We start from the raw sequence: 125,661 nt of genomic DNA on the forward strand, positions 1-125,661 counted from the left end.
GTTTTCATGCTCCTGCCCTGATCATTCCCTCAGTGTCCTTCAAGGGGACAGATCAGAATTCAGTGCTGTATCATTAATCTGACAATTGGGAACAGAGTAATTACTCTTCTCTTTCTCTATCCAAAACCCAAAATGCAGCACTGAGCACATGGCTTCCTTGAACACAGGGAGCTGTTAAAAGCAAGTCCTGTGTAGCAGTGAAATGGGATGAGAGTAGCTTTTATTTTTCCTTCTCCCTGCCTCATCTACCCACCCCCCCAAAATGACAAGTAGCTGCTGTGGATTGTAAGCAAGGGATGTTTTTGTCTGTGGCTTACTTTCAAGTTTAGAAAGATACTATTTTGTCTGAATAAGGGAAATCTGATATTTGATGGTGCAATTCGTAATCTATTTTTCTGATATGAATCAAGTACTACACAGTGCTCCTCTAGTGAGGCACAAAGAGTTTCAGGATCACATGCTGCTGTTGAAATTAAGGTTTGCCTTTCTCCCGAGAGCATTAATGGTGGGTCATTTATAGTAGGGCTTAATGGGCCAATTCAAAATATATTTAAATACCATTGTAAAATGCAGATGGAGCATTAGAAGGGAAAATGGCATACCTGCATACAGCCACCTAATGTTGTCTTAAGACTTCCATCAATGAGACAACAGAGGGGTTTTATATCTCAAAGAGCAATTAATATTAAACAACCATTTGAAGGAGAATTGGTACTCGGCATTCATATGAAACCGTTTCACATTAAGAAGCTCTTCATATTGTGTCACATGATTGCTCTTGCTGGCATGAAATTTCTAATTTTCAAAAAAAAACTGGACTGCCTTTTTCTCCCATGTCCTTGATGTGCAAAGAGAATCACAAAGCGTGAGCACTGACTGCAAGGCAGGAGCCTCTATACTTTCTCCACTTGTGATATTTGGGGTGGGCAGAGGACGTGACTAATCAGTAACGTACTGAAGGTATTTGCCCAGAGCAGGAGAGCCTTACATCTCTGACATGCTGTTCACAACAGCCATGAGGCTGCTCTGACTTTGGCCCTGTTCAGCAAAAGAGAGTCACAAATGTCTTTTGAATCAGCCCCTCTGAGCTGATTGACAACATAGCAAGAGAAGAAAGAATGGAGAGAGATTCTTTTTAACCAATCCACTGTTGTTATTTTTCTTCATCAAAAAATCTTCTGATTAGTTGTATAGCATCAGTATGGGAGTGTACTCTCTTGCTTGCCTATGAGAAAGTTATAAACTGCAAAGATATTAGCATTTTTGTTCTGATTTTTGGTATTACAGCTCCACTATGATCTCATTGTACCACACTATAGCATCTGCTTTCTGTAGACAGTGGCCTGATTGTTTGGAGTATCAATTGCCTGGTGCCTGGCAGCAGCACCTTTCAATCTAAAAATGCATGGCCCCTGTCCATCAAAATAAGATAAAATAAAATTCCACAAGTAATGAACTTTAAAAAAAAATGTGGGTGGGCGGATGGAAAAGCAGTGAAAACGAGGTTTTGGGAACTAGATATTAGGATTTCCAAAGCAACAACTAAAAATCTTATTTTCTGGATTTCTGAAAAACCACCTGGACTAATTTTTAAGTTTCACTGTTTTTGCCAAGATATTTATGCCTGACTTATTAGCGAGACAATGGAGCCAAAGAGCTGTACTGGATGCTTGTGGGTCAGTGAGTTCCAGTAGTGACACTGGAGTATAGTTTTGTGTCCTAAGTTGCTTCTTTCAGTCAATCCTGGTATTATCTTTTTCTAGGTCTTTGAATGTTTTGTGGAAATAGAACTTCTTGTAACCTAATTGGGCACCTGCTTGTTTCTGTCCTATTGTTGATCTGCCCCAGCTCCTAAAGCACTCTGTTTCTTGATTGCAAGGAGCATTGCAACCAGAAGAATGCTCTGTGACTACACAGCACAGCTACAAGGTGTGCAGAATACAAAGCATGCTATTTGGCACTCTCTCAAACAATAGGATAACACGGGACAAACTCTTCCCACGTAGAGCTGACCTTGAATTCTGTTCAGCCTTGAAGGCTGCACAGCAAATAGATAATCTGGAGATTCTGTCATCAGAAATAAATAATTTAGAGCTTATGCATGATGAAATAATAATTTTACAGTGGTTCAATAGATGGGTATTCATTAAGTATCTGAGCCTTAAGCTATGTTAAAGTTAGATATATTAACTTACTTCTCTAGTAATATATTAGCTCAGTCTTAGACTGAATTTCTTCACAATCTGATTGAGCTAGGGATATTGCCAGTTGAAAACTAGTGAATCTTTTGGACATAAGAAGTTACTGCCACCAGCTACCCTCTTCTTTCCTCTGCTTTAACTTACTGCAACCACATACACCTTGAGCAATCACTTTTTAGTTTGTACCTTGCAAAGGAACTCATGAGCTGTGGTTAAACACATAATCTACTGATTCTGTGGTCAAGATGGTAACTTTCAGCAGAAAGGGGCCATTGGTGGCTGACACATCTTGTCTTTCCTTAGTAAGAGTCACCAAAGCTCTAAGTGGGTACCGTAAGTATGCAAATACACAGCTGTGCTGGCTCTGAGCTCTGAAGATGGTCTCTTGTTAAACTGCGATAATTTGTTCATATTCAGTTATATATCTCAGTCCTTCTGCCACATATGAATCTAACTCCATATCCAAAGACTTGCCTAGTGGGGCTTTTATGAATTTCAATAGATATTGCAGAGGAGGAAGGCTAGAAGTCATCTATTTTATACTTGACACATGAGTTCAGAAATGGGAAGAAGGGAGATGAGTATGGTAGAGGATGTGGATGTTTGTCAGATGCGTTCTTTATCTTAAGCTGAGGTTCTTGAGTCATAACTGGAACAAACTAGCATAGTCAGTGGCACAAGTAGAAGTTTTCGAGGCTATTGGTTTGAACCCATAATTATTTACTTGCACACGTGTGTGTGTATACTCATGTACGTACAGTGACAGTGCACTGAGGCCTTCGCAGACATACCGTCATATAGACAGTTAAGTTTTGAAACCTTCTTCCAATGTTGGCTATTAAAACGTACACAATGTTACCCTCAAACTGAAAAAGCACACATGCAGAAATCGAGGCAGATGTATCAGTAGAATTAAGATTATTGGAATTGTTTTGCATCACTTTTGTGTTTGATGAAGGAGAAGATTTAAATATGAAAAACTATTTTTTTTATTGAAACTGTTTCAGACTGCAGCTGGCTGACTGCAAGCAAAGGGCATGAAAAATTCAGGCTAGCTATCATGTGGGCAAGCAGAGCAGCAGGGAAGCACCTGCTAGTAATACTGGTCTTTGGACTTGTTGATCCCAAATGCGTCTGGAAGACTGTGGGCCAGGACGGCTGGAGGGACAGTCCAAAGAAGCTGCATGATGCTGTTTAATGAAAGATCAAGGACAGGATACGAGCTGAGAAATTTAAAATTCTTCCGGCTAGGATGTGTGCTATGGGCCCTGCTGGGCTGCTTGTAAGTTGACTTGACTACAGATTGTCTATGGACATTTAATATCATGGAAAAGAGTTCCATATCTCTCCACATATCTGTCTTGCCTTCTGCATCCTCGTTTCGCCAGTTACAGACTGTCATTCCACACATGTGCTAATAGACATTGCCAGCAGAAACCTTTAAAAACCTTATGAAGACTGTGCCTTTGTGAGGGCTCCAGTCTATTGTTTCAAGGAAATGAAATGAATAGGAAATTAAATAATCACAACAATCGTTTATTGTTTCAATGAGAACAAAGTGCAGACTCGTCCATGGGAGAAAGACCAAAGACAGTGTGGATTTGCAACCTTATGCTTAAATGTCTGAGGTATATTTCATTTCACTTTGCTGTGTTACCATGGTATGAAAGAGGGCATTGCAACAGGGAAAGCAGAGAACACAAGGAAGCAATTCTTTCCTGCTGTTTCCACTTTCCATGAATTTTTAACACCTTTGTCGGAGACCAAATGTCTGGTGCGACTTCAGTCAGGATTCCTCCTGGGCACTTTGCTGAAGCATTTGTACTTTTCTGTTGCAGTTTGCAGCTTACATGCAAGTTTAGCTAAGAAAAAAATAATAATAATTAACCTGCTATCATCTTGTGTTTTACTTGCTGAATTTCAGAAAGTGGGGTCTCCATGGTGTTTGTAGGAAGAAAAGTCTCTGCCTCAGGTACCATGCTCTTTCAGACCGCCCCCACTTTCGGCAAACTCCTGCTTGACTTTGTGTTGTTAGGTTTTTGAGTGATATTTGTCGAAAGCAGTAAACACAAATGAACTGCTTCTTTACCGCGAGTCTGTCGAGCAGAGTTCTGCCTTTTCAGAGAACAGCAATTTCTGAAACGTTCATTTTGTGCGTGACAGGTTTGGCCGGTCCGGGTCAGCCTCCTGTTACGGGCCAGGGCGCTGCTGGCTGGTCGTCACTCAGCGCTGGGCTACTTGACCCCAGGGCTGAGCTTGCCCTCCCCGGGGATGTGAGGCAGCATCATCCCTGCGCTGCTGTTGGGCAGGTTGCTGGGATGCTCTGCGAGAGGATCCGTTTCTCCCAGCCTTAGAGGAGGTATTTTGCTGTGGGTGCAGGGTGAAGGGCTGGCTTTGGGAGTGTGGATCCTGGCGGAGGCAGTTAGGTGGAGCGGGTTTTCCTGCAATTGTAGGGGAGATTTTCCTGTTGTGTTTCGGCCGTGACCGTATCGCAGTTGCAGACGCGGTCAGCGCTGCCACAGGATTGCTGGGACGGTGGTGCCTGCAACTGCCCATCCCGGCTGAGCTGCTGGTGCTTCCCAAGAGGGTCAGCGTGGTCCCTGTCTCCGCAGCAATGTTTCAGCCAGAAGATGTAGGGCGGGATCCAGCGGTGGGTATGCGGCTGGGTGGTTTCTTGGGAGCTGGAGCCGATGCATATGTGTGGGCTTGCCGTTGCAAGTAATTTAGGAAGTATTTTATAATAATGCCTTTAGCAGTCGTAAGGGAGGAGTTGAGGTTTGTTCTGTTGCTGTGATGAACTACCTTTTTGGTACTGAAAACTCAGGAAAAAAAAGGAACTTTTTAAGCAAAGAATATTTATCGTCTCGTGTTTTCTAATAAGGGCTTATTGTTTTCTTGTTAGTTGTCATAAAACTAGTAAGAGAGATAAAGGGGGCATTAGCATCTCCATACTGTTAACAATATCTGCAACATTATAATTCTGTTTTAAAAATAACAGATTAAGGCTGAGCTACATGTTTATATGAGAAGAATCAAAAAAAAAAAAAGTCATTTGCTAAAGCCTGCTCTACTCCTTGTGCAAAGTGCTTCAAATCCCATTTATTTCTGTGTAATTGATGAAGTTACATAACCTAAAGTGATGACGTGTTTAAGTACAATGGCCGAGAGATGTTTTTTTACAAAGGATGTACTTTTTGGCACTGGTATGCTCAGAGTGGTGGTCTGGTCACTACAGTTATTTTATATGCAAGTTCTATATCCACAAAAGCCCACAAAACACACCATATAGTTAGGAGGAGAACCATGTGTAGTCCACAGGTACAGAATTTCTAATGTGATTTTCCCAGTACAATGTTTCAAGTTGAGCAATTGTCTGAGAAGAAGATAAGCTGACATTTGGTCAAGTTTTAAAGCAGATATTTAACAAGCTCCTGCAAGAAAAAGCTTGAGGCTGGAGGTTGTGCAGATGCATGCCAGTAATTCTTTCACAAGTGCTAGTCTCTTTATTACAGTAACGGTGACCTGCTTGCCTGCTGACAGGAAATGTACAATTTATTCTAGTTTTTTGAGATAAACTGTGAGACATTATATGTTGTTGATGAGGAACGTTTCAAAGGGATGTAATTAAGCTATTGTTTTCTTTCTCTTAGTAACTGAAAAGATACTAAGCTATTTTGTGAATGGCATTGAGAACCTTTTACTTGAGAGGCCTGTCTGGGGTGTTGATACAGTTATTCAGAAGCGATTGCTCATTTTAGTTGTTTTTTCTTACCCCCTTTTGGGATATTCTGAAGACTGTCAGCAGGACAACTAATGTGAGAATGTAAGTACACTAAAATAGTCCAATCAAACTAGTAAGTAATCCAGCCACCTGCAGCAAATGGATCCTTTTCACGTGCACGTGTGTGCACGCGTATGTGTGCGTATGTTTGGCAGAACATTTAGTCATAGCTGGGTAGTGAAAAAGCATTTTCCATTGATTTCATGAGGCTGCTCAGCAACGCCTTTCCCAAGATCAGGAAGATCAGGATCTTCTTGAGCTCAGGAGAAGAGCTGTACAAACCAACCACCACCTACATGTTGGGGCTGGAGGGAGCTGGGACTAAGCAATGAAGATACTGTATAGCGACAGCTCAAAAAGACAAGACTTTCACTCGACAGAGTGAGCTTAAATTTAATACTTGAGCTTCTGGCTATTGTACAGTTTTCTGGTTGATGTCAAATGAAGCACAGGCAAATTGGATAATTTTTTTCTTATCACTTCACTAGCTGCATTAGAAACTAGTGTTACCTGGTTTCCTAACTTCAGCTCCCAGAGCATCTCTCTGGTCATCAGTAGGGTTTAAAAAGACCAGTACTATTTACCACTTCAGTTTCTAAGCTGCAAATTACATTGCTGATACAATGCAGCCCTTTGCTGCTCTTAATTTCTTAGCTGGAAGCAATGAAGTTTTGCCATAGTGTGGTTACTAAAAACCTGTGAGACAAGATTATGTGGCTGTGGTTAATGATTGGTTTTGTCTCAGATCTTTAAAAAGTCTTTAAAGGATAACATTCTTAAAGGTTGTAAATGCATAGAAAAAAAATATTTGAGATCACCAGAGTTTATTGTGGTATGTTTCTGTTAAGTAACACTTTCTTGAGAAATAAAATACACATGGGTGTGCCTCTGGCACGCAATAAAGCATTACTGGTTCTTTGCAAAAAACACCAGCTGACATAACTTAGCCTTCAAGAGAGGTTAAGTGGAAACTTGCCCCCTTCTTAGGATTTAGCTTTATTAGTAAGGAATAAAGACTAAGACTGCGTCTTGTCGTGAGTGAGAGGGGGTACTGAACAGGCTGGGTTGGGATGCCAAACCCTTGAGTGTCTGAGGGGCAGAATAGCCAGATGTTGTTAACCACTACATACAACTCTGTACTTCTTTCTCTTCTCAGTTGATTTTGCTGGTTTGGTTTTGTGTCCTGTTGTGTTGGGGTCAGAATTTTTAAACTCACGCATTGACAGGTTGCCCAGAGAAGTTGTGGATGCCCCATCCCTGGAAGTGTTCAAGGCCAGGTTGGATGAGGCTTTGAGCAACCTGGTGTAGTGGAAGGTGTCCCTGCCAGTGGCAGGGGGGTTGGAACTAGATGATCTTTAAGGTCCCTTCCAACCCACACAATTCCATGATTCTAACCATTTTGTGTTATTTGGGTTAATATTGCTGTTTGGTAATGCCAAATGACCTGAGGGAAGAACTGGGAAAGTAGTTACTGCAGTCATTCGTATTGTAAGTGGGAGAAACTTAACCCTGTGAAGCCTATTAGAGAGCTAGATGGAATGGCTATGGAAGCCTATTAGAGAGCTACATGGACAGGGATGAACAGTTGGAAGGACAAGGGTCTTCTACCTGATTCATGATCTGCAGTATACGAGGCAAGCTACTATTTTGTCAAAAAACAATGAATAAAATAGAGAAGTTGAAGTTACGTTTGTCATGCCAAGCAGGCTGCTCTTAAGAGTTATTAGTGAGACTCCCAGTTCTCAGGAACTGTCCTTGAGCCCTTCGCAAAGGATCAGAACCATCTGAATGCAGAAAAATCCCCACCCAGTAGTGTCAGCTGGAAACGGGTTTCTTCAGGATCATTCTCCTGCAACTCAAATTCAGTTTTCTGTCTTTAAATACAGAGAATGATAGAAATGAGGCACATTGGAAGCAAATTTGACTAAGCAAGTGATTGTTGAGCTCGTAAGAATAACAACAGATGTAGAATCTCTATTTTCTTTTTTTTTTAAGGTTCAAGAACGCTGGAAATAGATACTTGTTAGTTGATGTAGTCTTAATTTCTTAATTTCCTTTTATACCTGGAATAAAATAAGCACATCTAGAAAGTGCAGATCACTTAATCCTAAAGGTAATCTAAAATAGTTTAAATGAGATTCCTTTAGAAATGCCTATTGCTTTCTATTGACTGCCAAGGGACCCTACAGAGGCCAGTTAAGACGAATGCCACCCGCTGTGTTCAGGTACCACCGTGCAGCAAGAGAGAGGAACTGCTAGTTCTGCTAGTGATTTGCTACAAGGTATTTGCATATTTCTGTTCTGGTCTATGGGGCCAAGGAATGCTCCTAAAATCGTTCTGCTAACAGAGAAGAGGATCCCAAGGTGAGGTGGTAGAAGGATGCTCGTGGTGGCCCTGGTGACACCAGTAGGATGGACAACATCTTGAACCAGGTGCCGGGGTCTGTGCAAAGGACCTGTATGAGGATTCTGCTCCCCAAATAGAGGAGCAGGCCTGCCAGTTCCCATTTTGTTATTCCTGGGCCTGGGAAGCCTGAACTGAATGTCTCCTGCACTGGTGGGAGAGGTTTCTGTCAGAGGTCTAAAATAGATTACCTTCAGAGGACAAATACAATTCGTTGTTCATTCTCCGCCCTCCCATGGTTCACAGCTAATTTCTCCTTCTAATTACCTGATTACAATCTTGATTTTTAAATACATCATTGAGCTTATGGAGTTCAGTGTACTGAGAGTACAGCAGCATAAATTAGAAGGAGCCCCACACTGTTACCAATTGGATTTTTTGCAATCTCCGGGATCTCTTTGTCTTTGCAAACATGCAGAGTATAACTCTGAGAATGTGTGTTTGGTCTTTAAAAAAAAATTAAAAACCTTTTTCAGGCTTTTTTAATGATCACATATGAGGAGCAGAGAGCAGGACAGTGAGAGGCTACCATTGCGTGCTTGGTAACGCGGCAGGGATAGCTTTATAAACACAAGGAGCTTTAGTTAGTCAAAAGTGCATCTTGCAGATAGCTTAAATTCAGAGTCCTGTGTGGCAGGCGAGGTCACGCCTTCATGCCTGCTGTAGTTCCTGGGACATTTCTTGCTGCTATTTTGAAGGCTCTCTGTGATAAGAAACAAACCTTGAGGTTCTTGCTTGAGAACTTACAATGTCATTATCTAGGTGGAGGTGACGATTATGACTTTAAGTAGTATTTATGATTCCTTTTACTTAGCTGCAGGGAAAGAATTCATAGGACAACTTGGTGGAAAGAGAACGCAATCGTTTCTTTAAGCTGCCGTAAGATCTTCCCTGAAAACTTGCAGTAGCTTAAGGGCCCCAGTGTTTCCAAGCTGCACTAAATTACGTATCCGTGTGTGTGAACACATATAACTAGAAGGAATGTGCTGAACTATTTCTGGCTATTTCTGTTGCTGTATCATCTTCGCTAAAGATCAGGGAGTACCATGTCACCTAAGGCATTACACAAGTGAAATTCCCAGCTGGGGAAATGTGAGCAATTTCCAGCTCTACTGTGCAACTAAAGCCCTATGAAAACTGGTGGGTTTTTCTATTTACAATTCGGATGAAATTATTTTACCTTTGTTTTGTTGCAGAGTAGCATCCATCATCTAGGAAGCTCTTAGCTTGAAATGAGAGAGAAAAAAATGTGTGTAGTATATAGCAATTAGTCCCCTTTGGCAAGTTTTTGGCGTTGCTCCAGTCTTCGTTTCCTGTGCTGCCAGTATCCAGACCAAGATGTGAACCCGATTCCTCAATCTTTGTTGTCGTATAGTTATGATATGCCCTAGAATAAATACTAATTTTTCAAATGAAGAATGCGAATTTAGTTGAAGAGGTTTTTGAAACAGACCTTCAGCCATAAATTTGTTAGGATGGCACTGCTGATGCCAGTAGACCTGTGCTGATTCACATGTGCTAAAGATTAAACAATCCTTTGCTTTCATTCCCCTGAAGCATTTTGAGGAAATACTAAATCTTGTACCTAGAGAATGTAAAGCTACAAGAGTCGCAAGAATATAAAAAATAAAAGTCAAAAAGCATTCCAAATGTATATTAGTATAGACTTATGCACACGTCTAATACTATATCTAATACTATAGATAATATTAAATCAGCTATTTATTTATTGCTTTGGGATTTACAGGACATGATCTTTTTTTTTTTTACTTGTCTGTTAGCTTTTGAGGCTCAGTAGTTGAGTTATTGGGGGTCTCATGAGAAGGAATATGTGATGTTGTGCCAAAGACCTTAATTCTGTGAGATGTTCTTGTCTCACTGAATAACAACAGGATTTGGCTTTTTGAAAATATATTCTCCTACTAGCATATGTTTCAACCAGAGAGGGATGTTGTCTGGGCTTTATATCACTACAAAGAGCATAGCAGATGTGCTTTGGCTGTATTAATATCCTTTAAATGTTGCAAACCACTATCTCAACATCATGGAAACACTGCATGTGACTTACTTCTAGACAAGGCAGCTAATCATTCTTCTTTGGATGAAAATGCATGAATAGGATGAACTAGTCATTTTCTTTTATGCTGAGTATTTGTTTTTGCTTATCAGGAGCTGTTGAACAAGCACCGTCCTTTGAATGTTTATGAGTTTGCACTGCTTTGATAAAAAACAGTGGGAAAACAAGTATTTGCTTGCTTCAGGGTGTGTGCAGCTTGCTTTCACTAGTATTATAGAAGTTTTCAATAAACATTTCTAAAGAAAAAATTCTGAGTTTTTAGTATTAGTTCCTTTTACTCTACTTACCCAAATTACACTACTTACATGAGTATCTCTCTAGCTGTGCTGCTGGCAATTACTAGCATCACGAGTGTTCATAGACTTCAGTGTCTGTGCTGCAGAACGCAAAAGCTGTAATGGACTTGGGACAAACTGGGCTATGAAGCAGTCCATTGCTTTGCTTATATTTGAAATGTTTATTGAATGTGATGTGAAACAATCACATTCACTTACGGGAAGGAAAAGTCATTCCCAAGACAATTTTGTATATATCCTAGAACAGGATAGAAAATGGCAAAAAGAATAGCATTTTCTTTTTTTCTCTTTTTTTTTTTTTTTGAGCTAACAGGAGAAATTGCAAGTGGTTTTTTTATTACCCATAGCAGATTTTATGACAAGAATGTAAACTTAAAATTTTCCTTTTATACTGCACTAAACAGAAAAATACTGCCACTTTGCAAACTACAGCTATATACCACAATAGCACCCTGCTTAAGCACTTGTCATGGTTTATTCAGGAATAGTGTGTGTTGACTGTAATTCTTCTTGTAATGTAAGCCTAGGATATATATCTATATCTATGCACAACATATGCATAACATATTATTACCTCTCATACTTAGGTTATCATATTTCAGACAAAATTTTATTTTATATTCATATAATGGCAGTTTAATCAACTTTATTTTCTAACTGAAAAAGTTGGCAAGTGTTTTCTCCAAAAACACTTGATCTACAAGTGTCTAATTTTTAATTTAGCCTGTAATCTTATGTCCATTTATGAACATTCCTGTATATGGAGGATCAGGACTGAGGTAGCCTTACTGTAGCAGGCATTTGGTAGTAGCCTTAACTTACTTGGGCGTACTTTGGCCATACTTCACCAAAACATGACAAACTGTGATTTTGCCAGAGGGGTAACACATTGAGGAGTTTTGGAACATGGCACAAGTCCAGCTCTTTTGCCCAGTGCTATTTGTTACTAAGATGTTTGTAATTTGCAGAATGACCGACAGATCTGTTTCTTCCTTCAATGTCACTGAGTTCACTACAATTTAAAAGTTCACTGAAACAGCTTTAATTCCTACTATGAGTTCCACCTTTACTAGAGTGGAAAGCAAAGCTTCACAGGAACATTCTCTTGTACCACTTTTTCACTCCTGGAAGACTCTCTCCTCACCTTCCCTGAAGGATGTAGGAGCCGCTAGGATAGAAAAGCATCAGGAGACAACAGATGACACGCTAAAACGTTGCCTGCTAACTTTATTCTAATAGTTAGTGATTTATTCTGCGAGGGGAGAATTCTGTAGTGTTTTACTGACAAAAAGTGACCTCGGTGTACTGGAATTTTTGACAAATTAATTTTTAAGTCTAGTTTTATATTTTAGTCATCTTACCTCAGACATTACATTAACACTTCAGAAATACAATGTTCTTCTATCTTGAATGTGCTGAGTTCGGATGAAGAATGTTCTTTGGAAATATAGTGCTATAATTACTTTGTTAATACAACAAATATAAATAATTATCAATATTCTTGGTGATCTGGTTAACACCAATGAGAAACAGATAAATGTAAAGACCACATCAGGTCACTAGTTATCTCTCTGTTGAGTGTTACTAGTTAGGCTGAAATGTCCTATCCAGATCCAACTTTAAAGAATGCGGTTAGTCTTTTTGAAGTATTTTGTTACTGTAGCATCACCAGGTCCTATAGTATTACTACTGGAGGTTTGTCTTTTTCCCAAGGAAGTTATCAGGACAATTGTTTTGGACATTACTTGCAGTTTTCTGATAGTCATTTGGATACAGAAGGAGTGCTAGGCTGTGTGCAGGAGCCATATAGGTGTATTTGCTGCAAGAACAGCTCTGCGTAGCAACGTGTGGTTTGCAGTATCTTTCTAATGGCTTGTGATTTCTTCAGAATATAAAAATGTGTTGCATCCTATGAGGATGTGCTTACAGTTCTGGTTCATGGAAGTCTTCCCGCACCAACACTTTCTGGTATTTTTTGTCCTGCTGTTTCTGTATGCTGATTTCTGTACTTAAAGAGCAGGCATCATCCACAACACTGGCACTCCTAGCAATGAAAAATCAGGAGTCTGTACAGTCAAACCTGGGCTGATTTCAGGGCTACCAAATCACCAGATTTTCCTATAAATAGAGTTTCAAAGAGTGATGAACTGCATATTTTATGTCCTCCTCAGCAAATTTGGTTTTGGGCTTTGATTACTAGGGTCTCATTGATATCAGTGGTAACAGTCTTCTGGACTATGGTAGTATCTGTGATCCACAGTTTTTCAAGTATAAAACAAATGGAAGATATGATACGTCATTATTTTTCAGCATAGCAATGCATCCAGTTATGAAAAAGCTTGGCAGATTTTTTTTTATCTATTCAGCTGTACTGGTACTTAACATACTGAAATTTATCTAGGTCAACTTTAGTTTTAATTTCTCTCATGTCTCTCTACTTCTGAAAAGTGTTGAGTGCTCTTCTGTGCAACTTAAGGCAGTAATACCACTGGCAAAATATATCGTGCTTAAAACAAGAGATGCAAAGATGCTAAGTCCACTAGGGTTAGTAGAAGTCTTGCCATGAACTATGTTGAGATTGGGATTTCATTTACTGTGTTGCCTGCCACATACTACATAACCAATCATTATGTGCTGGGGAGATGTCAGTTCCAAAGTTACTTAAGTATATTTTTGATTTTTAAATAACACTTGTCTTTTGACAATGACTTTTACTTCGGTATTTGTTCTTAAAACTACTTCTTGTGGGTAGAAAAATAATACTTCTCATTTCAATGACATTTTGGTAATAGTATAATTTTCTGCCAGTAATTCCATAGTTTTGCAAATACAAAATTATGTATTCAAAATTTCTTCTTTCCTTTCTGTGTCTGGAGGCTGTCTATGTGGCTTTCAATTTATGGGCTATGTTGAATATGCAGTACAACCATGTGTATATATAAACCATGCATATGGAGTTTCTGCCTAATTTTCGATTTTACCACTAATTTTTGATTCTCTACCACTCTCAAGAAAAAAAAAATTACTAAATATGAAACGTTACGGCAAGGGCCAGATTGAAAATTGAAAGATTTTGTATCTGGATCAGCTGCACACTCTATACTTCAGACACTAACTTAAAAGTGAAAGCAGAATTGCAATCAAATAAAGAATAATCACTGGATTGCCCAGCCTCTCTTCAGTGCCTCGCAAAGGACTCATTATTCAGTCCCAGACAGTGTGTTTGACGTACTGGCAACTGCGAAAAAAAACAGGGAAACGCCATTTTTTTTTGTTTCTGTCAGTGTGCTCAGCTTTGATTAACCTGGAAGATAGGCTCTGATTCCAAGGCGTTTGCAGTCTAAGATCAGATTTTGGCACCCTTGCTCATACTGAATAGCATCAGTCAGGGCTAAGCTGCTGCTCGTTCAGGTCAGATAGATCAGAATTAGTCATCAATTGAGGTGGTGGTATTTGTGTAGAGCCATGACAGTGATTCAAACATCTACCCACGAAGCAGTGATGCAAATGTTTTTCTGCTGGTTTTATCTGTTTATCTGTACCTCTCTTTTATATGACTACTGTAAAAAAGCCTATGGTTAAAAAAAAAAGTACTTTAAGAAGGAAATTGAATGAATGGAACCTTTTGGCATACGAAAGAGCAGGAGACATTTTGTATGGAGGGGACAGCATGGAAGAAAGCCCTGTATCCCAAACACGGTCCTAAGAAACAAACCCAAAAGGTTGGCAGGTTTTCACTAGACTGCCAATAGATGAGCAATGATTAGTTTGCCTTTTCCAAATGTTGTTGTCTCCTGCCAACCCCAAATCTCCTTCTCCTATTTCCAGGGCAGCATTCAGCCTGCAGGATAAGTGGATGATGAGGTACACAGTTGTGGTGTGGAAGGGATTCAAACAATGTGAATGAGATTTTGATCTTCTGGGACTTCTGTGATACAGAGAGTGAAGAGGAGGAAAGACAAACTGTTCTTCGTTTGCAGAAAAGGCTTTCATCTTTTCTATGCTGTGTGGCTATGGCTGAGGAGAGCGGTGGGGAGTTGCCTTCCTGCTTATGTTAAATTGCCAGGCCTTTAATTTTGACCAGATGCACCATGAGGTTATGGCAGCTGATGGATAGTTATAAATGAACTAGTCTTTGACAAACTGAACTTTATTTCAAGTAAGATCAGCATCACAGAAGATGCAGGAAAGCAGATTTTGTGATGGGGTCAGTGCATTTTTTAAATGCTCAGGTTTCTTGGCAGAATAAAAGGACGCATTAGTGCAAAGAGGCAAAGTATCCTAATTTCTAAGCATGTCTCTGGAACAGACGCCTCGCTGCTCTTCCCACAGAGCAAGGAGCACTAAACACCAACGGGCAGCCTGAACCTTGCCTCGGTTTGCTGAACTTTCCTTTTTTCTGTGCTTCGAGTTGGGGTTATAGGTAGCATTCCTGTCACTGCCACTGTGCTACACACACTAATTGTCATGAAGTACAGAAAGTTCAAGCAGGCTTGGTTCCCAAGGCTGCTAATGAGCCCTGAGCCCTCCTCACCCTTAATGAACCAAGATTTGTTGGGGGGTGGGGGGGATTCTCGTCCATCCCTCCTTTTCCCTGGTCAGGGGAGGAGGCAAGAGTTCACACAACCAAACAATGACTTTACAGTGTAAAGACGATGCAGCTGTGCCATCTGAAGCCGTCCTCGGTTGTGAGCAACAAAGCTTAAATAGATTGTACTGTGAAGAGGTACAGCTCTGCGAGTGTGAAGCAGAGCTTTTGCTTCTGCTTCGCTGACCCGTCGGCTCGCGGCAGCGACGGGCCCTTGACGGGAGCTGAGGCAGGGAGAGCTGCGCAGGGCGACTCTTTCAAACCCGCTCCCCGTAACACCGAGAGCAGGAAGGGAAACCAAATGAAGTTTTGGTTGGGTGGGGGGTGTGCTGCTGCGGGGGGTGTACTGCTGCGGTGTCCAGAAAATCCCATGCCCTCCCTTTAAAAGTAATCGATTCCTAATCCACTTCAGGTGATTAACGAGGCCAGTAAAGCAAGTGGTAGTTTGTAAGTTTTGGCAGCAGAGAGTACTCAGGCAAAAACAGATGCACACACACACACAAACTCCTCCTAGGCAAATCACACATTTCTCTATCTCACTACGTTTTACTATCTTACTCTCTACAGGCTCTTTTTGTTAGGATCATCAGAAATTTGGACTGAACTGCTGTTTATCGTTTACTTCATCCACCTTCCTTTAGGCATTTCAGTTACGACACTGTGTGATCCTCAAGCTATGTTTATCGTACTTAAAATGTGTCATGTGTACAGATATGTACAGGTAATTATTCCCAAAAGTACAGGTACATGTAAATATGGTTGAATATGTTCTTGAAATGCACAGGAGTATATTAGTATATGATATATATCTCAATATATATTATATGCAAAATATCACATGCTTTCCTAGAAACATTATTCACTGTATATGTTTTGATATGTATATACGCAAGTAAACACAAACGTGCTCTAAATGCTGGGCTATTACTAGAATAGCGAATGAAAATTTCAATCTGATAAAATATCTCCGTTAATTGTGATAGCGATTCTAAGGTTATCAGTTATAATACTCTGGACTAATCCTTGCACAATGCTATACAAAGGCAAAGGGTTTTTCAAAAAGTTTTACTACTAGATAAGTGAAACCAAAAGCAGCACCTGCAGAAGAAATCTAATTTTACTGTAATAGGCCGTTTGAAGGTCATCATTTTGGGTTTTAATAATGCACAGAAACATCTGCTGTTTTCCTTGATCACATGAGAGAGAAAGGGAAAGAGGAAGAAATGAAGAAGGAGCTTTTGTTTTGCAATATTAAGTGAACAGAGAGAGGGAGATGGAAAATAAAGTGGTCCAGTTTTAAATACCTTGATGTGCGTACATACAGGTCCAAAACTTTAGATAGCTCTCCTGCCCAGCGTGGTGGGTTGACAGCCCTGGGAGCAGTGGCGAAAGTTGACAACCCCCCACAGCTGCCCCCCTCATGTTCTCTCTTGTCTAATCGAATTTTACGTGTGTTTCCAGATAGCTGATCAGCTTCCCTGGATTTCGCTGACGCCACAGGAAAGCTTTGCCTGAAGATGGAAACACTGGAGTCGGAACTGACCTGCCCTATCTGTCTGGAGCTGTTTGAAGACCCGCTGCTGCTGCCTTGCGCTCACAGCCTCTGCTTCAACTGCGCGCACCGCATCCTGGTCTCCCACTGCGCCACCAACGAGCCGGTGGAGTCAATCACCGCCTTCCAGTGCCCGACCTGCCGCTATGTCATCACCCTCAGCCAGCGCGGTCTAGACGGGCTCAAGCGCAACGTCACGCTGCAGAACATCATCGACAGGTTTCAGAAAGCCTCGGTCAGCGGGCCCAATTCCCCCAGCGAGACCCGCCGGGAGCGGGCGTTCGATAGCAACAGCATGTCGTCCTGCGAGAAGGTCCTGTGCCAGTTCTGCGACCAGGACCCTGCCCAGGAGGCGGTGAAAACCTGCGTTACCTGCGAGGTGTCCTACTGCGAGGAGTGCCTGAAAGCCACTCACCCCAACAAGAAGCCGTTCACCGGCCACCGGCTCATCGAACCCATCCCGGACTCTCACATCAGGGGATTAATGTGCTTGGAGCATGAGGACGAGAAAGTTAACATGTACTGCGTGACCGACGACCAGTTAATCTGTGCCTTGTGTAAACTGGTCGGGCGACACCGTGACCATCAGGTGGCAGCTTTAAGTGAGCGCTATGACAAGCTAAAGGTTAGTGCTACCCATGGACCTTTCGAGCCAAGCAGCGTGTGGTTGGGAAGGAGGGTGCCCTTTGGTTGCATGCTAAATTCCTCATTTGGGCAGGGGCTGGGAAAGGTAGGTGCGCGGTCTCTAATCGGACGAGACGCACATACAGACGTATATGTGAATTTGCTCGTCAGCATTTAAAAGGTGTTAGGTTTTGCTTAAGGAAAGATTCCTCAGTTGTGCTTTGATTTCTCTATAGCTATCATAAGGAATACGCAGCGTATACTGCCGTTTGGGTGAATTTTCTTATCGTACCTACAGCTTTATTTGCTGCAGCTGGCAAGGTTTAGTGCTGACTGCACATACACGGGTGCTGATAGAAGCGTCAGGCATTCTTTTCGTACACTCTGCTCTTGGTTATTTTTCATTTGGTTGCTTTCATTGTGAAAAGCCCTCCGCATCGCCACTAACAGGAGATGCATTTATCCGTGCCGGCTTCAGGGATGCCAGCTGCCTGTCCAGCCAGGGAAACCAAATTCCGGCTCCACTCTTCCTGCGCTGCTTCCCACCTGGGCTCGCAGGTGACACAGTCCTGGAAACAAAGATGAAATTGTTTCTGAGCTTCTTGTGGCGTTCCCACAGTTCGGTGAGCTCCTGGCACGTCCCCTGCTAGTTTGCCAGGCAGCTCTGACAGCCGCTTGGTCCCACGCAGGACACCCTGGGTGGGGTGGCAGTGGGCAGCCAGGTGGCAGGGTGGTCTGATAGCTCTCCAGGCTGACGGCAGAGGCAGAGTTCCTGCTGAACTGTGAGGGCCACAGCAAGTGGCTTCCCACCCACCTGGGTGTATGTTCCTCTCATGCCAATTTAGGTGTTGTTGTGGAGCAAAGGCAGGAATTAAGCATCCCACACTTCCCTCCCTACTCTCCCTCCGGGTGGTCTGTATGCGCCTGTGTGTGGCTGGGGGGGATTTTTTTAAAGATGGACTGCACTCGAGAAACCACAAGTGTGGAGGGCAAAGATGATCTGCCCACCTTCCCACACAGAATTCCAGAGGTGGAAAAAGAAACTGAATGAATAGATTTAACTAACTAAGAGGCTTTTCCTTAAATACCTTCAGACAAAAATATGTGGCTACACGTGTCTATGATAACTTTATGTGAGTGCAGGTAAAACCTGCATACACGCAGGCTGTGTGGGTTTTGTGCCTCTGTGCACATGCAAACGTGCAGATCGTACTCTGTGATTGTATTAACATAGTGAAAGATGCTTCTTTACCTGGACCCCATAGCTTCCTTTCATCTCTTAAAGACTTTTGTAATTGCTAAGAAGGAGTTGTTGGTTTTACTTTCTGATCTGGTTTATTATTTTAATAGGTAAGAGCTTGGCCATTGATAAAATGGGACATGGACTATAAATGTGAATAGAAGGTGCATGGACTTACAGTGCTTTTCAATAATCCAGCAAGTTTATATGCTTGACAGGTGCTACTCTTTAGTAAGCTAACAGTGTATCGTTTATCAACTTTATATGAGTAGGAATACTTTACTGAACAGGAAATACCTTCAACATTAAATACTGGATAAGTGTATTTTTGAGGATGTAAAAAAATAATGCACATTTCTTAATGTTCGTGTACGCACATAGGGCAAGTCTTGAAAGAAGAATTTAAAAGGCATATCTCTTCTCTTGAGATCTTTGACTTAGTATTGCAGATAGGAAAAAAAATGAAGGTATTTTTGCATGTTCTATGACTTTTCTGTGCAAAGATGCCTAAGCAAACTCTGAAAGGGTATCTCAGACAGACAAGTAATGTTCACATTAGATGTTACCCGGTTTAGCTACCTTAGCAAAGATTAATAAAGTACTTTCTACCAGCCTCCCTGAAGAGTAATTCAAGTACTAATTTAATGGTTAGCATAGGCCTGAGTCAAGTAACTCCTTCCTTATAATGGCAAGTCCTAACACTGTTTATAGTATAGGTATGATGTTTTTGAGATGTGGACTTTCTTTGTACCCAAACTATCTAAAAGTAGTTTACACAAACAATCATTAGTCTACATGAAATCCAGTTCCTTTTGTCATGAAGCAGCCTATTTCACTTTGCTAACACTAGCGATAACCTCAGTCATGCCAATTATGCCAGTAATTATGACATGCATGTAGTCTGAGCCCAGGAGTAGCAGGCTAGGTGGTTTCCATCCAGATCCAGTGTCCATTCTCTGTTCATAAGAAGGTAATCTGAAAACTATAGCTTTCCTTTCCTCGTTGCCTCTTCCATCTTAGAAATTTTTGCTGTTTTATATATCAGACTTGGAGAATGAGATTTTCAGTTCAGATGCTTTGATCGGCACTTATCAGGAGTAAAGGAATGGTACCTGTTCACACCAGTGTTTGGTAGCTGATGGGCAAGAATTTCAGATCTGTTTTCACGTTCAGATTTCCTCCTTCATAAATGTTGATATGACCTCTTGAGTCACTGATCATGATGCTAATGTAAATCTTAGGTACGAGCTTGCAGATGGTCTTTGTTAACTTACAGATAATGTGCACGTGCCATTGGCAGATTTCAGTGTTCAAGTGGATCAGAAAATCCCCACCTGAAAAAACAGGTTGTTGCTTGCTATATTGCTGCTGCGGGTTTTTAAAATACATGAGGTTGAATAGATAGGCTACCCAAATCTTTAAAAAAAATTCCGAAAGAATGAGCACATGGTATCTGATAGTATAGTGGATCCATTCAAAAATGGGTGGTTAATTGTATCTTTAAAAAGAAAAAGCAAAATCGCTTCAAGTGACGCTTTCTTTCTTGTGATTTTTCTTTTTAAATCCACACATTGTTGATGCTAATAACGGCAACTGGTGTTGCTCTGAGTGTCAAGCTATGCTAATTACTTGCATTCTCTTCCAGTGGTGTTACTAATTATTTAAACAATATCTTACCCTTCGTTAAGCATAGGACAAAAGATGCCATTACAATCTAGCTCCTTTTGTGGCAAGAACGAAACCCCTTAATTAGGAGTTCTGTACACTTGTCCAACAGAGGCGTCTACGCTGAAGGGTGTTTAACAGTCAATGTAACAGCAGTTGTGGACATCTGAAAATGAGAAAGTGTTTTCCTTTGGCAACTACGGCTCCAACCCTGAGAGGTGTTTTTCTTCTCAACTTGTGCTGGGGTAGAGGGGGTTGAGGGCACTTGTGTTCTTCCAGGAGCTGTCCTTTCTTGCTTAGTTACGCGACCCAATGATATGCCTTCACACTTATATTTGGTTTAGTGCTTATAGATGTGTTATTGGGTTTTTTTAAATAGATCATAGATGCCTATTAAAAATGGAAAAACAATAAAGCATGACCAAAAGAGAGAACAGGAAATATCCTGGTGATACACTGAATTTATGAGGTGGTGGTCAAAATTGTAGTATAAATTAGAAATAATTTCTATCTTCATAAACAATGAGAGCTTTAAAAATAGAAAGTGTGAATGCTTATGCTTACCCCACCATATTACCTCAAAGAAAATACATATGCCTAATTACTTTTGGTACTGGTTCTTTGCTTTTTGTCTTGTTTCAATGAAAAGGAAAAGACAATTTAAAAGTGCATTCATTTTTTTCAGAGGAGATTCATTAAATTACTATTGTTCTGTAGATATATTTATACTCAAGAAAGTGATAAGAAAAATGAAAAGATAAGATTGATTTTGAACAAGAGAGAACATTTGGGGGAGAAAGAAGTTACAAGGTGTGGATGGAAAGATGTCACTCTTTTAATATTAGCAAAGAGCCATGAAGAGGTCTAACAGGAGACAAAGATAGATGGTAAGCCATATTTTTAAATGTTGTAAAGCCAGCTTAACTCCATTGAATCCTATATTTTTACTTGCTTTTATATTTACTGAGAATCTGGCTGCTGCCGCATGTGTTCTTGCCAAAAAATAATTTTGGCAAAATTTGTGTACTGCTTAGTCAAGAAAGATCTTTTGTTGAATCGAACTGCTGTAGGTTAGCTGTGGTTTTCCATGTTTTGTTTGAATTTTATTAGTGCTGACGTGTATTGGGCATGCTTATGAAGGCAGGGCAGCCCTCTGAATGGCACTCAGCAATTCCAGGAACAAAAGGGAGCTTCGTGTTTGTGTGGTTTTCACCTAGTTTTAGTGGCAGAATCCATACACATCTATCTTTCCTACACTGTTGATTCAGGATGCAAGGATTAGGTTTTCTATGGTGTGTCAATTCAATTACTCATACATATTTTTTGCTGGGAAGCAGCCATAAACTGTTTTCACATAGGGAGGATTGCATTCAACACTTACAAGCCCACTTTGACTCTGTAAAGATAGGAAATTTCATCAAGTCCACAGTGTCTACGAATAGAGTGGAAAAAATATGTCTGCTTCCCTGCTATGTATATTATGAATTTAAAAATTGTTCATATTTAAATGTCTTTGCAGAGATACTGGCAAAATATGTGTTGAAGATTTCTAATTATTTTTATTTTGCAATATTTTGCAGGTGCAGCTTGATCATTAGTTGGTATACTGTGATAACATAAGCACCCAGCACTTACAGATGTATAGTCGTACAAACAGTTGGGTTGGCAATCCAGGAATATTGGTTTCTGGACTTACATATATATATATATATTATTCTGGACTTACATATATATTATGCACATGCATGCAAATTCACTCATTTATGCACATATTTATAGTACTTGTGTTAGTAAATAAAGGCAATACTACATAAGTTTGTATATATGTGTATGTAGTCTTGTTTGTATAGCATAGAAATACGTGTAATTTCTTTTAGTGTCTAAGTTCATGAATATTTAGAATCTTGAATTTGAATAAATACATGTATACGTGTATTTTAAGTAATATATACAGTTTTGTATACATGTGTAGGTCAGTAAAAATATATTTGATCATATATATAAAACTTATTAGTTATTTTACTTGGTATCCATTTTTAATATTCCATGTGTATCTCTTTTGTGTAGCTAAATATTTTCACATCTAAATGTATAGTTTCCCTGTATACTTTTAATTTTACTAACGTGCTATTTAATGGAAACTATTTACACTAAAAAAAAAAATTCCAACTGATATGTAAAGACATAGTATGTCAGTGTTAGTGTAGTGATATGTGTTATTAAACACTTCAATAAGTGACACTTTTCCTTACACTGTACATAACAGATTCAGAGTGTAGAAAGTTACTTTCTATTGTGCCAGTTATGCAGGTTTAATGTATAGTAAAAACACTATATCCAACTTGACAAAATGTGGAACTTGTGGATTTCATTCTTATTATATTAGATGCATCTTGATGTTATTATTAGATTAGATACTGCTTGACAGATATTTCAGTGTATTATTTTTTGTGAAATTAGAATGATGAATGGTCACGTCTATTAGGATGGAATATTATCTGATATTACTTAACCCAGAAATAGATGAAAAAATATTACTAATTGTCTGTGCCTTCAGTATTTGTACAGATCCAAAAATATTGTTTCATGAAAGAAGATCGATGTAGGAATGAACTATTTTACTACAAAGATTTTCCAGCTACATTTAATTTATTACATTAATATATAAATTTTAAGGCAGACTTTAGAACATTCTGTCTTTAGTATCGTGTTCTCTCAAGTGGCTGCGTTTCCTCCATTTGGTATTTCTTTGGTGGAGTTTAGAAGGATAACAGAAAATGTCAGTACAGTAATAACAACATTAGTCTTTTTATTTTTTTTTTTCGGGGGAGGGTGTGTTGGTTTGTTTTTGGGTTTTTTTTGCTAAATTTTAGACTGTTGTAGCCTAGTTTGATGTTCCTTGTGTTTATGACTATGGATATGAACTATGACTTTACAATAGTTATATGTACTGTGAGATCGTTTTTATTTTAGCTATTTAAGGTCTTTTAAATAATATGAGTTTTTTAAAATTTACTTCCACAAATTTAACAGTTGGCAAGTCTTTCAAAAATATTCACATACTACTTAGTTCCTTCAATTTTTAGTGGAAATGATGGTGTTGAAGCATAATCTATTCAGGAAGAACAAGAGAACAAAATAAAATTCTAAGTAATATAGCATTATCATCTTTGTTCTCGTGACTGATTTCCAGGGAAGCCAGGCTAGGCATCAAGTAAAGTGTATTTTCATACTTCTCCTTGGATCTGGTCCAGACTGTTTGGATAACGGACTTTACATCCATGTTCTAGCTCCAAATTTGCTTATTGTAATGACCTTTTGACTGACCATTGCTTATGTGTTTTTAGACAATATGATGCTTAAAAGTTGTTGGTGGAATATAATGCATGACAGATACTTCCTCAGCATGAGAATTTGTGTTTAAACAATAAATAATAAAGCAATAAAAATGGAAATGAAGCAAATAGATGCGGTTAAGGGAAATAGTGAACTGGTTTAGAACACTGGGCACAAGTCCACCCTTTATTTAGGACACAGTGTCTGCCTACTAAAGTAACAAAAATAGGGTTGGTAACAAGAAAAGTTACAAACAAGTGACCTTTCAAAGGCAGAACATTACAGATTTAGCATAACAGTACGTTTTTTTGTAACTGATAAATAGAGTAAGCTAATTCTTTAGTGTTTTACTGGGCAATGATAGAGCTGTTGGGAGAATAACACCATGGACAGGAGGCTAAAACTCACGCTCTTCGAAGGCATTAAGAGGTGTGTGGAAGGGTATGAATATGTATGTCTATATGTTAGGTATGTATATTCTGAACTTATTTTAAAGTATAACCTTATTTTAATGCAAATATTTAAAAAATAATGTGACAGCAAATAAAAATGTGTAGGTAGTTAATAGTATGCTTTAAATAGGAAAAAAAACACGTCAAAACCTGGATGTAAATATCTCCCAAATAAGAACTGCAGAACACTCAATATTCAGATTTCTCTCAAGCTTTAATTTAATATGTTAAATCACTTAAAGAGAAATCCAAATTACTTCAACTCTGCCCTGTAATGACATGATTAAAACATTTTAGTTTTTCATCTTGAACAATTTTCATGACCTATTATATTTTTTTCATATTATCTGATCTTAACACACAAATCCAGCAGTGATCCCAGTACTCTACTTTCCATTTCAGGCTTTACAAGTGTACCTCTATTATGATTTTCCTTCGCCCTCTTTTTTCAGGAAAGTGTACACTTCCTAGCAAAATGATAGTACTTGTATGTATCCTCAGCACTGTGAACCTATAATAGAGGTTCATACCAATCAGAAACAGTGCCTAGTTTGGAAAGTCTGAATAGTCTATGGAGAAGGAACCTCCTTGAGAATGTCATGGACTGGAAAGCCGTGTTGGCACTAAAGCATCCTTTGGATTCAAAGCCTGATACGGGTGTGTTCCCTCTTTCTCCCATCTTTATTTTCCTCCCCCAAAACCAGCCATCCAGCCACCTGTCTCCCTTGGCATCCCTTGACCCTCCACGCAGGAAGCCTTTTCTTTTCTGGGAAAGACACTGTTTCCTTTGAGAGCGAGCAGCCGCACCAAGGATGTGGGGTGAGGGGATTCCTGCCCTTCACAGCTTTCATGTCTCATTTACAGCGCGCTCTTGCAAATCACTCAGAGCCTGCTCTGTTTTCTGGTTATCTCAAGCCGGTGAAAAATGAAGGAGGAGCAAAGAAAATGGAAAATTAGATGATTTTATCATAGTGTGACAATAATGAGTTATTCCTAGACCTTCTGTAAGTGCTTACTTAAGCAATTCTTACCCTTTTACAGTGTAAATGCTTAATTGAAAACTCATTGTCTTTGTCAGTAAAATGCTTAGAACATGTTGGGTAGCTAATAAATAAGTAATATAGCACTGACTTTCTTGATCAAGTGCCCTGATGGTGCCAGCAGGATTACTTTTGTGATAGCCTTTTGTTTTTTAATTTCTACAGGCTGGAGTGGAAGTATCACTTGTTTTACGAATTCTCCTTTGTGTGGGGTGTTGGTCCTATGCGATATCCCAGTTTACGACTGGAAGGAGAGCATGTGCAGGGTTGTTTAATGCCTCGGACAAAAGCACTCGAGGGACTGGAGCTCTATCTTACAGATCTCCTCTGTTTAAGCTTACTGACCTGCTTTCAGCTGTCCCCAGTTGCCAAGATGTGAGACTCTGTCATAGCTAGAATTGCACTGCAAAACTGAGGAAGTTCTCTGCCGCCTGCTAGCACCTGTGTGTGTGTGTGCATATGCCTTGTCTCATCTGAAAGAGCTCCATGAGATTCTGAGTACTGAAAACTGGAAAGGGACGAAAAAGGGACAAGCAATGAGTCCATAGTCAGGAGTATGATTCTGTAGAAATATTTCCTCATCCATCTCAATTAGGACGTTATTGCTCTTCTAGAATTTTTGGGCTATTACATGTTTGTATTGAACCCATGCTCAAACTTGCATAAAATCGACTTTGAAAGCAGCAGAGTTTGGTGGTGGTTTTTTTGTTTGTTTGTTTCCATGCTCACAACATTCGCATTTCTGGAGAAATGAAAATTTCCTGACAAAATTTGATCTCAGTCTTCTCTTTTATGGCCAACATACTGTAAGGAAGCTAAGCAATTTTAGCTTCCTTACAGTATGTTGACCATAGTAACAAAAAGTATCAGTATGATCCTGTAATTATATCTTACAGAATGAGAAGGATCAAATTCAGCACAGATGAGAAATGTAACTGGAGTGCCTATGGCTAACTTTTTTCTTGGCAATTTATCTATTCAATTAATTATGATACTGAGGATGATCTTCTAAACTATGACAGACTCCTCATCCATAGCCTTTTAGTGGCCCACAGAACATTGGCTGCAGAAAGCAAATGCTGAAAATTTGAAAAAGAAAGGATATTTTAGTGGAGTAATATGCAATATACAACTTCATATCTATATGGAAGTTGAGTTTTTTTTAAGAAAAATTAAAAAAAAAAGAAATCTCTGCGGGCATTTGTGACTTTGGAATGGACAGTATTCCACTGTTGCCAACTGCATCTGTAAAGTATATAAATGATTTTACTTAATTTTACGATGGTAATTCCCAAAGGCTCAATTAAAAAAAAGTCCTGTAATATAAGATCTTGTAAAAGTACATGAGATGTAATCCCAGCTTCAAGGAATGTTCATTCAACTATGCTTAGAACAAAATATGAAAGCAAGCATGACAGGTATGTGGAAATTTTATATGGTCACAGTAATATTCAGGCAAGCTGTTGGCATCATGCGAATGGGTAAGATTAAACAAGAAAAAAGTTTTAAATTAATATTGGCTAGTTACACTAGTCAGCATAGGCACTAATATTTGATTTCTTATATTATTCTGGTTTGAAGTACAATAGCTTCACTCCCCTTGTCACCACATTGAAAGGCCTGGATTCTTGTGCCCTTCATTTAGAAGAGATCTCAATGCAGGTCCTGGGTCTGTATGTCCTGTCTTATGTGCCAGTCTAAGAAATTAATTCTGATGTCCAAACTGACGTCAGTACACTGATACAACAGTACTCTCTATTGACTGAAAATTTACACTCCCTAAATGTGATAAAAGAACTGAAGTATGAGAGATTCCAAAATATGAGAGAATATTTAGCTCATATCTCATCATATCTTATGAGATAGAGATTCTTTTCTATCTCATAAGTGTTGCAGCTTTTATTTCTTAATTAAATTATGTTTTTGATATCACATTCTTTTTCCAAAGGGTATTCCAAGTGAAGTAAAAATAAAAACTTGTTACGATGAGAACAGATTTCATGTAACATATGCAACAGCTCATATAACTTAAAATAAATAGTAATTAAATGCATAGTCTTCTCTCAAAAAGCTAAAAAGTACAAATGGGCCTTTTTGATGCCATTACTTCCCAGTGCCATACTGCACGAATCACTTCTTATACCATTACTTACCGTACGCCCACCAGTTGTGGGTGATAAATGGTCATTGTTAATACCAGAACAGATGAAGATGGGAGCAGCAATGTGCTGTTAGGCTGAGTGAGGAGATAGGAGTGAGAGGGGGACAGAGCTCTTGTGTCCCAGGACTAATACCAGGATGGTACGGCTAATATACCTCTTGTTCAGGAGTGTGCCTAAAATCATAAGCCGCTCCAGCATTTTTTTCTGTATTGTTTCCTGTAATTCTGCTTATAATGCACACACGTCTTGAAACATATGCTTTAAAAATATTAAACTTCCATTTTTTGTGTCAAAAGATAAACAGTAACCTATTCAGCTACTTAACAGTAACCTATTCAGCTTATTAAGCTGGAACATCTCTGAGGGCAGATAGTACTGGAAGATTTCTCAGCACGTGCAGCGTATCAGAGCTGAAGGAAGCAATGACTAATTTGAACCTGATGAAGAAAAAATAATAAAAGTGCTTCCCTGATTAAAACAATCCAGTTTTTCTCTTTACTTTAAATTTTGTTTGCATATATGTGGATACTTCTATGACTTGCCAAATGCACCTGTTTTCACCATGCAGTTTATATTGAGACTTCATGCTATCTGTGAATAACAATGTCAATTCAATCTTGTAATGCTTTTAGAATGTTAGAGAAATTTTCCATATCTAAGTCTAGCTGATAGGTAAAATTAGTTAAAGGTAAAAAAAAAAAACCCATCATCTTTCAGTAACTACTAGAGAAACTAAAACATCCTGTAACAAAGTAAAAGAGAAGAACTGGCATTGCTTAGGAGTTATATGGATTAATGCTCTGTTTTTTTGAGACAGTTGTGTACTCTGGTAGGGTACCCTCCTTTACCAGCTGGCATTTGCTGTAGGCTCTTGCATTACAGTAGCCTCCCCACTGAAACTCATCTCTGTGCTCCTGGAGTTGTGCTGGCTATTTTTGAAATGTGAGACTGTGCACCCAAGTTTTGTTATTTGCTATGATACAGTCAAACTTTAAACGAGATTAAAGACAGGCAGCTGTTCACAACATATTTGTCTCGTGGTAGAAGCATTAAGCAGACTCGTTAGGCTGTAGCTAATGACAGTGTGTGCAAACTTTATTTCCAGATTAAACCAGCAGCATATGAAGAATATAATGCATTCAAACTGAATTTGAGCGATATCTATCTTAGTAATAAGTTACTAAAGAGAAGAAAGCGTATTGATCAGTGTATGGATGATGGTTCATCTGAATAGGTATTTAAAATGTTTTATTTGTGGCCTAAAGACTCTAAACACATACATGCAAGAAATCCCTTCAAAGGAATAATTGAAGGAACTATTAAAATATTACAAATAATATCTGACGTAGTAAATTTTAAAAAAATTAAAATCTGTCAATCCAAAAATAGATGTTTCCAATGCCTTTTCCAATATGCCAAACCTGACTATATTCTGTAAACTATAAAAGTGGAAAAATACATGTGCAGATATGCAAGAGATTGTTAGAGGTGAGTGCTTGAGAGAGAAAGTCCCTCTGTTTTCTCAGTAGTCTCCTGGTTGCTGTATGGTCTTTCCTGTGGGCTGCTGGGGGTGGCTGGGGCAGTGGGTCACTCCAGGATGGCCCAGCCAGCGCTGAGGTTCTCCCATGGCGCAGGGTGTTCTTCAGCTTGGCAGGAGTGAGCCACATTTGCTTTTCTGTAAGTGTTTGCTGTTGGAAGGCTAGCCCTGAGTGTTAAAAATCCACCTGTACATTGAAAACTCTGCCATGTGAGGGAGCTCCTGCATTGAGGCCCCTTTTTCATCCCAAGGGGTGATAGGTGCCCACTTACATAAGGACCCACTTGAGATGCCTGGTGAGGTTATGCAAACTTTGGGTGAATTTATGTCATGATGCAATCTTTTCTTTCATGTGCCTTAAGTATGGGCAGGTGTTGTTCTCTCCCCTGCATTTGATTACAGCTTTCAACTTAAAAAATATGCTGCAACTCGGGGGAAAGGGGGCATTATATTAGATATACAATAATGTTTTCACCCTCTTTTGAGCATTTCTCATGATCACTCTTGAGGAAAAAGTGACCTTTCCATTCAGATCCACCAATTAGAGCAGCAACCATGAAGCCTTTTTGTGGTTTTTACATCTTCTTTCCTTCTACTGAATTATCTTTCTTTTCAGACTTGGTAGACACGTGCTTCAGCCCTCCTGAAATTCCGATACACTGAAACCCTTGTGCAGGCAACATGCTATGAATTACTGTAGTTCTTTAGGGGTAAGAATATTATCAGAGGAACCTTTTTTCACTCCTTTAATTTACTTGATTACTTCCAGCTTTGTCCATATTTATACAAATTGAAAACCTTTGTCTTAACATATAGTGAATTACTCTAAATAATACCAACTCTTTAGATTAATTGATTTAGATTTTTGTAATGTCTTTTGTTAAAAGAGGCTGGGTAAAGGAGTAAAGGAAGAATACAAAAGTGATAAATAAAGCATTTTTTGAACACCTGAGAAACATTTAAATGAAGTCTGAATTTTGAGCAGTTTTAAATGGGTTTTTGTTCTGCCTAAATCGGTTTGCACATTCTCTTTTGAAAGAAGTATAATTTTTCTGTCAAGTAAATCACTACTACTCTTCAGGAAAAATTGAACAAACAAACAAACAGACCTAAGCAAACAAAACTGATTTGGAGTTCTGCTCTTAAATCTCATAACGCTTAATTTCAGCACTTGTTAAAGTCAGTGAAGGCTTTAGATTTTAATGTGTGCAATATCAAAACAGTTTTTAATAAATTAGGAAACTGTTTTAGTCTAATTATTGCCTCTATTGTGTGCAGAGTTGAGCGTTCGCAGTATAGGGGTACAAGTAACTTGTTGGGTTACAGGTAAATGATTGTCACAAGTTGATAATTCAGATGGAGGAGAGCTTATTTTGTAAAGACTCTGCTTATAGTTAGCAGTGAAACTGTCGCTCTATGGAAGAAACAACAGAAAAGTAAACAGGAGAATGCTTGTTTAATACTTTTTTTTTTTCTGACATATTCCAAGCGTGACAGGAACCCAGTTCACCCTGAAGTTCAAGACCAGAGTGCCTCATTGAAGGACTCCTGCTTGCAGAACGGCTCTGAATCTGCTGTCACATGTTTTCCTTGGAGGAACTCGTTTCCTTCCTGAGGAGGTCTGCAAGGTCAGGCAAATATCCGATCTTGGAAGCCGCCTGTCTCAGGACTGCTCTCTCTGAGTCATTATTTCTGCAGAAAAAAACATAGAGAAAGTCTGTCAGAAACCCTGCAGTGTAGCTAAGCGTTTCAGCGATGGGAAGCTGTTTTAAACTGGGCACGCGACATAGAAGTGTTTTGAAGCTTTGGGGTTCTGTCCTTTTGTACAGCACATACGTAATTTCAGTATTCTTGTTTAAGAGTCAGAATTCATGTAATTGGCCTCTAGTGCTGTGAAACAGTAACAGCTTGGTCCTGTGAGTAAAAGGCCTCCTGTCCAGTCTTTAAAATTTGACCCTATTACTTTTGCTTTATATTATTATACCAAATTCTGCCCTCAGGCACACCAGCAGAATCCCACCTTGCTTTAGCAAGTATTAATGGATTTCTTCATTATTCTTACTTACTAATTATTTATTTATTAGGCACTTATTATTGACTACTTGGGGATTTTCTTATACATACTACTAGCACTGAGACTATGTTATGGGATCACTGAACTGATTTAACAAGCCTGCTGCTGCCAAAAAATGGTTCATCCTGTGACATTGTTCTCCTCATCTTTTCTGCATGCTACTGGCATCCTGCTGAAGCAGCTCCAGCACACGTGAGATTCTTTGGTGAGCTGATTCCCTGCCTTTTCTGCCAGCAGCGAGCAGCTCCAGCAATGTAGTGGTGCAGGTGTGCCTGAGGCGGGACCACTGAGTCTACTCTGTTTTCTCTCTCTTAGGCACCCACCACTGACTGCACAGGTGTGCTCTAGGAAGACTGCTACGCTAGATGCTGATAGCAGATGCACAAGTCAGGTGCCTAAAATACACTTTCCCAGAAGCCAAATCGATTTACTGGCTGATTTCTGTGGGTCCACCATTTTCCCTCTCCTGTAGTGATGCATCCCTACCTCTTCCTCAGCATCTTTGCCTGACTGATCCCACCCTGAGCTATGCCAGTGCTCAAGGTCGGTAAAAAACCAACTCCATGTAGTAAGTGAATAATTTTCTGGATGTCTAGCAAGTCAAAATGGCTCAGTGGTGGTTCAGATTTACTCTGGTTCTGGCACAAAGTAAAGGTGAAGATCTTACAGAGCGGGACAGGGAGGGAAGTGATTGAATGGGCTTTAAATATTATCCTAAGCAAGGAGGAGCAATTCCACCTGTAGCTGTTAACTGTGTATAAAAAGGGATTACAACAACTTCTCTATGTCCAGCTCTGTTAAGGGTTGTTTTCTTTATCACCACAGACCACGATTAAGATGTACAGATGTGACTCTTAACATTGAGTCAACCTTTCAGAATTTGAGGAAAGCTGAAGAAAGCAAGCTTTCTTTTTCCTTATGTGGTTAAGTGGCCAAAAAGTATTTTTTCCAATAAAAACAACTGTACTGATAAACAAAGTAAAATAAACTGCAGAGGTACAAAAGTGATGCTATAACTTATGCCTATACAAAGACGTTTTTCAGTACAAAAATTCCCTGCAGAAGTTATGCCCCTCACACTGGCAAAAGCTTCTAGTGTGCCTTCCAATGTGAAGCTGCAGCTTTTGTTTAGGAATAGTGGTAGGAGCACAAATTTGATCTTTGGAGGTTTTTATCTCCCTGCTGTGAATTTTGCCCTATCATTAGACTTCATGTCACCCCCTAGTATGTGCTTAGAATTTACTGTAAGTCCTCCAGACAGTTCTGAAAAATTGAACAAATATTTACAAATCTGGTTTAAAGTTCGAGCTTGGAAGCAGCCACAGAAGTAATTTGTTTTAGATTTCCTTGAGAACCCTTACTAGATTTCTAGTAGGGATGTAATCTTTGCTGCTTTGGGAAAACTTCATCCATGAAAAATATGGACAAAACCGAGGATTTGTATTTATTTTGATTTATACATATGACTTTTGAAATAGTGCTGGAATATTCCTTGAAATATTGTGGAACGGATCTGCCTGGTAATTCCCTTTTAACCACAAACCAGCAGGAATTGAATAGCTGAGCTGCAACAGGTGTAGATATATCTGATTTTTAAGAACCCCTGTCAGAACCTTTCCACTTTCTCACAGACTGCAGGATCAAATGGGCTTGGGAGTAATGCTCACTAAAACAGAGCTGTTCTAAACTAAATAAAGAGCAAATTCCAAAACACATCAGAGCTAATTTGCCATTGTTTTCACCATAAACCATAATGAATTCTCATCAAATGAATGCAGCTGCTATGGTGCTGTATCCAAAATAATGTAATTAAATTGCTGTTTGGGGAATTGTAGAATATAAATTTGGCAGAGACTCGTTACTGGCAATTCGACAGCGAAACATTTATAATCTTATCCAGAGAGGTGATCCTGTGTTCTGTCATTCTAAGAACAGAGAGAGGAGAAACAGAACCGGGATGACAAATGGCCAGACTGAAGTCTGAAACAAGAAACCTCAAGAACTTAAGGCTAATCCAAGCCTTGCTTAAAAGCCTATTGGGAAAGCAAGGGGAGGACAGGAGGAGAAACCTTGGATGGGTTACATTAGAAAAATTCTCCAGCATGGTGTGTAGTGGTCCATGAGGAAGGAAGGTCCACCAAAGGGAGCCTGCAGGAGCCACAGCTTTGCCACCCTCAGGGTAAGAAGAGATGCAACCCCAAAGCAGATGAGCTGACTCATCCTCCCTGCCTGCTGCCCTACAAAAACATACTCCCTTGTGCTGTCAGTGAGTGTTTGGGTGCTTAATTATACCTTAAGCGGTCTCATCTGGGAGAAAGCAGTGACGTTGGGCACCCTGGTCTCTTGCGTGATGAATTCTCCTGGAGTTGTGCCAGGCTGGCACATGAAAGTACAACATACAACTCAAATATCTGTAAAAACTTCCATGATGAATGTGTGCTGAACACACGAACATTGCCTTTGCTTGGGCTGCCCAAGATCAAACAAGCAGTCATTAAAGTGCCAAGAGTTATGATGAAGTGGCTACTACAATCGTTATCTTGGTTACAAAACTGTAAAACTAAAACCAGTGTCATCCTGTCTCATCAGAAAGCAGACTTTATTTCTAATTTGTGTTAAAAGTGACCCCAAATTAAATTTCAATTTTGGAAGAGAGGAGTTTGCGTTAGGGCCAAATCTGAGCCTTTAAGTGTCTGTGTTTAATAAGCCTTACTGTGCTCTTTCTAATTAAGCATATATGAAATATTGCAGCTTAGACCATACTTCAGTTTAATGGCTATGTTTCTGTTCCTTTATATGCTAAGCAAAGCTCCTGGGGTTGTGTTTCCAATATGAATATTCAGTATTATTGCTTCAGAATTGGATATTCATGAATATTTAACATTACATGTTCCCGAAGGAGTTACCTAACACTTCAACTTAGGGACAGCTGATCAGATGAAGCCAACAGAGTCCTTTACATTATCTTCAAACAAAGTCCTTCACATTATCTTCTCATTTTTATTTTTTTTATTCCTTAGTGCATAGCAGCTGCTGACAAAGTTGCAGAAGCAGCAGCTGACAGCAGTGCCAGCAGAAGTAATTGAAAGGGAGGGGAAGAGGAAAATTTAAGGCTTTTGATTAAAAAAAAAATAATCATTTGCTAAAGAAAGAAAAGTGAAGAGATCAAATGTTGAGATTATAGACTAACATGACTAACATGTTCAACAGTGAAGTTCACAGAACATCTTTGATGTGGAAAGTAAATATAAAAAATATTTATATTCAAAAATACTAAAAGCAAAGAATTCACAGATAGGTGGGAATGTCTATTTTATATATATATATATTTTTAGTATATATACTTAGAGAAAAACTTTATTTTGATGATTGGTATTCTTTGTACCCTAAGGTTTGAAGCAAGAAGACAAAATGAGCCTTCTGTGTCCTTCTGTTGCTCATCACTGGCCAGTAAACATTCTTTCGGATGGGAATAAAAAATAGTTATTAGAGCTAACATTTGGCCTCAAGGTAAATGTTCCAGCAACATAAATCTACTCTAGCAATGGACTGATGTCTCCTAAATTTGAACTGCCAGAAGGGGAAGTGAAAAGAGAAATAGGCAGAGTGGGATTTGTAGGTTGGTCACAGATTTCATGTAATTCATTTGTTTATGTAGCTTTGCAAACCCAAAGCCGCCTGAGATTTAGAAAAACAAATGTTTGTGTCTTCTTAGAGGTTTGCCAAATGACAGAGTGCTGGCAGTCTTAGTGAGAGGCTGAAATCAGTTGCCATGTTGTTTCAGCTCACAATAAGCTTTACAGTTATCCTGGATTTCATACGTAATAGCTTCAGTGTTGCTGAAGGCTATGGGGTGCCTCTATCCCATGCCATACCCCAAAAAATGTTGTAGCAGTTGCTTAACAACTCCACTGTGATTTTTTTAGCATTACTGGATGATGACTTCGTTTTTGGCCTGGCTGGTCAGGTTAATTGGCTGCTGTAGAGTTCTGTAAAGTCATTGAGAAAATGCTGGTATAATCTTGAGCTCATTGGAAGGATCAGACTGGCCTTATCCTGCAATTTAATCAATACAGTGGGTAACATTTTCACTGACCGCAAATTCATCACAAATGGGGTTTTGATCCTAGAGCTGTTTCCACTTTTGAGTAGAACTGCAGAATCGCTTTGGGGTGAGGAAAAGCCAGCCTGGAGATAAATTCTAGACATACCACCCCTCTTTTAGCCACTGACTCGGGGATTATGGAATTTGATTTTTATCTGAGCACGAGAGACTTGGAAACTGCACCTCCCTCTGAAAAAGGACAGCATCTCCGAGGAGAAAATTAGAGGGAGTTTAAAGCGGACTCTTCTTTTTCTCTCTTCGCTGTGCTTTTTGTCTTTCACTTGTGAAAGTAGAAAGAGATTTTTCCTCTGACCCTTTCCTCAGTAAACCGCAGTAGCATAGTTTGTCTCTGATGCCATGCGTGGAGTCTCTTGTGCCCAGCCAGCCAGAGGTGCTGGGCTTGGCTGTCCCCGCGGTCTGCAGCCCACACTCCTGGCTGCGTTGGCCCGCAGAGTTCTCTGCAGCCCATGGCCTCAACACTCACACCACTGCTCAAATAGCAGAGGTGTCGTCGGCTGTGTTTGCCCCCTTTTTTATGTTGTCCCAGAGCCTGGAGGTTCAGTCTCTCATAGAAAAGTGGGAACTCCAGGTTAAGTTTGTTCTTCCTCAGGCCAGGGTGGGGAGAGGACCAAAAAGACACAGCCACTTTGCTGATTCCAGTATTTCAGTTTGGCTGCTGACCCAGAAAATCAATTGCAGTGACAGCCCTACATAGTGCAGAATAAGGTAGTATTCAGTATGACAGTGGTTGTGTCTGGCCTATGTGGAGCTAAGACATGTGGAGGCTGCTTTCCATGTGCTGTCTTATTTACCCCTTTATACTCCTTCACATTCTCCAAAGGAATCCTGTTTTCTGTGCAGGTTTATTTAAAATAGAGATGCAGTACATTAAGAGAATACTGATGACATGTTTTTTTGGGGTTTTTTTTTGGCGCAATAGTTCCATAGAGTGGTCTTAGATGAAGTTCAGCTAATTTATATACTAACAATAGTGAGCTGATATTTCCTCTGATACTGAGATTTGGCAGAGAAGACCAGAAGGAAGTGTTTCAATCCAATATATAAGAGAAAAGCAAAAGGGAAAAAGAGACTTCCTCTTTATTATGTGAGGAGAATAATATATTACAAATAATTTCCACCCATTAAAATGACCTTTCGTTCTTCCAGCCTGGTTTGGGATACGTGGTCAGTCCAGTTTTGATCATTGTATTCTTTGCAACATCCCATCTTTGCTTCCTCATACCTATAGCTTGCTTTTGCATGTGTTGCATCTGACGCCAGCTGCTTACATTCAAAGAGCGTTAACCAGGACACATTGCTAGAGAGTAGTGGTCAAAGTTTGGGCTATTCTGGCTTGGCTGTTGCGGATGGATTTTCGTGGTCCTCAAATCCAGTCATTTCTGGATACCTTCGTCTTTAATCAACAGACCAGCTGTAGTTTAGTGAGAGCTCTAGTGGGCCAAGTTCTCTGAACAAAGATATTTAAATCAGCTTTTTGTAGTCTTGCAAATCCCAAGGTTAAATCCCAGGTTGAAGAGCTTCTCACAGAGTTTGAAGAAAAAACTTTGTGCCGTGCTATCAGCTTTTTCGGTGTTTACATATATTATCACTCTGATTACTGAATGGTAAGTTTTTGCATTACAAATGAATAATAACTGGAGGAGAAAGAAGGAAAGATTTTACACTGTTCTTTTTTGTACACCACCAGCGACACAGCAACATTTCATGAAAGGGAGATTTTCTTTACTGAAGCACATGGCTTCTTTGGCCACTTTTGTCCTACCTACGATGTTAGGAAACTGTTTATTAGCGACTCATCCCTGCAAGCATTATTTCAGCCTCAGAGCACAGAGGAGCTTGTGTTGTTTGCAACCACACAGTGTAGAAGAGCTGAATCGCTCAAAGGCTTTTCCATTGAAGGCGTGGTGCAAAGCCTGATGTGTGCCTGATTCGGAAACCCTGGGGAAGCATCCAGTTAAACAGCAGAAGGGACTAGGAGAGATGCTGCCAAGTTCTGTGGAAGCCAACACAAGGTTTCCCAATGTGGCAGAGGAGAGAGAGATTTCTGAGGCCAAGGTTTTGAAAACAATCAGAAAATGGCAGCAAGTTCTGTGATGCCTTGGGAAAGGGCTGATTTCCAACCACTGATTTTCGATAGCTTTAGGACATAGTCAAGCAATAAATGCCAAAAGAGTGCTGCTCTCTTCTGCACTTTCACGTTGGTTTCAGCTAAAATCCAGGAGTCTGGAGGTTTGTTTAACAGCCTATGGAGGGCAGTCCTGGGAATTAAAATTATCCAAATCCTAAGTAATATGGAAAAGGTTGTGTTTCTGATTTGTTCAAATTTTTGGTTGATTTCTCCTCATTAAAACTAACTGCTGTCATAATGAACCTCTCCTCAGAAGCACTGGAGTTTAATTTCTACAAGGGCTCCCATCCAAAATGTTACTTTCTATTGCTTAATTCTTATTTAAGTAGAAATTTGCAATCTCAAAAGTTTCAATCACAGAATGAAGTTAGAATGGACAATTTTTTTTTTTTTTGCAATGGTTATTGTCTGTGAGCCAGAGGTCCATTCCCAATGAGGGAACCTCTGTTTTAAGTTAATGTTTCTTGCAAAATGCAGATACTGATACTCTAGTAGACAGCTGATGACAGCAAAAAGCATTTATCCATTTCTGAAAAATTACACCTTACTAGTTTAAGTGGAATTTCTTAATGATGAACAAGGTATAGTACTAGTTTTTACCCCGCTTTTCAGCTGAGTGTAGCTTGTATTCTAACAACACAGCTTTTCTGTGTCAACTCTGCAGATCAGGAGGATGTTTCCTGTTAGCCTCGTCCATTCTGCTCGAGGGGACTTGGTGGGAGAGATGGGCTCAGGAAACCTGCTGTGGTTCCTTGATTCTGGCTAACCGAAGTTCAGCAGCATTCATTATAATTACATGTTTTTCACATTCTTATACCCGGCAAGTTGATAATATAAAACTTCTATACACGTAGGTTTTCTTGGGTGAGTCCTCTTCTTCTGGATTGTGCAAATTTTTAAAATTGTAAAAGAGTGCGCAGAATTTCCAGAAGGTAACTCTAATGGATTGTCTGCTTCTAATTTGTCTGCTTTTTGTCTGGACTCCTAAAAGTCTTCAGGATTTCCAGCAATCCATGAGCACGCTGCTTTTTACCCATGCACAGGAATTCTGATGCTGTCAGGACATCTCAGCCTCCCTGAACATGCACTATACTCTATATTCACTTTCAACTGCATAATAAGCCTTCAGTAGGTCCCTGGGAAGGATTCCGGGTGATCAGGCCCAGTCAACATGGGTTTATGAAAGCCAGGTCTTGCCAATCAAACCTGATCACCTTCTATGACAGGGTGACCCGCCTGGTTGACGAGGGAAGGGCTGTGGATGTAGTTTTCCTGGACCTCAGTAAAGCCTTTGATACAGTTTCTCATAGTGTTCTGGTGGAGAAACTGGTAACTGCTGGCCTGGATAGGCACACCCTCCTTTGGGTTAAAAACTGGCTGGATGGCCGGGCCCAAAGAGTGGTAGTAAATGGGGCTAAATCCGGCTGGAGGCCGGTCACCAGTGGGGTTCCCCAGGGCTCAGTGCTGGGTCCAGTTCTGTTTAACATCTTTATCAATGACCTGGATGAGGGGATTGAATGTACCCTCAGTAAATTTGTGGACGACACCAAGCTGGGAGGCTGTGTCGATCTGCTCGAGGGTAGGGAGGCCCTTCAGAGGGATTTGAACAGACTGGATCGTTGGGCTGAGGCCAATGGCATGAGCTTTAATAAGGCCAAGTGCAGAGTCCTTCACTTGGGGTATAAAAACCCCAAGCATCGCTATAGGCTCGGGGAGGAGTGGCTGGAGAGCTGCCTGGCGGAAAAGGACCTGGGGGTGTTGGTTGACTACCGGCTTGATATGAGCCAGCAGTGTGCCCAGGTGGCCAAAAAGGCCAATGGGATACTGGCATGTATCAAGAATAGTGTGACCAGCAGGAGCAGGGAAGTGATCCTGCCCCTGTACTCGGCACTGGTGAGGCCGCACCTGGAATATTGTGTCCAGTTTTGGGCCCCTCGCTTTAAGAGAGATATTGAGCTCCTGGAGCGAGTCCAAAGAAGGGCAACTAAACTGGTCAAGGGGCTGGAAAATAAAACCTATGAGGAGCGGCTGAGGGAGTTGGGGCTGTTTAGCCTGGAGAAGAGGAGGCTGAGGGGAGACCTGATTACGGCCTATAAATACTTGAGAAAAGATGGTGGGGAGTTAGGGGAAGGGCTCTTTACATTAGTGATGGGTGATAGAACAAGAGGAAATGGGCATAAGCTTAGTCAGGGGAGATTCAGGTTGGATGTTAGGAAGTATTTCTTCTCTGAAAGGGTTGTCAGCCACTGGAATAGGCTGCCCAGGGAAGTGGTTGAGTCCCCATCCCTGGATGTGTTTAAGAATAGGGTGGATGAGCTACTTGAGGATATGGTTTAATGGGGATTAGGGATGGTTGGACTCGATGATCTCTAAGGTCTTTTCCAACCTAGAAATCTATGAATCTATGAATCTATGAATTGCACATTGCCCAGATGGCTTTTGCATCTCCAGTAATTCTATATGTCTTTAGCATCTCAGATTTATTGAATATACAGTCTTTCGATCAGGAAATCTTGCCTAGTGATAACAGAGTCCTCGTCTATTTAACTTAAGCTCCTGCGTCCCTGAGTGATCCACATACTGGTAGACATAGGCGGAAACAAAACCACCACCAGCTTTCTAACTACAAAGAAGTTTTTGCATAGTGAGAATGGTCTATTTTACTTGTACTGACCCATTTAACACTATGTGCTGATGCTTCACTAGAAAAACTGGCCTTGTTGGGAAAATATCTCTAGTGAGAGTTTAAAGTTTATATAAATGCTCTGCAAACATATTGGTTATATTAGTCTTGAAGGTAGAAGAATGACTGTGCAGTGCAATGTGTCACCAGGATATTGTGCATTTGATCTTTCTTTCATTCTTTATTTCTCCTTTTCATTCTTCCTTATTTTCTTTATTTCATTCAGTTCATTTATTTCATTCATATACTAGTAGCCTAAAAAGTTATAGTGAAAATAGTTGGAAAATACATCCTGTCTTTTTACTAGTGATTCCAATTCACACAACACTATTTCAGTAGGAATTTAAATTTTTGGAATGACTTCTTATTGTATCTACTTTTTATCTACTTTTTTGATTTATAGTCACAGAGTCATAAGAGACACGAAATAAGTTAGTGCCTACTTTGAAGAACAAAAATCGATGTTTCTTGAAGACTCTTTTTTTTTTCCTTCTGAGACAGTATTCTTTCCTCCTGAATTAAGATAATACTACTCAACGACTTTGATTTTTAAAGTATATAATTACATTTACTTTGAGTATCCTAATGCATTTTTGACTTTCAAACTTCAAACTATTCAAAAGGAATAATGGCTATGTTTCTGAAATTTGTGGCTCTAATATGTTTTAAGATGTTTCTGAGGCAAATGTTTATGGAAAACTTGTTGTTGATTTAAATGGGAGCCAGAACTTGCCCTTCAGGAGAATGACTGCTTACAAGATATGGAACTGTCATTATGTAAAATGGTTTTGTGTATTCGCTGTATTTTTTTCACATCACAGAAAACACCCAAGAACTAAAGACCACCAGGCTAGCATTTAATGTCTGAAAGAAGTTTAATAAACCCTTTACTTTTCTTGGTAACCTGTGGTCTGCTGCAGCTCTCATTCTGTTGTTAAAAAAGGGGTCTTTAGTGAGATAAAACATGAGCTTTTCATGTCTGGGGACTTGGCAGAAGATGAATACTGGTGTCTCTGTTCAGCATCTGACGTACAATAGGTGATTTCACAAAGCACCTTTGCAATTTGACAGCTTTGTTTGTAAGTGACCTCAGGATTAAATGAGCTTACAGTGAATTACTTAACATTACCCCATAGCAACCTGCCTCTGTAGGTCAAATTTGAAGTTAATGCACTAAAGGTACTGCAGTTTCTTCTTTCGGTGCTGTTCTGGGCCTCGGAGTACAGCAGGAGATGTCTAGCTCAGCTCTGTACCTATTCAGCCTTTAAGCATTGGTGTGAAATGTATTTACAGCTCTGAAATACACCGAGGAACTCAGTGAATATAGATGTGACACTCAATTGGAGACTTTCAAATTTTTTTTCACCCCGCAAAAAAATCCAGAATCACCAAATCTTACTGTAAATACTTTTGGTTATATTTAGGGAATTACGAATACTATTACTCTAGTTCTTTTCTACTCTGGTTGTAACTCCTTACAAAGAACCATCCAGTTTTTGTCACCCATTTTGGGTGATAGGGTGATAGAGGTTTGTTTCAGTTTCTGTACCCTGCTCTTTCGAAGTTGGTATTAACACTGTTCTGTGATGGCAGACCTGATTCAGGGCTTGTTGGCATCAGTGGAAAAGGCCCTAGATGACTTTGGAGGCCGCTGCACAAGTACCACAGGGAATCAATGGCTCTGCCCATGAAAAATTTACTGGAATTAATGTGGGTGTTTTGTCTGCATCGTGAGCAGTAAAACTCTCAAGTGAGGTCCAGAGAGTCAAACTGTGTATAAACCATTAAAAAGCACTGCAGTAAAAACCATATTCTTTGACTGAGCACTTAATTGAGCAATTAAATGCCCAAGTACCATGACCATTGCCCTGTGAATTAGGTATCTGACTGCTCTTTATTGATTAACTCCTCTACAAGCCCTGATAATATCATTTAATAGTATTTTTCTCACACATCATCTGTCTCATTCCATGCAGAGTATGTCTGGAAACCTCTAAAATACTGGGTTTTTCTAAAATAGATTTTTTTTATGTTTGGTTTGAAGAAAAAAAACCCCTATACACACTGTTTCAGATTACTCTTTGTTCTAATTGCTGTTGGCTGTTTGATTTAAATTTTCTAAGGCAGAGATCGTGTCTTCTCCGGTTTTGTAAAGCTGCGTGGGTACTTTTTCCATAGATACTGAGGTGACTGCAGGTCTAATTCTAAGATAGCTCTTCATAAGCAAGTTTTTAGGGAGCCATGAAACATTATATATTATTAAATCCAGGTGTATAATTATCTGCAGGATCTCATATGTGAATTTTTCAATTCAGGCATGTTTGATGCAAACGTTGCTTCTAATTTTTAGTGCAGTTGTACTAAGGAATAAGAAGGTCAACTGACTTTCACAAGGCTCATGGAGTTCCTCAACTCCATTACTCAACAGCCAGACTGAGTGACCTCCTTACTTACTTCCACTCGTGTCTTTCACAAATTATAGACCTCTGCTTTGAGACTCTTAATGATGGATGTTTACTGGCAGCATTTGTTTGATAGGTTCATAATTATTTCACATATCATTTTTTACTGCACTTGTACAATGCAGAGCCTTCAAGATTATAGTTAATTCAGGACATCATGAAAAAAAGTCTATGTTTTCAAATAAAGTCAACTTTTCTACCTACATGCATTGAATAATTTGTGGTATTTATATGTTGACCTAGGCTGGAGATAATGGGAAGCTGTTTATTCTGCCCTTATGGGTAACCTGCCCCTTCAGTGTGCTTAAGTCCCATGAGGTGGGATAACTGTGATGGAACCTCTACCTGGAAGAGCTCATGCCAGCCCAATGCATGTTGTTTGCAAATAAAAATCATCCTGCATTTTGTGGTTCCATTTGGAATGAACTTTTAAAGACTGCACGTTATCATAGAATCATAGAATCATAGAATGGTTAGGGTTGGAAGGGACCTCAAAGATCATCTAGTTCCAACCCCCCTGCCACGGGCAGGGAAACCCTCCACTACACCAGGTTGCCCAAAGCCTCATCCAACCTGGCCTCGAACACCTCCAGGTTATCTCCATGTTATCTCAATGCATAAGCTTTTAAGAAGGGAGAGACATGAATGGTAAAAAACTATAAAGTGCATCAGCCCCATGTGATGGAAATATACGGTCCATAGCCATGTGTTGCTGTCTCCAGTTATACTACTTGTAAGACTAAGAGTAACTCATGTGAGGGGTTACGGGATAAAATCCAGGGTTGCCATTTTAAAGCACTAAACAGAATTGCTAAATAATAGTTTTTTCCAGGAATGCTTCCAACCAGCATTTCTACCACAGTAAAAGAAACAAAAAACTGAAAGTATCTCTTTCTCTTTGGCATATTTTCCACCACATGACAAGCTCCATAGACATGTTATAAAAAAACCAACACATACTCTTTTAAATATAGGGCTGCATAAAGCAGGACAGATTAACTTGAAAATGCTAAATAAATAAAAAATCGAAAAGTCTTTTTTTTTTTTTATCCTGTAAACTTCTCGGTATCCTAGGTTTAAATAGAAAATTATTGAGTCTTAAACATTGTCTGAGCCAGGATCCATTTAAAGCATTACAGCTTGCATTATTGTGTCTTGTAAGTCGTCATTGCAAAGTAGGAGCATAGCATGTCCCAAATGTATAAACAACCTGAAAATTAGAGACACAGCCTGTTACTACTAGCTGTGACTTAATGTATTGTGAGTCACCATCAAAGGTTGCAGTAGGGATCATTGAGATCATGTAGGTTTTTTATTTTATAGTGGATTGCACCTGAAAATCAACTCTTTCAGTCATTGGGCTAACATTACTCTTGGAGAACTTTGGAAACTGAAAATTATTATGGACACGATGACGGATATAGCTATGATCTTTTGATTTTTATCTGGAATTTTTAACCTAGATTCTTTATCTAAACTTTTGAGTTAAGGTTCTAGTGGAACTTGGGCCAGATGGGAGAAAAGCTTTGTTGGAACTTCAAAGAAAACCACACTGTGAAGTGGAAGCAATGTGACGCAGCAGAACACCACAAACGTTCTTTCATTACTTCTGTTGTGCTCTGTCCTCTTGAAGCACTTCAAAACCATATCTACTCCCACACTTTCTGTGATCGTGCCCTCAGTTTAAAGCGATAACAGAAAGCATTGTGTTCGTCTCACCTACAGTCATTGCCAAGCCTTCGGATGGAACCTAGTTTTTTTTCTTGTGTCAATAGTCAAGTAGGAGTATTGTGCTCGTATTCTAACTAGTAAACAATGCTTCAAATAACTGAAAAAAAGGTTCTCAATTCCTATCTAGGTTTCAGATTTGGATTATCTATTTTATTCCAAGTGTTTCAATGTTTATTTCAAACAAGAAAGCTGAATGAATGTTTTATTTTTAGTTATGTGAGACAGAAGTATCTTAAAAGTCTGACAAAGAAGTATGTCCTGGTGGAACAAACAGCAACCTGAAACTTCACGAACAGTGAATCCTGTAGTATAAGTTCCGATAGAAAATCTCAGTATAGGGCACAGACGGAGAAGATCAGATTTATTTTTGATCAAGAGCCAAAAGCATCAGGAAAATAATGAGAGTAATTTCGTATTCTTTTTTATTTTCATAAAGAACATGAGATAAACATTGGAAACAGTTATTATTTATGTTAACAGGGGAATTCATTATTAAATTACTTTTCTCTGTTTAAAACAAAGCTAAGACTGAATGAAATAAAAGTGTATACTCTCCTCCCATCCTTACTCTTAATATTTAATAAATTATCTTCTGTCGTCTGCTGTCTAATATACTATGCCATTCTTCAGTCTGCAAGAAAAAAATCTTTAAATTAAATATAGGCTAATGCCTGGGCACGGAGCCACTTTTAATGCTGTAATTCACTTCAACATTTTTTGATCACTTCAGAACCAGTAACCGAATCTCCTGTCACATATACACATTATTAGGTCATGAAGATTCAATTTCTATTTCGGTGTAAACTTTCAGATAGAGACACTTGTGTTTTGGTTTGTTGTTTTTTTTTTTTTTTCCTTAAGGCATTCCTTCTGTGTTGCAAAGAAAAGAGTTAGTCCAAAGGTGAACACTATCTATCTTTACAGAACTATTGCAGAGATCCATAGATGTCAGGGTGATAGGACTGTGTATGGGATTGGGAGCAGAGACAACCGGGAATTTGGGAATGAACTTTCTATTGCAGTTTTTTGTAAATGTTGGTATATGTAATTATTTTTTTTCTCCAGGAATGATCCATTTTTAGTAAAATTTCTGTGGAGAGTGCCAGAAGTTGCTTGAGGGAAAGAGAAAAGGAGAACCATCTTAGAATAACCTTTGTATTCCTCAGTAATGATTAGGGAGAACTCCCTGTTAGAAGTTCATAACTGTTTCTATAAGTGAACATTCATGTAAGGGGAGACTTTGTGAAAGAGAATGATAAGAACTGCATGCTCCAGTCACAGGTGGGCTGCTAATTGGCATTTAAGACAACTTGTATAAATCAGTAGTATGGAATACCAAAGTTCAAGTATACGTTAAATATGATATATGTTCAATATTTAACTGTTTTAAAACACTGAAATCACAGCAGTAGCACAGACCTCATGCACTAGGATATTCATACACAATGAGAAAATTGCTCTGCAATTCAGGAAACAAAATACAGCTCCTTGTATACATAGCTGTGTTGAAAGACTCATCTTGGGTCCAAAAGGAAATGTAGAAGCTAAAGCCTACATTTTTGCTTATCTTATGAATTCTCTGACCATTGTATTCAGTTAATACAGTTCTTTTTCTATCATCATTCTTATGAAGCTCTACAGTCTTCATTCCTTTTTTTCTAGAATGCATTCAGCCAGCTGTGGTTTTCCTCATACGCATTTCCCTCCCTGTGCTCCCACACTTTCTTTTGTTCCTTAAACCATGTGGAGTCCCTTTCTCAACAGCTGCAACTGTTTCCTTGTCCCCGTCTGTGTACTGCTCTCTAAAACTTTTCCTCAGAGAGTATGCAGCTAAGAAATTAATTTTTGAGATTTTTGACACTGACCTTTAATGACATTTGTGGGGCTTGACATCTTTCTCTGAGAGTCGTATCTCAGCATCCCGTACACTCAGGCAGTGTTTCTCGTCAGCACACTTGGGTTTAGCTTATTGTACTTGAGATCAGTCAAGAACAAGCTCTGAAAGGGAAGGAGCTGGGGAGATACAAACACGGCATGAAACCAAATTAAAAATTTCTGAGGTCTGGAGAAAATCAGCCAGTTGCATTGGTTGAATAATGCACCATCACAGAAGTTATTTGATTTTTTCAAGAGATATTTGAGCACTGAGAAATACATATATATGTAGGGGTGTGTGTATATATACACACATATGCAGGTATATATTTTTATATGTGTGTGTATGTATGCATTTGTCTAAAACAATGGTTTCAGGCTGAAGTTTCTCATATCTTCAGTTGTGTTACTCTGCCATCACTTCAGTATCCTCCTGTTTTGATGTCTCCTGAATTGCAGCTTCCCATGCTTCCTTTTAACAGCCTACATAGTGGTACTTTTTCTGCTTATTTCTTCCCTGGTCTTCTTATGGTCTAAACACTACCAGTTTCCAAATACATGTCCATTTCTGACATTCAGTGCCCTTAGCTAGAACAAAGCTCAAGAATTCAAGACAAGGTCACTTCAGGCTCTAAGACAACTCTTCCAAAGCAGTGCAGTTTGTATTTTTGCTTGTTCAGAACATTTATCATATGTCAAGGAATTAAAAAAATAATATTAATAAAAGGTGATATTAATTTTTCATTCTTTTAATGCTGGGATTTTTGCTTATAATGTTTAACTACTTTTTCTCTTAGATTTATATAGTACCTAGCACAGCAAAGTTCTGCTGTGTGACAGGGCTGCAGCAGGAGACAAAGAGGAGTACAGTATGTCACTTCATTCACTTATTTTTACTTTATTGTGAACATTTCACAACTATTGAGTAATTCACTTTTAATCTTGGATCCACTATATAACAATATAATAAGCATTAAAAAATGCAGGGAAAAATAATTTAAATGTTAGTTTTATGATCTTTTTGCTTAAACGTTTGGGATACTTCTCTAATCATAAATGATTGGTTTTGAACCACAATCTCTAATACTTACACAGAAAGAGCATAAATTAGTTTAATTTTGACCAACTATCACTCATCAGTAATCAATGAATCATCTATGAGTTATGAATAATTACCATTATTTAAGTTCTAGCATAAATTTTCTCACATTTAAACAAGGCAGTATTTCAGTAAGTGTCCCTGGAGGGAATGCTCAACTCTACCTTTAATTACTACAAATTTCTTCTAACTTCACAATTATTCACTCGTGACATTTTGGTTGCAGATAAATGTCTCATGCGCTAAAGAAGGAAAGGGTTTCTAGTAGGCTCAAAATTCAACGTGCTGTCCTTTCCACTCTGTTGATGATTAGTATATTAACTGATTCTCTGAATATTGATTTATTTCGTGTGCTTATATTTTATAAGGCTCACATTGGTCTTTGCATGCTGTAGAAGTGGCATAGTTCAGATAGTTTCCTACTGCTGGGTAACTGTCTGCATAATTATGGAGGAGCTTAATGGTGAACACATACTTATGCAGCTTGCTGAATTCCAGCCTAAGTCCTCTGAACCATTCCAGGAGGCGAGAAAAAAGACTCCCTTCCCACTCAGCAGATGTAGAAATGGGGCGCTATCATTGCGAATGGCAAAGTCTGCCTACCTAGATATGATGGATTAGCTGAGTGCTAGACATTATTCTTTGGAAGGAATTAGCTAAAGAATGGCTTTTTAGGATAGACGACTTCTTGGGAACCTTAAAATGTGCTTAGAAGAAATGTGCCAGTCTATAGATCTAACTGCATTATTTTGATAATTTAAAACTTTCTCATTGATTTAGACACTTTCCCCAAGTTTGACAGGCACATAAATACCACAAACATGAATGTGAAACTCTGATGATACAACAAATGTGCTAAAAATGCAAAGCGGTATTCACTGTAATACTTGACTATAGTCCTTTCCAGGCCGTGGACTATGCTTTTACTCATCCTGTTCCAGCTAGTGATTCTGTAGCAGCATATTGAAATATTACAATATAGTATATCATGTAATAATGTATAGTATATAGTATCATATGCATTTTAGTATGCTACATAATGATATATAGTGGCACCTTGCAGTATTGCCGGAGATGCACCTGATATTACTGTAGCAGTTTCCAGCTGGGGTTGATACTATACTTTCTGCTTTGAGAATGGTGGATGCTCACTAACTTAACCAAAAATTTACTCTTTGCTTTTACTTCTCCTGTGGCCAGAGGTCAGCTCCTTTCCTGCTGTGCATAACCCAGCCCCACTCCAGGTTGGAGACTGAGGAAAGGTGGCAGGTGTGTTACAAAGTGGGCAGCATGGGCAACAGGACTAACAAAGCTACAAGTAGAGTGGCCCGTGTCTCGATAACCCTCCAAATAAGCCCGGGTTCCTCCCATGCTCTGTGGATTCAATTTTCCTTCCTCGTAATACTTTATTGAAAACCCATGGGCGTCCTCAGTACCTCTTCCCTTCCTTAGGCTACCAGCTGGGCAAGCAGCAGCGCAGCATGAGGGGTGCTTCTAGGGTAGGGGCACGCTCCAGCAGTCCTCACTCCACTATTCAGTGGTCAATTTTAATGAATTTTGAAGGACTTCAACATATCCAAGACCTTGGTCTCTGGTTTTGTTTTTTTTTGAAGCTAGCCATTCCATTTGTAAGCTATCGTAGGTGTGGCAGATAGCTGCATGGAGGTGTAGCAGGTAGTCAGGTCAGAGTTAGAGGAAGGATGAATTTAAATGAAACTGTTGGAAAGAAACTCCTTTCTATCCTCATCATATTATCTCTCTCTAGAATGCTAAAAAGCTACTTTTTCACCCCTTGCTCTTCCCTCCTTCCCAGCACAACTCTACTCAGTTAGTTAGACCAAGTTTTTGCAGCGAATGCCTGTTATATTTTTCTATACTGACGAGTGGCCCCTGTGCTTCTAGAGATATGTGTTCTGAGGATACTCACCATTCTACAGTTGTAACTTGGTTCGTCTAGAAAGATAAACAAACTATAATAGCATGTAAATAAACTATTTCTGACTAGCTGAAATCTGACTGACCCTTTGCTCATAGAGCTAGCAATAAGGTGCTTCTTTGCATGGCAAAACATATAGGTGCTACGATGGGGGATGTAAATCAACTCTGTTGAGCTTATGCGAGATTTGCAAAAATTATTCAGGAGTGAGGGTGCCCAAAAAGTAATGCTTCATGGGAGTCTAATTTTTGTAGTGTATTTTAAAATCCATGCCTTGTAAATGTATCCTTCAAATCTGAGGCATCTGGAAAAACAAATCCATACATTTCAAAGTAAAAGTAGTTTTAATTTTCAGAGAGGCTGTAAGACTTTCAACAGTCATAAGCCTAAAGAAAATAGCGTAGGCTCTAGAAACTTCTGAGGAGAGCGTCACTTAGAGCAGTTTTGTGAGCAGTTTCAGCTAATCTGAGACCTCATCAATAAGAGAGATGGTTATGCTTCACCACTTGCTTCGGAATAACTTGTTATCCACTGCCTCACTGGTGCTGACTGTTGCAATCATGCACCTTGGGAGGGATTTGTTTTCAGCAAGATTAATATTTTGATGCCCTTGAGTATATGCTCCCACATGCTGTAGTGCTGATGAAAGGGTGAGAGCAGGAATGCCCCTTTCAACAGTGGCATGTTCTTAAGTTATTAAAATAACTTGAAGTTAAGTCACTAGCTGCCAAAAAAAACGGTAAGGCAAACAAAACTAAGAGATTTTGTCTATCTGGGGAAAGGAGCTTAAACAGAGTCCTTCCTCTACTCAGACAAACAGTGTGGAGTTTGGTATCAGAGAGTCTTTTCTGAAGTTTCAGAACCAGTCTCCAAGTCACATACTGCACACTGACTCTGCTGTCTAATTCCTCTCCTTAAAATCGCATCTACCATAAATAAAAGATGCAGGGATGCCATAAACTCTGTCTGTGTAAATTCATTTCTTTCTCACCAAGGAACTAACCCCACCCTGGAGTCCAGAACTTGCAGCGAATTCAGGAGCCGTGGCAGTATCGCTCTGTAGTGCCATGATAGGCCAGGTAAGGAAACCTGCGTTCCTAATTCAGTTTCCCGAACACAAGCTTATACACATCCAGTAATGAGTACGTTTTCAGTGGTCATGTGAAATAAATGGTGTCGGATAATGGAAGTAAATGAGAACATTGTTTATTCTACTTTAAAGGCAAGCAAAGCTTTTGGCCACATACGTAAATTTAAAGTAGATCTTAGAAGAGAAGTAAGGCATTCATAGCAGAGATTGTCCTTCCAGTTCAAAATAAGTAAATACATCATCATTAAATTACCAGGGTTAATGAGTAAATAATATTAATTTGCAGTTGCAGTTGGCTGGCTGTTTTGCAAACTGAATAACTACTGGTTATACACCTCATCTTATGCTTTTCTGAGAACTGACACCAGTTATACAGTTATTGTATACTTTCCCTTTCTCTTCTACCATCCCACGTAGTATTAGATGCTGGCTTTATATTTATCTTCAGTAAATTCTACCCCCTTTTAATATCACAACATCAGCGAGAAGTGGTGATGTATGTAATTACTTTTTACAGTGTTTGAAGAGACTTGGTGAGTCAGGATTACTTTTTAGTGAGCCCATGAGATGCTGGCTGTGCTGTGAAAACCGCCTGGCAATTCCTGACCCTTCAGCACCTCGCTCTCCCTGCTCTGCCACAGCTCATCACCTCCGCAGTTTTTCGGCTACAGCTATCTGTGAGGCTGCATTGCAAACTGGATCTTTTATACTGGTTTTAAGTATATTTCAGTTCGCATCTCCTTTCTTTCAGAGGTTTATTCTTAACCCAGACCTGGCTCACAGTGCAGCTTGCACAGAGCAGTGCCAGGCAGGGATAGGGCAGTGGGAAGGGCAGGACCGTACTCCTTAAACTGGCCATGTCATCACAGCGGTAAGTGACACTGTTCATGATAAAGACTACAGGACTCTTCACGTTCAGTGTTCTTGTGACACTTTGTCTAACTGGTCCCGATCAGTAGACTGTCGCATGCTGAGAATTGACTTGCACAGGCTGCCAGAAGGTTTGTAGCGGCTGCTCGCACCCCACAAAACCCAGCAAGTGGCAGTGTCAGGGAGAGAAGCTGTGGAAGGACCCTGGGCACTGCCCTGAGGGCAGCTTTGCGTTGCCTCATTAAATAGAGTTAGGCCGGTGTTACTTCTTTTTTCTTTATAAAGGAAGGAACTGAAAAACTCAGTGATGTGACGTGGCAAAGACCAGAGAATAAACGTTGCTCCTGGGAATAAAAGTGAAGAAAAAATGTATGCGAAAACTTGTTCTGTAGTTTATTTCCTACCAGACTGTGCTCAAAATAATGCGGCTCTCATAACAATTTTATTTTTTCTTTGCCAGATGTTATCAGTTGGGAAGGCTTTTTCCTTAGAGAAATATTCAAAAAAGTAACATAGTAAACCTGTTATATTTAAAAGCATGCTGCTGAGCTCTAGAGCTATATGCCATTTCCAGAATCTCTTGAAGAAATGGTAAATCTTGTTTGCCTAACTATTTTTTTCACAAGGGAATTGGGATTTGCTGGGATATTTCGGTGTGGGTCAAGTCAGACATATGAATTTTATTTTCAAAAGCAGTTTTTCATCCAGACAGTGACTTATTCCTTGAACAAACAGCAATATCTAGCAGTGTAAGGAAATGGCTAGTACTGCATAAAAACATCGGAGAAGAACATTTCACCTCTGTCATATGGCAAGTGTGGGATGAATACTAAAATACCCTTAAACCAGCTAGCAGAGTCAGGCTGTGGTTTTCCTAAGTGATCTTAACTTGTCTCTGAATGTGAGGAACATAGGTTTGGTTATCGCAGTATTAGCATCTATGAATGGGGTTTTTTCCACTGTGCAATATTTTCACCAGATTTGGCCTCAGTGTGTGATACCGGGAAATAAGCTTTGGCTATAGATACATGAGTGACTGAAGAGAATCAGTTTTTACCTGATATTTTCAGAAGCTCAGCATGGGCATTGCATTTGGGAGTCTAAGTCTCTTTGAAATCACTGTCAGGTATCAACAACTTTTTTTTCAGATCCGTGTTCCAGGTGCCTGCTTCTCAAGTTATTTATGAGTATCTCACAAAGAACTTATTTGCAATTACAGCCAATGTACCTTCGAAAAACATAAGTCAATGTATTGAGCCTGCTATAACACCAGCTGCTTCTTTATTTGGTGGCAATCCAGACCAGGGCCCCAGCACTGAACAAACAGACAGATTGGGAATCTGTGCAGTTCAGTGCTGTTCACACTGAAGGTGTCAACCCTGGTATAGGAGGGTGACAGGAACAGCTGGGCTGTTGTGGCATCCTTGACTGGAGTGTATCTGATAATAGAGATGGAGCTGAAACTCAGTGAACCCCATACATTCGTAATTAACATTTTAGCATGCTTTTGAAGCACTTTGATGATAGGCAAGACTTTCACTTCTTTTTTGACATGAGACAAAGTGTTGCCAGGTGGCTGTACACAAGTTTTGAATGCCAACGGACCACATGACATACGGGGATGTGAGGGCAGGGTGGCTCAGTCAGGGCAGTGCAGGTAGGGAGAGTGGCCAGGCAATAGGGCTAATCTGGAGACAAGTCCCTGCAGTGTAGCATGTGGCTTGGTCTCAAGGCAGAGCAAGGTCTCTCCCATTGTGATCCCATGTGCTGGAAGGAGCGGTGCCCAAGAGATGGCTACAGCCTAGCCCACCTTAAACCTGTTTGATGCATATCCACTGAATAGAACACTAAGAAATGCCTCCCGTAGTTTTCTGAGCTGTTTTCCCATTCTTATGACAAAGTTATGCCCCTGCTTTGCTAAATCCTATGCTTCAGAGCTGTCATAATTCTACTATAAAGGTATCCTTGACTGTGATATATTAGCCTAAAATATCAGTGTTCTTCATGTTTTTAATGTAAGCTTTTAAATGTCTCATGTAGAACCTTAGGCTTGTATGTCAGATTAAGTAGCACAGCCTCAAAATTACGCTGTCTGTGGGAGGTTTGTCATGATAAATATAATAAGATACCTCATCTGTTTTTCAAAGTAAATATCAGCAGCACGGTTAGCAGCTGACATAAATAACTTTTTCAGAGTCACAGTTTACATCAACCAAGGATCTGCTCCTTAAACGCAGATGCTTAAAATTCTAGATACTTTCCAAAGCAACAAATTGCTGTAGGCCAAAAGTGTCATATATTTTGCAAGTAAGCACATTTTGTGAAATAATTGTAATATGGGAAAGGAAAACACTTTAATTTATTCATTGACTTTTTGTCAAAAAAAACACACAAACAAAAAAAACACAAGAGCTTCAAAATTCAGAGAGTCTTCTATTTGAAGAACTTATTAGTAAGAACACCAAACGCTCTGCCTGACTAAAACTGATGACAAACTGCATTGTATTGTACTTGGTAGCAGATAGTAGGATATGATGTTGTCCTCTAACATTGTCTAACTTGCAGAGAGTAAAGAGCTGATGCTTACTGTGAAATATACTTAATGGGAATGGAAACTAAACAATTATATTAACATTGCAGCCTTTGATTAATTACAAGCTGGGTTAGGAGAACAAGTGCTTCATTTCAATTTCCTTTTCAAAGGAGGATGGGGTGAAATCCTACCTAAATCAAATCAATGGCAAAATTTATAGAAACAAATCACAGGTTGGTAATTTAGAAGAGTAAAGAATCCTTTGATAGTTCCTTTATTCAGTTTCTACAAAAGAGCAGCATTTCCAGAGACAACTATTGTACTGTTTATATTTTTCACTTCTTGCTTTTTGCATATAAGCAATTCCCAAGGTTGCAAAAAAGAATTGTGAGAAACAATTAAAAATGGAATGTTTCCTCTAGTGGTCTCGTTTATGTGATTCTGTTGCAATATATGATTGCATTTCTGCTGGCAGATGGAAATATTTGGCTAAATGGGAAAGTATAGCTGATATCATAGGGATCATTTGAGAATTGTAAGAATGCTGTTTGAAGTTGATTTTTTTCTCTGTCAACATGAGTCCACACAAAGGCCATTATTAAGCTTGCTAAATTATTCACCTAGAGGCCTCTCCTTCTGAGAGAGACTAATTTCTAATTCCCATCTTCTTTCCATAGACCCAGTCTTCCCTTTTCCTGACACTCAGTCTCCTTGCCTGTTCAGATCCTTTTCCAGTTTTCTATGCTCAGCATCCATATCCCAAGAGTTCCATCTTCCTGACTCTACATCTATATTTATTCTGAACCTTTTCCTTTGGTTTCTAGTCTTTTTCGATCTCCATGGATGCTCATCTATTTTTGGTAAGCCCCACCTCCCACACACCACTGTTCTGCTCAGGGCTCTGCCCTCACTTGTCTCTTGCCCCAGTGGCTCTGCCCTCCGAGGCTTTATTTCCCAGTCCTAGCTGTTTCCCCGCCACAGTAATTACCATATCCAGATTCTCATCTAACTAGTGGCGACCTTCCCCTGGTCCTTCTTCTGCTCTGCTTCTTCCTCCCCTTCCCTTATCTTTCAACCATCCCTACCCCTTTTTCAGTTCTGAGGTTATCATTTCCAGTATCTACTCTACTAATTTACCCTCTCACTTCCAGGCTCTTGTCTGGCTATACTTCTAGAGGGGCTTCCAGTTCACCTGACTCCCAGTCTCAGCATCCTTTTCCAAAGTCGTTCTTTGCTCGCTCTGTTTTTCCAGCTGTCTTCTCCATTTCTTCCCAGCACCTCCTTCCAATCTAGCTTCACCAGGAGCAGTTTTTATCCATTGCTAGTCTACCAGTTCCCATGTCTTTGTCAAACTCTTTTCTCTGTCGCTAATCGAACTATAGCACTGGTTTCACTTCAACTTTCAGTTGAACTTCTCTACTTTAACTAGTGGGTCCTCATGGGAGGGGAACTGAATGCACAGGAGAGACAAATCTCTGTTTTTAGATCTGGAATATGACCCTGCCTTGGATCGTCAGGTGAGAGAAGTCATTAGAAAGATATTATAATTTGATTTTAGTAGCCCTGAGCTATACCGTGATGGTACATGTACTGTCTGGTCAGCTGGGAGTCTTGATCTCACCTAGCATTGACAATCTTTAGAACTTTTAGTTGCAACACTGTGATGTACAGATTTTTTTCAGATCTTGCCTGAATTTGGAAGGACTAGCAGCAAAAGGCAAAAAGGCACATACCTGGCATAGAAACCTCTCTTGCCAAATTTGAGTCGAGCTTTCAAAGCACTGAAGCAGCAGAGCAAGACTTTTTATCATTGACGGCAGCGTATTTCCCCTATCCTGTTTTGTGAAATTAGCTGGTGGTTTTGGCTGACATTTTCATTAAAATAAAAATTAAATAAAACCAGGCCAAGGAAAGAGTGTGACTGGAAAATTTTATCTGGAATAACTAAAGTTTGACATTACTGTGTATGAAATCAGGATCTAATAATGGGAAATGTCAAATGTGTGTAATCATAGGTGAAACTACAGTCCCTGCTGATATGAGTAACAGCTTTGAAAAGTCTGAAATATGTTCTAGATAGTTGAAGATAAATTATGAACTGAGCTACATCTCTGGAAGTCATCTGATTCTTACATTCAACTAATGACTGGATCCAGTCCTTTGTGTATAACAAAATTTCTACTTTTTAAAACTTGCTGCAGGCAGACATTATAAATTCTCAGCTTTCTGAGGCCAAACATGACCAGTGTAATTGCAGAATCTGACCTCATGTGCAAGAGAGACTGCAACATCTTGCATACTAATTCTTTTATTTCACCTAAATCACACAGTTGAACAAGAAGGTAGCTGTTAGTGTATCCACACCAGCTGTCGATATGCATGTGTTCGGCGAGGGCTGGTTCCTGGGTTGTATTCCAGAGAAGAGATTGAGCCTAATGGCCGTAATGACATGACTGTATCTTAATGGGAACATCACTAGCAAAACATTCCAATTAACAGGGGATGTACTGAGCTGAAATAAATGGTTTTAAGTGATGATCAGCCTGGTGTGAAATTATAAACTCTATTGTTAGTATCAAAATGTCTAATTACAGCTCTGATGCAGAATAGCACTCGAATTTTTAAATCTGAGGGATTAAACTGAAAATGCTTTCAGTCTTTTGCAAGACCTCCAGGGAAAAATGAAGAGCGTGCAATTTTTAGCTTGCATTTTTGTTTAATTAGCGCATTATTTCAGTACAAAGTATTATATAGTATTTCTTTCCTCTTTCTCTAGTCTTTTATTAAGTTGAGTTTCCACAGGATGTCCTAATTAGGAGACCCATACTGTATACCCTCAAAAGAATTAAGGATTTCACTTCAGCTAAGTGGCATTTTTAACTGTAGAAAAAAAACACAATTTAATAGGACAGACTAAAACAGGGCAGCCAGGCTATTCAGGGAAAACTGGGAAATAGGCACAAGTTTTATGTAAGGATTTGTAATCCATTTAGGTGGTGCTCTTTTCTTTATGCTTTTCTAATGCAGTATAGTAGTAAATTATCTTAATTTGTACTTCCATGTCAAGCAATCCACGCACATCTTAAGGCTTTTCCTTCCTTTTACCTTACAGCTTTCATATCGAGCAAGCAAATGTTAAAAGAAGGCTTGAATCTGTTCTGTCCAGTGACAGGTTTTAAAATTAAAGCTCTTTCATTGAAACTTTCATGCCCAGCAGTGCAACCCAGGAGCACTAAGTCACAACTATCTGGTGCCACATTCTGACCAAGTCTTGAAAAAGGGGTCACGATTTTCCCACCCTTGCTTAGAGTGCCCAGCCAATACTGAATGGAGGAAAAGAAAGCAGATTTTTCTTTTTAATGGAGTATATGAAATAGTAAAGGCTGAAGATGCTTTGGAGTTCCTGTTCTGTTTCATTTATAATGTCTCACAATTGCTCTGAAAACTGGAAACACCCCTTAATAAATTACAGTCTCTTTCTTTGTGGCGGATTCCAGGTGAAGTAGGAAAGGTATGATGTTTCTGTAATTGTACACTACCCAGAAAGTATATTATTCACTGAAACAGGACATACTACAGAAGATTAGAATTCAAAGAATACTTTCAATGAAGTTAACAGAACAAGCTATGTAGCCATATTATTCACTTATGGTTTACGAGGTGCTTTAACTAGTGTAATCAAATGTACAAAAATGTTGGCACGTATGTACTATAATGATGGACATATTAGATATATCTGATAAACCTCATGAGCTTATCAATTTTCCTGAAATCTGTCTCCTAGAATATTTAAACCAAAACCTTAAATTCATAGATATTTATTAGTTCCTTGTACTTTTATAAAAAGCACATTAGCTTACTTCATATTTGGATATTATAGGTCTTGTAGCTCTAGTGAAAGGTAAAATAGGGTATAAGAAAGCTTCTAAATAAATGTACTTCATTAAGTTCTTTATATAAAAAATTTTTAAGGCTCAACTATCTATATTAAAAGATCTTCAGATTTTCACGATTTTAGTAAAATTTAAGATTTATGAAGATAAGCATCTTAATTACAGAATTACACAATATTTTAACTTGGAAGAGACCTCTGGAGGTTGTTTAGTCCAGCCTCTTGCACAATGAGGGGAGGTTGCTTCGGGACAAACTCTTTTGAATATCTTCGAGAATGGAACCCCACAGCCTCTTTAGGCAGCCTGTTAGGACAACCTCTTCCAGCATTTGAACACCTTCAAGGTGACAACAGCCATCTTTGCTCTGAGAACACATGGTCAGCTTGTTGTCCACCAGGATCCGTGGGGCCTTTTCTGCAACCATCAGGGTGAAGAGCTGTTTTACCAAGTACAGTCTTTCCTTCAAGAAAATCACTAAGTTGTTCTATCAGATGCATTGCTTTTACGGTGATTTCCTTTTCCTTCATTCACATTTCATTTTAGTGCTAGTTGTTGAGCCCCGAGCCTCAAAAGCATTTTTGATGTACAGATTTCATTTGTACCTAAGAATTTCTGAAGGTACCTGTAGACAACTCTGCAAAATGAAACAAACCAGACTTTGATTTACTTTGAAAAGCACGCAGCAGCTAATGTCATATACTGGAGACATACTGCAGTGCGTATTTGATAATGGGAATGTACAGCCTTAAAGGTCTGGACAAAACCAGCAGGAGCTACAGAAATATACTTTTTTCAAACATGCAGTTTCAAAATGTCATTCAGCATCAAGACGATAATTTTTCATAAAATGTTTCTGAGATGCTAGTTTTAGAGATCTGAATTGGGAATGTTTATCGAGTAAGTTTTCACTTTGATCGTGTATCAATGGACTGTGGCAAGGATGATGTACCTCTGTTATGTCAAACCTAGGCATCTTCGAGTCATTGCTTTGTTGTCATTGGTAATCATGTACATGTTATTTGAGCAATAGTTTGATATCAAATATACCGATACTACTCTGACAACAAAGTAATAATCACTATCTTGAGCGCTCAGATTACTTATCTGTACGAGAATGTGTTACCAACACACGGTATCTGTGGCGGGAGAGACCTTCTTGACTTTGTTGGCTTCTGATGAATCTCATTGAAAGCCCACTGACTCAGTAGAAAAACTAGCATAGCCTTCAGGGAGGTCTGGATTAAAGGCATTTGATTTTATGGAAATTGAATAATCTGTAAAATAAGGATCATAATGTTTCTCTTTTGTAAAACAAATTGAAATTCATAGAGGGAAAGTACAAAGTATGCACTGGTACTGTTTTATCTCTATTAAAAAAACTGATTTTGTCTATTTTTGTTTAATTACTGAAATGAGTAATTTAAGGCATTTTAAGGCCTCATGTATTTGGTGTTTCATTTGTTTCTTTCAGTTGAAACAAGGTGGTTACTATGGAAACAAAGACATTGCATGATTTGAGGTGCTGTTAGCTTTCAAAACAAATACATTATTCCAAAAACAAAAAAACCCAGAGATGTTGGACTGTAGAGTAAGATCCTTATTAATTAACAAATCCTGGGTAAAAGCTAGTTTTATACTGTAAGTGTGTGGAATAGGAACCACTCTGGCAGAAACAAATGAAAAAAATGAAAGTTAATGGAGCTGTCATTTCAATATTCAATAATATTACTTAGAATATGCAGTTTCCCAGATGTAATTCCCATATCCTGTATGAACAGTTACAACAAAGTGAAAGGCTTACCGACGCCAACTTGCCTTTCCTGTCATGGTGTAACTGTAAAACGTATACGCTTCTAGAAACAGCAGAGCAATTGGGAAAATAGAGCCGCTCTCGACATCAGCTACGTGGGCATTATATGACATAGTCCTCCTGGCAGCCCCTCAGCTATTTGCACAATTATTTTCTTGACCATCTCACAGACTTGCATGGTTATGCACAGGGCGAACAGGCGTGTGTTCAGAAAGGAGGAATCGAAGCCCCTCAGTCTGGGAGACCCTGATGCCCTGGAGGTTGACAAGTGTTGCCAGGCTTTGCTTTCCAAACTCCTGGAGATACAGGAAAGAGTGGACCAGGCCAGTAGGAATTAGAGAGATGTCAGTTCTCCTCTCCCATACATAGCTTACTTTTGACTGTTAGTGACCTTGTACTGTTCAAAATCAGGAAAGAGTTGCATAGCTGAAATCAGCCCAAACTGGGCAAAGCAGCTGAAAATACAGACATGGAGCCCAGTGAGCTAGAACAAGAGGCCAAGCTAACCTGGAGGTTGGCTTCACTGTACTGTCTGCTAAAACATGCATGCGCACACAGAGCCACACTTAAAAGAGTGATTCAATTATAGATGTAGCTCTTTAATTAGGAAAAGTACTTAATAAATCATCAATCATAGAACATCCTAGTTTGGAAGGGACCTTGAAAGATGATCTGGTCCAAACTTTCATGTGAAAGGGAGCCTAGATGAAGTTATCTAGACTATCTGTCCAATTGCATCTTGAAGACCGCCAGTGATGGGGACTCTGTCATGTCCCTAGGGAGGCTGTTACAATGAACAACTGTTTCCACTGTAAAAAAGGTCTTTCCTGCATCAAAATGAAGCATCTCCTGGTGCAGTTTGTACCCATTGTCTCTTATCTTCTCCATGTGGCTCCTTGTGAAGAGAGAGTCTTCTTTGTAGGTGGCCTTTAAATACAGGAATACTGCGATGAGTGTTCCTGGAGCCTTCTCTTCTCCAGGCAGAAGAGATCTAACTCCTTTAGTCAAGCCTAACTCCTTCAGTCAAGAAAAAGAAAAAAGGGAATTAAAGAGCTATCTTTTCATGTAATGTTTTAAAAACTGTTGAGTGTGTGAAGTCAGGCTCAGCCCTCAGTCAGTATTCATAGATTTACAGATTCATAGATTTCTAGGTTGGAAAAGACCTTAGAGATCATCGAGTCCAACCGTCCCTAATCCCCATTAAACCATATCCCTAAGTAGATCATCCAGCCTATTCTTAAACACATCCAGGGATGGGGACTCAACCACCTCCCTGGGCAGCCTATTCCAGTGGCTGACAACCCTTTCAGAGAAGAAATACTTCCTAACATCCTAACATCCAACCTGAATCTCCCCTGACTAAGCTTATACCCATTTCCTCTTGTTCTATCACCCGTCGCTAATGTAAAGAGCCCTTCCCCTACCTCCCCACCGTCTTTTCTCAAGTATTTGTAGGCTGTAATCAGGTCTCCCCTCAGCCTCCTCTTCTCCAGGCTAAACAGCCCCAACTCCCTCAGCTGCTCCTCATAAGTTTTATTTTCCAGCCCCTTGGCCAGTTTAGTCGCCCTTCTTTGGACTCGCTCCAGGAGCTCAATATCTCTCTTAAAGCGAGGGGCCCAAAACTGGACACAATATTCCAGGTGCGGCCTCACCAGTGCCGAGTACAGGGGCAGGATCACTTCCCTGCTCCTGCTGGTCACACTATTCTTGATACACGCCAGTATCCCATTGGCCTTTTTGGCCACCTGGGCACACTGCTGGCTCATATCAAGCCGGTAGTCAACCAACACCCCCAGGTCCTTCTCCGCCAGGCAGCTCTCCAGCCACTCCTCCCCGAGCCTATAGTGATGCTTGGGGTTTTTACACCCCAAGTGAAGGACTCTGCACTTGGCCTTATTAAAGCTCATGCCATTGGCCTCAGCCCAACTATCCAGTCTGTTCAAATCCCTCTGAAGGGCCTCCCTACCCTCGAGCAGATCGACACAGCCTCCCAGCTTGGTGTCGTCCGCAAATTTACTGAGGGTACATACAATCCCCTCATCCAGGTCATTGTGTGACCTCAAAATGCTGTTGTTGATCAAGCACAGAAACACCAGAGGAGACTCTGTGTTCTCCGTCTACACCATTTGCACAATGCATAACTTACTTTTTCCACTTTACAGAACATGTATGAGTACCTATGTAAATGCACAGTTGTTTGTGTATATGGCTAAAGAGAAGAATGTTTCTCACAAAGTCGATAGGCCTGACTCTCAGAAAGAACAGATGTAGAAAACCTGAAGTACTGTACTGGGTGAATCAAGTCCATGTCTTTTCTCCAAAGAAAACTTTGTACGAGATCGAAATCAAACTTAGTCAATTAAAGACTCCAGATAAATACTTCTATGGGCTTTACAGTTTCTATATCTTCCCGAAGTGCCATGAAGAGCATACTTATGTAATCAGCCTTGGTTCATGTTTTCAGTGGAAAGTTTGCCAGTCTTGATAGCAGGGAAAATTTCAAAGGCTGTGATAAATCAAATGAATAATTTGTCTGGAGGAAGTCTGTGTAAATTGGTCACGTTATCTAAATAGTGTCACTTGAAATGTTAAGATCTCGCTCTCTCCTTCTCCAGGAATAATTGAATTTGCACATCTCTCTAAATTGCTAGTCTTTTCACCGAAATGTAAGCACATTTATTTTTTGTTGCCTGAGTGCCTGTCATGATAAATGGTTACATAGAAGTGGCCAAAGCTACATGTGAGGGTTTAGGCAGGCTGATGCTACATTTTGTTAGCCCACCTGATGTGAAGATGATCAGCAGGCCATGTAAGACTAGCTCAGTTCTGCATCCTTAGTTTAGATATACTGGACTGCATAATTTGAAAGTGTCTAAGATTCTTTGTAAGTCATTCAAAGGTAAGTTAGAAGGCTTCATTACTCACACATGAGTTCGTCTAGAGGAACATCATTTCTGCATTTGGCATTCTGGAGGAAGAAGAGGTAACAGGAAAACGGCGCTTGAAAATTATCTTGATTTTTCTTAAGTTTCTAAGGTTTTTAAGAAGGGTTGGGTTATACCTATCACTTCCTGTTTTTATAGAAAAGGAACTGTGAATTCAACTGTTTTATTCTCTGTTATTCACAAATATTTTGTTCTTAACTGGGCATTCATGAAATTCTAGGGTAGATATCTACTTAAAAACTGCTTTGGTTAAATTAAATACTCTCTTTTCCGATGCGAGATTTACCAAATTTGCTAATGCGAATTTGATTGTTTAATGTCAAGGCCAAAGACAAAGCATCTTGACTTATTTTATTAGTAAAATGTTCAAAATCTCTTCCTGTTAGCACATGCAGATTTCTTATTAATTGTTTCAGTTCTCTACGAAAAGAACACGTAGGTCTTTCCTTAATGTTCTGCCTTTCAGCTAAGAATCTGAAATGTCAAGAAAACAGAGAAAGTTCCAACTCAGAAGCTGCAGTACAAAATAATGTGTTAGAAATTGAAAGAGTGACAGAAAAGCCCGTGCTTGCTCAGTGCAAGTTTGAAACCTTAGAGGTGCATGTATTTGGGCTTCCATTTACACTTTTTTCTCAAAAACGTCCCTTGATTTCATATGATGGGATCGATCATCTTGCTAAACTACAGCAGAATTTTTATTTTTTAATTGTATGTTTTAAATGTCTTGAGAGACCAGAGTTCTGTGGTGCTACTAGGAACAGTTTGTCACAATCCACTGATTCTTACCAACAGAAGTTTTACCCCAGATATGCTTTCAAGCTGTGTGTAAGCTAAAGCAAAAAATGGAAAATAATGTTTGGAATATAATGATGGGACCTCAAGTATTGATGAAGTAGAACTGACTTGAGTTACGTTTATGGTTTGGCATGCTACAAGTGATTTATTACTATTGGAACATAGTAAAAATAACTACAAAAGTACTTGCAAACATGTCTTCTTGAGCTAATATTCACTGCTTTGAAGTGTCCTCATGCAATTGGTCATATTAGTATGAACAATTCATTAGTTCATACTAATTGATTAGTTCGTATTAGTAAAGCAAAACACATCTGTGATTATCTGCAATGCTGAAGTAAGTGAAATATTCAAGTCTGCTGTGGCCTCCACATGGGAGGTTTGCTTTTGGCTTGTTGGGTTTTTTTAAGCATTCCATACACATTGTCAAGGGCTATTAAATAATAATCTGTCCTTGAATTATTGGCCCCTCAAATGATAGTTGGATTAACACTGAATTGATTATTGCATTTTAATCTATATGAATGTGCACTCCAATAGGGACTGAAAAATATCTTAGCAGAGAAAGGAAAGGAATTATTTCTTTGGCTGCTCCCCTGGCTGTAGCTCACAGTACTACTTCTTGAGCATCAAAGTTACTTTCAGACCTTCCACCCAGAAACTCTTGGCACCGTGCCCTTCTGGCAAAGCAAGAGCCAGCAACTGGGTTGAACTCAGGTTCATAAAATCTAGCAGCAGGTGAAGGGTGTGTTGTAGCAGCAGCTGGGCAGGTCACAGCATGACCAAAGAAAAAGGGGCAAAATATGTACGTGGTTTGGAGATAAGAGTGATGAGGGAGATTAGGATGTCTGGGAATGGAGTTGAGTCCACTGCTGAGGCAAAGAGAGGAATAGCTGTTAGTGTTGTACACTAAATGAGAGAGGATGATAGTTCTGCCTGCTGACTATTTCCTTGGTATGCTTTTCTGTGATTTATGAGTTACAAATACAGGGCAAAATGAAGTGCTATTTTTGTTGTGATTATTTTTCCAGTGGATCGATATTTAAATTATACTCAGACCAACCAAAAGCTGCTATTTTTTTGGTGGTGGTGGTTTGGTTTAGTTTTTGTCTTTTTTTTTTTTTTTGTTATGGTTGGTGAATTTGAAATCTGAAGCGGATCTCTGATGAAATATTGACAATAAGAGTTAGGCAGGTTAGAACAGAAACCTCACCTGAATATAACAGAAATATGAAATAAAATCTGATTCTAAAACAAGATCTGTACCTTGCAGTTTCTACTCACTATTTAGTTTAAACTTAGCTCACCACCGTCCTGTTGTTTTGATAAGTCTCTAAGTATATAATTGCACTAAGATTATTTAACATTATTCTCTGGTTTTATCCATAGCGACTTTAAAGTCAAAGATTTAAATATAATAACAGCTCTGTAGCTGTAATCTGAATCAAGGATGAGTATTTCCCTAACTCCCAAATTGAAGATCTAGTGCTTGGTCAAAAGCTTTTTACAGAAAAATACTGAGAAATTATATTAGATGGAAAAAAATTTATTTTAGATGACTATTTAAGCCTTCTTTTCAAAAAAGTACTTAAGCCCATGTCTAAACTTTAAAACTATGAGTAACCCAACCTCACCATACCAAACGTTTTTCAGGGTGTTTACTCAATATAGTAGAGTGGTTTAGTTTACTGAATAGGAAATAGAGCAAATGAAGAAAAGAAAACACAGAGACATTTGCCCTCCTGTCTAGACCAAACTCTAACTGTGGGCAGCAAGGCAATGAGCATGTGCCAGAATGAGCACTAAACTGGACAGGTGCCAACTTTTTTATTGTGAATAACCTCTTGCAGCTGGAGCCTATTCACTGGAAGGCAAAGGCAGAGTCACCAATTACTTCAGTGGTGCAAAACCAGAGTGCTTCAGAGTGGAGGAAATAGCTCAATGGTGTACTTGGCAAAATCCTGGAGAGTTTATGAACGAAAAAGAATACCATAAAACATAATTGTAAATGGTGCTTTGTTTAGTATGATTCACTCTAAGTCAGAGTTGGGTCTTTCTGGTTGACTGGTTGGTTGACACTTAACCTCATGCACCATGCTGTTGGACAGCGGGATCGGCGTTTTCCGAAAGAGGTGCTGTGCTCTGGCTTCACTTGAGCTTACCGATGGTGCCTATATGGGTCCTAAAATGCCACCAGAGCAACAGCTGGAAATGTATTGTGTTCCCAGATGCACCTGTTTCCTCACTGTAGAGGAACTGCACAGAAAGTCACTCCCATTTCTTCAATAAATTCCTGCTGGTGGTCTGTTTAGCCGAACTGCTAGGTGCTGCACTGGTAGCAGACAAAGCTAGTGTGTGCCACAGGTGTCCCAGTTTTCCCAGCCATGCCAGCAGATGGACTTCCAGCTTCATTCTCTGAATGGGTAATTAATACCCTCAGGAGGGTAATCTATGGAGGTCCTTCAAAGTGCTGTTTGTCATACTGAGAAACATAAATGCAGATGGGTGCAGCTGCTTCAGATGGCAGGTTTGTTACAGGCCAGCAGAAAGAGCTGAATTAGGTTTGTGACAGCTCCAGCAATCTGCAGCCTAACACAGACCAAATCACCATGTTGACCTTCTCTAGTCCTCGCTTATCTAGCTATTCTCTCTAACCTGCCAGTTTTGCATATTACTGAATTGCTTTTTATACATACCTGGTTAGATAAGATAGAATTTTTCAACTGCAAAATGCAGTAATATGTGCTGACTGATTAAAACCAGATTTTTTTCCATAATACAACCTCTTAAATAAAACACAAACTTTCAGAATGTTTAGGCAGACATCTGTAGAAGCCAGGACTTAAATAACGCTGCATAAATTGCCATTCTTTAGATGAGCTTCTTGCTTTCTCTTCATGTAAATGTCTGTCATTAGTTATATGCAAAACTCAAAACTTCAGTTTTTGAAATGAATACTTCCGAGATCTTGCTTGTGCAAGATTACATTAGTCATCTCATGAGCAGAAGCTCTTAAGGAACTCCTGATTTCAAGTACATTCCATGTCCTGGAAGGCTGGAAGTGGATGCAGCCAGGATGCTGCAGGACAGCTGTGCAACAGTTCAGGCTCTCCTTAGCCCCCTTCATTGGGCTGGATTAGCCCATGGGGAAAAGAATGAGTTTACAAACCTCCAGGCTCTCCACAATAAGTCTTTAATGACACGCTTTAAATGCAGGATGTCTGGTATTTGTTGTGCTCTTTTAACACTTCAGCTTCCAGTTTGACTACAGCACTGAAGCCAAAAAAAAAAAAAAAAAAAAAGTCAGAATATATCTACAGTTTTGCAAACCTTTATTAACTCACATAGCAGTCCAAGACTGGTTTTAGTTTTTAATTTAGCCAAATACTTAATCCAGTCATTCTTGATCCTTGATTTCTGATTATTACATTGGTCTTTCTTTGATTAATGACTCACTAGAAACAGGGCTGAACCAGTCCCCTAGACCCCAGCCAAACCAACATTTAGATATCTTCTAATAGTTTAATTGAACTGGGAATCTCTAAAAAAATTACTTGTGCTACATAGTCTGTTTTGTCACTGTCTAAACTTGGACAAGGTTCTTATGAGAATTTGAATTCTTTGAATGCCCTCAGAAAACAAATTGCTTTCTCTGTTTAAAAAAAAAAGTTATTTCACATTACAATATTGAAAATAACTAAGTAGTGTCAGTTCCATTGGCCTGTGCTCTTGGTAATCACGGTCCCTGTTACAGGTAGAATAGTTTTAAAGTATATATATCTCATTTCTTTTCCTAACCTAATACTGCACATCAAAGGAAAACTTTCGCTATAGCGTACTATGTAGGGCTCTTGCCCTGTCCTTTTTTCCTCATACACCTCAGCTGTGAAATTTCTCTTATGCTTTGAGGAAGGGAGAAGAAGCAGTGAAGAAAGGCTGAAGAGCACGGCAGCAAAGCAACTCTCAAGGCAGATTAGTGTAGTTAAATCAAAGGGCAGAGACATATCTGCAAGTAGCAAGCGCCCATGGTACGTTTGAGGGCATGGCTTTGCGGAGAAGCGAGAGTGCAATTGTAGGTTTTCCCTAGAATGTTGTTGTCTCAGTTAATAAAGATTTTATGTGGTCAAGAACTGGAAATGCTTGGATTTCCTTTAATTTTTGCAATTTTCCATTTTAAATAAAGGTTAATAAAAAAATAAGTGGCATTCCTATGAAATATGAAAATAGGCCCAACTTGCTTTAGTATCATTTAGGTCATAGTGGCTTCAAATGCAGCTATTTTTGTTGCACTTTTAATAAAAATAGTCCTGGACAATTAATTAACAGTGCAGCATCTCATGGGTCTTTCCTTCTGATATACTGTAATCACTTGAGGTAAAAATCTCAGTCCCCAGGAGTGTATCAACATCATAGCTGTTATTTCTTTTCCCATAGAAAGGTAGAGTGCAGTTGTCAAGCTCTGCACGTTTGAGACTTGAGGTCAATCATTCCTATTAACCGCAAATGTTACCATTCCCTGGATGCAGAAATACAGAGTTGAGCGTGTGTATCCTATGGAAGAGTAGTCATATGTTTCAGGACAAGTACATAGAATAAAAATTAGCTTAAGTTTTTCCATGTGTACCTGGCATGTCTATTTAAATAAAGAACACCAAAGGAAACATTAAACTCGCACACACTCAAAACCATGCTTGATATTCTGACAGTTCTGCTGGAATTGGTTGGCAACTTTTTTAATAGGTTAGACACAAGTCCTGGAGGCAACAGGACTAGTTCATAGGGTACGTCGCTGTCGTGGTTTTAGGCTGATCCAGCAACTAAAACTCACACAGTCTCTCCTTCTCCAGTAAAGTAGAGAGGAGAGGAAAAAAAAAAACAAAGGGGCTGAGGGTTGAGACAAGAACAGAGGGAGCACCCACCAACCATGGTCCTGGGCAAAACAGGCAGAGCTTTTCTCAAAGCAAAACAGTTTATTAATGATTACTTAGAAGGACAAAGGGAAACAAAAACCGATTACTTGAGAGGACAGAAAGAAACAAAACCAGATCTTAAAACCGACACCTTCCCCGCCCCCTTCCTTTTCCTCCCGGCTCTACCTCCTCCCCCCAGCAGCACAGGGGGCAGGGACTGGGGGAGTGCAGGTCAGTTCATTCCGTGCTGTTACTGCTGCTTCTTTCTTAAAGAAGAAGGAGTCCTTACACCCTTTTCCCCTGCTTCAATGGATCCCCTACCCACGAGGAAAAATCCACAAACTTCTCCAACGTGAGTCCAGCCCACTGGAAACAATCCTTCCCCACAGATTGCTCCGGTGTGGGCTTTACCACAGTCTCGGGTACTTAGGGAGCTGTAGCCACTCGCTCCGGCGTGGGTTGTCACGAAGACTCCAGATGCCGCTCTGCCTCGTCGTGCACCCCAACACGACCATCCTCAGGCTCAGGCATCTTCTCCCCACGGGCTGCGAGTGGGTCTCTGCTCCACCGAGGCCGTCCTGGTTGCAGGGGGGCCGCCTGCCATCTCACCATCAGCCGCAGGGGAAACTCGGCTCCGGCACACCTCCTCCCGCTCCATCCTCACTGACCTGGTGTCGATGCAGCTGTTTCTCTCAGATCTCAGTCCTCTCCAGGTGAACTCAGCCCAGTGGGCACCCCGGGAGTGGGGTGCCCCCGAGTTCCCCAGCTGGCTCCACCGCCGCCATTCTCCGTGGGCGGCGCCGGCCCGACGCAGGCAACTGCCCGGCCGGGAGCCAGGGAGCGGGGGCAGTGCCCTCCTCCCTTCTCTGCTCGATCCTGGGCGAAGCACCTTTTCCGGTTCCCTTGTCCTGACTTAAATAGGGCAATTCGCAGAGGCGCCCTATTGGGTCAACCCCGAGGGGGATGGCAGTCTGATCTGGTGGCTGGAACCAAACCTAACCCGGTTCCAAAACCAGGGAGGTCGCAGGGAGCAAAATCCCTCTCCTACCACCAGAACCACCCCCCCTCCACATCAAACCATGACAGTCGCCATGACGAGGTGGAAACGTAACTGGAGAACATGCAAGTATTAACTGCTTCAAGTTAGGAGGAAAAACAGTTTCAATGAAGACCTGGTTGCATGGACTTTGTTAGTGACAAGGTGTATATTTATGATCTCTAGCCAGCCTGCATGTACTAAAGACTGATCTGTCATGTCAACACCGCTCAGGTTGCCCAGCTAGCTTGAGTAAGGTGAGACACGATCACACTTCTGCTTTGTGATGTTTTATTCCTCATCTTTGTTTTACTGCAGTGTAACTGTATGGCTTTTGGTTGCGCTTTAACCAACAAAATCTGAAAAGATATAACCTCTGTCTCAGACAATTTGTAAAGAGATGATAGGAGAGTGGCTGTGGTTCTTATGAAACCTTTATAATTAGCAAACCTAATTTCCACTATGCAGGGCTCTGATAAGCCCAGAAGGCTCTTCAAGGTTATTTTCTTCTTTAAACCAAGAAGCCTCAAAATACGCTTTACTCTGGTCAGTTCTACACCAGGAGCAGAGGAAATGCAAACTGCTGTCAATGTTTGCTGCCGGAAAACTTTGATCATGGTGGATTTAATGTAAACGGTTATCAAGGCTGTTGTTACAAAGTACCATCCCACAGTGTTTGAGTCTTAGCACGTGATACGGTTTGAGTGGACCGGTTCTCAAAGCCTTCCAGTGAGCAAATGAAAAGCATATATGTTGAGAAGGCTCTTAAGTAAGTGGAGAATGCTTGTATTAAGCAATGGAAGGGAAAAGAATATTTTTGATGAAAAAAAGACGGTAGCTTTACTTCAAATGCAATTTAAAATCTCATTGTAGCTGATAGCTATGCGTTTTATCTTGTGGCCCTTTGAGTAGACATTTTTTATGGAGCAGAAAAATGCCTCTGAGACGAAAGTCTCGGGGGTGGTGTTGTTTTCTCTGCTGTGACGTAAGGCAGGAGCACACAACTCAGCATTTTTCTTCTTTAGAAGCTTACATTAATTTATTTTGACAGCGTTTTCAACCCATGTAGTAGCTCAGGACTATCTGTTTGTGCTACCTTCCTATTTTAGACAGGCGATGCTTTGCGTGAGACTGTTAATTTGGCAAAGGGCATGGGTTCACATTTGGTTTTCATAGACTGATAGATTTAAAGGCCAGAAGAGACCATTATGATCATCTAGTCTGACCTCCCACTTCAATCAGGGCACAAGCCTCACGCAATCGTTACTGCATCAAGATCATGACTTCGGTGTGAGCGAGACATGAGCTTAAAGAAGGCATCCAGTCTTGAGTTACCTTCCTCTAATTTTTAGCATTAATTTTTCCAACTTCAGACTCCAGTCCCTGGTTGGTATCATTTTATAGGCACGCAGAGTCAAAATGAAACATCATCCTCAACTGTCCTTTTCAATTACTTGATTGTGATTTCATCTACTTGGATTTAGCCCAAGATTATAAGAATATTTATGTTGTATAGTTGTCAGACCATGCTAAATGGACAGTAAGCGTTCTTTTCACTTTATACTGGATATTGCAAAAACAGTTGCAAAGCACGCATGGAATGTCAAGATCTTGGACTAGGTCTGCATTGTAAGTCAGGAAGCATTCAGCCTGGCTTTTGTTTTTTGAGAACAGTTTGCATCCACCAAGTTAACACGCATGAAGCCTGTTCACAGAGCAAATGCACAACAGCTATTGTCCTTTTAAAAACCAACCCGTGCATTTCTTTTAATAGACAGGTAACAATGAAAATTAGCAAGTGACAAAAAAGATTAGGAAAGCCAGATGAAAATGTTTAAGCAATTATGATTTACCTAGAACATTTCCAAAAATACCATTATAATTTGGTTCACCTAACAGAACAACAGTAGAAGATTTCTGTGGGAGAAAGGAAGATACTTTGAATAAACTTATTCTACCACTCATTTTCACGTATAATAATGTGAGAGAATATTTTCTCCAGACTTAAAACCTGGCTACCCTTCACTATCCCAGGAGTTATGGTCTACAGCACTGGCTCAATTTTTCAAGGTGGCCAGCACTCCAAATTTGGTGTTGAAGTTTTACACAACCTGGAAAGTTTCAGGTGTGGATGCGAAATGAGTTTGTGACACTTTGGAAAGTCTGTGAGCAAGTTCTGAAAATTGAAAGTCTTTCAGGCCCTTTCCAGCTCCCCCCATGTAAAGTAAAAGTGCAGGGCCTGAACTCCACCTCTGGGATGTACTATCGTGTGGTAGCCAAAGTGGTGCCATGGTCTGTATGGCAATGGAATAGGGGAAAGAAACTGCTGCCAGGAGAAAATCCAGATAAACATACTACAAGAGTTTTATGACCTTTAAAACTTTCAAGTCAGGCCAGTTTTAAGAGCTGCCATTCAGTACTTGCCCTAGTGAAACTGGAAAGATTGACATTAATTTCAGAAAGCAGCTGCCAGGTTCTTGCTGTCTTGTAAAACATTAATATGCACTGATGTTCTTCAACAAAAGTTTAACAAAATTCTGATAATTCTTGACTTAAAAAGACTCCGATCTCTTGCATACCAAACTGCAAGGAAATAAAATTCAAGACTTGCCAGTTTGAAACTGTCACAGTTTGAGAAGCTGGGGCACAGGAATGCATTAACTCTAATTTTTGTAAGGCAACTTGTTTAGTAGTTATCCTCCATTTTTATGGTTGGGAAATGCAAAGGACACCAAGGGACCCATGTGATATATATGGGTTTATATTTATTTTCATTGGATAGAAAACTTATTCTAAAAGTTTGTTCTTTATCTGTAATAATCCATATATAATCAATGGGTAAAAAATTTCTGTTTCAGAGAAGACTGCTTACTCTTCATTCTTTAATGGCCTTAGTGGAAGACACTTTCAGGTTATTGAAAATCACTGCAGTATTCCATAACAGATTTGAGAACATTTTTTTCTTCATAGTATGTGTAGGTCAGCTCTTAGCATTTATTGTGTCCAGTAATGCATTTGAAATTAGGCAATCCCTATCAAGAATATGCATTTTTCATTTTAAGTCTTTCAGTATAAAATATTAGAACATGTACAAAATGAATATATGGGCAATAAGAGGTATATAAATATAATTTCAAGAGTGTTTACACATTTGGACTTCCTTAACAAACTGGATTTTTAAGACAAAGGTTATCTGATACTGTAACTGTATATGGTATTTTGACTGTGCACGTGAGTCTCAGCTCTACAAAGGGACATCTAACAGCACGGCAAACATGCCTTTGCAATTAAATGATTATTCACAGTACAGCTTATGGAAATATAAGATACAGCTCAAACTGTTCAGTAAAGAATGCCCGTTCTTGTTACTCTTTGTTTTAATGGGCTATAAAATAAATGCAGTGTAGAAGGTATTTTTACCGCCAGAGCTTGTGATACCTGATATGCATGGTTGTGCTGGGAAGAAAATGCCAAAATTATATATTTCAAACACCCATCACGCTTCTCAGAAGGGTTATATACGTAAAGCTATCAAAATCCCGTGCTATCTTTAATGGAACAGGACTGACTGCTCCTCTGGTGTTTACAGCATCAGCCCTGGTAAATGCCAAAGTAGGCATGGTTCAGCAGTGAAATACTGCCAGCTTCATTTGTTTGTAGCCATATGTGAGAAGGGGTAAGGAGACTGCATGGCTGCAGAAAGGGAGGACAAGGAACAAAGTGGTTTTAAACAGCATGAAATAGGCAGGGAGTAACAGCAGCAGAAAACACACCCGCACACACATATATTAAATGTGTACACGGAGGTGGTAAGGGAGAGGGGGAGGAAGGTGAGAGAAGTCAGGTGAATTAATGGTAGCTGAAGGGACTTAAGCCATGTAATAGATACATCAGGGGGGTAAAGTAGTAGTGTGAAGAAGCCCATTAATAAAAGATGAGGAGGGATGAAATTAATGAGAGCTCTGCAGAGGCACTACAGCCCTTGTGAGGAGAGAAGCACAGGGCTCAGTTCTGGTATTCTTGTTCAGTGCTTCCGAGACATTAGGAGCTGCTCGGAGAACAAAGTACAATTAAAAGGCAGAGACTGTCGGCCTGTCAGGAATGCAGAGCAAGGGACTAGTTTCACGCACTTACATAGGTGAATAACTGTGAGGAACAGCTTGTCACACCAGCAGGATTTTCAAAGTGAAATATATGCCCCTGAAGTTACTGAAATAAATGTTTACAGTCAGGAGTCTTTTTAATAGCTTGCTGCTTTTTTTTTTTTTCTTTTTTTTTTTATGTACTCAAGTTAGATTTACAGGGCTTTTTTATCTGTGTGGAAACTTTGCATTTCATGCAAAACCACGACTTTTTCATGCCCATGTGCTTCCAGAAGATGGAATTTCTTGTAGAACAGCAGCTATCACAGGATGTATAGTAAAAAGCAAGGAGCTGGTAGCTGCAAGCTCCACAGTGCACCGCAGGGTCCTGGTCCTAAGGCAGCCAGACCAGGGAGCAGGTCACAGCCATCACAGACCTTCTCCTCATGCACATGGATTTCCTTCCTGTGGATATGGAGGGGAGAAAGGAGGCTGAAACATTTTTTCTAGATCTCAATCTCACATGCGATTGTACAGTGGCCAGGATGTGGCCTCAGATCTGGAAGCTGGAAAGCACTCCGAGCTCCCACAGTTGCAGATATTTATTGCAGCCCTAATCAGTTGATAAACACAGACACAAGCCACAAGTTCTCTCTTAAGAACAATCCATGAAGGCACAGTCTGTGAGTAGATATTTCATTCCTGTGCGTAGAAAGGATGTTTTTCTTTAGAATTATTTATTAAAAGAAATAATTGTACTGAACCAGGAATTAAATCAATTAGATCAATCTCCCCCCAGCATAGTGAATCCCAAGAAGAAAGTGCTGACCCATCTACTGGGTCCTTACAAGTACAGTCCCAAAGGGGCACATGCTCGGAGACCTCAGTTAGCAATAGGCTTTTAAATTCAAATGTTAGACTGAGGGCAGGAAATAAGGAGTGAAAAAATGTTCTCAGCCAAAATAAACCACTTTTTTTTGATGAAATGTCTTTAGCATCCCTGCTGTTCTCCTTACTCTTTTTTTTTCCCCTGACTAAAACTAATTGCTTAATCTAGTTTTTAGTAGGTCCTTGGAAACTCTATTTTCTAGAACTTACTCTTATCAAGAATTTTTCTACTCTCTTGTCTTACCATATTTCATGCATATACAAAACATCTAATGGAGCATATAAAAATGAAAGTCTCATGTCATACCTGTGTAATTACAAAATTCAGATCCTGAAACTATACCCATTTTTAAACTGTTCACCTAAATGTTAAATTCTTCAATATGCTAATGTGTTCTTTTCTTTCTTTTTGACAGCAAAATTTGGAGAGTAATCTCACCAACCTTATTAAGAGGAATACTGAACTGGAAACTCTTTTGGCGAAACTCATTCAGACCTGTCAACATGTAGAAGTGAGTACTGGCCTCCGTTTGAAATATTTGTAAACTGAATTACATTCTCTTCTGGCATTCAGGAACAAAAGTTCAAACAAACAACAAGCACAGAACTAAATTAAAACGGTGGTAAAGTGATTTGGAACTTTTTCACTGATGAACAGTATTTTCAATACAGGTGACCTGCTCTACAGTCCTTCCTATCTTGTTTCAGTTATGATACCATGTGTGTATGGCCCCCACAACTATTATCACCCACAATCTGTAACGTGTTTATCTTCTTGACTCTTTTGTGAGGTAGAATAATATTTACAAGTGGAAATCTAAAGCAAAGAAGAGTAAGGCCTAGATCCACAAGGAAATTGTCCAAGAAGCCAGGGATCAGATTAGGAAAGCTAAAGCCCTGATAGAATTAAATCTGGCCAGGGACATCAAAAGCAACACAAAAAAAATATATAGGTACGTCAGTGATAAAAGCAGGACTTGGGAAAATGTGAGCCCTCTCTGGAAGGAAATAGGAGATCTTGTTTCCTGGGGTAGGGAGGTTCTGTGGTTCTATGAAATAGGTTTCTATCTGCCACTGATTTTTTTTTCATCAGAATTAAATATCTAAATACATATATGGACTCAAAAGTCATGCATGAAATATATCTTCAGAAGAAGAAAGATACTTACAGGCCTTTGAGTTGCCTGAGAGTATCACAGAAAATCTTGGGCAGGGTGAGACCTGAATCCATATTTCCCCTAAATCTGGGGGATTTTTTAGGTGGCCCTGTGGGGGCTGCTGCTCTACATGCAAATTAATATAATCACAGACTAATTCAGCCATGGGAGCTGACACAGGAGGAGGTCAGAGCCCAAAATAGTCTCGTTTAGCAAAACTTTTTGCCATTCTGTAAAAGTTGTATAAGACCTTTTCAGTTCCTTACAATATATTCAGCTCAACAATACCAAAACCACTATGAACAAAAAGCTTCCCTATCATAAAGAACTTGCAAAAGACAACATGAGTTTATGCTTTCTGTCAGTAAGTATTACACAAACATCCTCATGGCATCAGAACTTTATCACCATTGCTTTCCTTGTGGTCAGTCTCAGCCATGAGTCCCAGGTGACACACCAGATACAAAACATTTTCACCCCTCCTCCAGGTAAATCGTGCCTGAGAAACACTGGAAGACTAGGAAAGACTCGACATTGTGAGGTGCACATGCTTTTCGACAAATATATACTGTATTCATTCAGATACACCAAGTTCATCATTTGCAGTGCTCTCAGTTTTCATAAGTTCTAAACTAAATTTAAAATGGCATGGGAAAGTTAAGGGGGGGAGAATCAGAGGAGCTGACACAACATAAATACTACTGATTTTGAGTGGAATGAGGTTCAGACCTCAATCACCAAGAAAAGTTATTTTCAGTTGAACAAGTAATTACTAGTCAGATAAGCAGGGAAAACTTATTTTCCCTGTGAAAAATGGCTGGGGTTTTGTTCGCATTAAAATACTGCCTGCTGGCAGACTTCTGCATAGGACCATTTCACTTCTGACGGCATTGCAATTCCTGCAGCAGCCTCGTTTATTCAGAAAAGGGAGTACTGTATGTTCCTAGCAGACAGGCAGCATTAAATAATAATAGCGTTGAGTAGAAATGTACTTTGAATATGGTTGTGAACACGTGAAAGGAAGCCAGGTTTCCTCATCAGTGCTACCTGGAAAATAGCCCTGGGTAGCAGAAGGTAGTCTTATCCCAGAGCTTCTGAAACATGGATATAATTTGGGAGAAAGCTAACTGTGACACACACTGCCATAACACTGCTACCTACTGGCTCTGAAGAAAGGCATGCTTTCCTACCGTCTGCCAGCTTTTTAGCGAAGCCTCTTTTTCTTCCTTATAAAGACCTATGGAAGTTCTCCATAGGGCTTCTTCTTTTCTGTCTTTTTCAGACTAAAGTTCAGTCACCTAATTAAGCCTAAGAGCAGCTTTTCTTGTGAACAGATTCAAAATCACATCTTGAAAATTTGGCATCTGCTTAAGTACCTTGTTGACTGTGACAATGGCACATGCTGCAGAAAAAAAGAAAAAAAAAATTAAAATCCAACTCAAAACTCCAAAGCAAACCGTACCAAACCAAACCAAAATCCAAAACAAAACAAAAAAATCCAAGACTCTTCTTCCAAAAAGATCGTCTTATTCGGTTTTGTTTCTGCTCCACCACTATGGAGCCTCACTGACTTCATGGGGCTCAGCAAAATCATGAAAGTCATAGAATGATAGAATCATAGAATGGTTTGAGTTGGAAAGGACCTTAAAGATCATCTAGTTCCAGCCCCTGTGCCATGGGAAGGGACACTTTCCACTAGATCAGTTTGCTCAAAGCCTCATCCAACCTGGCCTTGAACACTTTCAGGGACGAGGCATCCACAACTGTCTATCCACAGTATCAGACTTCAGGTGAACAGTTTGAGTTCTTTGTATAGGCAGCTATAACGTCAGGCAGAACAACTGTAGTATCAGCTAGAATGACTGTAGTAGGTAATGGGAGACAGAGATCAGGCACATTTTCTTCCTCTGTATGTAAAACTTGGAGCAAACCCCATGAAGCAGATGGGCCCAGGACAGCATAAGACCTCTTCTTCAGTAGTGGCCTATGTCCAAGATGGGCTAGATCTGAAAAATTTTAAATGGCTCCTCCTTTACAATTCTGCAATACATTACCAACTCCAAGGTTTAGTATTACAAAAAATCCAACTTGTTTGACTGCTAACAGATGCACTGCTGTCCCTGGAGCCCTGTTTTAGAAAATTTCTCTGTAGACATCAAGCAATAGCAGCAAAGTTGTTAATGAATTCCTACCACGTTTTATTCATCAAATTAGTCTAATTAGCATTTAAATTAGCTAAATATTAAGAAATGAGCTTCAGTCAAAACCCTGGACCTAGGCCGCACAGGAAATTGGGCAAGTGGGGATGTGGAAGTAAACTTTAAAGCTATCTCTGTTTCTCAGAGCTCTGTGAAAACTTCAGATACGATGTATCTCCAACGTCAGAGAAGCTGAGGCTTAGACAGATGTTTTGAAAGTCAGTATGCTCTCTTTCTCTGTGCTTCTTTGTGACAGAAATTTATCACAAACCAGGAGAATGAAGCAAGCAGTATATTGGTTGTAAAGTTAATGTTATAAATTTAAAATTACAAAATATTAGGAAAAGAAAAGCTGAAGTTTCCAATGACAGTATTAGTGTTGCCATATGAACTCACTTAAAGGTTGACACCAAAGAGGTAGTTAATTTTATAGGGAACAGTTTCTTTTTCATATTTTGATACAGTATATTACAGATAATGATGTTGATTATATTGCATACAATTTCTAAGCATGTAAAAATATAGTTGGTGCACTGTAAAAACTACTGTTACATGCCTAGATTTTCCTTACCTATTTTAAAATAATTTTTATAATGTTATTTTAATGTTGATTTAAATTTTGGGGTTTTAAAACAAGTTGGAGGAAGAAAAAAGCAGCTTTGGGTTTCACACATAATTTGAACTTTGAAAAACAAGGAAGGAAATGAAATTATTATTCCTTGTGTTAAAATTACTGAGTTTTTATTGAGAGGTATATAAACTTAGAAAAAAGTTATGCTAATTAACATTTGTTTGTAGAAACAAAACACTAACATTTCTAAAGCCTTTCTCATTTCATAAACTAAAAAAATCAATACTACATGAAAAATGAAAAAGGAATGTTACTTTTGGCTTTTGATATGGAGCAGAAGCTGATGTTTCTGAAAATGAACAACAAACAGGCTCTGTGTCTTTTGAATCAATGAATCCTTGCCAGCCAAACCCAATGTTGCAGAGCCACTGTTTCTCATCAACCAAGGGAGCTGTCAGTGGCTTCCCTGCAACCAGCTTCACTGCAGATTAATTATCTGCCCATACATCCTTCGCATCCGGCGGTTGTAACTTCATCCATAGCACAGGCCGAATCCCAGTCTCTCGGTGTTTTAGAACTGATGCTTATTCCCTTCTGAAAGAGAGTTGTGTTCACGAGTTTGCTCACATGAGCAGGCAAGGACGGGTCGGGGATGTTGGCCATCCGGGAGCTGGACGCCTTCCAGCTACCAGGGAGGAGGAATCTAGGGCTGCCTTTCATCACAGCAACGGAGGCATAAATCTTGCCTATTTTTAGATGGAGTTTATCAATTTATGACAGGATTTATCCTGGTGGGGAACCTGATCTTGGGAGACTCGAGAAGTCCACTTCCAGTCTCGCATTCCTGTGGGTGGTTCTGGGCATATCAGCAGGAAAACTTTTGTGAATAAATCAAGCCAAACTTGTATTTTTTACTGATTTAAGTACAGCAGGGATATTATTAAGCATTTTATAATACCTGAATGACTGATTTCATGCCTAATATGAAAGTATAGTCTGTGCTAATACTTAGTTTATGATATTGCGTAATTTTAAAAATCTCATTTTCTCAAAGGAAACCACACCCTGAATAGTGAACACTTCAGACTATAACACTCCTTTGTGTCCCAAATATTTCTGTTTCATTAGGAGCACCCTGGCACACTGGTTTTACTTATCTTTCAGGCACATCCTAACATGTTTTTTGTTTTACACTCATTTTTCCATCTTTCCACTCTCCCTTCCTCTGTAATCCCATCTATCATTTCCTGGTTTTGCAGAAAACCCAAAGGCTGTTAATCAAGAAAGTTTTGTTTTCCTTCCTTGGAGACAATGGCAGGTCCACAACCTCATGCCTTTGGCCAAGCTGCTTTCTGCAGAGCACCCCCTCGCATCGGGCAGCTCGCTGGGTCGGCCCCGGTGATCCGGCTCTGCTCCTCGTTCTGCTTAGGAAAGGCATCTGTGGCTGCCTCCCAGGGACAGGAGGCTTGGCCACATCAAATAATAAACTGATTCAGAGGATAAACCACAGTTTTCTCCACAAACTGAGAAAATGGAATAGCAATAGCTACTAATCTGAAATATGTTTGTTTGTAGTTCTAGTTCACATTGTTCAGGCATCTCATAGTGTCTGTAGAAAACTTTTATAAAAGCATTAAAAGCCTTCCTGGATACTTCTATCTTTGCGTTCTGTGGACATTCACCCAACAAGAGAGCCCTCTAGCATGAGGCTAAATCAGCGTGTGGCTCTTAAAAGTCCATAAAAACATCTGTGCATGTCAGGAAAGCAGCTTCGTAGTTCTGGAGCTATTATAAGGGGAAGATGTTTGAGGGAAAAGGAAGTAATGTAATTATTTATGCTGTGGCATAAATTAACGGCCTAGGTACAAGCCTTTTGCTTCAGCTGAGGGAGAAAAGGCTCTAGCTGGATCCAGTCCCACTGCGTGAAATAAGGCTGCAGCAATTCGCTCGTAACACATGTGCTACACAATTTGCTTATGTGAATATCTGAAAATTTCCGTAGGAGCCTTGGACAAATCTTCCAAAAACACTGTTGTAAAATTGGAATTGACAAGCCTAGGATATGGCAATAGGGCTTAATCCCTGGGTGGTGATAGCATCCAAGTGGCCATACCAACCCACTGCCAGGTCTCCTTGCCTCTCGCCACGTGCCGGAGGGCCACCGGCACGGCGGTGTGTGGGGGTGGCCTTTGCCACCCCTCCCATGCCTGCTCCCCTGCGGCACTGCCACCCCTCCAGCAAGGCGTGTGGGGCGGCGAGAGCAGCACCCTCGTTTGCCAGCCGGTGCCTTTTCCAGCTGCACACAGCTCTGGGTTTAGCCACTTCTCAGTTGAATCAGGGAAGGATTCAATGCTGTAAGAGCTTAGGTTGTCCCCTTGGTTTGAGTGCCATAGGTTTCTCTGGCTGACAAAGTCCCAACAAATTTGCTTCTTTGTCATAGTGTCCAAGACACGTTGCTTCTATGAACGTGTGAGGCTTCTGCAACTGTCTTTTAGATCGTGACATTAATTGCCATAAGGCACAAATTCGGGCATGAGCCTTTTTTGCCAGTTATTTTTTTCTAGGCGATTTGAGTTTTGTTTCTGGACTCTTTTCTCATCTCTTTTAGGAAATATATGATTAAAAGTCTGTTGTATAGTCAATACCATGGACGCTTCTCTCATCTGTTAGGCAGAAACATAATCTGAACTCAGCTGGAGGAAAAATTGGAGCAATTATTTGGGGGGAGGGGAAAGGAAATAGGTTTTGCTTGTAGACAGCTTTATAACATCTGTATCTCAGTCTTTCTGTTTGTTTTGTTTTGTTTTCAATTCACCAAACGTCATAGGAAGCAAATTCTGGACACTGCTGCAAAATCATTTTTGGTTGTGTAAAGAAGGGAAGGCATATTCCTCTGACTGTGTAACCCTCAAACTGCTGCATCCTTTGCTTTCTGTTTGTGATGGAAATGTTCAGTTTCTAGCTTGCTTCTAAAAATCTGCTGCAGGCTAAATCTCAGCATAAAGTTCCAGGTCAAAAATTGGTTTTGTATGTGTGTCAAAGGGTGTTTTCTGTAGCCATGTTATGTAATCACCTGAAAGCAACAACAAAAAAAGTAGTATATTGAAAGACCCTTTATTTCACTCACACAAATACTGAGCACTCACATATCAGACACATTTTAACTAAGTTTAACAACAGCAGTGCAAAAGTGATGAAGAGAAAATGGCAGCACCTGTAAAATCCTGCTGTTGCCTTTTTTTGTGTGTGGCAAATCAAAAAGAAAATCAGCCAAACAGAAAAATGATAAATAATGAAAATTAGAGTTTCTGGTAAGAGTTCAGCTACAAGATAGCTTCTTCAAATATTGCGACAAAATGTCTCCATCAGTTTTTATATAAGATCCATGTAGCATTTCTGTTACTTGAGGGGCAGCAAAATCAAAACACGGCTGTCAGTGTGATTCCCTGAGGACACTCAAACAATAAAGGGGCTTTGTCTGTGATAATAAAAAACAGTGAGTACCCTGTTTTCACTAAGTTTCACGATATTCGCTTCTTCTTTGAGATTTGGAACCATTTTCGTCAAAGCCCAAGTAAACCAAGAAGTTCTCATCAGAAAAATTTAGGTGGAAAGCCTGTGTGTAAATCCTGGTGTCTAAACCACAGCAAATGGCCTTCATAGTCATACAAAGGTGACCACTTGTAGTTTACAGTAAGGAGTCTACTTTGCTGGGGTCTTTTTTTAGATAGTAGGAAAGGGACAGTGGGTTAAATAAGTGTTTACCATCACTGTGAAATATGTGGGGCAGATAACTTGGAAAGTAGCTCCACTCAGTGTTGCTTTTTCCTCTGTCCCAGTATCTTCCTATTTTGTGAAGATGCTTGTTCAGCAGCTAAATTCATTTGCTGTATGTAAGTGCTAGAAGTAACAGACTTTTTTTGATTTGTGAAATATGAAAATATTACTTGAAGGAAATCAGGAGTTCTTACTCTCAATGAGAAACTAATTAGCAAACTTCATGATATGCATAAAACCCTAAGGAGGTTTTTACAACATTTTTTTCCTAAGATGGTTTCTAATGAAAGAGGGTACCAGAGACACTTTCTCTATTAATATTATTTAGATGAATTATATGGCATGATCTACTTTTGATTTCTAATTACTTTAGTTCTACTTTTAATTCTACTCTCATAAAAGTTGATATCATTCAATGAAAATCTCAGGTAAGCTTTAGTCAGAGTTTTAATTTTATATATCATTAGCGAAAAGGGAAACTTCAGAAATAAAAGCTGACAAAACATGCTGCATGGCGTATGGCAGTATGGAATATTTACTCAAGGATGGCCTAAGTTGCATGCTCAGTAAGCCCTAGCCTAGTAGTCAAATATTATTTGCCTAAGGAATTACTTAATTGCTTTCACAAATTGCTAATTAAATGTATAATTGGCTCTCTATATATTTAGAACTAAAGCGCTTATGCATACATTTTATGTACAGATTAGGCACATGATGGAATATGTTATTGCACCTACTACTGTTTTGTAACTTCTGGAGATTGGAGTCATAACAGATCGCATGGATTGTATATAAACTAATGCAGTGCTTGCCATTGACTGTTAAGGTAGCCAGTTCCCATTGCCTCCATCTCTCTCTCTGTCTCACATCCATACACTTGTATGTGTTCCCATTCTTGTTTGACTGATATTCCTGCAAAACTTTGTGCTTAGACTGGAAAATGGAGTTTAGTTCACTGTTAATCACTGGTTCACTGATGCAGCAGATACTGGTTTGTGCCTGCCATCGGAGTATATAACTTGTCAGTCAAAATGTTGTTACTTTTTGCAGCCCTCTGTCTTGAGACATTTACCTTTCCAGGAACAAAATGCTCCTGAGTTCCTCCTTTTTCTGCCTAACATAAATAGCTAAACAGCAATTACAGCAGCAATGAGGCTTGGTCCTCTAGTGAGTATGTTAAACACTAGGCTAAAGGCCCCGGATCCTGGATGAGAGCTTTAAGTACGGAACTGTTGGTTACAAGGGCACTGGCTTCATCTTCGTCAAAGGATGAGCACTTTGAACTTCAGTGATTATTTGTTTTTATTTTTCTACCCTAAATGAAACACAGAGTGGAATATTTTGCTCAATGTGAAACACAGGCTTAGTGTCTGCAGGAAAAACAAAATAAAAACAATAAATAAGTAAATATAGTTAAATTCAAAATATATTTTCATTATTTAGGGTAACAGAAAGAACTAAAATAAAAGACAAAAGTAGTGACTGAAAATAAATTATCAATATGACCCTTTTACTGCATCTTGAAAAACCCAATCCCTCTTGGGGCTTAGTTTCACAAACAGCTTAATCTGATTTAAGCCTCATTGCTGCCAAAATCCTCCCCGCCTCTGCTTCTGCCCTCCTCATTGCGTTTCTCTACCTGCTTCCCATGTGTTTGTGCAACACACACATCAGCCAGGTGAACTCAGCCCAGCCATTTCCCCTGGTGACGGCCACCGGCTTCTGCAGATGGAAGAAAAACGGGGAATAACTTTTTTTTTTTTTTTTGGCAGAATGATCCCAGAGCAGTTTGACCCAGTTGTGAAACTGTGATTTGTCTCTCAATAAATGTCGTTTCTCCAGTGTGCTTTCCTGTCCTGAGAAATGTCAGCTATGGTTCCAACATGATGCTGCGTTTGTGTTTTATAAAAACAATACTTGGTTCATTGAAGCAAGTCTGGTTGATGGACTGTACAGCTGTTAGCATAAGCATTTCCGGAGTAACTCTTTATGAGAACTTTCCAGATCATCTAAGTTTAAAATTTTTTATGTTTTTAATAGAATTCTTATAAAAACAAATTGTTTGTTTTCCTTGAAACTTCTGGTTTGGTTTTGTTTTGTGATTAGATTGTAAATGTCATTAGAGGACTGCTAGGTATATCTCACTGGTTAGTTTCTTAACAATGTGCTTCGAAGCACAGAGAGACAAAAATCTTTAAAATAATATTTTAATAAGTAACATGAGTATTTCAAACTTCTGAGAAGGTTTACTTTTAGTAAAGATTGAGGCAGATAGTCTTATCAGTCTGTCCCAAAGCGGTTTAGCTCTCCTGGCCTAATCGATTCTTCATTCACAAAATTCCTAGGTAGCCAGAGTAAGTTGCTGTACTTCTGCACTGACCTTTGTTTAACCTGCTCTGAGACTGCCTCTAAACACAGGTCCCCTGGTTAGAGATAGATGTGGAATGCAAACAAAAATAAAGCCTCTGGCACACTTGAAACGGGAGATGACCATTCCTTTTTCCCTTGTGCCAGTTCAGAATGAAAGAGTCGTAGATGATCCATTCAAATGGCAAGCTGATTAATATCACCGATTTCCAAAGGCACAGTTTGTCATAATAGATAAAATCAGTTTTACGTTAAGAATAGGTAAAGTCTGAAAAAGCTTTATTCCAAGAGTTGCTTTTGCTCTACAGACAAAGTTGAATAACCTGTAGTATCAAACAGGGATATGAAATAAAGTAAGTTTGAATCCATGACTCTCATTCAGCTTAGCCATCCATAAAAAGAAAGGGAAGAAATGTTTTCGTAAATGCCTAGTCATCATTATCCTTTGTATTTCCATGAAATAAATAAATGAAGCATGAATCATGTTAAAATATGACTTCAATATATTGTGACTCTATGAAGAAAAGTTACTCACTTTACAACATGGAGTAATTAAAAAATAAATAGGCCTCTCTCTTTAGATGAGTATAATTCTTTAATTCATCTATAGACTATAATCCAGAAAAATATGTTCCACATCTACATGACAATGAAGAAAGTTTTCCTAGAGTAAACAGGTACTGTCCATTATGTGTCATCATTTCAGATGCTTTTCCTCAGTTTCTGGGTTTAGTGTAAGAAGGAACTCAGACTCAAAATCTAGAGTGAAATATGTGGCAATGATGTTACAGTTGTTAAGTGGAATCATTGCAATTTGCTTTTCTAATGTTTTTTGGTTTCGTTTGTTTGTGAGTATATAGTGATTTTATAACCATCAAATACCCAGAAAACCTGATACCTCTTCTTTACCTATATGGCCACAACTGCGAAGAAATTATTTTTTGAGGCATTGAGACCATTTTGTAAAGCTGAAACTCAAATTCGTACCTCACTTTCCAAAGACTAGACTCTTTCTATAACCTACCTTCTTCCATTTTGCATAACCTGTGGACGACTAGTGAAGAAAAATTACTCCGGTTTTGATGAATTTATCCCAGACAGTGTAATCTTAAAAAAAAAGAGGCCACCTCTAATTTAGGGTGTCTTATTTTGTTTGTCATGTAGAGATTGTTTTCCAAAAAGACGCATGTACATTTCCACTTGTGGACAAAATTGCCTCACCCATAAGGAATCTCAGAGAGAGTTTGAGTTTTGCTCCTGCAAGGAAAAATCTGCTGAGACACTAAAAAAATCCTTTGATTTCAATGAACTGGTTGAGGAAGTTTTCATGGGTATAAATCTAGTCCTCTGACACTCTGTTTGCCTTTGAATTAACCAGAGAAGCTCCCCTGTAAACTTCAGCCTCTCACTGTGTTGTATATCTGTGATTTCCCAAACATCTGCTGGGGACTTTGAAACCACCACATTCATTTTCTTATGACCTAAGCTGCAGTTTAACTCAGGTCTCTGAAGATGAAAGCCAAGGAAGCCTCTGCAGAGAGCAGAACACTTTCCAAAGCAGTTCTCAGCTTGTGGAGCTGGGAACAGCTGGCCTACCCTCCCTTTGGGTCAGGAGGGCTTGTTGTTTCCAGCTCCCTGTCACACATCTGAGCAACCCCCATTTTTCTTTTTTTCTACACCCACTCCCTGAGGCACAGGCCAGCAGACCCTCTGCATCTGTCTGGAAAACTTGGAAAGAACCCTGAAATTTTTTTTTTTTTTTGATAAACTGTCTGAGGTCTTTGGATATTACAGAAATTACTAGAATCAGTTCTTGCTTGTTTGTAGTAGAAAATGCCGTTATTTTTGCTAAATTGTAACAAGACCTCTTAGTCAGTTTAAAACTACTTTGTTGCATGGAAGAGAAGTTTATAAAAATGATGCCAGCAAAACACCAAGCTTTGGGTTTGGAGTAGTTCTGGATGTAGATTTTTAAGGAATTTGCTGATGCCAAAAGTATATTGATGTCAGTAAAGTTTTCTACAGAAAGATGTCTCCAAGTCTAGCATAAACTCTCAGACAGTAGATATCTCAGATTAAGGAGTCAACATCCATCTGGGATGGAGGAAGCCCAGATTTCAATCTGCTCCCTGCATGATTCAGAGCCTCCCACAACCAAAGTGAGCAGCACAGTCTCCAGACTTTTCTAATGCAGCTCTCAGTCTCTTTTAATGAACTTCTTGGAAAGGGGGCTTGGTTTTTATGTGGAAAAATGTAGAATGTAAAACCTCAAATATTTTCACCAGACAGAACTTGCATTCCTTGGCCAGCCCCAGCTGGAAGTTATTGTCAAGGTTGCTGTTCATCAAAGGGCTCAAGCAAAAGGCAGAGCCTTATTCTGGTATTTCTGTAGCACCTGTACAGTGGAGCCCTGCTCCATGCCTGTGGCTCTTTCATCTGACATATGACTCCTCGGAAACATACAAGTAAATAATACTCACTGCTAATCTCACAAATAGTCCCTTTAGGGCCACAGCTAATACGGTGCACTTAAAGTTAGGCATGTGCTCAATTATAAAGTTATTACTGAATCAGAGGCCTTGTAGGTTGAAAATTTGATTAAGGAATATTTCAACTTGAGAAAAGCCCCCAGATTAAATGTGGTTGGTTTTTTTTTTTTAATACAAAGCTCAGATATATCAAATAATTTTAAGACATTCTTTTCACTTTTAATAAGCTTGTGCACGCTATACATTTGGAAATGTCTTTAAATGAAGTTTATGAAAGAGTATAGTTTTCAGATTTCAAAGGAAAAGAGAAGTCTACAGTCAGTGGGTAAGAAGTCCAAAGGTTTTTTCCAAACATTTTGTTTTTCTTAGTCTAGAGATTTAATTAATACTTTATAATTCAAACCAACCAGAGCATTAAATGAAACGATGTTGACTTAACCTTCCTGTAACTCTATGTTTCATGACAGTTACCCCAAAGATTAATTATATCTGCTTGACAAAGCGAATTCATGACGTAAGTGGTGATAGAAGTAACACTTTGAGTGGAAGCTCCTCAAAAATTCTGTGAAGCGTTACCATAATTAAGTGCCAAAGTCGGCTCTGGCATGAGCAGACCTCAGTATTGGCACAGAAGGAGTTGTGTTCACGTGCAGCGAATGTGATCGTTGCCTCAACTGAGCCCATTTGCGATTCTTCCCTCTTTGGTGGAATTTCAATCCACTAGTGAAACTGGAGTCAGGGCAGAGGAGACTCGTGCACTGAACGGCTCATTGGAAACAGCCCTGCAGGGTTTCATGCCAAAATAGGGTGCATGACGGGAGGGTGTGATGGAGCTGGGGTGGTGGGATGATGAGAGAAGGGGGAATAGGAGGGGCAGCGTTGATTGATTAGTTCTTCCAGGCTACTTGAGTGGTTGGTGGAGAGGCTTTGGGTGAGCTGCTCTGTGGTTTGTCTCTCCTCCTGGATCGCCCTGGGAAGTGAGGCAGAGCAAACAGGTAACGTAGGGGCATAAACAGGCACCTAAAACTGCATGGTGGAAGTACTTTCTACATCTTCACTTTTTGCTTGCAGATCTCCCCAGCATTTTCAGTACCATCTGACCCCTTCTAGAAAAAAATGTATTTTCTCTTTATAATGTTGATATCTTAATTAATAATTAGGCCTGTAAGATATGCAATCCAACTTTAATTTTATGAAGGTTTGAGAAGCATAATCCAAAACCTTAATGAAAGCAGGCCTTTGTAAACAAGTCCTTACTTTGCCCGGAGGACACAATATATTTCACATAACAAGGTTATTTGTAAAATTGGTCCTGGTTCAAATTTAGATATATGAGCATTTACTTAATCTTAATGAGCTCCATAATGTGCTTACAGGTAAATGCATGTTTAAACACATTGTTGGAAGAAAAAAAAGACCGCTGAGACAAATCAAGGAGCTCATCAGACTGAAAAATAACCAAGGGGAGAAATGTAGTTGTCACCTGCAACTATTCCCTGTTGTTGTTCACCTGTAGCTCTTACTAGCCCAATGGAAGAGGTGATATGGCTCTAGGAGCAAGTGGCCAGGGATGAAGGGCACTCTACCCTCTTAGCAAAGCATGTATGGAATCACAGCTCTCAAATCACTCCTTTAATTTTTTCTTTATTCTAGATATGATCAGAACTTTTTGCCTTTTTCTCTGACTCTCTATGCATACATGTAAGCTATACATGCTACTGCTGGTGGGGAAGTACATTTTTCTTGTCATACAAAATGTTGACTTTTTACTGAAAAAAAACAGTCCTCCCCAGAAACAAAACATTTTAAGCTGAGAATCAAAACTTTTCTGGTTTAAGTTTTCTTATTTTTTGACAAAAGTCAACATTTTACATAGAAAGTGATATTCTTTGTGAGATTTTTTGAGTTAAAAAACTGGCTTATTCATTTGTACTGTAGAAAACTACATGAGCACAGCTATTATTTTCTGTCTGATTCATTGATGAGGCAGTGGTAATAGTAAAGACAATCAATACACATGACTTGGTAATGTCACTTGGATCTTTGGTAATTTGAATCTTTCAGGAACCACTATACGGACACTGAAAATAATAAACAATATTTTCAAGTGTTAAATTCAGCAAATCAAACGTAGGAGTTATAATGAAAGTAATCAAGATGAAGTTCAGAACACATCGTGCTACTGTATGACTCCATAGTTTGTTTGTACCTTGAATACCTAGTACAGTTTTGTTCCTCATATCAAAAAGACGATAGACCTGGTAAAGTTTCGGAGAAGAAAACCAAGGATGATTGAAGGTATGATATGGCTTTCATACAAGGAAAAAATGACTCACTGAAGACTCTTCAATGTAGAAATGAAGCCCTGCTAGAGGACACAACAATGTTCTGTAAAAGCACAAGCAGCATAGAGGTTATGGGTGGGTATCAGTAGTTCACTGTCTTTTCCAGTAAAAGAACTTGGGGTCATTAAATGCAGCTGGAAGGAGACAGGTTCAAATCCCTCTAAAGGAGGTAGTAGTTCATTTGACTGTGAGTTAATCCATGGTGTTCATTGCTGTGGGATGGTGGGGATACTTAAAGTTTGGCAGAGGTTGAAGGAGAGACTAAATAAAGCCACAGAAGATAACTCTTCTGAGGATTATTAATGATGTAAATTGTAGCTGGTTCAAGAAGACTCTGAGCTGCAGTTGGTTGGAGAATGAGAAAATATTCATGGGAATCACCATACATGTTAGGACTTCTTTCTGAAATGCTTTACTAGCAGGTGCTGGCACTAGATGGACTGTCTGATCCAGTATTTGTGCTCTTACGTGCATTAGTGTTCACTGCAGTCCTATATATGGCTTGAATCTGTGAGGTGTTAAGCACCTCCTCAAGAGCCTTCGCTTCTCACTGCTGTCCACTGTAACTGACATAGAATCATAGAATCATAAAATGGTTAGGGTTGGAAGGGACCTTAAACATCATCTAGTTCCAACCCCCCTGCCATGGGCAGGGACACCCTCCACTACACCAGGTTGCCCAAAACCTCATCCAACCTGGCCTTGAACACTTCCAGGGATGGGGCATCTACAACTTCTCTGGGCAACCTGTTCCAGTGCCTCACCACCCTCAATGTAAAAAATTTCTTCCTTATATCTAATCGAAATCTCCCTCTTTCAGTTTAAATCTATTGCTTCTTGTCCTATCACTACACACCCTTGTAAAAAGTCCCTCCCCAGCTTTCCTGTAGGCCCCCTTTAAGTACTGGAAGGCTGCTATAAGATCACCCCGGAGCCTTCTCTTCTCCAGGCTGAACAGCTCCAACTCTCTCAGCCTGTCTTCATAGCAGAGGTGCTCCAGCCCTTGGATCATCTTTGTGGCCCTCCTCTGGACCCGCTCCAGCAGCTCCATGTCCTTCTTGTTTTGGGGAATCCAGAGCTGAACACAGTATTCCAGGTGGAGTCTCATGAGAGCTGAGTAGAGGGGCAGAATCACCTCCCTCGACCTGCTGGCCACACTTCTTTTGATGCAGCCCGGGATACGGTTGACAGGACCAGGCTTTTCTCACTTGAGTTAGAAATACCTGATAGAAATACCCTATCTCCAGGTCCTACCTCCTACAAAGAGGACATTCAGACTTGTTTCAGTATTTCACAAAATCCAAGATAGGGAAAACAAAATAACACAGATTATACATAGAAAGGAGCAAAAACATGCCAAACCCAACGCTTTAGAAATTACAATTTTTAAATTAGAGAAAGGAAAAGGAGATTTTGCCAATCATAATGGTTTGCTTTGCAGGTAAATGCATCCCGCCAAGAAACCAAGCTGATGGAAGAATGTGACCAGCTCATTGAAATAATCCAGCAAAGACGACAAATAATTGGAACCAAAATCAAGGAAGGAAAGGTAAAAGATTTTTTATTTAGATCACAAGTAGGTCAACACTACTTCCTCATGTTTACAGCTTTTTGACCTCAGGTACTATTAATATAAATTTGTAAAAGGCCTTATTTGTCCTGGGCTACTGCAACTTTCACTTAAAGAGGAAAGAAATATATGAAGATTAGTATGCTAGTCCTCAACAGTTTATTTGACATTTCTCTTACTGCATGTCATGATTTTTAAGGATAAACACAGAATTGGTGTCACCATCAGTGAATGATAATCAAACTATGACTAATTAATGATTCCTTCACTTTTTTATATGTCTGACAGTGTTTCCCCCAAAGTTTTCACTTTCACAAGGTGTCACAACATTTGCTACCATGGCTGGCATTTATCTGTGTGAATATTTTTGTCTAGATGTTGTAATTATTTATTAAAACACTACCATATAAAGAATTTGTTTCAATCATTGTTGTTCTTGAGACTAGGAAATCTAATTTATTTACAAAAAAAAATCAAAATCAAGGAGGAAATTTAATGAAGTGTGCATTTCTAATTACTGAGGTACAATGATTATAGTGACAAACACATTGAGCAGGAAAAATTGCTGATATTCAAGTTTCAACACATTTTGCTAGCTACCTGTTAACTCAGAAACACATTAGAGTTGAATTAATGTTCTTATTTTCTAGGTACATGTGTTTACTCTTTAACTGCTAAACTAACTAAGTCAAATATAAACTCTTCTTGTGTGGGAAAAGCTCAGGGAAGGAATAAAGTCAAGAGCAGGTTAAATGGTTCATGCAGCTGTCAAGATGTTCCAATTAACTTGAAATAAAAGGCCTGTAGGCAAGGACTGACTGAAACGTGTTTGAAACCACAGGTCCTGTACGTTGTGTGACAGAACCTGAATTTCCTCATGCTGCTGACAGAATATAATTCTCTTCAAAATGGAAAAGATGGCCTTCTGTATTGTTATTTCAACTGTTTTTCTGTGCAGTGAGACCAGCTGTGCTTCCAATGAAGCAGAAAACTTTCATTTGGATTAGTGCTATATACAGGAGTTGCTTTTAAAAAATCTATTGCTTGCAGAGATGTATTCTAATGTCCCTTAGAGCATGGAAGATTTGTAATACAATTGACTCCAAATTTATTTGAATATAACTGATATCAGAATCTATCCCTATTCTTTGTTTTACTTTGTTCAACCAAAAGTGATGTCAGTGGAGGTCTAGCAAAGATCTGGAATGCTTTGCCCGAAATGTTGTATATGTTGAAAGATTTCAGAGATTCAAGAGATGCATGTGAGAAGCCGCTTGAAATTCTGCCCAATGTACCTTCTTTTAAGAGGGCCTGTGGCTAAGAGTCTTTCTGTAAGGTAGGGCATGGCAAATTTGTCTATAAGACTATTGTTATGGCTACAGAGCTGGAAACAGGTATAAAGTTCTAACTATGGCTGCAAGGCTGCAGATTCAGACACATGAGTCTGACAATGTAGTGCGACTCCATCCCTAATCTCACCTATCACCCGAAACAGGAAAACACTTAAATATCAAATAGATAAGATAATTTTAGTGTAGATGTTCCTGCCACTGGGGGTGACGGGTGGAGAACAGGTGAGACGAGACTCTTCCTTTTAAAGCTTATCATCAATTGTCTTCTTGAAGAAGATATAAAAAAGAATCAAGCAAACAAAACCCTAGTTCGTATGTGGACCTCACAAATCATGACATGCCCTCTGACTGCTAAAAGCTCACAAGATAACATTTATTTCAGTTCATTGTTTGTTTTGTTAATTCATAAGCAAATAAAGAGATGAGGTACTTAATACTGCTATGAACCTTTCCCTGGTTCGACTGATGTAGACCAAATTGTAATCGCTGCAAATGCACAGTTAGAGAAAATATTATGGCATTAATTCATCCTAGAAGCTGATCAGATAATTAGCATTATCAAAATATTTATACTTTCCCAGGGTTTTTCTCCCTTTGTTGTTTCTGTCTTTAGAAGAACTACCAATGTTAAAGGACACTAATAATTTGGCCAGTATTTTCTTTTTGAAAGTTTTCCAAAAGATTTATTTTCCTGATGGATTCTGTTGTTGAGTAGGTGCACTGAGATACCCTTGTCTCTGCTTAGGACATAATTATATCTGAAACTCAACTCAGCAGCTTTATAGCTTGTGCCCTAATTGCTGAGATTGGGAACATTATCTTGATTATAAATTTGGATATTTCTACCAATCCACTTGGTTGTTAGTTTCCTCATTTTGCATGTAACTGGGTCTTAACACCTTTCTAAACTCCAGAATTATTTCATATCCTTCCTATTTCTTACTGCTGTTCAAACTATGATCCTGATGTGATAACAATGGGAAGGACTCCCAGACCTTTCAGGAACTAGAAGCTTTGTTAGCCAACATTGTCTTTAAATGGAGGATCGACTGTGCCCCTCCCTAACCTTTCAGCTAATGACTACAGTCACATCTACTGTGTTTATCTCCAGCACATATGTTTGCAGTAATAATAATTGTCTCTCCAGTGCTACTGTGCTTTTGTCTAGTTAAAAATACCCAAGAAGAAAACAGCCTGTTTGACTAAAAACATAGAATGAAAAGGGCAGGCATGTATTGTTAGTAGAATTGAACAGTCTTTTTTTATCGAGTTTTGTTTTCAGATTATTTTTTATGAAACTCACCTCAGTAATATGAAAAAAGTAGTTAATCTGTAAGATGCTTTTAGCACAAATCTCATCACTTCACAGAAACAGTTATCTAAATAGCCCTTAGTTATCATGTAAGCAGAAAATACCAGGAAATGATGTTTCTTCTGTTGGAAAATAGGCCAGCTGTGCTTGTTTTGGCTCTCCCCTGTTGTTTTCCATGTGGAAAATATTGAGGCAGAAAGGCTGTGCCTGTCTGCTTATTAAAAATTTTATGTGGCTAGATGGGGCTCACCATCAAGCTAGTGTGAAAGAAGCTCTAGTCAGCAAAGCCATTCATCTTAACTCCCCCTTTACATTCCAGCTTCCCCTCGGAAGTGCAAATGCAATCATGATTTCTGACCTTAGAGATGTGACTGCTTTCTTATTTTTCCACTCAAGGTGGTGAGGTTGAGAAAACTGGCTCAGCAGATTGCGAACTGCAAACAGTGCATTGAGCGCTCAACATCCCTCATCTCTCAGGCTGAACAGTCGCTGAAGGAGAACGATCACGCTCGCTTCCTGCAAACTGCGAAAAATATCACTGAAAGGTAAATAAGATGTTCCTCTCAATAAACAATAAACCCTCAGTTTAAGGCAGATGGGTTGTCATAGTTCTTGTATTGTCTTATCCCACCACAGATGTGGTCAAAGGCAGCGGGTTAATTGACACATTTCCCCAAGACACTACTTTGTGCTGTACCACAGTGGGAAGGACCTTACTGTAAAGATAAATCAAAACATCCCTTTGAAAAGAGAAGTCAAAAAAAGGTGTGAAATAAGAGTTAGAACAGTAATGGCATGCACAAATGAAGGAGGCAGTGTGGTTGCCAAGCAGATGTCTGGTGCTAAACACGCTAAACACACTAAAAAAAACAGATTTCTGAAGGCTGAAATTCCTACTCTATGAAAAATTCTCAGATTGAGAAAGAAATTAGGCAGTGAGTACATTGCTTGGGAGAAATTTGGAATGATTTGAAATGTGTAACTTTGAGAATCTGCACCATGCGTCTTTGAGGTAGCCCAATTAAAGGGCTGGAGATTTAACAGCCTGGGTGTCTGGGAGTTATGGCAGGTGCTGTGTTGGGTCCCTGGGTGCAGGGAATTTCTACTGCTTCTAGGTTCCTAGCTGCTTTCGAGCGTGCCAGATATATCAAGGACCCAAAGACAAGGGAGCAAGTCTTTCCAGGAAACTGTGCTGTCAGAAAATTTGGTCTGGTTTTCAGAGCAACACTGTGCAACACTGTGAATGCTGAAACATTCCCACTAAATTTCAGCAGTATTTTCTGATGAAAAAATGTTCTGTTGGAATGATCAGCTGCTTAGACATCAGTCAGAGAAACAAAAAAATAAGAGACTGTATCAGGACAATGAAGAAGAAAGCTATAAAAAGTATGCTCATTTATTAATCTATTTTTTTATCTCTGGATTCACATTATGTCTTCACATTGTCCAGCCAATTTTCACCTAATCCGAAGCATGAAATTCACTCTTCTTATTATTTATATTTTTAAGTCTCTCACTTACTCTAGAATGCTGTATGCAGATTTTCTGAATATCAGGCTTCACCAATGCAGTTTAATCAATTTATAAATAAGTCAGCAACACTGAGTTGCTCATTACAAGCTCAGGGAGTTAAAAATCTGTTGAGAGAGGCAAGGCAAGACAAGGCAATGCAAAGTAAGGCAATGGTTTACATTTTCTCTGTCAGACTTGGACCCTGGTTTGTATTCTGTCACCAAGCTATGTTGTGGCACTTTTTTTTCCCAGCTGAAGCTGATAGTTAAACTACCACATGAGTATCATGAGTAAAAAGTTGAAAGTGAGAATCTGGCCTTTTTTCAGTATGAAATGGAACAAGCAGTGGGGCAGAAACTTGTGGAGACACAGAACTTTTTAACTGACTACCAGAGAATATTCAGAGAAGCTTCATTTTGAACTTGTAAACATGAACAGTTGGGTCATAAATACAGTCACAGGAGAGACACTCAGAGAGCAGAATGGAGACCACCTCACATATGTGCCCAATCAAATCTAATTCTTGCCTATCACAGATTTCTGTCTGTAATGAGATGGCTGCGAACGCCCTGAAAATCAGAGGATCGTTTCAAGCAGTCATTAAAACTGAAGGAAAAAAAAACGCCAAGTGCTTGCAGATAAATTACAAGTGGAAAAAGAGACTAAATGTGATTAATAAATTATTCCTCACAAGTAACTCTGGTAGTTCTCATGTAGAGAGCAATATTTTGTTTGCTTCTAGACTGCTCATGTAACAGTCTCACCAGGGCCCTGAGCTCCAGCAGCTAAAACAGTCTCCTGAAATTATGCTCATTGCATTTCTTCATCCACATATTTCAAAGTAATTGCATTATGATATTCTCTGTTGTAATCACAACAGGTAACTATGTATAGCAAAGACATTACACATACTACAATGATTTAGGTCGTGCATTATTTACAGTGGGTGAAATGCATTTATCCTGGAAAAACCCTTTCCAACTAAGTACAGTGTCAGATAGAGCAGGCAGAAGTACAGAAGGAAATTCAATCCTCTGAACCTAATATGGTGACGTGGTGTCTGAAACTGCAAACTGTTGAGCTCACCGAAAACTGACTTTAACACACTTAACTCACAGTGTACCTTTTGCATAGCCTCGAACAGTCCAGAAGGGCCTGGTGATATGGTCTTCTTCACAATAAATATGTGCTTTATGGAGGTATTCAAAGAAGCTCTTAATCTTAGATATCTGCTTGCTGGTTTATTAGCAAGGCCTTTGTTAATTTTGTAGAGGTATGTATCACTCTGAGTTGGCCTTAACACAGACCCTACAGAAATGAATGTCTTTTTTTCCTACTAGATGTAAAAACACCATAACGTAACTGCAGATGAACCACTAGGGGTTGGGAGAGGTGGGAGAGAACAAAAAAAAAGTGAAAGAGCTCAGGGAATTTTTCCCTCTAACTACATGGGACAAAAGGCACTTTAATTATCCTCTCTAAAAAAACCCCAAAACACCTATACTAGGATCTAGTTTAAACTAAGTTCTACAACCACAGTTGCAAGAGAAATAGTGCTGAAAACTATATAACAAGAATTATCGACTAGGAGTCCTCCTCAGCTCAGTTTTTGAAAACTATGCTGAAGATAATGAGATGTGCAGTTCAGTTCTTGCCTTTCCTAATTGTATTTTCCTAAAATACTACACAAGAAATATATGAAAACATAGTTCTTAGTCAATGTTTGGCCTGGAGCCATGTGAGTCCTGTCTACAGAGAAATACTCTAATTTGGGAGAAAGTTAGTTGAAGCAATCAAAATATTTTGATCTGACATGTGTCATGAATGAATGAATGACAGATAACTGACATACATTGTATGCATGGTTGTGTGTTTACCTCCAAACTGAAACAAATTCTGTTGTATAACACAAGGTTTAATAAGCTTTTTGCTTAAACAGACCGAATTTTCTGTAAACATATCTGATATCCAGCTCTCCAGTAACATGTCTTTTGAGATGCCAGGCTGAAGGATCTGAAAAATCCATCCTGATGGCAATTTTCTTGTGAAGCTCATCTCTATATGTTAGTATGGCTGGACAGACAAAAAGTGGATGTAGCTCCTGATATGAGGTAGGCAAGGGAACTTTTCAGTTTTAGAGGAAATGTAAGTGTGCACACATGCTTCACAGGGAAAAGCCTTTCAAAATAAACTGTGCTGACATCTATTTGTTTTATCTTCCCCCTGTGCTTTTTGAAGTTAACAGCAGTGTGCTGTGCTGAACAGCTGAGGAGGTATGGAGATCTGCACCAAGCCTTTGGGACAGCAGTGCCAAGGAGTGCCTGGGGCAAGAAACTCTTTGGGAAAACTAGAGTTGGGAGAGATGCAGCATCTTAAATGATTGCTTAAAGCACAGATAGATATGGTGCTATTGCTACTTTGGTTCAGCAGGTGACTAGAAAGAGCAATTCAAAATATGTTGTTGCTTAACCAACATATTGTTAAAAACTTACCTGACACTACATGTTGGACAAAAGCTAAATAATAAGAGATTTTTAGTGAAGACTTTACTCTCAAAAATAAAAGTAGCAGGAGAAGCTCCTAACTTAAAGCATATAAATAAAATACATGTAAAAGTTTTTGCCAAGCTTTTTGAGAAGTGATAACAATCATAATGATCAGTTCTTATCTTGATGTGAAAGTTATTGTCTTGCATGCTAAAAGACTTTTTCTTTTCATTATAGGGTTTCCATGGCAACTGCATCCTCCCAGGTTCTAATTCCTGAAATTAATCTCAACGATACTTTCGATACTTTCGCACTTGATTTTACCAGGGAGAAGAAATTGTTGGAATGCCTTGATTACCTTACAGGTAATTTTTTTCTCAAGGTGCTACTATTATATGTTCCTCATAAAATAACAGTGATAAGATTTTCTTTGTTCCTCTCTGTGATCAGTTGACTTTGGCTGACTGCCACATGCCCACCAAGCCACTCTCGCGCTCCACCTCTTCAACAAGCCACAGGGAGAAAGTAAGATGAAAAGCTCGTGGGTTGAAATAAGGACAAGGATGTCACTCAACAATTACTGCTACAGGCAAAACAGACTCAACTTGGGGAATATTAATGTGATCCATTGCCAATTAATTGTAAGAATAGGATACTGAGAAATAAAAACAAAACTGAAAACACTTGTTCCCTACCCTATCCTTCTTCCTGGGCTTAACTTCGCTTCCAACTCTTCTGCCTCCTCCCCTCAAGTGGCACAGGAGGACAGGAAATGGGAGTTGCAGTCAGTTCATCACATGTCATCTCTGCCACTTCTTCCTCCTCCCACTCTTCCCCTGCTCCAGTGTAGGCTCCCTCCCATGGGATGCAGTTCTTCATGAACTTCTCCAACACAAGTCCCTTCCACAGGGTATAGTCCTTCAGGAATGGACTGCTCCATTGCGTGTCTCCCATGGGCCATGGTTCCTGCCAGAAAACTTCCTTGTGCATGGTCTCCTCTTCACAGATTGCAGCTTCCTTCAGGGCATAACCACCTACTCCAGTGGGGGTCCTCCATAGGCTGCAGTGTGGATATCTAATGCACTGCAGTTCTTCATGGGCTGCAGGGGAACAACATGTGTCATCATGGTCTTCTCCACAGGCTGCAGGGGAATCTCTGCTTCAGCACCTGGAGTGCCTCTTCCTCCATCTTCACTGACCTTGGTGTCTGCAGGGCTGTTTCTCTCAAATTTTCTCACTCCTCTCTCTCCCAGCTACTGCACAGCCTTTTTTACACTTCCTTAAATACATTATCACAGAGGCACAACCAGCATCAGTGATGGACTCAGCTTTGGGCAGCAGCAAGTCTGTCTTAGAACTGGCTGTGTTCGACATGGGGTCAACTCCTGGATTTTTCTCGCAGAAGTCACCACTGCAGCCCAACCTCTACCAAAATCTTGCCACATAAATTCAATACACTTTCCCTTTTAATCCTCAATACACTACCCCCAGCAGCCCCAGAATGCCCCAGGAAGGATTAAATGCTATAGAGGACAACTGGGATGCATTTGCTACCTCCTCTCCTTGCACTCCTCCCCACTAGGGTGTGCGCAAGTGGGAGTGAGAAATGATGAAATTCCACGGGAGCAGAGTGAGATGAAATGACAGCTGGAGCTCAACCTGGAGTGGCCAGAGGAGGGCGAGCAGGGACCAAATCCTACTTCCCAGAGGAGGGATGCTCCATGTGTTACCCCCTCCCTTGGGCCTGCCACCTTGTTGCAGCAGATTGCAGCCTAGCAGATTTCTCATGAGCAACCAGAAGCTGTCCAAGCAATCAACATCAAGGGCTCAGCAGTGAAAGATGTTTTCTCATGGTGGTGACACTGTGTATTTCCCCCATCACAGAACTGGAGGACCTCGCTGCGTCTGGGGCCAGAGAGCGTGCAGTGTGCTCTGCACCAGGGTGTGGGATGGGTTCTTCACAGAGCAGAGCCCCAGCTCGCTTCACTGAGAACCTTGGCCTGAAGAAGCCTGCAGGATTAGACCCCTACTGAAGGCCTGAGTCATGTGTGATTTCAGAGTTTATAATGACTCACAAAGAGAAATTACTGTAATTTAGGGTGTTTTGATTCCAATGCCAGAATCAGAACAATTCATTCCAGTTCAATTGAAAACAGAAGAGACATGGGGTAGGTTTTAATTTTACAGGATCTTTAAGCATCTGCTGTTATCAGTGAGAATTTGCAATGAAAGGCACAAAGCACTGTCAGAAAGGAACTTGAAGACATTTCCTGTGCCCATTCTCTTAGCCCGGTTTGCAGGAGATATACCCATGTTATTTCAGAAGAACGTGGGAGTGCGGAGCCTCCTCATTGCCAGCCACTGGATCTTTTCCATGCAGAAGGCTGACTTCCTGCTTTTCTTTAGAGGAAAGTCTGAGAGAGTTGTTGTTCAGCCTGGAGAAGACTCTGGGGAGACCTTATTGTGGCCTTTCGATATCTGAAAGGGGCTTATCAGAAAGATGAGGACAAACTTTTTAATAGGGCCTGTTGTGATGGGACAAGGGATGATGGTTTTAAACTAAAGGAGGATAGATTCAGACTAGAGATAAGGAAGAAACTTTTTACAATGAGGGTGGTGAAACACTGGAACAGGTTGGCCAGGGAGGTGGCAGATGCCCCATCCCTGGAAGTGTTCAAGGCCAAATTGGATGAGGCTTTGAGCAACCTGATCTAGTGGAAGGTGTCCCTGCTCATTGCAGGGGTGGTTGGGACTAGATGACTTTTAAAGCTCCCTTCCAACCCAAACTATTCTATGATTCTGCGAATAAGTGAACAGATTAATACTGGGAAGAGCAAGGCTGCCTGCATGCACCGGGCAGCACCACCCTTGCCGTATAGAGCTGTGGGGTTCTTGCCATATCTGAAAGAGATTTTATCTGCAAGAAATTTCAGTATCACTGTGTGACTGGTGAATACAATCATACTCGAGTAAATGATACACAATAATAATGTGGTGAGATTAATTTGACACATTTTCTGCAGTACTGTTGAAATGTTATGCTGTCTGCGTCTCCCCAAAGTCCGCTGGAATTTTGCCACCACATTGAGTATTCACCCTAAAATTATAAAAATCTAAGGACATGAAAGGAAAGATTAAGAAAAAGCCAGACTCATTTGTCCTAATCTAGGAATCTACCTGTGAAATAATCAGCCTCAGTTTCCTTTATAGTTGAAGAAGAGGAATAACCACCTCATTTTAAGGCATGTATATCAGGTCAGTTGACTCCATTCTGGAGGTGCCTATTTCTCCCAGTTGGCTCCAAACAGAGGCTAGAGAGACTCCTTGAAATACAGATAATTGTGTTTTTAATCTTTAAAGTTGTACAAGGTGAATTCTATCTAGCAGCCTGTTCCCGTGTTCCCCAGGTCTTCTCTTCTTTGTACATCATGTCAATATTACCAGCCTAATTGCTGTGCACTGCAGAAGATGAAAGTTGTATCTGTACAGAAATGAAGAATGATCTTGCTACAAAGATCTTTTCTATGGTCCATCATGCTGGCTGTGTCATTTACACAGCTCCTTCTCTCCTTCCTATCTCATCCACTGCCTTGAAAAATTGCTCACAATGCAGTCTAAGGGAACTTGCAAATGTATCAAGCAGTTTAGCTGTTTTTTCCTAATCTACCATTTTTATCCTTGCCTTTGATGCCCAGTGAAGAACAGTTTTAGCTGGCTCTGTCTTTGTACTATTTTTTTTCATATTAATAAATAGCATATGGCTGCAATGGTAAAATCCAAAACACATGTCCAAATTATCTGAGCATAAAATACAACCTATGCAGACAAGTTAAAGTACGTTCATGTAAATATATGTATATATGTAATATATATGTGTATATGTATAGTCCCAAGAGTCAAATCCACTTGATTATTCTCTATTGTTGTTCAGAAACTAGAGGAAGATTTATTTTATTTTAGCTCTTTCAGATTGGTGCATGGAATCTTCATAGGTCTTAGACTGGAAACTATGTGACAGAGTGAATCGGGCTTTACTTTTATCATGTTTTACAGTTAAGTAAAATGAGACCATTTGTAAGTCCTAGTGGTACCTCTATGTTGTGAATTAAGTGAAGAAGCCTATCTTATATCTATCATTTCTACCACTTCTGAAAAAATGTCAAAGTCTAAATTCCAGTTTCATTCTCTCTGCTGTCAGTTGCCTTCAAAACAATTGACCTTCGTTGTCTTCTGGAGTTTTTCTTCTCCTTTGGTTCTTCCCAAGTGTACTGTTTGTGAGATCTCCTTCATCCTCCATCTCCCCAACTCCAGTTTTCTATGTGGCACATTGAAGTTTGCATCTTTCTTTCTTCCTAGGTTATTTCTTTCCCAGATATAAATTTAACTAGTTCGTGCTTATCATCCAAAGCTTCTGCTATCCAAAGGAAGATCTCTGATATCTCTCTGAAAGTTGCCAGCCAGACATTGAGATGTCAAGCTCAGTATATTAAAACAATACCTTTAATCTTCCTCTGACTGTTCTATTCTCTGTATATATAGCCTTGATGTCTTTTGAAAGCTTTCTTATCTTGTGAGTTGCTCAAGCTCTTCATCTGGAACTTGTCTTTTTCTAAACATGTATCTAGCTAGATCCAAGCAATGCATATGACTTGCAAACTCTCTGCGCAATATTACTGACATAAGGATTTTTTTACTCATTGTGAATCAAAAATACTTGTTCCATGTCTTAATACTTTGAAATGAATTGCACGAACATCTATACTTTGAACTTGCCATTTGGTCTGTTTCAGAAATCCCCTTTGAAACAATGATAAATTTTCTTCATCCATCACTTTAGCTATGACTGCACAAAGAAATATGTATTGCCTAGCATATGCCAGCATTTTTTCGCACAAAACCAACTTCATTCTTGAAACTCTTCACAATCTGTCTTTCCTCTTAAATGTTTCAGTATTAAAAGATCAAAAACCACCTCCAGCCAGCTCAGTCTCGTGCTTTGAGTGTAATCTCTTCCCATTCTGTTGGTTTTGAAAAGTTCTGGTTTACTCAAAGACTATGGCTAGGTGGTTGTATTACTGAGGTCTTGAAACCAACTCATGCACGACATGTTACTAATACTTCAAATTTGTGTCCACATCTGATGTAACTGCGTTTTTCAAATTCCTGCATGCTGGTTCAGTCCAGTGTTATGATACACCATGGAGCCAGTAATGAAGAGCTGAGAGAATTTCAGAGCAGTTTCCTCATCTCCCTCTGTTCATACCAGCAATATGAATATTTCTATCACCATTAAGTCAGGGAGATGGCTTATGTCTTCCTTCTTTACTCAGTATCAAAATCAGTAAGGAACCCTTACAAAGTCAATCACCGCGTGACAGCAGGGAGGCAGAGACCAAGCAAACAAAAGGAAGCTGAGACAGTTTTACTCAATCTCTGTGACTTTGTGTTGAAAGGATTTAGATATAGTTTCAATAGCCACCCAGGAACCACTGCATTCATGCAGGGATTCACCAGTGAGAGGTGTCAGTTTCCCTAAACTCAAGTGTATGGACCATGTGAGTGTCGTGGTTTAACGCTGGCTGGCCCAAGGAGCTAAAAATTTTTCACCTTTATGTTGCCAGTCCAGATCCATCTGAGCCACTTTATATCGTGTTGGCCCGATCCACCTTCTGATTGTTTTGATGTTCTTCAGTGGCCTGATTCTTAAGGTACATGAGCATCTACGTGATGTACTTTTAAAATTAGCTTTTCAACTCAGGCAGTGATACCTTGCCACAATGGGGCAACCCAGATAGGTTTGCCTCTGCGCTGCAGTCAAGCAAGACAAGCAGTTAAAAACTCATTGGGGCCATGACTCCTCAGGTCATCAAGGAAAAGATGCAACATATAGATGGGCTTCTGATCAAGGGGTAGACTTAACTAGGGACTCTATTGCACAGGTTATCCATGAGTGTGAAAACTACTTACCTGCTGGGGTGGTGCGAGAAGCAGCAAAGGCCTTGATGTTGTGTAAGCACTGCTCAATAACAAAGTCAGTAACAAAAATGTCTCTGTATTATCAACACTGTTTTCAGCATAAATACAAAACATAGCCCCATGCTAGCTACTACAGAGAAAATTAACTCTATCTCAGCCAAAAACAGCACAATGAGTGCTTTCAGTCTGCCTCAGGGCAAAAGCCATGTAGATGACATTGAAATGAAGGTGAGTTAGGCTAACCTGGTTGAGAAGGGAGTGGAGTAGGTATGCTCACAAGGTCAGTTACTTCTAGGAGCAAATTGAAGAAACTACCATTCTGATATTAGTTGCTGCCTTTCAGGCACTTCAGATGTGGTTCCTGACTACTTAAATGTGTCTGCTGAGTTTTGAGTTGAAATCATACAAATGAACTAAAATAGCCTTCAGCAATGATTTTCTCTCTTGTCAGAGAGTGTTGATTCATGAATGCAGGTGGATGAAAGTCATAGTGAGTAAAGCAGTTACCACTTGCAGATGTTTGCCCTGGTCCTCTGTGGAGATTGCCACTCCATGACCAAGCAATGCTACAGAAGTTTGGAAGAAATTCCTCAAAGCATTGCAGCTTTCCTTGTGCCTTGCTAAGTCTACTGGCACTGATTCCAGGTTCCCTCACTGCTCAAGGCTGAAAATTTGGGGTTTTCAAGAGCTGCTTCACATTTTTTTCAGCTCTCCCTAACATTGGGTAGCAGTTTGTAAGCAGGAGACTGCCAATCACTGAGAGTATTAACGGCATCAGTTGTCAAACTTCAGTCTTGTTTGGCTGCGAGTCAGTGCTCTGTCCTGTCCTCACCCTGAAATGGACTGGAAAGGCTCATGGACAATCACTACTTCTCCACTGGGAAACAGGACTGAAGGGTGGGTATAGAATCATAGAATCATAGAATCATAGAATGGTTAGGGTTGGAAGGGACCTTAAACATCATCTAGTTCCAACCCCCCTGCCATGGGCAGGGACACCCTCCACTACACCAGGTTGCCCAAAGCCTCATCTAACCTGTCCTTGAACACTTCCAGGGATGGGGCATCCACAACTTCTCTGGGCAACCTGTTCCAGTGCCTCACCACCCTCAGAGGGAAAAATTTCTTCCTTATATCTAATCGAAATCTCCCTCTTTCAGTTTAAATCTATTGCTTCTTGTCCTATCACTACACACCCTTGTAAAAAGTCCCTCTCCAGCTTTCCTGTAGGCCCTCTTTAGGTACTGGAAAGCTGCTATAAGATCACCCCGGAGCCTTCTCTTCTCCAGGCTGAACAGCCCCAACTCTCTCAGCCTGTCTTCATAGCAGAGGTGCTCCAGCCCTCAGATCATCTTCGTGGCCCTCCTCTGGACTCGCTCCAGCAGCTCCATGTTCTTCTTATGTTGGGCACTCCAGAGCTGAACACAGTATTCCAGGTGGAGTCTCATGAGAGCTGAGTAGAGGGGCAGAATCACTTCCCTCGACCTGCTGGCCACACTTCTTTTGATACAGCCCAGGATACGATTTGCTTTCTGGGCTGCCAGTGCACATTGCCGGCTCATGTTGAGCTTCTCATCCACCAGCACTCCCAAGTCCTTTTCCTCAGGGCTGCTCTCGATCCATTCTCTGCCCAGCCTGTACTTGTGCTTGGGATTGCCCTGACCCACGTGCAGGACCTTGCACTTGGCCTTGTTGAACTTCATGAGGTTCTCACAGGCCCACCTCTCCAGCCTGTCAAGGTCCCTCTGGATGGCATCCCTTCCCTCCAGCGTGTCCACAACACCACACAACTTGGTGTCATCTGCAAACTTGCTGAGGGTGCACTCAATCCCACTGTCCATGTCTCCAACAAAGATGTTAAATAGCACTGGTCCCAGTACTGATCCCTGAGGAACACCAGTCGTCACAGGCCTCCGTGTGGACATTGAACCGTTGACCACAACTCTTTGAGTGCAACCATCCAGCCAATTCCTTATCCACCGAGTGGTCCATCCATCAAAACCAAGTCTCTCCAGTTTAGAGACAAGGATGTCGTGTGGGACACTATCAAATGCTTTGGATAAGTCCAGGTAGATGATGACAGTTGCATATGAGCCTTTGTGTCTTCCACTGCTGGTCTTCCCCTTCCTGAGCAGTGATGGAGCACACTCAAGGCAAGACCACATTGGGGAAGGTCCTGGCGCAGCCTTGAGTTTGCTTCAGAGTCTCCATAGAGCTTCCCCTGTGGCACCTGAGCTCTGTAGCAGTACAAGTAAATTTGATAAGCAAATCACGTACTATCAAATGTTATAATGAAGATAACTAATTAAGATCAATCTCTTTAATTGCATTATGGACTTAAACTTTCCAAAGGAGTATGTGCTGTGAAATGATGAATTTGGCAGTCAGACTCCTACATTATTTTAAAAGTCGTAACAAACCATTTGCATGTAGACTTCCCCATCTGTCTGCAGGAGAAACACACACATTTTGTTTTATTCAGAGTGATTTATGAAATGAGTGCTGCTGCAGAGCTGAGTTTTGTGAAGTATGGTCTCAGGTGGGTGTGGGTTAATCACAAGAGCAAGGGAAAAGATGTCCTGCTTAGGTCAAATCTCATTTTTCTGTCATTCTCATTACGTGAAGGCTATAAGGCCAGCCAGGTGTGCACATGAAGAGACAATGTAGGCTGTCATTTTCAAAGGAATTGAAGACATTATTGAAATGCAGTTTACAGTTCATGAAACCTTCAGTAATTGTTACTTTCCACATATTAGTATTTATTATCTGTGTTGTAGCAATAGCAAGTACATTTCTCAAGTAAAAGGTTTTGCTCTGCTAGGTGCAGGAGATGACTGAAGATTTTAGTTGAATACTAGTACAGAAAAGACATGGATTCATTTGTATATCTGTAATGAATATTTCTTTCAATTTTTTCTTTTTTTTTTTTGCCTTTGAAGGACAAGCAAAAGAAAAAGCCCAGTGACTGTTTTGCTGGATACATTTTTGAAACACAGCTGATAGGACCAATGCGGTACTGCACAGCTCTCACTACAGTTAGTTGGCCTCAGTTAGTACACAACCTCTAAACTGCAGCACTAATCTTTCCAGCACATTGCAAGTTTTTTTCTCATCCTTTTGTTTTTATTGCCCTCCTGGATGACTGTTCTTGTTTTAGTTAATTTCTCCCTTTCTTTATTAATACCCATCTGTTCCAAGGGTTCCTCTGCCGAGTTAAAAAAAAAAAAAAAGGCATTGGTAAGCTTCAGTGCTGCGATATTTAGAGCATCACAAATCATGGTCATATCATGAAACACACTTGAATGTTTCCTTATGCCCCTTGGTTGAAAGAGGCTGCTTGGAAATGCATCTGCACTTTAATCCTTGAGAACATACATCAGTAAACCAGGGACATGAAATATAAAAATTCTTAATGGAAAGTAAAATAGATGTTTCAGAAAAATAATATGTTGCAAAAGTAAAGGTGAAATTCCTTCAGAGAGACTTTTTTTGAGGCCTTTATTTGTGGCTAACAGAAGTTAAAGAGCTGACAGGAAGAATAACATTCAGAGTTGCATTCCTTTTGCTTTAATACAGGCATATTGTGGTTGTTTCAGCTTGAATGCCTTCCTTCCTCCTTCTGTGACAGCTGGGAGGAATACTATTAAGCATAAGGACTTTTTTTTTTTTTTTACATGTTGCTGGCATATAGGGAAAATAATTAGGAATTAAGCTCCCATCAAGACAAGCATGGAGGAAGGCCCACCAGTCTGTCAAAGAAAGAGTCCTTTGTTTCTTATTTAGGTATTTGTCTTTGTAAAGAGCGCAAACAAGGAAAATTAAGACCTAAGAAGTTTGCTTCAAGTTTCACTTCTTTAAATAGGTCTTTAAAACAAACCTATGTGTTAATATGAGAGAAGAATGCGTAGCTTGCTACACAGAGATCTTGCTTGTTGATTAAAATAAACAGAGAGACAACTTTTTATTAAAGTGTTTGGTTTGTTTTCTAGAATTATTTGGTTAGCAGTGACGTTGAAGATTAAGTCGTAATAGTCATACAGTCATCATCCTATGATAAGAACTCTTTATGTAAGCCTGAAAAAAAGGGAGTTTATAGCCAACAGAAATTATATGCATCTGCATTAGGAAGAATAGACAGGAAATAAATAAAAATGAACGTCGAGGGAGGAGAAGACTGAGCATGAAAGCATGAGTGTTTGGAGGCTTCCCCAAAGCTGTATCTTTTAAATGCCACTTGTGCCAATCTCTGGTAAGATAGGCTAGGCAAACACTGCTTTCAAGTCAACATTGAAGAGTGCTGACTCTTCAACACTCTTGATATTTGCATCAATGAAACTTTGATAATTTTAGTGTGATGGTCAGAAATAATCCTAGAAAAAGTAACGTGTCAGTTGTACACATTTAATTTAATTTCACCACACATCACTTGTGCTATGGCATCTGAAACTAAGGCTACTTTAATACAAAATGTTTTCAATATCTGGAGATCCTAGGTGGTTATATTGATAGCAAGAATTCCTTTATGACAATTTCTTGATAATCAAAGTTACCACTGGAATTAGCAAAAAGTTTTTGATAAGTCCATTAGATGTTATAGCTACAAACTCATACATCAGATGCATGCCCTCTCAGGTGAGAAGTGAAATATTTTATTGATTGTGTCAGTAAGCCGCCTCTGTTGTATCTCACAGCTCCCAACCCACCCACCATTCGAGAAGAGCTCTGTACAGCTTCTTATGATACCATTACTGTCCACTGGACGTCAGATGATGAGTTCAGTGTGGTCTCTTACGAGCTGCAGTACACCATCTTCACCGGACAAGCTAATGTTGTTAGTAAGTATAAACCTGCTTTTTTCTAGTTCTATTTCCATATGTTTTCTCTGTAAGCCAAGTGCCTTTAAATATAAATGTACTTATATGTCAAGAACAAAAGGAAAAAATATTTTCTAGGAAGGTTTAATGCCAAAATTTTACATCCAAACTAATACTGATTTCAAAATGTTTTAAAATTCAGAATTATTTCCATTAAAATTTCTTGTATCTTTTCTGGGAGTGCCATGTAGTGGGACCTTTTGAAGACTAAAACCAGCACATATTCCCAAAGGCACAGATATTGCCCATGCTAACAGGGCTTGTCTCTTGCTTCCTAGGTCCCTTGTTGCAGATGTAGCAGGGACAAAAACTTCTGTTCCATTGTCTGAGCTAGTCAAGCACTTCAGACCCTATGTTGAACTGGTCATTAGAACTGCAGCTCCGCTGTCATTTAGATACCCTTGACAACTGACCCTTCATCAGAAATACAAATTAAGTCCTTCCCTCTGATTTTTACTGTCTTCAAGGCTACAAAGCATACATCTCAGTTTGTATACTGAAGGATAAGGCAGCAGAACAACAATTAATATGGTAACTTTGTTCAACTTCTAATGGCATTAACAATCGTTGCTTTATATTTTGTATTGTAGCACTTTTTTTATTAAATACATTCACAGATTCAGAACAGACTTTCCTTAATGAACAAACTTACTAATCATTCCTTGGATTGTTTTGTTATTAAATAACGATTCCTCTGAGAAAACAATGTTGTCTAATCTTTGGCCAGGAAGTCAACACTTCGGAGTTCAGTGCATAGTGGTCATTGACTATGAATTTGGAGAAGTCATTTAGCTTCTTCCTGTTCCCCGTGTGTTTAATGGGAATACCACTAGCTGACACGTACTTGCTTTATGAAACAAAGATTCTGAAGTGAACCAAATCAATCAAAAGGTGGAGTTTGCTCAGTCGACATGTATTTAAATTGGGAACTCATTGCTGCAGCAGGTTGTTGTGGTTTTGAGTTCAAGAAATGACTGGACAGATCATGCAAAAAAAAAATCCACTGAGAACAATGAAGTACGGAGACTTCCTCCTGGCTCAGGAAGTCCCAGAGCTGTAAGCTGTTGAGGCCTAGGAGACCGTGGTGAGAAATGGTCGCTGTATGCTTTCCCTGTTTCTTAACACCTTCCTATGCTCTTGCTTTTGTCAGTCAGATACCCCAGCCATGCACTGAGCTAGATAGGCTTAGCTCTGACCCAGTGCAGAAGTGTTTTTCTTCTCACACAATTTGTTGAAATTCTTTGATGAAAGTCAGTGCTGTGAACATATTTACATGCTTTACGTCAGTGGAAAGACGGTATGGTCTATGCCAAGTTTCAGTACTGAGCCAAACTGTTGCACTGACTCCTCTGCTGCTGTGTGCACCTCATTTTCTCCATCGCTAAACTGGAGTTAGTTTTCCAAGCCATCTGAAAGGATATCTGAGGATTCACGTGCTGGCATTTTAACACCATTTTTAAGTAGTATACTGCGAATGTATTATGGTATTCAGGATTGCCTAAAATATAAGGTGTACTATTGAAAATTTGATGAGTGTTTTTCCAAAACCTCCATTTCACTTAACAGCCTAATTTTGGACAACACACTGTAAAATTTAAGACTGCTGGAAAAACTAAGTAAACTTCAACACATGCTCCGACATCTGAGCAAGCTGGATAATAAAAAAATCTAATAGTGATTTGGAACAAATTGGAGCAAGGTAGATAAGGAAGGAAGGAAAAACTTCCCTCATTAATCACTACTAAGCAGCCAGGACTTTAATACAGTACATTGTTTTCTAACCCATTTTTATCTATGGCTTAATATTGGAAGACTTTATGCAAGTCAGTTATTGATATTATGCGTGAATATGCCAGCAGAAAGGTGTGCCATTTGCACAAATCTGTGATGGGGGTTTTACTCTTTGCTTACTAGTGAATAAATAACAAGGTATTTCATTTTTAGGCTGTATTGCAGGTTTCCCATGTGGAGGTGAAAGCTTTCATCTGCAAAATATGTCTCAATTAGTCTACTTTCAGAGATGCAATATGATAATTTTGAGTATAGCATGAATTGCTCAGTGTGCAATCTGAACGTTTATTTTATCACTTTGCAAAAATAGTGTTATTAGAAATGTGAAAAGAAAACAAATTAACACTGCAAGAAACTTTGTTTACAAAATGCTCTAAAGACCATAAATGACAGTAGAAAGAAATTAAATAACAGACCTTTTTTTTTTCTTTTTTTTTTTTTTAATGCAGCTAGCTCTTATGCAAATATCCTGGCTGTTAGTTTCAATTTTATTGAAATCTATAATGTTGACCCAAATTAAACACATGTATACATAAGTATATGTCGAAGGGTTTTCTAAATATTGTAAAGCCTTTTTTTAATCTCGTTACTTAATGTAGACTTGAACACCTCCAATGGAGATGTTCTCACCAAATCTAACTGCTACAGATCTGCCCAGGTTTCTAACACATGAGGCTTTCCCACTTCATTCTAATTTCCACTGGTACTGGAGATTTGCACACTAATGTCCTGATTTTACTCAGAACACTGCTTAGATGTTTCTTCGCTTTGTTGGATTATATTCTTTGTCCTGCAGAAGGGCCTCGGATCCCAGCTTTTCTAAATGACTTTCCAAGATTGTCTCTAGAATATGGGAGTGTACCTTAGTGGTGTGGTTGAACACAGAGCTATTTTCACCGTAAGTGACGTTAGCAGGCACTGCACTGCAGCCTTCATGTTTTGACGAACTGACGCTAGGTGATAATTTTAAATTCTATTTCAGTGGAATAGATTTTGAATTAGCATTAATTTCTTTCCATTTATGGCATTTGCATGCTGTTGCACATAGTTGTTTTTTAAATTTATTTCTCTGTCATATCCCAAAAAGTTTCCATTAGTATCGTGTGTTGCCTGTAGCAGATAATGTAAACAGGTTCATAGGTTGTCTTCGGTTCTGTGTTTTTGTAGCGATGAATTAGTCACAAGAAAGTAGCTAGAGTACTGCATCAAGCCAACACGCTTTTTTCCCCTGAGGCAATAGGGATCACTTTGCATACATACCCACCTACTGTCCTAGTAGAGACTGTTATTTTGGAATCCATTTCTTAAAACTACATAGCCAACTGACTGCACTTTCCACTCCTCAGTACATTTCTCCCACCAAAGGCATATATTATTCAGAGATTGCTAAGAATTCCGTAACAAAAACAAGCAATGCTATGTTTTTCTAGTGTATTTTGTATCCAAGATAATCAACTATATTCTTTTTTATTAACTGAAATATTGGAGAGTTAACATTTGATGGAAAAGATCCAAATAGAGTATTTCATTTTGAATCCTATTTCATACAGGAAAGATTATTTCCAAATGTGGCCAAATTGTGTGGCTATTAAATGCTTGGCAGCCCCTTTCTGTGTATAAGAGCAATATAGAACTTTAAATTAAGCAGGCTTTTACTAAAGCAGTTGTTCTCAGAGTTATACCATTCACACATTTGCATTTCTGAGAGGCAGCTAATCACCTGCAATCTGCATATTGTAAAGGCTTTTAAAATGACTTTGTCACTAGCTAGCTAACATACATTATAATTTCATTATCTCATTTCAATAAATTTTCAAGTATTTATTGAGTAGACTTTTTTTAACATCACAGAATTGGCTTTAGTGTTCTTCAGGAAGGTTAAAATTTAAACACCTAGTTTTTTACTAGCTCAAATATAAGCTGTTTTCATGAAAACCACATTTCTCTCTTCAAGACAAAAAGCAAATAATTCTCTCTTTCCTGGTAAGTGGAATTTAGGTTAGTTAGTTTCATCAGTTAAATACTAAAATGTACTCTATTAATGATACAGCGTACTGTCAGAACCTTCTCAGTGTTACATGGTTACTCTTCCTGTAAGATAGGATAATTTTTTTTTGAAGGATCTAAGACAGCTAGGAGCCTACGTTTCCATGAAAAACAATGAGCTTATGATTCACCAATTATTTTTTTAATATTCTAGCTTTTGTCTGTTTCTGGAAGTTGTAATTTACTAAAAACAGATTCCTTACAATCTTCAGATTGCTACTTAGGATTTTAGTGAGCATGTTTTGATAGCACAAAAGCAAGTTTGAGATAAAACAAAAAAAATCTTCTGCTTCTTGAAGAGTATAAAAAGTGTATTTCTTTAAAAAAATGCAATGTGTTTTGCAGAAATCCTGCATATATTATTTTCTTTCACATTGGAATGCAGAGTGGAGGTGGAGAGCTATCTGTTACCTTCACCTACTGTATTTGTTCTACCAATTTGAATTGGTAATAATTTATTTAAATAAAGCATTTTACAATAATTAAAATACTCAAGAGATTAAGTAACCTTTGCATGACTTTTGTGCTCCTCTTTCAGTTTTCAAGAAGGTATATTTTATTAAAATATACCCGTGTAAATTTTAGGAGGATTTACACCTTGAGATTTTTCCCATCTGTTTTTTAAAGTGCATCAGCAGCTGACACCAGGGAAATAGCTTTACAAATTATTACCTCCAGACTCTGAGAAACTTGTTTTGAAAACTCACACATCCTGTACGGACATCACTGTGCTCACCGCACCATTCCAGGATGTAATTTAAATTATCTACATTTTTGTAGGCTACAGTTTTAAAATGCATTGTTTTACCACCTGCATAACCCTGTAAAAAGCCCTGGGTTTGTGCAATAAGAAACCTGAACATGGCCTCGATTAGAAGTGGGCACAATAGGAGACCCTTAGGTCCTGCTGCTGTGCCAGTGAGAAGATGTCTGCTTTCCCACTTGACTTGCTGCGACTGGCACAGAGCTGAGGAGGCAAACGCTACCCTCAGATGCCTGCGGTACCAGGTTACTTACTCATTTCCCTCAACTTTCTTAATCATCCTCTTTCTTCTCTGAATAAAGGCTGCCCTGACAGGGCATAACCTGAGACAAATTCTTTTGATGCAATAGCAAAATATTCTTTCATGCCTAAAAGCTTAACTTGACTGCCACTGGTTACCATTCTCCATTTTGAAGGATTTCAGACTTATAGTTTAACACCATCAAAACATCATTCTCAAGATTTTTGAATCAAAGTTCAGTTTAAAGCCTGTTATTCAACACCTCACTGTCAGGAAGCACACGAACACGTCACTGAGCCTCTTGGTGCAGAAGCAAGTGCCACGCTTGTTGGGACAGCAAGGTTTCTCGAGCAGAGTAACCGAGTCAGTCACTGCACATCCAACATTTATTGTACACCGGTAGTCTGAGATGCCCAAGACATGAAGGAAAAAGAAAAGAAACCCAAGGTGTCTTGAGTTATCAAAGAAGATAGAGCCTTCCCCTAGAACATGAGTCAGGTCAAACGGAGGGTTCCCAACTCTCTTTATTTAGGGTAAATAAATAAAAAAAAGAGCATTTAGGGTAGGCAAGGTCCTAACTCAGGAGCTCTGCCCTTTGTTCAAGGCCAGGTGGGATGAATCTATACCTGCCTGTGAGTGTTTTGCCATTAACCCCAGCTGCAGAAGCCAAGATGTAGCAATACATAAAATTTTTGTGGCTCTGCCTTCTGTACACAGAAATCTGAATTAGCCATTAACTGGATTATTTAATAATACAATAATTTACCGTGTATGAGTATTTACAAATTAGTGAGTATTGGGTATGTATAAATCCACGTACACGAGAGGAGAGGATAGGCTGGAGAGGAGACTTATAGGAACGCTACTGTACCTTTACAGTCCTTCATATACCTATTTTGATCCAAGTTTTGTACTTTGCTAAGGAGTGATCAGCCTCTGGAGCGTAACATTAAAAGTGTAATGCAAGCTTGAAAAACGTGCCCTTTAGAGAGTTGTAGTGCCTTATACAAATATAGTTTTGAGGTGACTTAGCAAAAATCTTGGCATTTCTGTGTCTGCGTATGGATTTGTTTATATATGGCCTACGTATGTTATAGACCTTTGCTTTCAAAGTGTGGTTATGGAAGGAGAAGACACTTTGGGAACACTGTCTGGATTTGTCCCACTTATGATCATATGTTATTTGATACCTCATCAGAGGCACCTGAATTAAAGATTCCTTGGTCATCCTGGACTTCCTCTAAATCCAGTGCTTCATTTTGTTTTAACTTAACACTTATTTTGAAATAGCACCTACGAGTCAAGTAAATGATGGTCTCAATGCAAAAATCAATGTGGTAGTTCAGCTACAGAACACTTGTGCCTTTGCTCTAATACCTGCAGCAAATTTTTATTGGGAAAAGATGAGGATTCCTGTGAGCAGTCAGTAGAATATTTTATGCCAGGAAACTGCTGCTTTTATTTCCTTTCGTCCTCTTAGGAAACTCATTCACACGCCGCCTAAAAAAATAAATATCACTCAGTAGGTACGGTTCAGTGAAATAAGATGTGAACTGATGTTGCTATAAGCAGTTTACCACAGGTGGTAGGCACAAATGGGATTTTCATGGGGTATAACACTGGGTGTTTTTTTTCAGGAGGTAGACAGATGATTGCTCTATATGATCAAGTTTTTCAGTAGTCTTGAGAAAAACAATTTCTGCTTCTATCCACATATAGCAAACTGTTTGAATCCCTTGAAGTTGATATTTAGGGAGGCTACATGTGGTCAGGATCTTCACTGGATGAAGCATAATGAACATACTGGAATTCTTTTTTCCCACTTTACACCAGGAAATTGCAACAAAGAAATATTCTCATTCTGGTAAATCATGGCCTAAAGGCCACAACGCAGTTAAGAGTTCAGCCACAGCCTTAGTCTTCCAGACTTCAAATGAGAGTGATGCGGGGGTTCATCTCACCTCGTTTCAGATATCTGAAGTTAGAAATCTTGCGTACGCTAGTCACCCAGGCTTCCTCTGTGCCCAAGAGACGAGACACACTTAGGGCAGGATGTTCACTCCTGGCGAAGTGAAAGAAACTACTCACTGATTTCTGCCTCTCCTCAGAGTCCAGAAAATTATGTTATCTTCATTTGATAATGAGGTGATATGAGTCCACCTGAAATTGTGCCTCTGTTACTCGTTTGCACAGCAGGGTGAATAGCTGCCTGCCTCTCAAGGATCTATATAATACAACAGAACTTTGAAACAAAAACTACATAATGCTTAGATTGAAATTTGAGATATGAGTTCTGTTTCTAATGATCTTTTGTTATGAAAAGCACATCTCAAATTAGGAAGGAATCTCCCAGTATGGTTATGAATTGTCTATGAATCTGTAAACCTGTATCACAGGTCTTTTTCTTTCAAGTTCTATGTCCAGCAGCCTTTTAATTTTTACTTTACATAAAGGTTTTGTACTGCCTAATATGCAGAGCTGAAATTACTACTGACTTTTAAGGATTCTCTTCACTAGTACTTACTGGTTTGCAGGTAAAATATGAGTTAAAAGTGGAAAGCTGTTTTTTAATAGCACAGTATCTTTCATAATATGTTCTATGCCCAGTAAAAGCAGATACCAAGATGTCTGTCAAGTTCCTAATCCAGCCAAGCATTTTTCTTTTCAGTTTTCCAGCCTTACATATGCACACACATGCATACACTTCCATCTGCATATATCTTTTTCTAGCTGTATAGCTGTATAAAAGATTGTGAATATATATGCACTTCATGAATGTTTAATTTGTTATTGATGTAAATATTTATAATAAGAGAGCAATCAGACTGGGGATCCATTAAACCAGGAGCTGTTCATAATGTACAGTAAGTAATATGAGTGATTGACTACTATTGCAGTTACATCACAGTAGGAAAAAATTATGTAGATGAATAAGTTCATCTAAGTGGAGTATTTCCGTGTTTTGCAGATGATATTGTGCCTTCCTTATTTTACCCGCTTCCTATATATTATTCTTCTGTGGTAGGCATCAAACACACTTGAAAAAGTTTGTAATTAGAAAATTATCCAGTTCTTCCCCAGCTGACTTCTAACCGTGAGGACATAAAACAAAAAGTTGCATCCATTAAATTTACTGGCTTAGCTTAGATCCTGGCAAAGTCAGGAGTGTAAGAGCCAAAGCTTGCTCTGGAGCCCACACTCTGCCCTATTTGGCCTCCCATGATTTGTCTCAGGTCCTGAAGAATGCATACCTGGGTACTGTCAGCAAAGGTGCCTCCCCAGCCCTCCTATCTTTACTGCTTACGTTAATTTTCTGAGGCTTAAATTGAGTTTATGACTTCAAACAGTAGATTGATGGGATCTCCACAATCCTCTACTCCTTAAGCAATAAAGAATTCCTTGTGCTGGGGTATGAAAAATCTCAGACTGCTCATACCTCCACTGAGTCATTTCTTAAATGTCCATTTTTTATGGTTGACTTCTCATAGCAAGAACTTAAAAGGTACCTTGGCTGAGGGCTGATGAAATGAGTTAGTAGCATTAAGCAGCGACTTGGTAAATGAAACAGCACTTTGAAAAGTATGGAAGCAAATTTTGTGTTGGTCCTTGGGCACTTTGGAGTGCTCTAAATGTTTCTCTCTTAAAAAGTCATTTCATATGTTATGACTGACGTGTTCTGTTTGACATTGCAGGTTTATGCAACTCAGCCGACAGTTGGATGATTGTTCCCAATATCAAACAAAACCACTACACGGTGCATGGGTTACAGAGTGGCACTAAGTACATCTTCATTGTTAAGGCCATCAATCAGGCGGGCAGCAGAAGCAGCGAGCCTGGAAAGCTCAAGACAAACAGTAAGTAATGTGAGATCCAGCACGCATGCATTCTTCTCCTTCCTTGCCTTCCTTTTTAGGTTTGATCTTTGGAAGGTGCAAGAGCACAGAGCAGCTTAACTTGTTTAAAGTGCTTCTCACATTGAAAGCCACTTACTCAATTGAATTCAAGATTACTAGAGTCTTCAGTAGTGCAGAAATTATTTTTTTTTTTCAAGAGATACATGTGTAGTTTGGTCGCTGGAAATATCATTTAGGAACAGAGCCATCACATCTGAAATGATTGAAAATACTCTTTTGTGGTTTTGTTTTAATGTCCTCTCTATTCTTTTTCCTCTACAAAGCAAAAACTTTTCTTATGTTTGCAATAAAATGTCTTATTTTTGTATAACATTCGTAAGATAATTGCTAGTTTAATTTTATCCTCCAAAATGATCTCTTTCTTAGAGCACTGGAAAACTTCCTTAACTCCATCCGCATCAGTTTTTTATGGAGTTCAACAAGGTGGTAGAGTAGTCAGAGATCCCACTTCAAAAAAACCAATGGTTACACAAGCAGATGTAATATAGCAATTTTAAGACTGGTTTTCAGCCTTTTTCTACTTGTGTCCCAACCAATCCCTCAGTTTTGTAATCATCATGGGCAGCTCTGAGCACTGGGAAGGGAACACTGGGATTTGTGCACGCTCTGAAACTTGCTTATTGTCAGGGAGGATGCTCAAAGAGGGATGATACTGAATGTTGCAAGAAGGCGGCTGCTTGGAACAACATGTACCAGTTTCTGATTTTCCCCTTTCTGCTATTTATCTGGCTTCCACTTCTGTGTAAAAGCTGCTCTTACAAACCCTACATCTGCTGCCAAGAGAATCTGTGTATTGTTAAACCTGGTAACCTACAAGCAAATGCAGAACCAGGGACTCATCTGGAAATGGCAATCTTTTATCCTTTTGTGTCTTTGTGACCCAGTGTGGCACAAAAGCAGTCTCTTGGGTGACTGTGAGAAATAATGTGACCAGATACACTTCAGTACAGAGAAAGGCATCCTTCAGATACTGCTTCAACAACACAAAGCCTACTAACTAGACAGAGGGAGGCCGTAGGTATTTTATTGCTACTGAGTGGTAAGAAAGAACATGTAAAATGTGCCCCCAAATATTTTCCAATGGGTTCATTTTATACTTCATCATAATACATAACTAAATACACAATATGAAAGCAGATTATAACTCTAAAGCTAAAAGTATTCCCTATCTAATTCCTGACCCATCTCTGATAACGTTAACTGAGAATTGGTGTTGCCGCAGTCGTCTCCCATTTTAAGTGTCTGCGTTTTCAGATTGCGTAGAGGTCTAAACCAACACGCATTGACTGTCACTGTTCAGATGAACTTAATTTCTTCTTACCCCCACATTAATGCTTTCAGGATCACTTAATGAGAAATGCTTAGCTGGCTGCTCCTTCATAAACTCTAAACAATTTCCATTTTATTTGTAGTACATGTGTCAGTGCCTCACAGACCGCATGAGAGGGCTTATTTCTGCTTTCTGTGCATGTTGTCAAATCTTCTGCTCACATTTTTTCCCCTTGATATGAAAGACAGTCAGAAGGGAAAAGGGCTTTGCTGGACCACTGATGGAGTCATAGTTTCCTAGTTGTCTCCTGATGGAGGTAAACGATCGATCTGCTTTTTGATGCAATGAGCAAGCCTGTCAGAATTGTGGCAGGCTTTATATATCTACAGGATTCGGTTTACCAAAAAGTTTCCTGTTATTGTCTGCAAACCTTGTGCTACAGCCAAAGATACTTGCCAAGAGCAACAGCCTCAGTAATGTTTTTACACCATATTATTTTGACCAAGTTACAATTCACTTCCTTCTTTTTAATGCACAGTATCCAGCACCACATGGGCGTCTTTCCAAAGCAATCCTGAATTGTTGACTGTGCTTGTTATACATAAAGCTGTGAGTGAAAGAACAGACAAGACTAGGGCTTCTTCTTATTTTCAAACTCATTTTGTGGGATTTGAAATCATATTTTTTGTTGTAACAATGAAGATGTTATTATGGAGCTTTATCCCTATAGAATTACTAGAACATAACTTATTCTAAATCTAATATGCTGTGAAAAAAGCAACCCTCAGACCTTTATTAGCATGTGTATTGGTTTCAATTACATGCAAGAATTAGAGTATTCAGGTTACCTCTAGGTCAGAGATAATGGGCACGATGATTATGCAGGGCTCTTTTCAGGGATTATCCACGTGGGGAAGTTAGTGCACAATGAAATTGACAGTAAACTGACAATGCGAACTAGCTATTGCAGGGAGCAGAATAGGTTAGTCTGTCTCAAGAACGCTTCAGAGAAGATTAATATGGTTATGTAATCTTGTGGGCTTCCTAGAGGCTCACCAATCCACTCTCCTTTTCAAAACCAAAGCCAAACCATTCTTCTGCCATCTTTGTCTCTGTGTCTCTAGGTCAGCCATTTAAACTGGACCCCAAATCTGCTCATAGAAAATTGAAAGTGTCTCATGATAACTTGACAGTAGAACGTGATGAAACATCCTCCAAGAAGAGTCACACACCAGAGCGATTCACGAGCCAAGGGAGCTACGGAGTAGCTGGCAACGTGTTCATTGACAGTGGGCGGCATTACTGGGAAGTGGTTATAAGCGGGAGTACGTGGTACGTATATAAAAATCTTATGTGAAAGGAACCACTAGTTCACACCAAAGGTCCGTGCAGATCCGGCACAGTTTCTCTGAGAGAGACCAGTAGCAGAGGCATGGGGAACAGTACAAGAGCAGGACAAGCATATACTTTCATATTGTTTGTCAGACTATTTTACCAATCTCCAGCACTTTCAGGCTCTGGATCTAAGCCTGCCAGATAAAGTATCTTTATACTTAGCGGGCTTCACAGGACTTTTACTCCTTGGCTTGGGATGGTTGTTTTTTGAACCAACATACAGTACATTTTAAGATTTTAGTGAACTAGAGAGCTCAGAAAGTTTCATGTTGTCTATACAACAGAGTAAACTTTGTAAGTGTGATCATTTCTCTACTAAATATGAAAGACCTTAGCATCTTCCAGTAAGAAAAAAAAGACAATAACACAATATGAGGACAATTTGATGATCCAGTTTCACATATCAGCTTCTTGGGAGGGGATGAAGAGCAGCAGTGCTGTAGGTCTGTGCCCCAGGGTATGAAGCAAGGGGCAGGAAACGAAGGACTGCATTCCTCTGATCCTGAATGATCCTCTGTGTCATACAAGGGTGAATTCCAGGGGCCCTTTAGTCAGTAAAAGTCATCATCCTTTGGAATTCAAAGGCAACAATCATGATGGAAGTTAATGGAGTGGAAAAATCAGTAAGATCTTCAGGTATGCCCACTGTCTCAAACAAGACAAATGCTGTTTGACTGTGCCAACATTAAGGACTGGAAGTAGAATAACTTATGGCACATCAATCTCTGTTGCTTGAAATCTCAACAAATACTGCAGTGTCTCAAGGATGTGAGGAACTTTTACATTTCTATTATAGATGAGAAATCAGGTATTTGACCTTGATGTCCATTAATGAGAACCTTTTCACAATCCTTTTAGCCTGCACATCTTGCCATAAATTACAGTTTGCAGAGCAAATGTCTTCACCTTCAATTGCTTCACTTGGCCCAAAACTCAGTCTCAAAAAAAATTATTTGAGTTTAAAAACCGCATCAACATCTGGCAAAACATATTTGAGAATGGCAAAAATGTGGTTTTTTTAATGTATCTTTTGATGTTTACTCTTGCATTTCTTCTTCTGAGCCATATATTAAAGGAGCAAGGAGAGATCAGATTAGCTGACAAGTAGCAAGGTATTTTAAAATCAATGAATTCCTCTGTATTCATCTGTTTGGAAGTGGAAATTTGAGGCCCACTGATGTGAACTTTGAGTTGCTGAGTACTCAACAATTTTCCTTTTGAATACCAGAAGTGAATGCTCAAAAAAATTACCATAGCACCCAAACTACAAACAATGCGAGGGCCAATAAAGTTTCCTGGACCTCTCAGACCCAAAAGACAGTTGGGGAAAAACATTATTTAGGCCTGTGTAGATATTGCATTGAAATGTCACTTAATTAGAACTTAACCATCAGAAATAAGAGGCTGGGGCATTCCAGTCAGTCCTCTGGGCTAACATTTGACTTCACCAAGAGACAAGCGTAGCAGGAAGCATTTGTTTCCTTGAGTTGTTTTTTCTTTTGCAGGTATGCCATCGGTATTTCTTACAAGTCAGCACCAAAGCACGAGTGGATCGGGAAGAATTCTGCCTCCTGGGTGCTTTGCCGCTGCAATAACACATGGGTGGTGCGACACAACAGCAAAGAAATCCCCATCGAGCCTGCACCTCACCTCCGGAGGGTTGGGATTTTGCTGGACTATGACAACGGTTCCCTTGCTTTTTATGATGCTTTGAACTCCCTACACCTTTACACTTTTGACATTACATTTGGGCAGCCGGTGTGCCCCACGTTCACTGTGTGGAATAAGTGTTTGACCATTATAACTGGCTTGCCTATCCCTGACCATCTAGACTCCTCTGAGCAGCTCGCATGACTTCTAAAAGCCGAAAGGTAGGATGACGTGTCTTCCCAGGGTGGCCAGATGGCTGCCCACAGAAGCTTACCTGGAGCTGGTGGACCACATGGCATCCCGGCCATCGCTGCCGAATCCAGCGAGAACTGAAAAGGGGAGAATATCTCTTTACTGTGTACTCTGTACAGAAGGACAAGAAGTGGCTTTAATAATATCTTAGAACTTTCTTTTGCTGTTGGGTTTTTTTTCAGTTGGTTTTGTATTTAGTCTCTTACAGGAAGATTTATAAATTATTTATAAAAACAAAACAAAAAAAAAAGGAGAGAAAGGAAAACCTGGTTTGGACACCTGGAAAATGACTTATTTGCTTTGCACATTGATGGTCCTATTAATTAAAGTTTCATCAGCCCTTTACATCATTTTATTTTACAATAGATAAACGCAGGAAATTGAAAGGATGAAAACTGTGCAGTGGACAAGTCAGTATGTGGCAGGTTTTATTCGTGCCAATATCAGTGCTCCCATTACCAGTCTTACTGAGTGTGAGATCTCCTAATTCCTACTTTCCACAAGGGAGTGTGCAGACCAAAAAGAAGAAAAATAAAAAAGTGAGGAAGTGGAGCTAGCCAACACAGCAAAAGAAGAAATTTTAATTTACTTCTGTTCACAGGGCAGTGCTCTCTCTGTTCATAAAAAACGTGGAATATCTCCTAGAAATGTGAGTGGTTAAATCATCTGGTGATTTACTTTATTGATGGTGACATTCCCATCTACCAATGCTTCGCCTTCATCTTTGGCAAACATTGTAGAATCACTGAGGATGTGAAAGACTGATACCATCTCTGAAAATCAGCGACGCTGGAGAAGTGCAGCCAATCCAAGGTCTGACTGTAGATTGATTTGTTAAAGCATGGCATCATTTAAAGATTGATTGTAATAGAAGATGTCACGGTTCTGATGGTAGACATGTGAATGCTTATTGCTGATTTTACAAGGTTCAACGTAGCAAGCCCAGCCAACAAGTCGGAAGTGAGACATGCACCACTTTACCATTGATTTTAAATTAAATACAAATGTTTCATTGTCGTACACTATGTAGTCTCTATAACAAAGCAAGGAAATCTGTTTTACATATGCTATGTGGAGAAACACTGCAGCTGGGGTTTGCTCATAGTTATCATTGTCCTGGGTTGTTTGGGAAAGCACAGTTCTCTTTGTGAATGAAGAGTAAATAACAAGTTTTCAGCAGCAGTAGGAATCTGCACGGGCAGGCCCTACATTGATCCTGGTGCTGGTGGATGAACTTCACTGAAGACAATAGAGGTTGTACCTACTTTATCTCAAAGCTGAATCAGGTGCATTTTTTTTTCCTCTTTTCCTTCTACAGAACAGAAGCCCGTTGTAATTGCTACAAAGCTTATGTATAAATGATCATTTTGGGAGATGCTTGAGGCATATGACAACCTTAAAAGAATGGTGTTCCTACAGCGTTTTCTTATTGCTATGCAAGTGGTGAAAAAACTGCCTGTATAGAAAAAGAATAAATTGAGTATCAGCTTTAGGAAAAGATTTGCTGAGTAATTTATAATGATGCTTTAGGTGTCTTTTGAAAAGGATACCTTAATGTACTTTGTTCACTAATGGGTCAAAATAATATGGTCCCAAGCTCAGCTCTTGTTTTTTTGAGTACTGATTCTCCAGGTACAAAGCTGTGCTACAGTTTGCCTTATGATGATGTAGAAAACTTATGAGTAAGATGAAGAACACATACATGCCTATTTGGTCTTTTCCTTTTTTTAATTGAAAATAAATGTCTACCTATGTTCCTTTGATTTCCCTTTACATGCCCTTCTAACTATTGAATTAAATGGAGAAAAGCCTGGCAGCACGTTGCTGGTACCATGGCTTTCAGCTGAGGCAGCATGCCATGGTTCACAGGTAGGAGCCACTAATCTTTCCAGAGTTGACATAAATAAGGGAAAAGGTGTACATATAGTAAACTGCAGTGTTTATCATAGTGTCTTTAATAACCAAGAAATGTATACCCTCAAAAATGAAAAAGTAAATAGATCACCAAACATTACATGTTTTAATTGAGCACAATGTTACCAATACAATCTGAAGTACATTGCTAAGATGATCTGGCCTCAGATGTTTGAGGGGTAGCTGAGATGGCATGAAAATTATGATAGTGAGTTGACAGAAGATGACTGATGCAAAGCAGTGATAAAAAGATGCAGGAGGACAAGAATTTTAATGTAGGATTATTACCAAGTTTCCACCTAAAAGGAAAGGATATATTACCAAAGTACTTCTAGCAAGGCTGTGTATCTTCTCTTTTGCCAGAAATATTAAATCTAGAAGCTGATTTCAGTAATGGACAAACTGAAAACACTGTTTAGTGTTTGGCCATATAATATTGACAGGGATTGAGCTGGATGGAAGTAGTACCATGAATTTGGAAAGATCCCAAATGATCTCACATGCTGTCATTGTAAAGATAGACCATGAGTCTGAAGATAGATCATGGTTTTGGCCAATGGAAATACAACAGTCTGTTATCTACAGGCCTTGCTATATCACTTTTATTTTAACACAGAATACTTCATTTGAAGCTAAGCCACATTTCTCCAGTTGACTATTAATTCAGTCAATACTCTTTGTGCATAAGTGTTTGTGTATATATGTACACATATGTATGGGCACGCAGACACCAGTATATGCACAAATATAGTGTAATCTGTGTATATGCATACATACATATATACACATAACACAAACTGACAGTAATTAATCAGGTGTTCCTTTTTTGCTTGTTTCTTGAACAATTTCATATTCTGTATGTCTATGAGGAAACAAGTTTGCTATGAATGGTATTCTTCTGGACATTTTTTAAAGAAAAAAAATCTGTTTATTTTACAATACTTGATTCAATGCCTGATTAATCAATAAAAACATCCATTTGAAAATGTAGCTTCTGTGGTCTGTGGCATTTTGCATGGTCCATAGTAATCAATTGAAATCTGGGGGTATGGTAATCCTCGTGTAAAAATAAAATGTGGTACTTTGATGTAGCGTGCAGTCTTAGATGAGGGTTTTTCCTTGATTTTTGAAAGTTTTGTGACTAGGAATGAGGTAGCATTGTATAATGCCATGTTTAAGAAAGGCAAATTTTTGAGGAATAGTCTGCAGAGATGCAAGAAGTGAATGTAGTATATAAACCCTGTGTTGGTATGATGATTGTTTCAAAGGTGCATTTAAAACCCAAGCTGGGATTCAGCAGTTAGAACAAACTATGGCACAGTCTCTTTAGAAGACGGTAGCATCGGCTCAGAGTAGTCAAAGCTTGAGGTAGTGGAACAGTGAGGGACTTTTTTCTCTCTAAGGCCAGATAAGATTTTCCATCTGTTAGGCTCCCATGTGTTAATGCACGTCTAATGGGGAAAAAATTGTTCAGGAATGGGCTGTATGTCATAAATCATTTAGTAGACTGTCTCCAGCCCACTGTAGTTTGCCGTTGTTGGTTTTCAGAGAGCAACGAAGTTTCCGGATTTTCTGCCATGAGTTTATTCTTTGCCTGTTTTGAATATCTCATTTCTCAATTGCTCAGTTCCCCACTGAACAGTGTAGTCCCAAGGACAGGAAGCTTAAAAATCTCTCAGGTACACTGTGAAAAGCTGGAAACCTGCAAGTATGGGTGAAAACACGTTCACGTTCTTCATTGTATTAGCAATAGTAGGTCACTAAACAGCGGTATGCATTATCTGTTTTAATCCTGCGACTTAATTGCAAAGATTGCATTCTTTCCATGTTAGAAAATGCAACAGGACAGTATTGAAAGCACGAATTAAAGTGTCAGCTATTTAACCATTTCATTTGGAGATGGCCAGCTTTTATAGCACTATGAAGAACTATTGGCTGTGGGAGATTTCATTAAACAATTAATTGACATCGAACACAGTTTAAGTCTTTCTTTCTTAATTATTCTGATAAAGCAGATGCCTAGTAGCTTCAAGATTCTGCTTTTAGTTACAACAGCACAAATTCTAGATGAATCTGTGCACCAAAACAAAGCAAGAATTGCCAGTGGCTCTTATCTGTATCACTGAAAACAAAGCTATTCGTTTTAATTGGAAACGCTGCCTTCGTTTCTGGTGTAGGAGTGAAGAAGTGTTGGACCCACACAGAAATATCTGATCTCTCCAGTGGTGGAAGCGTGTATGAAAATATAGAAATGTAAAATGCAGTATTTTCCTGTGTGATTGGGTTGGTTGCCCATTTAGAAATTAGCAGTGTTCTGAATTTCAGCCTTAATTTTTGTCTTCTCCACGTGGAGGAAAGCCCTGGTCACTCCCAAGTGCTGATGGCGGATGTTCTAGATTATGCTGAGCTATTTGTTTTTATTGCACTTTTTGAAGTGAAAGAAACTCTCTTTAGATTTCAACCTTTGATTTAGCACTTGCTGTTCATATAAAAAAAAATAAAATAGACTAAAGAGCAA

At 39.5% G+C, this 125,661-nt stretch overlaps 1 protein-coding gene across 2 annotated transcripts; it reads left to right on the forward strand.

Moving 5' to 3' along the window:
• Positions 1–16,864: 16,864 nt before the first annotated feature.
• MID1 (midline 1) lies at positions 16,865–121,181 on the forward strand. Of its 2 annotated transcripts, XM_086609424.1 has the most exons (10): positions 16,865–17,524; positions 50,065–50,148; positions 74,338–74,433; positions 90,267–90,374; positions 93,456–93,604; positions 97,295–97,422; positions 107,725–107,868; positions 116,441–116,602; positions 119,057–119,264; positions 120,833–121,181. In XM_086609424.1, exons 1-10 carry the CDS (start codon positions 16,865–16,867, stop codon positions 121,179–121,181), a joined length of 2,088 nt encoding a protein of 695 aa, XP_086465550.1. The 2 variants fall into 2 exon arrangements, with proteins under 2 accessions (XP_086465550.1, XP_086465555.1); XM_086609429.1 differs by lacking the exon at positions 50,065–50,148.
• The last annotated feature ends 4,480 nt before the right edge of the window (positions 121,182–125,661 follow it).

This window comes from Tauraco erythrolophus, chromosome 1 (assembly GCF_009769465.1).
Source record: "Tauraco erythrolophus isolate bTauEry1 chromosome 1, bTauEry1.pri, whole genome shotgun sequence".
NCBI classification, from domain to species: Eukaryota; Metazoa; Chordata; class Aves; order Musophagiformes; family Musophagidae; genus Tauraco; species Tauraco erythrolophus.

What these genes read in the sequence shown, in the direction of transcription:
- MID1 (XM_086609424.1), top strand. Translation starts at nt 16,865, where the DNA reads ATGGAAACACTGGAGTCGGAACTGACCTGCCCTATCTGTCTGGAGCTG. An exon ending in ATGCCTTGATTACCTTACAG is followed by an intron (nt 97,423 to 107,724) that starts GTAATTTTTTTC and finishes TGTATCTCACAG; the next exon opens with CTCCCAACCCACCCACCATT. An exon ending in CGGACAAGCTAATGTTGTTA is followed by an intron (nt 107,869 to 116,440) that starts GTAAGTATAAAC and finishes TTGACATTGCAG; the next exon opens with GTTTATGCAACTCAGCCGAC.